Source organism: Lycium barbarum, chromosome 12 (genome assembly GCF_019175385.1).
Source record: "Lycium barbarum isolate Lr01 chromosome 12, ASM1917538v2, whole genome shotgun sequence".
Lineage (NCBI taxonomy): Eukaryota > Viridiplantae > Streptophyta > Magnoliopsida > Solanales > Solanaceae > Lycium > Lycium barbarum.
The window spans coordinates 80,006,762-80,150,940 of record NC_083348.1 but is presented as its reverse complement, the minus strand read 5'-3'; the positions used below and the strand labels follow the sequence as shown (position 1 = coordinate 80,150,940).

Here is a 144,179-nt window from a genome sequence, read left to right as displayed (position 1 = left end):
ATTGGTAGCAGTGGCAGAAACACCATTTAGTTATAGGGTGTGTTATTCAATCGGTTCGTAAAAAAATTTCTTCATATGTGTGAGTATTAATATTTTATTTTAAAACAACATATAAATATATGATAGATCAATATCGCTTGCACAAAATCTTGCGTCGTGTATAAACGAGCAAGGATTGGGCTCCTCTCCATCCATTTTCCCCAAGTTCTACTTTGGATTAGAGACACATGGCATGAGTTAAAATTAATGGCTAAGATTTAATTGACTTAAGCAAGGCCCTAACCATGATTTACATAATTAATAACTTATTCATAAATATATTAAAATTATTTTCTCTCTCTTCCTATTTTACTTTTCCTACGCAGTAAAATATATTTTCTCCTTTACCCGATTATTTTTCCTACTTAATTTTTTTTCCTTCGCAGAAATAGACCCTATTATTCAATTGGTAATATTTTCCATTTTTTTCAATTATGATGCTTTTAATTCACATAATATAGACCCCATTATTCAATTGGTAATTGTATATTTCTGAAAGAGTTGTCTATATTTAGGAAAATATCACCATTAAAGAGTTGCCATAATTGAAAAAAATGGAATATTAAATAAGAAGAGAGAGAAAATATTTTAATATATTTATAGATAAGTTATTAATTATATAAACCATGGTTAGAGCCTTGCTTTAATCAATTAAATCTTAGCCATTAATTCTAATCCATACCATGTATCTCTAATTTAAGGTAGAATTTGGAGAAAATGGAGAGAAGCTCAATCCGATGAGCAAAGTTATATTGCTTCCTCGCTAGCTACTAGACTATTCCCTACAATAAACTTAGATATATATGATTTGTTTACCCACACTAAGAAAATGTTGGTGTATGATATCGATCATACTACAAATACACAAATATTATTTGACTAGTGACCACAATTCGTGGACAAGATTGTGTATAAAATACATAGTATATGATCGATAAGAACATTGAAGCCAACTAATGAAACAACGTAGACTATCAAAGAAGGTATCAATTAGTTCGTTGACGTGATTTTAAAGTAATTAACACTGAATAAGCAGTTGATCAGCTATACCTCCCACCACGAAATTATTTAATTGGAAATTTAATTTACTTAATTAGAAATAAATAAATATACTCCATGCATGCTTGGGCGGTGATCAGTCCAATAATTAAGGAGTGAAAATATAGTTCTTTGCCATTTAGTATAATTTTTCATTTGTGACCTCTTTAAAAATGCTTTAATAGGCACTGTATGCCTTTTCTTTTCTTCTTTAAATTATTTCTTTACTTCATTTAGTTGATACATTAATTCTCTTCCTCTTTCTTACAATTAAAGTTTTAGATATATTCTTTGAGTTTCTACAACTGTTCTAGAATTATCTTTTCTTTGATGGCAATGTAATTATATTGAAATTTCGTAATAATATGGATATTTAATTTGTGAAACATCAAATCGTAAGATTTGTTCATGGTGGCTACATATGATGAACAATGTCAGATGCAGAATTTTAGAACATGCAATATGGATGTGATATGTCTTTAGATAAGCTTAGTATGTATAACAATATGTTCTACTCAGTTGCGAAACCAAAACATTATATAAAAAATTCAAAATATAGACATTTACCATCATGACACAGTTAGAATTTGAAGTTATGATCTAAGCAATTTTTGACCCCTTTTATCATTAAGTTTACATTTTCCTTATTTCAAGGGATCCAATTATTTAATGTATTGATTTAAAAGTATATACACTGACGTTGTCAGAAAATAAATATAATAAATTTATCTTAATTTTTCCATATAGGGGATTGATTAGTGAGTAAATATCTCAAAAGGTCACTCAATTATGAGAAATTATGTAGCAAAGTTATTGAACTTTGTTTTGTTTCAATAAAGTCACTCAACTTAAGCTTTTTCTCTTATAAAATCAGTCAAACAAATTTGTCATTAAAAAAGCTCACTTTACCCCCTTAACATTTTAGGTTTGAGAAATAATACCCCCATCACATTTTGAATGGGATAATAAACTCTCTTGATCTTAAATCAATGACTAGAATTGAATTGGGTTATTGCATATATTTTTAAAATGTCAAAAACAATTTTAGGTTAATATGAGTTATAACATGTACTCTTTTAAATAATTAAAAAAATTAAGCAATAGTATTTGTATACAAATTAATTTCCATACCCTTTCTTTTCCTTTAATCTTTTTCCATTGATATTTAAAGTCTCATTTTTTCTGCATGATTTCTTTTGCAGAGCTTCAAATTATCTTGTTTTATTTGTTTTTTATGATATATTTTTTATTTAATTAATTTTGACAATCACAAAAGGTTTATGTGATTCTCTTTCACCATTTCGTGCTGACCTATCAGCCTGGCAGTGCATTGACTATGTTCTTATACTTCATCAATAGCACACTCTCTAGCTCCTCATCTCCACCAAACAGAATATATACTGTGAAAAAAGGGAATGCTGGTTTCATATGGAATAAATTTTGTGAGTGGTTACTCTATGACTCTTTTTATGGTTTGTACTCGAGCATGAGAGTACAAACCATAAACACCGAAAATGCAATTGGCAATGGACAATGGTGCTAGTAGCTGTGGACAAATAAATAATGAAATTTGTACTTAATTTAGTGCTCCTACGGTTCTAAAAGACTACAAAGGTGGATAATTTTTTTTTTTTACTGGAACTTCGTAAGTTTTCCTATCCAATTCCCGATTCATATGCATCTCCTAACATTATGTTTCTTTTTCCACTTATGACTCGTAAGTATTACATATAGAGTTTTATAAGTGGATTCAACCTGCACGCATGATTTGTAACGAATTTTTACAACATCATTTTTATTTTACTAATCAATACTCCATTTACTACAAACAATAATTATTGTTGCTTTATCAGTCACATGACTCTGTCTAGCTGTACGACTGTACGTGTTGCAAAAAGAATGATCACGATAATATGGAGAAGTTTTGCTTCAAGAATCACATAAATCCATTTCTGTAATTGTCCAAATTGTCAAAATTAATTAAATACAAAATATATAATAAAAGATAAATTAGTTAAATCATAATTTTTTATATTAATAGCAATCAAGACATTTTTAAAATATATGCAATAATTTAATTCATTTTTAGCCATTGGTTTAACATCACTGGAGTTTATTATCTCATTCAAAATGTGAAGGGGGTATTATTTCCCAACCTAAAATGTTAAGGGGGGTGGAGTTTTTTAATAACAAATTTGATTGAGTGATTTTATAAGAAAAAAGTTCTAAATTGAGCAACTTTGTTGATATAAAACAAAATTTAATAATTTTGCTACATCATTCTACATAGTTGGATGACCTTTTGAGATATTTACTCATTAACCAATTAAAGTTGAAACTCCTTCCCTCTTATTAGCTCTGCCAGCGTGCTACATCATAGTACTAAACATACCCGTACTCTTTTTTCTTTTTTATTTGGTTGTTGTTAATTTTCTTCTTTTGATGTTCATTTTGTTGTAATTATTTGTATAATATGATATAAGATCCTTTCACACTAGCAGCAGGGCCGACCAGAATCTCCTGAAAAGGAAAAATGATAAAAGGTGCAGAAAAAGATGCATCAAAAAGGTAGGTGAGAAAAGTAGCGACCATAACAAGCCCAAAACCCGATTATACCAAAGAGTAGTATATGTTTGGAATCAAAATAATAGGACGTCATGTGAAAACCTATAATTGTATGTCTTGAACTTGGTAAATCGGACAATAAATAAAATATACTAAAAAAGATATAATATTTTAATAGTGTTTGGTCAATTGACCTATATATAAAAAACCTAATTTAAAGAAAATCATAAAACTATGAGAGAAAAATCTCTCCCTAAACAAGACTCTTTAGGGCATGTTTGGAAGCCACCTGGTAATTGGAATTGGTGTAATTACTAGGGTAGTAATTACACAGCTTAATAATTACACAGTATTGTAATTACAACGACCTGTTTGTTTGTCATAATATAATTACAGTGTAATTACAAGCGTGTTGTTTGTTTGCACAAGTGTAATTACTAAAACACCTTATAAAAAACAACTCTGCAGAGTGCATATTTGAACTCACAACAAGTGTACACCAAGGTAAAGGAGGTAACGTCCACACAATTTGTGAGATTCCAAGAACATGCACATGCGGCAAGTGACAATCATATCACATGCCATGTTCTCATGCCTTCAAGTGTTTCATCACAATGGGAAAGAACGCCTCCTCGTACATGGCTGAGGACTATACAGTTGAAAATTATGCAAGAACGTATGCTGGAAGGTTCTACCCACTTGGCAGTGACAGTTATTGGCCACCGGATCCATTTTCAATGGTTGCAAATAAAATATTTATCCGTAAATTCAGAAAGAGTGCATACTCGCATATTCATAATGAAATGGATGTTCCACCGGGGAGATACACTAAAAAATGCTCATTTTGCAATTATGTTGGTCATGATAAGCGCAAGTGTCCCTTACGACATGGTGCTCAAACTACATCTCGCGGTGGAAGTACCTCTAGTGGTGGTGGCACATCTAGCAGTGGTGGGGGAAGATCAACTCAAGGGCATTAATTGATGAATGTTTTTTAAGATTTTTTCTTACTTTGATGATTGTATTTTATGCTGTTATTTTGAAGAATATTAGTATGTTAAGTATTTTCATCTACTCAAGGTTATGAATGAATGGTGCAATTTAATTAAGTTTATTTTTTTTGTATGAATGCTGTCATTTTGAGAAACTTTTGAATTGATGAACAAGTTTAAGTATTCGCAAAGAGCTTCAAGATAATGTCACCGAACCTTCAAACGAAAATGGCGTTCGAGCACTTTTCAGCCACTAAAACGGCCATCCGAACTTCTGCGTATCCTTGATGTATTGATCCTACCTTATTAATCGCACAAAAAAAAGTAGGGTTCTATATAAAATATTGATGTTTCGGGGTCGCGAAGCATGATTAATCTGTGGACAAAATACGTTAAAAAGTGTAATGGAAGAAGGGTTAACTAAAAGGGCTGGAAAAAAAAAGGCCCTATAGCGCATCAATTTACTGCGCTATATCATGTCCCTGTAGACACTATAGCGCAGCAAATTACTACGCTATAGTAGTTAACGGCTCCGTCCCCGTTACCGCTATAGCGCAGTAAATTACTGCGCTATAGGTACTTTTGTAACCTTTTTTATTGTTAGGGTATTTTGGTTCAAAATATTTTTTCTAGGGGTATTATGGTTCCGGACTCATTATACCAAAGAGTAGTATATGTTTGGGATCAAAATAATAGGACGTCATGTGAAAGCCCATAATTGTAGGTCTTGAACTCGATAAATCGGACAATAAATAAAATATACTAAAAAAGATATAATATTTTAATAGTGTTTGGTCAATTGACCCATATATAAAAAACCTAATTTAAAGAAAATCATAAAACTATGAGAGAAAAATCTCTCCCTAAACAAGACTCTTTAGGGCCTGTTTGGAAGCCACTTGGTAATTGGAATTGGTGTAATTACTAGGGTAGTAATTACACAGCTTAATAATTACACAGTATTGTAATTACAACGACCTGTTTGTTTGTCATAATATAATTACAGTGTAATTACAAGCGTGTTGTTTTCTTGCACAAGTGTAATTACACAGTTAGTTTAATTTTAAAATAAAATAAAATTATAAAAAAAAATTAAAATTAATATTTAAAAAATACTTGCCTTTATAAATGATATTAAATTAGTTATGTAATAACACATTGTTTCTTGAAAATATATTAATTAATAATCATATATTTGTAACTAATATTGTCAAAAATAATTGATATTTTTTTTCAAATTAATACAGTAATATTTAATTTTAATTAATTATAAAATTTAAAAGAAGACTTTTGTTGTGAGAACGTCATGGATTAGATGTTTGACAAAAAAATAATATTTATAAATATAATGCCATAACAGTATTGAAATGTTTGACACAAAAAGTCCATCAAATGTAAGTGAAAAATAAACAACATGCAATGTGAAAGCAAATAACTTAAAATTGAAAATATAACCTAAATTCAAATTCCAACATTACATAAGTAAGTTCCAACGTAACTTACATAAATAATTCAAAAGAAAGAAAAAATATAGATCTATAACCTCATTCACAACGAATTCTACTTTAATAACATCACTCGTTATATGCCAAGTTTGTTAATGACTCATTCTTTCCAATATTAAGAGGTGTAGTTTCAAAAATTAGAACAATAATACGGTTATGCTAAATGAATAAAATAAAAAAATAAAAAAAATACGAGCAATTACATGGAACCACAAGAAGTAAAGGTTGGGAATGAGAAGAAAGGAAATGAAAAATAAACAATATAAAAAAAACATTTTAAAAAATAAAAATAATTAAAAAGTAAAATAAAAATAAAAATAAAATAATAGAAATAAAAAATAAATTAAAAATCAAAAGAAATTAAAATAAACTAAAAAGAAACAAACTAAAAAGTAACTTTGTAATTACACCCAATTCTCAACTCCCCACCCCCACCCCCACCCCTCCACCCCGAGAATTAGAGAGTGTAATTACACCTAATTCCCACCTAACTGTGTAATTACTTGGCCAAAAAAGGTCAAACTGTGTAATTTCACCCAATTTCAATTACATGGGTGGCTTTCCAAACAGGCCCTTAATGACTACATTGTGGATGCTATTGTGTGTGTGTTTTCGTGTTTCTGTATGAGAAGAAAGATCTTCTATTTATCGATGTTTGAAACGTCTCCTCCAAAAAAGGATGTCATTTTCTACTATGAAAATCTTTTCCACCAAGTTAACTGTTACATCCGGCATTTTTGCATGTTCGGAAAAAAAAATTGAGATAACTTGACTTGTAATGAATAAGGCCATATTTGGACCTTACTTGGTATGGATGTGTCGGCTATGAATATATTGGTGTGGAATAACGAAAGGAGGCCAAGGGCAAAATTGGAATTTTGAAAATTTGCTTCATGAATTACAACATGTAACCAATTGGACTCAAAAAAATATAAGAGAAATGAGGCCCAAAATGGGAGAGCCCAACCGGCCATAGGTTGGCCCAAGTCCATGGAATTAATTTCCATGTGATAATTAAGGATAAGGGACCATATTATGTGCAAGTCATCTTTATCAATTAGAAGCTTCAAGTAAAATCAAGAACAAAAAATGAGAGAGGCTCACGGCTAGAAAGAAAGAAAAGGAAAGAAAGAAAAAAAAAAATCTTGGAGCCTAATCTTGGGTTCAAAAATTCATTTCTTGTGGGATTATTACCAAGCTCAAGATTCTCTACAACTTGGTATAATTATTTTGGCAAGAGGACAACTCTAGTGGCAAGTGAAGAATTTGAAGAAAAGGTAAGAATTTCATGCCTTTGTTATGTTATGGAAGGTGTATGCATGTTGTAGAGTGTGGAATTGAGTAAGGAGTATGAAACTTGTGTGTTATATGTATGAATATGTGTTGGCCGTGTGGGAGGTTTTGACCGTGTGTGTGTGTGTGTGTGTGTTCTATACTTATGATGAGTCGAATTTATGTTATAATCTAGTTGTGGTGATGATGAAATTTGTATTAGAAATGAAAGTTGAATGAATTAGTGAAAGTTGGAAATTTTAGTGCATGGCCGTGTGAATGTATAAATATGTGTGTGTGGCCGTGTAGTGCTATATGTTGGAGAGAACATGGATTTGTTATAATTAGTATGTTAATTGTGTGGTAATCTTGTGATGAAAATGAGAAAAAGTGTTGTTAATTGGTTGTCGGAAAGTAGATGATTTTAGTATAGTTTATGTGATTAAGGGAATGAAATTGTAAGAATGTGCTATGGATGTTTATGCTAAAGATTGGAAGTTGCGGGTGAAATATGCCCTTAGTAGGAAACTTGTATATTGCGTATATCTTATGTATATTTGGTGAAAACGATATGATATGCCTCCGATTCATGTTGTAATGATCTTGATGAGTGATGAATATGAAAATGGTAAGATTGGTTTGAAAGTGTAAGGTTGGAATGGAAGATGTTATGTTATGTCGGAAAGATGGCTAGTTATGCCATATTAGGTGTCTTGTAATGCTTGTTGTTGTTATTGATGTTGTTTCTGGGTTGCTGTGTTGATAAATTAAGCCGAGCTAAGTCTCGGGGATGATATATATATAGGGAAAATGCTGCCGAAATTTCGGTAGGCAAGTATGTAATAAGTTTGGATTATTGAAAAGCTTGAATTTGACATTTGGCAAACTTGACCATTTGTAGATTCTGGACAAAATTGGAATCGAAACCAAGCGAGCGTAAGACGCAATCGAGGTATGTAAAGCCTACCCCTTCATTCTTAGGCATGTTCTGAACATAATAGGCTCGGCCGCGAGCCTTAAATACGACTCCGTTCCTCGGAATTCGAGATGGAAATCCGCTCCACTTCCTTCAGTAAGATTGAATCATTTTTCTTATAACTTGCCCCTAAAGTGAACTTTTGTATAAAACTTTCCTAAACGGAGTTGGAATACTTCCATATGATTATGGATGACCTCATAAGGTCTATTATCAGTAATTTACGTATGTCGCCTCGAGTTGGTCCGAGGTGGGCCCACGGAGCCCCGATACCTATTGTATGATCTAAATTGTCTCATTTCTGTCCGATTTTCACAAGTAACATCTGGACTATTATTCTGATCTCGATTTGACAACTTTTATATATAAATCTTACAAAATGGTTTTGACATCTGGAAATCTGATTCTGGTAATAATCCGTCGTGCCTTCCCAAGTAGGATATAGGCGCGTATTATGAATACCATCCGAATACTCTGATTTGACTCGCCGCTTGGCATACTTCAGTTTGATTTAGTCTGTATGTGTGTGGTTTCTTATTAATCTGCTCGTGGATGTCTCAATGCTTCCTTCACTGCGTCCCGGGCCAGGTTCTGTTATCGTGCATATTCCTCTGCATTGTTCACCGCGTCTCTCGGTGTGTGGGCCGGGATCTGTTTATATCTGTATGATATTATGATCTGTGTATGGGGATGGCGGCCAGGATGGCATATGATCTGATCTGATTCTGTCTGTCCACCGCGTCCCGTACTAAGAGGGCCGGGTTCTGTTTACCGCGCCCCCATGACAGGGTCGGGATCTGTATGTATGTATGTATGTGCTATCAGTATTTATATAAGCACATGACTCTGTATGATTCTGTATGACTCTGCATGCATAATTCTGTCCGGCATACTTTTGTCTGTCCGTCTGGATTACGATTATGTCTGTATGTCCGTATGGATTATGATTCGGTATGTCTGTATGGATTATGATTCTGTCTGTCCGTATGGATTATGATTCTGTCCGTCCGTTTCACTTATGGTTCTGTCCGCTATAACTCTGTGCTTCTAGTTCAGACTATGATTATGCTTGTTATATTTCTGCTTTACATACTCGATACATTTTTCATACTGACCCCCGGTTCTTCGAGGGCTGCGTTACATGCCCGCAGGTACAGACGCACCTGGAGATACATCGCCAGTCTAGGGCTCAGATTCTGCTATTTTGAAGAGCTCCCTTGATCCGGAGCGAATACTTTTGGTATATATCTTCTGACATCTGTATATTCTGTATGTATGATAATTTTGGGTATGGCGGGGCCCTGTCCCGTCATATGACTCTGTATGTCTGTTAGAGGCCTGTAGATATGTATGTGGGTTACGGGTTACATCTGTTCAGGTAGGTGCGTACGAGTTTGTGACTCTGTCTGTTATGTTAGCCTCATCGGCTTATGCAAAAGTTTCAGTATGCATTTATATATATATTTTCGCGCGCACCGTATCTGTATTGGCTTGAATCTGTAAACACCTATTTGAAATATTCTGTTAGGTACGCCGATTCTGTCAGGTAGGTACGTATGGGTATCCAGTTAGGATGCCAGTCGCGGCCCACGGGGTTGGGTCGTGACATTAACCTTTTTGGAGTAAAACACAATCATGGAATAGAACCCAAATAAAGTAGGAAATTCAGGGCAATCACTAACAAATCCCCTTTGCCTGAATTTTCTGGCAAAAAAATCTTCATCTTCCTTCTTCACATAATCTTCATCATTGTTGCTTGTCATGGTTAAAAGTAGGTATGGTTGAAAATTTGAGCCTTGTGCTTTAAAGTGAGCACAAGTTGAAAGTGGATTCCATGCGCTAAAAGTGAACAAGGGTTGAAATTGGCCCAAGCGTTTAAAGTAAGCAAAGGGTGAAAAATTTGAGCTCATACGTTAAAAATAAATATGAGTTAAAAATAATTTTTGTTTTAAAAATATGCAGCAACAGAATTGTTGAAAATTGTCCTCCACATATAGCCGTACAAAATCTTCATTATCGTGAACTTGGTCTGTAGCTTGATTTGTATCTACCTTGAACCCTTCTTCCACCTAGTTAAACCATTGGCTCGAATACCACTTATTGAAATCGAAATAATCGAGCGTCATGCAGAAGTTCATAATTGCAAACCTTGAACTCAATAAATCGGACAACAAATAAAATATACTAAAAAAGACATAATATTCTATTAGTGTTTGATCAATTGATCGACCTATATATGAAAAACCTAATTTCAAGACAATCATAAAACTATGAGAGAAAAATCTCCCCCTAAACAAGACTCTTTAATGATTACATTGTGGATACTATTGTGTGTGTGTGTTTTTTTTCCGTGTTTCTGTATGAGAAGAAACCATGTTTCTACGAAAAGAAAGATCTTCTATTTACAGATGTTTGAAACGTCTCCTCCAAGAAAAAGGGTAGACATGGAGGAGTCCTTTTCTACTATGAAAATATTTTCCACCAAGTTAACCTTTTTGGGGTAAAACACAATTATGGTGTAGAATCCAAATAAGATAGAAAATTCAGGGCAATTCCTAACCGTAATATTCAGTACTAACGACGTTCAAACATATGCAGATAAATTCTAAGAATATTCAGCATTAATATTTATTCTGCATTAATAAACTACTGAATGAAAGTACTTAAAACTGAGTATTAACTAATTTGTTTTATGGTATTCATAGTATGCCAAGTGATCTTGGAATATAGACGACATGGTTTTGATTTGCTATGTTGTCGAAATATGGATCTTTTGTTTGTACACTTATGTGGCTTCATCACGGCAAATGTATGAGTCAAGTTGGACAACCGATAGAGGGAGAAGCAAAGAACGGGAGACAAATTTATGACAAGTAGAATATTTCAAGGCCAATTTTGAAAATTTTCCTTTAATTTAGTAAAAAATAAAATAAAAAATCCCAAGTGTTTTATTCAAATGAAATGAAAGTACTCGAAGTGAAAAATGCCAGTTTGATAAGAATTGGTTATCGCTATAACTAATTACCTATAGTTAAGTTTGTTTCTATCCTTTCTAGTGATTTTCATCTTTCCAGAGTTATGGAAAACGACGAAAAATAAGTTACCATTTGCCATATGGATAATAGGCAAGTTGGTTAATGGTTGTGAAAATTAAAAGTTTCTCTATTGCATTCATAACTTTTCTGTATTACCGGTGGGTTGTTGGATCAGCCTTCAATGCCCATCTTAACAGATTTAATAAATACGTCATAGTTTCAATAATTTCCTGCCTTTCCTAATAATAATAAATGTTCATGCCTCTTGTTAAAAAATTAAATCAAATTATATGCCCGAATTTTTAAAATAAATTTTGAACCTAACTCAACTAAAAAATATTTAATTTAAAAACACAAATTGGGCAAGCAATATAAAGACACCATCCATCTCTTTGATCCCCGATGTGGGACTCTTCTCAATGCAATTTTATCTGCTGTGACATGTCGCTTTTCATGTTTCGCAGGTGATCCTTTCATATTTACTATTACTTCTTTTATTCTACTTTATGTGATATATAATTGAGCATGAAATTTTTTAAAATAATATTTTTAAAACATATGATCTTAAAGACTAAAACAAGTTATAAATATTTGTATCATAACTGGTAAAGTATCTAATTATGCGTAAAATACAAGAACTACAATTAAATTAAATTATGTTTAAACATAAAAATATAATTCATATATTCCAATATGTGATACTTTTCACTTTCTGATGTTCAAACTGTATAATATTTTGACCAACATTTTAAGATATATTTTTTCACCAAATTGATTTGAAAAAAGTTACAGCTTATAGTATTTTTCATTTAATTTTCAAATATATAAATTTTAATCTTAAAATATTGAGTTAATCTAATTCAACTTAACTTCAAAGTTTAGTCAACTTAGCTCTCAAAAAATGAAAAAGTATCACGTAAATTGAAACGGAAGAGTAATGTTTTTTTTTTTTTAAATAGATTAAAAAAGATTGACCAGATAAACTAGGACTGAGGATATAAAAGAGGGAGAGAGGGGAAATAACAAAGATGAGCTGGATCTCTTAAATCAAATTATGAGCCCGTTTGGATTGGCTTTTAAGTTGCTTATAAGTTGTTTTTAGCTTTTTTGAGTGTTTGACTGATCAGCTTAAAGTCATTTTGTGCTTAAAATAAGCTCAAAAAAACAATTGGGCCCATTTGACTTAGCTTACCTAAAGCAGCTTATAAGCTGTTTCAGCTTATAAGCCAAAAAAAAATAGTTAGACTACCCTAACTTATTTTTTTTAATTTGCAGCTTATAGGCATAAATCCATCCAAACATGCTCTATGTCAATAGCATTGATCTCTCCGAAAAGAAACTAATTAAAATAAAAAACATAAGAAGCTCCATTCCCCTCTCTCTCTCACTCTCTCTCTTCCCATCCTTTTGGTCTCTTTTCTTTCTCTCTCCTTAACCGGATTTGTATTTATAAATTGGAGAAGTTGTGAGATTTTTGTTTGTTCACTTCTTCCTATATTGGTATAAAACTATAAGTCCATATATATCACCCCCTCTTTTCTTCAACTAAGTTCAAATTATGGGTGATCAACAGATAGCTGCAGGGGCTAATGGAAACCACATATCAGTGAGTTTGAATATTGGAGATGATGATTTCAACAACAAGACTTCTGCTAATTCAGCATCACATCATCAAGATTCTTCATCAAGCTCAACCTGCAACTTTATCACTGTTCCCTTCATCCAAAAGGTGATTTTTTATGTTTATCTTAATTTCTTGTAAACTAAAATAAAACAATAGTACTTTTGACAACTTCTTTTGGATAAAAGGTTGCTGAGAACTAGTGAATGATAAAGGGTCGACAACAATTTCCTTAATCCATAGAATTCTTCCAGTTTTTTCAAAGAAAAAGACTTTCAAGGCCTATAAAAACCTCAAAAATGTTTGAAAAATAAAAAAAAAACAATGTGTTATTTTGTCTGATTGATTGTGTATGAGCTAGTGCTCTACGGAACTGAACTCATGGTAGAACTAAATTCCGCTGAATTTCGTCTTACTTTGTAATTGAGGACACATGCATTATTAATGTTAGCAGGAACATAAATTTCTTCAAATAACCGCGTCTGAATACACTATCAAATTAAATTACCAGGCCAGTTTATTATTGCTGTTTTTTTTCCCCATTAAACAGATAATAGCGGAGACATTAGGGACGTATTTCTTGATATTTGCGGGGTGTGGGTCAGTGGCAGTGAATGCAGACAAAGGAATGGTGACTTTTCCCGGTATATCTATAGTGTGGGGGCTGGTGGTGATGGTTATGGTTTACTCTGTTGGCCACATTTCTGGTGCTCATTTTAACCCTGCTGTTACCATTGCCTTTGCATCTAACAAAAGGTTTCCTTGGAAACAGGTACCCCTTTATTACATTCTCCATCACTTCTGTTTTTCCTATAAATTGAATCTTCAACATTTGAGTTCATTGGGTTTGACAACATATATAGTACTCTCTCTGGTCCAATTTATTTGAAAGTTTGGGAGAGTCAACAGTTCTTTAATTCTTTCACTGCGATTTTCTCCAACTCTTTTCATATATTGTGAATTATTAATTATGCAGATTTATAATATCTTTTATGTAATTTTCAAATATGAAAATTTCATCATAAAATACTGGAAGAAAAAATTAGTTGACTCCCCAAACTGATCAACCTTCAAACAAATTGGGACGGAGGGAGTAATCATTTTGTTAGTTTGAGGTAGTAATATAATGTTCTCAAACTTCTACTTATATGGGTGACAATGCCTATACCATGTTTATATCTACATCACAATTCACAAAGTACAAATACCTAAATGATTCGTCACAATCAGGGGTTGAGCTGGAACCTTTGTCAGAAAATACTATGTGTGTATAATGTCAATTCTTTTTACGTATACAATAGATAATGAATCTCTTATGAAAAATCATGCCTCCGCTGCGAGTCACAATTTTGCAATGTAAATAGAAAATTAGTTTTCATATGAGAAAATGTTGGTTTGTACTTTATTAAGGTACTTACAGTTGAAGTATATTCTCGTTGTAAAATTTAGTTCAAGTATCTCATGTGCAATAATAAACCATTGGTTATGGTACTGTCTGTAGACTTAGATAACGACTATTCTTCATGTATTTTTATTACGACTTTACGAGCCTATATATATAGCTCAATACTATTTGAATTTATTTCTTCTCATTACGCGTACACATTGACTCACGGATTTAAAATGATCAATATGACTATTTCCAAGTTTTTTTCTTGTAAAACTTTCCAAGTTTTATTACTTCCAAACTGCAGGTCTTGTTAGTTTTGATTAGTTGAGAACATTAAAGGGTTTCACTGTCTTTTTCTAACCTATAACTGATAAGCATTTATTTCATATAATATGACAGGTACCAGCTTACGTGGCAGCTCAAGTTATTGGATCAACCTTGGCAAGTGGGACCCTACGATTAATATTTAATGGGAAACATGATCACTTTGTTGGAACCTCACCCTCTGGATCAGACATTCAATCTCTTGTTCTTGAATTTATAATCACATTTTATCTTATGTTTGTCATTTCTGGTGTCGCTACTGATAATAGAGCTGTAAGTCCTCTTTTTAAATCTCATTTTTTAATTACTCTAAACGTCTAATATTTAAACTTAATAAAAACAGTTAAGGACAAGATCTTGAATAGCCAATTAATCCAGCTAGTTTCCTACGTACGTACTTTTCTTGTGAATGCATTAATTTAATTTTTCTTCTCGCAATTATTAATGTACAATAAGTTATTCACTAATGGCATTGTACGCAAAGTGTAGTCAATAATCATGATTAAACTAGTAAGGAGATTGTGACTTAGTTCAATAATCTGATTTATTTAGTTGTACGTGGACTCTTCTACATCATTATTATCCCATGATTGCTTAATTTCTTTTTGTTGCGGTTAATTATTGCAGATTGGGGAACTTGCTGGTCTTGCTGTGGGGGCAACCGTGTTGCTTAATGTGATGTTTGCCGGGTAATTACGTAATTTGCGTATTGCTTTCTCTTTTTATTTTTATTTTTTATTATTTGTATAACCAAAGACCTTATTGTGTGGAAAAGACCCAAAAATATTTGGATAGAGGGTGTCCAAATCTTTGACCATTTGCCTATTAGACTGTGACAACATGTACATGAGTACATCCTCGTGTACAAAAAATACACGGTTTTTGTTTTAGAAAAGCAAATTCCTTTTTTCTTTTTCTATATACTTTTGACCAAAAACAGAACTCTTTTTTTCTTTTTGGTATTTAAAGAGTTTGACAACTCCCTTATTTTATGATAAATGAGATCTAGAGTCGCTTTTGGTAGAATGGATTTCATTCGACTTCTCGAATTAATCCAATCCCAAAGTGAGTATCAGACACCGAGTGATAAAAAAAAAAAAACAGTGCAGCTCGTATAGAAGTAGAGTAGGGTTCTCTATCTCACCGTTAATTTAAAGTCATACCAATTAAAAATCAATTTGTTAAGAGAATTACTTGTCATGTTATTGTTCTTCTTTCTAATAATAAAGTATGGATAATGTGGTGGATTGAACAGGCCAATATCAGGTGCTTCAATGAACCCAGCAAGGAGTTTGGGCCCAGCAATAGTGTCAAGTCATTACAGAGGTTTATGGGTTTACATTTTAGGCCCAACAGCTGGTGCCATAGCAGGTGCTTGGGTCTATAATATCATCAGATTCACTGATAAGCCTTTACGTGAGATTACCAAAAGTGGATCTTTTCTCAAGTCCAAAAGTCTAGCACGTAATGGATCCAATTAGAAAATGAAAAAGTTGTTTTTTTCTTCTTTTGATAAATATATAAAGAAAGAAAAATCTGTTCCAATTAGTCTACTTTGACTTTTGTATACGAAAAGAAACTCGCTGTAATTTGTAAAATAATCTAATGAAGTTTTAAATTTGTCAACGTTGGAATTTACAGTGGCTTGTTTAACAGTTTAAGGATTTGTTTCATCTTTAAACGTCACTTTGTTGCAACTTTGACACCAACTTGTTATCACATTGTAACATGTTGAGTGAAGAAAAATTATCTAGAAATGAGAAACTTGAGTTTTCGTAAATTATAACAACGTCCATAGATAATTACTGTAATATTGGGAACTTTCATAAAAATTATAGAATTAAGATTAAAGTAACATTGCATCATTTGAGTTCAAAATGTTGAATCTTGACAAACAATAGTAAGCTGAGTACTAGAATCATGACAAATGGCCTAACTTGCATAGTTCAGCAAGATTCATTTGGCGAATTTAACCACATATTAGTTAAACGGCAAGAGGAAAAGGGGTGATAAATTAAGGGTGAATTATTGCTATTTAGACTATCTAAAGTTAAGAAGTCTGTTTCAACTGTTCAATCATCATAATCATAAGATGATTCCCTGCAGTTATAACTAGATTTCTTGACAATCTATATCAAGTTTAACTTTAATTAAAATATTAAGAAAATGTCTGACAAAGAATTAATCAAAGAAAACAAAAAATAAAACATAATTTGCGATAGAGGATAAACATGATATTCTCTGATTTGACTGCTTGCTTGGTGTTGTCTTTTTAGCAAAAATATATAAATGTCTTGTTCTCTCTTTTCCATTCTTGGAGTGGTGATTCACCCCATTATTATCTTTGTAGAAGTGAAAAACTTTTGTCTCGTTTATTACCATTAGCAAGTTTTCTTTCAATTAATACGACTGGTCAGAGTCACTGAGACCTTTGAAAAGTTCTTTAGAAAGGACAACTTTTTGGCAACTAAGGTAACTTTATTATACACTCGATAAGTTATATGGCTAATGACAACTGCATTGTTAGGCATTAATCAGGTGACAGACGACCACTTTGGTCCTGCAAGGTAAGCCCGTTAACCGGGTCAACCCGGACCGGACCGGTAACCGGTTACGGAACCGGCCGGTTTCCAGTTAAAATATCGGAACCGGCCACCGGTTCCAGTTTACCGGTTACAAAACCAAAACCGGAACCGGTCCGGTTCAAACAGTCCAAAACCCTTTTTTTTTTTTTTTTTGTCGTATAGTATATATATATTATAGTATTTATTAGTATATTGTAGGTATATTTACATATGTTATATAAGTTTATAAGTAAAGTTTAAATATTTACTGACTAACAGGCTAACAGCAAATCAACAATACAGCATATACGTGTATATACTTGAAAAATAACTAAAATATATTAAGAATATACTTATAATATATAGTATATGTTTAAGTATACATATACTATACTTAAACATATAGTATACATATAGTATACATATATATATATATATATATATATAGTATATATATATGTTTAAGTTATACTTATATGCTATACTATAATATATATTCTTAATATATTTTAGTTATTTTTCAAGTATATAGCTTTGTAGTTTTTAATTTAAGTAGATGTATATTATAAGTATATTCTTAGTATATTTTAGGTATATTCCTAACTTAATAAAAGTAAAAATATGAACACAAGTAAATAGAAGAAAGCTCAATGAGCCATATATTTTATTCATTCTTGGATAACATTTATTTGCAAGTTGTAGTTTTTTTTAACTTGCAAATAATACATGAGTTGTAAAGAAATAGTAGAATAATAAAATCACCAATTCTGAATCATTTAATTAATTTCCCCCATATCGTATTCGGCCATGGAAATATCTTCAAAGTCTTCCATTTGGTCCGGTCCACTTGCTATCAAATCTTCAATTTCTTCCTCTTCGCCTTCCTCCGCTTCTGAGTTTTGGTTGCGTCGCTCCGATCTAATCCAATCGCGAATGCACACTAGTACTTGCAAGCTAAAGCCGAATAATGAATGTCTATGGTCTTCAATTTGCTGTCTTCCTTAGCTAAATGCGCTCTCCGAAGCCACGGTTGATACTTGAACCGTAAGGATATCTCGAGTCATTCTTGAGAGTATCGGATAACTTGTCTTGTACTTCTTCCATCATGCTAAGACGTCCAATTCATCCAGTTCCTTGATATCCACATTTGGCTGCATCAAATAAAAGTTATATTCATCAAAGTTTGCATTACAAGAAGAAGTTGGCTGTGAATGTAAAACTTTTAAATGCGACAAACCCGACAAACCCTTTTTGCTACTTTGAGAAGTAGTAGGGCGTGGAGCAACGGGTGTAGCACGTTCTTCCAAATTAGAATAATGAGTAAAAACTTTTCTAAACTCGTCATCAATAGCTAGTTCGGCTTCAGCTAAAGATGGTTGAACTCCCGGTTCAATTTCTAAAAATGTATAAATTTGACCAACTAATGCTTTAGTATAAGACACTTTTAAACAAGGATTTAGAAGAGAACCCAAAATAAATAAAGTTGGGATGGGAAAAAAATACTTCTTAAATTTGATTATCATTTCAAAAATAGCCGCTTGATAACCGGGTTTATATTTATATTCTTGTAAAACTCTAGCTATTTCCGCTAAGTAGGCTAAAATTTCGGTTACCGTGGGATAGAATTGTCTAGAAAAAACAAGAGTTGCATTATAAAAAAATTCTAAAAGTTCAACACATTCTTTAACATCTTCCCAATGCGAAAAATTTAACCAATCATCACTATCAATATTAAATTTATTGTGAACTTGTTGTATGGGAATCTTATACTCATATGCTTGTTGTAGCATAATGTAAGTGTAGTTCCACCTAGTCTCAATTTCTACTTGAATTTTCCTAGGTCTAAGGTTATTTTCCACACAAGCATTCTTAAAATCTCTAAGTCTTGTCCTATTAGCATTACAAAAAAGAAACGCAACCGCATCTCTAACTTTTTGAATAGAATCGTCAAAACACACAAGACCATCTTTAACAATTAAATTTAAAATGTGACAACTACATCTTACATGAAAAATATTTCTTAGCGGAGGGTTTATTTCTCTTTTTAAAAGACCAATTGCCTTTGTATTATTAGAAACATTATCTAAAGCAATACAAAGTGTTTTTCTATAAATATTAAAAAATCTCATTATAGTAGCCATTGAATCCGCTAAAATTTTTCCATCGTGACGACCTTTTCCTTCATCATATAAAAAAGCTATAATTCTTTTTTGCATAACCCAATTGTCATTAACCCAATGACATGTAATAGCAAAAAAAATCAAACTTGTTAAGACTAAGACCCAAATCAGCAGTAAGAGAAACATTACAATTTAAATAATTAAATACATAGCGCAAATAAAATTTATATTTTTTATATAAATCTATAACATTCGCTCTACAAGTACTTCTAGGAATATCCTCAAATAACGGATTATAACAACGTTGAATGTAAGTAATAAACCCAAAACCCGAAGGAAAGGAAAATGGTAAACAATCATAAGCTACCATTTTAGCTATTTCTACACGCTCTTTTTTCTTGTCATACTTAAAATTTCTACCAGTTCGTGGGTCTATCGTCATTTGAATACCCCCCACATTTGAACCCGTTTGCTCTCCCCAAACATCCATATGTTTGCTTCTCATATGACCATTTAGTGTACCCGTTCCACCATCCTTACTAGTTCCTTGCTTAAAACTAAATACTTGTCCACATAGGGTACATGTAGCTGATTGGTTTTCTCTATTCTTAGTCATAAATTTCCAAATTTTTGCGGTTGGCTTACGAGTTCTAGGCGGTTTGTCTTGTGTATGTGATTGTGCAGGACATGTATCTCCTATGGGATTTTCGGGGGGTTGTGTTTCATCATCATCATCATCATTATCAATTTCATTAAAAGTGTCGGTAAAATATTGTTGCATTGCCTCATGACCTAAAAGTGGATTATTTCCACCAACATCAATACCTAAATTAGGTGTTTCTTCCACAAATGTTTCCTCATTAAGCCCACCCCTAACAATACCACTACTACTACCGGCACCACGTCTAAATCTCTTTGCCATTATTAAATAGAATTAATTTAAATCACAAGAAAATAAATTGCAACAAATTAAATTGCGAAAAATAAAGATAGAGTTGGAATGAAGGTACCAAATTGCCGAATTAATTTCCAACAAAGTGAAGGCGGCTAGAATTGCAAATCCACCAAAGCTACTTCGGATTGTTGCAAAATCACCAACTCCACCAATAATATTATAATTGTAAAATTAATAATTGAAACTATAATAAGACTATAATATTTATTTGAGAGAAATTTAAAGTGGCTAATTATTGCAAAGTAACTATAATTGAGAGATTGAGATTTGAGAGAAAGAGAAGAGTGAATTGGTGTGGATTAAAATGAAAATGAAGAAGGGTTTATATAGGGTTGGGGAATGGGTTAAAGTGTTAAAAAAAAAAGTTTGGAGGGTTTGGGGGGGGGGGGGGGGGGGGCAAAAAATGAATTTATGGCCGTTTGGCAACGGCCATTTTTGCAAATGGACTTTTGCCAACGATCCATAAGCCCAGCAGCGACGGCTATATTTTTTTTTTTTTTTTTAATTTCACCGGTTTAACCGGTCCGGTTCCGGTAAGAAATAAACGGTTAACCGGAACTGGTTAACCGGTTCTACCGGTTCCGGTTTTATCGGTCCGGTTACCGGTTTGAACCGGTTAAACCGGACCGGTTGACACGTTTACTGTAAGGTACCTGATGAATTGCGAAACTAATTTAGAAAGTCATCACAAAGGAAAACTGTTTTTTTTTTTTTCCGAATATCCACAATTTTGGGAAAATCTTGGAGAAATCCTATGGGAATATTTCCTTTTATGGTAAGAAAGGATCGACCATCTCAGCATCTTTGGCAGCTAGCTTTTGGCAATAATTCTATTTCATTGTTATATTTTGTTTGCACCAAGGTAGTATTTTGATTCTTTGACCACTTCCATTCTAATTATATACTGATTAAAATTAATAGAATAGCTAATAGGACGTACCCAAATCTATAATTCTCGTTTCTAACATAATCAGATACGTGGTCAACGTTACATCAAGAAAGGATATCGTGTAATTGGAATTCAGAGTGTGTTTGGTAAAAAGGTAAATGTTTTCTTAGAATGTTTTCCTTGGGAGAAAAATGTGATTTTCTTACTTATTTTCTGGTGTTTGGTGGGTAAGCAGAAAATATTGTGCCAAGAGCATTTATATATGATCTAGGCAAACAATGCGCGGGGTGGACTGAGGTGGGTTGGGGGCGGGAGTGGGATGTTGGGATGGGGAGAAGATAATTAACATGAAGGGAAGTCATTTTCCTGATTTTTAAGGAACTTGTTTAGGAAAGAATTTTTCTAAAATTTTGACCGATCAAACTTAAGAAAATTAAAAACATTTTCTCAGAAAATGATTTCCTCCATACCAAACACACGCTTAAAAATTTACAATTTGGCGTAGATGTAAAAATGGAGAAAAATCGTAACTTCTAGACGGTAGCAGCAAAAACTGCGGAAAATAGAAGGTTCAATGTATCAGAGAAATAAAATGTGCTTGATTAACATCTTTAGATCTTTGAGTATACATAGCAATTTAGTGAAACTTTACTTTAGTGGCACAATCACTTTACCATCAGAACTACCCAAACAATAAAATTATTGGCATTAAGAGAACAAAGTATTGGATTTTCTACTTGAGCATTTGGACTTTTGCATTATTTTCCTCAAACCCTTGGGCTTTTTTAAATTTTTGTTTATTACATATAAGTTTAAACATATTGGTCATTTTCCATTCACAAACTGTGGTTTCTTATGTAAAACTTACATTAGCAAGGGTGAAAAGTGGGTGTTTCCAAAAGGGAGCACTAAAAATTTTTGAAGGCAATTCATGTTTCCAGTTCCAAATTTCCACCATGTCATGATCTCCCACCACACCTCACCTTAATGAAAAACAAATAAATTCCTCATAGCTCTACAGTCTGAGGGGAATTAAGTGAAATCATATTTTTCTAATGCTTGAGAGTTCAAGAATGGCTGAGATATCAGATATTACTATCAGTCATGCAACAGCTTTAGATATCAAAGATGATAATGTGCATCATATTCTTTTCTTGTCCATGTTTGGTATCCAAGAAACTTGGTGATTCCTCCTCACTTTCCTCAGGCTGCTCTGAAACTATAAGCTTTACTCAACAGGTAAACTCACTCTTCCAACTCTTTGATACTTCACATAATTAATTTTCATTCTACTAAGGACTTTACATCTTGAAAATTGAAGGTATCTCAGTTATCTTTCATCAACTTGAGCTATAAATTGTGGATAATGCCATAAGTACCACACAAGTACCTTCACCTTCTAACAAGTGGTTTATTGTACCAATGTTAGGTGTACGAACAAAGTCTCACATTAAAAGTTGATAAGAAAAACGAGCTTAGCTATTTATATAAGGTAGTGATACTTTTAATGGCGTGAGGCATTTTGGAAAAAAAAATTGTACCTAAAAGCAGATAGTTTTGCACCATGTTGTGAGTCTCTTTGGACTGGCCTATCGCCACAAACACCTGAAACCATGTCACATCCATTGACAGAGTTATAAGGCAAAATAATTGTCCATGTAATAACATGCATATAGCACATATGATATGGAGTCGATTGAAAGGGCAGCCCGGTTCACTAAGCTCTCGCTATGCGCGGGGTCCGGGGAAGAGCCGGACCACAAGGGTCTATTGTACGCAGCCTTACCTTGCATTTCCGCAAGAGGCTGTTTCCACGGCTCGAACCCGTGACCTCCTGGTCACATGGCAGCAACTTTACCAGTTACGCCAAGGCTCCCCTTGATGAATAATATTTTCTTTTCAATGCAGTTAGTGGCGGAGCTTTTAGGCACCTGCTTATTGATGTTTGCTGGTTCTGCTGCAATGGTGGTGAACAAGAACATGAATATTCTAGGAATAGCAGTTTTCAGGGGTTTGGATGTGATGGTTATGATTTACACTGTTGGGCAAGTTCCTGGTGCCCATTTTAACCCTGCTGTCACCATTGCTTTTGCTACATGTAAGAGGATTGCATGGAGACATTAAATTTCTCCATTCTCAGTTACCCAAAATACAACAGGTATGAGCAAGAAAGGACTAACAACATCCAAAAATATTTAAGGATGTTTCTGGTCATTGTTTGAGCTAATCTATTTTTTCAGGTGCCAGCATATGCATCAGCACACGTCGCAGGTGCAACTCTAGCAACTGGCACTGTGAGATTAATGTTCCAGGAAGAGCAACCTCAGTTTCTGGGAACAATTCCAGCTGGCTCAGATTTGCAGTCTCTTGGATTAGAATTCTTGATCACTTTATACCTCATGTTAGCTGTTGCAGGCATTGCAGTGAATAATCGACATGTTAGTAATCACTGCTTGTTTAAATGTGAAGGTCCTAGGACTTTAGAATTTCACTTATTCTATCCTTCTCTCTGATTACTGATGCAGGTTGGAGAACTCACTGGACTTGTCATTGGAGCTTAGTCATAATTAACTCCCTTGCTGGGTATGCTAAATAGATATCTTCTGTTTTCCCACATACTTTGGACCCATTTCAGAATGCATTTCTAAAGCTATCACATTCGGAAACCAAATGCTCTCGAAAGTGTTTGATTTTGAAGCGATATCACTGAAAGAAATTGACATAATGTCTTGCAGCGTGGAAATTTAAAATTAAGAGGAAAGTTACATGAATGGGAACTTCAGAAAGGACCTACACAATACTTAACATGATTTTAGGAAGAAAAAAAAAATATAGTACAGATGCCAACCCTCATAGATGAGTCGTAGCAACAGTTTCTAGTTGTATTATTTGGAATCTTAACTCTTCTATACAAATTTGCCTAACGGGAGACATTTGCTATTGTGATGAACAGGCCTATTTCAGGGGCATCAATGAATCCTGCCCGAAGTCTGGGACCAGCAATTTTATCAAATTGTTACAAGAAACAATGGATATACATGTTGGGTCCTACAGCAGGGGCTATAGCTGGTATCTGGTTCTATAATGCCATGAGGATTGTTAAGCCCAGTTTTTTCCTTTCCTCGGAAGATTAGCCCAAAATGATGTTTAAATGATGAATACTATTGTCCCGGTCTGATTGAATTAACCACTTCTCAGACCCATGTTTAAGTCTCTCCGCAGAATATTAGCCCAAAACAAAGCTTAATGAAAAGAAGAAAAAAACACTGTTCTAGTCCTCTATGCAGTTCTATAGAACTGATAGAACCATTTGGCAGCTACCATGTGTAAGATTTTGGACATCTACTGTTAGCTAATCTTTAGATTATATTCTTCCATTGAGGTTCTGCACGAATCATTTTGAGGTTTTATCATAAGAAAAAACTAACATGAGCACACTAACGGCAGTAGTCTCATAACCATATTAAATTTCCCAGAACTCTGACCATACAGGAAATGATTACATCGGCGGTGTCTCTAAATGATGCTTACAGAGGAAACTAGGAAACAGAAGTATCTGACATCTGTAAACTTCACGACACAATGTTATACTTGTCAAACAAAACTGGAAGAAGTTCATGAGAGGATGTATATTTTCAGGGAATAAATTTCACAAGTAAAAACCATTCACTATGTATACATGTTGAAATAAGTTCCAACCGGGGAAAAGAATCAACAGACACCTACCTTTACCTGTTATGTACAAACAAAAAAGGAACGAGTCAACTGCCAGCATACTCTGAAGAGATCAAACTATAAGTTACCTTTCAATGGGTGGATTATTCTGGGAACCAGTACGACTGTTAGAATCATGCCTCAATCTTAATCTTGGGATGATAAGAGGTTTGCAGCAAAGAAGAGCGAAAAGGAATTCCATTGTAAACAACGTCATGCTAACCCACACAAACAATGTTGTCTTCCAATACCATAGCATTCTTTTCAGGAAAGGAAGTTCAGACTCCAGTGTTGAAGAGGCCGCATATATTTCGGGAATTCCACCTCCAGGGTGGAATTCAGCTCGTTGCTCAATGATCACCCTCAAGCATGCAGTTGGAACGATACCTTCAGAGAAACCCTTGAAGTCTACCTTCAACTTTTGGGATTCTGATGTATATCCGGTGACAAGAGGAGCAGCTCTAAGGAAAGTAGATAAAAGGCGTATAGGGTTGCTTTTGAATTGCAACATACAGGGTCGTCTGGAGCTAGCTAGCACTTTACCATTAGCAGTGAGGAAATCCACCCTCACCTTCAGGTGTAAGAAACAAAGATGTTACAAAACCATTCAGGCAAGACAGAACATGTGGAAATGCATAACAGACCAACAATTCATCCAATTCAAGTAGAGAGCATTATTTTGGTCGACAGTTACCAGTTTCAAAAAAAAAAAAAAAAAAAAGAGCATTAGTTTGGTCGACAATGTAAATCTCAACTTTGTTTTTATAATAGACTGTAGGCTTGAAGTTCTACCAGGAGTGAATCAATGAAATTACTCATACTAAGTTCTTCAATCCATAGACGACACGGACAAATGAAACTAGAAGTGGTGGAGCAGACATGTTAACATGGTAAATAGATACTAGACAGGAGAAATAAATTAATGTCAAATCGTCACAAGACATATACTTTTTTCTTAGAACTATCTCCCTTCCCCATACACGCCACCAACCCGGATCCCCCTTCCTTCTTCATATGCAGCTTTTTCTAAATTTATATCAATTGAAAATGCACTAGCTTCAAAACTTATGGCATGTCATACACAAACCAGATGCACAGCCAGCAAATCAGATGTCTAAAGCTAATTCAGGCTCCAACTCCTCTTTGTGTATATTAATTAAACTAATCTGGACGATAGCAGTTTATAAACATTTTGCAATAGAAAACAATGCCTAGACTATAGCCTCCATCTGAATCTACAACAGAACTCCATCCTCACAGAAAGCACAGAACATAACAAATATGGCATACATGTACACAGTCAAGCTACTTCCATAAGTGTAGGGATTAACTTTTTACGCATAAACTAAAGCAATAACTTGGCAATCAGGTCAATGAACCCATGTTATGATGAACTCTTAACAAGAAGTTCCAATTACCACTATTCTGTATCTAGCAGCAAAAAATCCATCAAGTGTCACCAACAAGTGTCCCTGGGCTCATACCTGAAAAATGCCCAAATTTCTGTTGTAATCCGATTCAGGCAACGTTAGTGAAACAGTAACCTGCAACTTATGATTAAGTGGGATAACTCGCATTCCATCAACCATTCCAACCACCACTTGATCCTTACTATCTCCACCACAGGTCACAGCTGGACTCCTTATTATCGGCACATATGCAACTGGGCTCTTTGCTGTATAATCAAAATTCAAAGGCTCGTTCATCCTGATTGGTTCTTCCACTATAATTCTCATCAAGATTCCACCCATTATAAAAGCTGATACGAGCAATCCAACCAAAACAACACAAACATACACAGACCACAAACATCCCCATCCGAATTGCAACCCCAATCTCCACACTGAACTCTTCTCCTTCAACCATACAGATACAAAATTCAACACAAACCCAAAACCCCTCATAAACTTGCCTATCGCATATCGTTTCCCACGCCTCATTATTTGAAACGGATCCATCACAAACATATACGAGCTATAAATTAACCATACAGGAAACGTAAACAACTTTATCATCAAACTCACAATAGTTATCAACATATTCACTTGAAATCCAACAGCTTTAATCACTACATTCGCTAAATCAAACAAAAGATTCAAACTTGAATCATTGTTTCCTCTCAAATCCGAATCAACTACCTCCGAATTATCAATTCCTTCATTGTTCACATCCGTAATTACAGAATCACTATTCGCATTAACAACTGAAGAAATCTCCTTATTTTCTTCATCAACACTACTTTGTTGACTTTCTGTGCTCAAATCAAGCTGCATTGATCTTGAATTTTCTGTAATTACACTATTTGCATTCATGACTGTTTGAATATCCTTATTTTCTCCATCAACACTACCATTTTGACTTTCTGTGCTCAAATCAAGCTGCATTGAGTTAGAATTTTCTGTATCATTCAAATTTCCAGTCTTATCCTTGTCCATTTCCATCAATTTCCTTGAAAACCATAACTTTTTCTCTCTCGAATGCGAATAACTCTGGAAACTTACCGAAGGTCGAAAATTAGCCGACTCGTTACCAGATTTAATGTAAGAAGAAGGTCGCCGGCGCCGGAGAGAAGCTGACGGAACGCATTCAATCTCCGGTGATTGATTGGTGCTTACGTCATTTTCCGTTCCGCCGGTTACGGCGTCGGAAAATATGTCGGGAAATTCCTCCGCCACGTCATCGAATAGGTCTCCATCGTTTGCTTGCTTATTTGGTTTTGTATCTTCCATTACCTTCTCGAACTATCTATAGACAATACATATATGCATACAAATACATAACGAATACGGATATACGATTTGTGGACTGTACGTATTTTTGGGAGTGTGAAATTAGGGCTTGAGGATGAAGAAGAAGAAGAAAAGGAAATGAGATTTTCAACGAAGAAAAGAGAAATTGATACGTTTGAGAAAAAAAAAAAAAAAAAAGAATTGCTGATGAGTGGTGCCAAGCATGATTGTGTAGCAACACAGGTTGTACATTTAGCTGCAATATTTGTATCTTAACTAACGAACAACAGCACAAAACTTGTGATGTGTGGTTGTGGGTCACTTTCTCCATGGGCTTCTTACAGCTTTTGGAGAGGATATGATTGTAATTCTTAATTTTCAGTTATGCAATTCTTTTTTCTTTCTTTTTTTTTTTGAAAATGGTAACAATGTTATGCAATTCATTTTGTGTTGCAAAAGAGATGTTAATTTAACTCAACAATTCACTTAGAAAAATTGATATTTTTGCAAGGTGAATAAATATTTCTATACCTTATAAAGATAAATCATTGTTAATGGCCTTATGGCCACTCAACTTTGAATGATACTATACTTATTCACTTATAAAAAGGTGATGCTCTCCTTAGGTTAATAAACATCTGTTTTTGTTATCAGTCATATTACATTTTTAATCGTCATCCAGAACCAAAGCTATTGAGTTAGTATATCCATATTGAATACTAGTGGTTGTTTGAAATAAGGTGTTTAACCTGTCTATTTTTATTCTTTCATCCATTAGAAAACCAATGATTTTACATTGCTAGACAATATCAAACATATACATATCCGCGACCTTAGACAATATGCGAATGACAACATGGTAGTAGAAGGGTAGAAGAATAACTTTTAGGAAGAGTAAGATGTAAATGGTAATCGCAAACTAATCAGTTGAACTGTTGTCTAACATCGCATAACCAATCGTTGGAACATTGTCTATCAAATGTTCTTGGTAGGAAGTGTTTTACCCCTTAATTGGCATTACCCCATGCAATTCAAATTAGCACTTCGCCATCTGTAGCTTAATTGCCCTTTTGTCACCACAACAATTACACGTTCAAACCAAAATATTACAATCTTGTTGCAATACAACTTTTGTTACAAGACATGGCAAAAGCCCAATTAAAATACAGCTCAGATCTACTACAGACAGATTTGATGAAAACACCTTCTCAGATATCTGGTTTAAATTTATTTCTGACAAATACAGCAGATGAACTCGCTCATCCATGGAACTCATTGCCATTACTTCTTTTTCTTCCAAGTGTGTGTTTGATTCAACACTTGGAAGGATAAAAATCAGAGTGCAGGTAATGTAGAGCTCGAACCCCCTCAACAAAACTGTAAACTACCTTAGATTTGCATGTAAGGTTGAATTGCTCAATATTTTTCTTTCACACATACAAGTAGAGGATCATTTTGAGTGTGATACTTGCCTCGCTTCTATGTCCTGCAGTCTGAGAGTTACAGCCCTCTTGTGAGCATCTAAACCCTCAACTTCGGCCATCTTCTCTACATAAGGGCCAAGATTCCTCAACCCTTCTTCTGTCAAAGACTGCACAGTGATGTACTTCAAGAAAGAGTCCAAAGAAACCCCGCTATACATCCGTGCATATCCATAGGTTGGAAGTACGTGGTTAGTTCCACTTGCGTAATCTCCTACACTCTCAGGTGTCCACTGTCCCATAAATACAGAACCTGCAAGTATTCAGACTTGAATATTTATCAGCTGGATTTACCAAATGGAGATATATTGATTAGTAGTACGTCGCTAATTGATGGTAAAATATGAACCTCCAACCCAACTTTCCTAGTATCTATACGAACACTGAGGCCATAAAAAATAACGGATGAACATGCATACTTTTGAGTTGCATGCTAAAGAGCCCAAGTCGGGACAAGCATTAGACAGCTCCTACAAGTCGGACAAACCAGACTTTGACAAAAAGGTTTTGGAAAAGAGCATGTCACCACTGATCAATGTAATAGGTTATTAGTGTGCGGACAACTTTTTCTTTATATCCGATAATAGTTGAGTGCAGTGAGTACTTTCTTTTTGCCTTATATGTAAATCCAGATATCTTTAAGCCCAGAAGTAGAAAAATCATGTCTATCAAAAGCACCATACTACAATGAAGACAGCAGTTCCAGCCACCATCAGAAGGGAAATATTAGAGCTTATCATAGGAACCCAAGCTGACTGACTACCATACCCAAAAACAAAACAAAAAAAAAAAAAAAAAGGTAAGGCAAGTCAACTACGTCATTTAATAGGAATGATAAGATATTCAACTCCCTACACATGCTAGAATATCTTTTAAGAAAAAAGTGATCTGGAATAATTTATGAAAAACACAAACACTTCACAGAGATCACTATTGAAGATAACTTGTCCAGCTCATTAATGGCCAGCTACCATGAACCTTCTGTTTTTCATCTTGCAGAGCTAAATCATACAGTTCGAAGGAAGAGCAGCCCGGTACACTAAGCTCCCGCTATGCGCGAGGTCCGGGGAAGGGCCGGACCACAAGGGTCTATTGTACGCAGCCTTACCCTCTGCATTTCTGCAAGAGGCTGTTTCCACGGCTCGAACCCGTGACCTCCTGGTCACATGGCAACAACTTTACCAGTTAAGCCAAGGATCCCCTAATAAGGAAAAAAAACTATCCACCTCATACAGTTAAGAGAAGAAAGAATAACATTACGTGTTCAATACTGATACACCCTTAAACCACTAAAATTAGGCATAGAGATTAAAGACGTCAAAAGACAAAAATAGCACAAGACTAACTTATTAACCAGCTGGATGATGAAGATGAGGAAAAATAGAAAATGAAACAGAAATCTCTGGTAAAGAAATAAGGCTGTTAAATTGTTTGGAGAAGTTGTGTTATATGGAGGATCACAAGGGCAGGACAGAAAACTCACTGAAAGGAATATAAAGATATGAAGAATAAAGATGAACATTACCCACTGTTTATCTCGCTTTAACCTTGATAAAATCAAGAGAAGCTTGTGGAACATATTTCATGAGTACATACCAAATCGGCAGCCCCAAAAGCCAAAAAGAACTAACAGAAGAGTTGATATGCCAAATGGAAAAGTAAGGGAGAACTTAGAAAATGCAAATTTAACATACCTGCATTCTCAATTAAACTTTCCCACTTCTCAGCTTCATTCACATTGATTATCAGATGCTCAGGCGCATACATGTTTGAGAAGGAAATTGCCTGAAAAGGATAAAGATTTAAGTCCACGAGAAAAGGCTAGAGCTGAGCTGACAGAGGAATTTATAAGGAAAGTTGCCCTCACAGAAATGATAATTACTTTTTCAAATTTGTTTCAGGCAGAATTATTTAATGAAAGCAAGTGGCCAAGATCAACAAGCATACCTCCAACATATCGTGTGCTAACACAGTGAAGCTGTGGCTAAGTGCCTGAAGTGCAAATTCTCCCCTTGGAAGAGCTTGGCACTGCTTCCTAATTTCCTCTTGAATAGCACTTAGATCAACACCATCCCCAGCAATAACCAGTACGACTTGGCTATCTGGCCCATGCTCTGCCTGAAATTGCATTTGAGGTGATAAAAATATATATGAGATTGCCAGATTTTCCCACAGTGATAGATGGGAATTGTTGAAAGTTTCAGTTTAATCTGATTTAACAATAAATCCCCTTCACTATGAAAAACTTAAATCCTCTCTTATTTTGACCTCAGAAGAGATATAAGCAGACAACAAGAGCACCCAATTCAGACACAGAAAATATGAACGGAAACTTAATCAAGCAGTGAAAATGGAGTTAATACCTGTGAAAGTAAATCTGCTGCCACATGGACAGGACTGGAATGCTTGTCAGCTATAACAAGGACTTCGGAAGGCCCAGCGGGCATGTCAATTGAAATCATAGCTTCGCTGTTCTGTTGACAGAGAATACTACTTAGCAAAAGATAATTCAAGGTGAGAGGTTACCTTATTCAAAAAACAAAAAAAAACAAAAAAAAGATAATTGAAGGTGAGGACATTAGTCTTTTGGCAGCGCATTTATTTCAAGTGACATTTATTTACATTGCAAATATACCTAACCTAAGATTGACTCTTAAACCAATACCTGCAGAATCATTTTTGCAGCAGTGACATACTGGTTCCCAGGCCCATATATCTTCTCAACCTGGCATAGATGGCAATGTACATAACGTTTCCCTTTTATATATATTTGAAAGAATGAAGAGAAAAGTCTAATTGTAAAATGCATGCCATGTTTTAGGAAACAAAAATCCAGAGGCCAATAAGAAAGGAAACCCACTTCATTAAGGTATTACAAGTTGACCACAGGCTTTGAGGACACCCAGGGGGTAGAAGCTTTACAAACGTATAATGAACAGATACAATTTTTTTTTTTTTTTTTTGATGAAATAAGATGTTGTATTAGGAAGGCATCAAGTAGATGCAAGTTACATACACAAAAGAATCATGGTTAACTCCTGAAAACAAAAACTTCAATTCTAAATCAGGGAGTTAACCAGAAAGCAAAAATATGGTCTCTAAGCCATATTGATACAATGCGTCTGTGCTTATACTGTTATACATGCCATAATTACTTTCCTCTGTAAGAAATATAGCCAATGTATGTTACCTCTCTCTCTCTCTCTCTCTCTCTCTCTCTCTCTCTCTCTCTCTCTCTCTCTCTCTCTCTCTATATATATATATATATATATATATATATATATCCAATGTACCAATAAGGATCAACTGCGTTCACTATAATGAGGGGCATCTTCCTTGATAAATATTCCGATAAGTGATTGCAATCATAATAAAATACTCCATCTGTCCCAATTTATGTGATACACTTTCTTTTTTAGTCTGTCCCAAAAAGAATGATACATTTCTATATTTAGAAATAATTTAACTTAAAATTTCCCCTTTTACCCTTAATGAAATGATTTACAGCCACACAAATATCTATGACTTGTTTTAGACCACAAGTTTCAAAAGTCTTCCTTTCTTTCTAAACATCGTGCCTAGTCAAACTATATCACACAAATTGGGACGGAGGAAGAATAAATTTTCAGCTAAGTACCAGAAGACTTTATTAAAAAAGGGAAAATTGTCCGAGCCTCCAAAATCTTATACATTTATGGGATAAAACTGCCCTAAACCACTGTAGAAAAAAATTAACAGACTTTCCTGAGCTAATATCAGACTGGACTGCTTGCCTCCCTATCCTCTTTTGCTTGTTCTTTTGACTAAACCAACAGTACTATCTAGCATTCTCAGTCCAACCCTTATTTTATTAAGCCTCAGCTCGATTTGCTCATCTCTTTACCACTCTCCTTCTGCCCCTTTACATGGAGATCTATTAAAAGTAGCTAGCTCTCACTGTCCAAGCAACAAAAAGAGGAATTTCTGAGCCCTTAACAATGTTCACATGAATCGCATAGAAATGCTCGTATTTAGCTGCTATTGAGATGCAGTCCCTCCTCATAGAAGATAACACCTCCCCAAGAATCCAAGTTTGTAAGCATATATCCTCTTTACTCAAATCTATATAAAATACTGAGAAGAGTTATCTATCCCTGTTGATTAGAAGGCGAATACCAATTAACAGTAATTTATTTCAAAATTCTCATTTTCTTTTTGAAACATCAAGAAAATTCTATCATGTTTTCCAAATATCTATATAACAAGGAATCCTCTCTTAGAAAATATAAGAAGTAAGAATGACTTCTTAACACTCCTACCATCATTCTCACTTTTATGGACCGATCTCCTATTTCATTAGCATGGCATAAGTCAAAACAGGTCCAGGTTCTCTTCTTTCCTTGCCAATCTTCGATGTCCTGTTCTTGTAGTACCCAAAAGCAACGGCACATTGCAAAGTGACAATGCAATAAAAAGTCATCTGTATCCTTTCCAGATTCCTTCACAAGTAGCACCAACTTACAATGACGCTGCATGTCTTCTCCCCTCTTAATAACTTGAAATAGTACAATTTTACAATGCACTAGTTCGCCCTTGAACCCATTCACTATCTTCCTCCTGAATGTTTCTCCTTTGATACCATCCGTGTTATCTTGTCTTCCTCCCCGTCTCTATACTACATATTGATATGTTTTCTATAGAAAATCTTAGACTTCTTCCTATTCTTGGTCCTTCCGGAAATCCCTGGATGAGTTATCTAACCCAATTCCAATTGGAGGTTTGAAACTAAGGGAAGTATGGACTCACCCCGACACCCTGCTTCTACCTAAATACTAGACTTCAGTCAATAGCATGGGTTGAACTTGTGATGTGCGCCTAACCCACAGTTCATGGTTGTGTCCTTATCAGTGAACCAAATGCCTGAATGATATTGGTTCCTTAAGCAATATCACTTCAGCACTTTGATTACCGTTACTGCCTAGACATCGCCCGTCCCTATTTCAAGCAACAGCATTTCCTCAATAACAGTAATTGCAAAGACGTCATGTTTTAAAGGAAATATGAACTGATGAAAGGGGATGCATAGTTTCTTTTCCATCCACCCTTGGCCAATTAATAAAGCTAATACTTTGTGCACGAATAGAACAACTATGCCTCAATCGTAAACTAATTAGGATCATCTATATGAATGTTCACTATTCGCCTGCCATTGCAAGAACACTTTAGAAATATTATACGTACGTCTATTCAAAGCCATGATTAATTGCCTGAAAGTACTCATGTTAATAACATTATTTTGTGTTGCATGTGTGAACTCATCAAAGAATAGAGGTACACTAGTGCTTGTTTGATACAATATGACAGGCTTCAAGTTTTTAAGGTGAAAGATGTACCTTTGGGCATGATTCAGTGCCCCAGGCCATTGCAGAAATTGCCTGTGGATTTAAAAAAGGTCACAATAAATGGACCCCGGAATAAGAAAATTCAGTTCGGGGAAAGTAAGAAATTAAGTGAAATGAGTCAGATGCAATGTCGCCTCATGAATGCAAGACCAAGGAAGCATATCACTTTATACCTGAGCACCTCCAGCTTTAAGGATGTGGGTCACACCTGCTTTCTTAGCACAGTAAAGTACTTCCTACAAGAAATGCATCCAAATAAATGACCGTTGATACTTAAACTTTACTAATAAAGTGAGACAGTAAACAAATACCTTGCAAATGCTGCCATCCTTAGAAGGTGGAGTTGCCAGTACAACTGTTTTACACCCAGCAATTTGTGCTGGCTGGCCAAAGGGAAAATTGATGATTTTGTACTCAGTGAATTAGCATTGAAAGAAATGACTAATAAAAGCAGAAAATCAACACAGAGAATTGAATCACCATACAACTGAAAGCATCAGAGCTGTTGAAGGCAAAACAGCAGTTCCACCAGGAACGTAAAGCCCTACAGCTGTAATGCTCCTAGCCACACGTTTACATCTGACACCCTGACAAAGTAGGAAATATGGAAGTTAAAGGAGAAGTTAGAGTGTCAAAGTTGCTATATAAGCCCACACAACCGAGATCAATCCAATACAATATCCACAAAACCTACCTGCATGTTCTCCACAACTTTCTCAACAGGCTTTTGAGCAGCATGAAAGGCATAAATGTTGTCATATGCCACATCAAATGATTCTCGAACAGATGAATCAAGCTGAGTCAAAGGAAGAAGCAATTAAATTGAAAATAAGAAAAGCTGAAGTGAATTTTCTTTCAAGGAAAAAAAAATATTTCGAAATTGTCATACTCTTTTTACTACCTATCATTGTCGTCAATAAGAAAATGTGTATTTAAATACATACCTCAGGATCTGGAAGCTCATTGACATCTTCAACTATCTTATCCAGTACAACTTTGTCAAACCGTGACGTGTAACTGCCCATTACAGATATCATACCAAAGTAACATCAATACAACAAGACAGGTTAACTATAATGGCAACTTTTACTTTCACGTGGAACTATTTACTCTTAGAGAATGATAAGTGATGGACAAGGAGTACAAAATGAAGAATTTTGTAAGCTCTATAACAAGTTAATCTAAACTTCGGGATATTCCGAAGGTTTGAATTTACTTTGTCCATCAACTTAAAAAAAATGGCAACTAAAGTTAATAAGAATCAATTACAGGAAAGAGTAAAAAACAAGCTCCAAAGACTCTTTTGTTATTAGCTTTAATTAATGAAAGAAAGTATAATTAAGAAGTTAACGCAATGTCCAGTGTTTCCAAAAATGGAGAGAGAAAGGGACGGAGGGAGACCTCTGATGATAGGCAATACAGAATCATTAACTTTTTATATGTTATGTTTAGGCTTATAGTTGCAAAGACACAAAAGTCACCAAGTTGGATCTGCTATATGGAACCTTGTCGCTTTTTTGCCCTTTTCGCTTTTAAAACACTGTACCAGAGATCAAAAGCGTGATAAACCTCATCCCTATGTCACTTACTACTTTGATTATTTTGGTCCATGCAATAGGAATGATGACACACAACATAAAATGTTAGGAGATATTCCCTTTACATCATTCATTATTATTATACAAAGTGATTATGGTTTGATAGCCAGCCCCTCCACATGGAGCATTTCTTACTTTGGCATTTTCTACGGATCAATAACACATGTTCTGCATTTTTTTTCGTTGAATCATTGAAAGTAAACACTTGTTCTGCATTCTTATGGAAAGAGAAGCTGAAATAAGGGGATTTTAACATAACAGATGCAGGGGTAAGGTTTCTCGATGAAACAAAAACAGTAAGGCATAAATATGAAACAAGCACTAACTCTTTAACTGCAGCATCACCTCTATTACGAACATCATCAACAATGGGTTGAACCTGATACAATTCATTCAACATTCAAAACAAGTCTACTAGATAGAACTGTCAAATAAGTAAGTTTAAGGGACTGGTAAACTCACTGTGCTGAAAATGGAGGAAAAATCAATGCGAGGACGAGCTTTGAGGCTGTCAACCTCAGAAGTTGTAAGCTCTGATAACCGATACGACTTCATTGAGCACCTAATTGACTTACGAAGTAACCCTGTTAATAGCCATCAAAAACAACATGACACATTAACCCAACAATAAAATCTGTAGGAAGACTCATTTAAGAACTTTTTTCCCAAGGTTTTCACCAATAAGAACAATTGATGGAAAGTTTTTGCAACAACTGCCAAGCATAAAATGCAAAAACAATTTCTTGATTCTATTAATTTTTGTGAAAAATAAGAAACTTCTGAAGGTAATACCTGCAGGCAGATAAGAATATTTCCGATAAAATAGAGTATTGCGTGCCGGAAGATTACTAGCCAAGCTACAGGACTTATTCAATGATAGAATTCTGCAGTCCATCTATGTTCTGATAACAAACCAAAATTAGAATCTACTCTCTAATAAATCAATAATCTTGGTAAATTTAAAAATAATTCTCCTTTACTAGGGCCAATGTACTAAAATACACAAAGTTAATTGTCTTCTGTTACAAACAACACTCACTCAAGTGCTCATTTGGTAGAACAACAAGCTATAAGAAACGACGTGATAAAATTCAACTTCGTTCTAGAACTTGTTGTTTTTTAGTGAAGAGAAATGAATTAGAAAAGTTACAAGGAAAAGAAAATGAAAATGAAATTAAACTATCCAAATTAATTACAGTACATTTCGCAGAATAGGGATTAGAGAGAGGATTAAAACGTACAAGTAGATGGTGGCCGGTGGGGGCAGAGTGTGAGTGAGTAGTGGACTTTGTGGTGGTGCTTCAATCCCACTATTCGTGGGCTTGTTAGTCATTTTTTTGTGCGGATTGTCCTTCAAAGGCACCGGTCTTTAATTTTTGTCCCTCAAATTACTGGTTTTTAAATTTTATCCTTCGCCTAATATCTCAAGATTCTAGTTTCGAACCCCAGCTCAATAGAAAATAAAAAAATAATTTCGCAAAATAGAGGTTTGAATTTGCAAGGCCGATTTTTGCATGCAAAACTCTACAACTCTTCCTGGAAAAACTCTATTCAAGGTAGAATTTTGCATTCAAAACTCTGCCTACTCTACCTTGTGAATCCAAACTCTACCTTGCGATTTATTTTTCTTAATTTTTGACTGAGCGGAAAGTCAAAAGGACAGAAATTAAAGATTACCAATTTGAGGGACAAAAATTAAAGACCAGTGCCTTTGAAGGTCAATCATGCAAATGACCCCTTGTTATTTGGACACCACAAGACCCAATCTTAGAATATTGAGAAAATTTAGGAACCATTAACTATTGACTTAACTAATCAGTATGCATTTTTTCATTCAAAAAATCCTTCTCAATTTTGATTATTAATTATAACAACAATTATGAGTATATGTAAATTCCCCAAGAGAACTTGTTAGACGGATATATGTTATTTATATATGTTCCAGATAAAGAATTATTATATATCAGAAAAAGTATCATGCTTCAATTTGAATTTTGTATTGAATAGAAAATTGAAATTCTGTTTTCATAGAGCACTATATGTGTTGCCCTGTACTTTTCTATTGGGTGAAAATCTTTACCCCCGTAATTTTACTTTGAAAATCAAATTACCCTCAACTTTGAGTTAATAGATCGTCTTCATTTCCTCTCTCGACTTATAAATGTCAATTTTCTCATCTAGATTTTACCTTTTCAGTATCATAATATTTTTTATCTGCTATAGACGTACCTAGAGGACATACTAATCTTATTTTTTAAGTTAAAAAGGAATAAAAATATCTCTCAAGAATATAAACTAATAACTTTAACTTTAAAAATGTTGTTATAAGTTACATAAAAATGTTGCGTTATGTTGTTTAAAAAAACAAACTTTTAAAAGCTTGGGTAACGGAAAATGTTAACACATTTTTACATAACGCACAAAAAAGGTGCGTTAAAGGTATTTTGGTAACATTTTTTTTTCTTGAGGTATTTTTGTTCAATTCGTTTTTTATTGGGTCATTTAGGTTCGATACTCCTTATTTTCTTCCGAGAAGTTATCTGTTGCTGCTGCTGAAATGCTTTCCAAACTAAAAAATGGAACATCAATGCCTTTCTCATCCTCTTCATTTATTAAGTCATTTGTTGATCCCTTTTCAGTGTTCAACTAGTGCGGCTGAGGATTTCCTTTGATAGAAAAAAAAAAGAATGATATAATACTAAAGTACAATTATGAAGCTAATAAAAAATGTGAGATTTGTAATCTTGAAAATAAGACTGATTACCTACTATAATCAGTAAAGGTGACATAATGGTGTATTTGCACGGTGTATATAACTTATACTCTTAATTTAATATTTACTTACCTTTTTTTCTTGCTTTCCTTGTTCCGTAAAATGAGTAGATAAAGCTACATAGGATAAAGAGTAGTGGCAATTGTAGTAGGTAGAACAACTTTTAGCCTTCTCAATTTATGGAGCCCGGAATTTTTTTAACCCAAAATATAACTTTTGGAACCAAACTAACCCTATAAAAAAAAAAAAAAAACTAGGCTTCACGCACAGATTTTGTGCGTGAAAGGCGTAACAAAAACCCACCAGAAACTCCCATTTCCAGCATACTCTTCTCTTTCATTTCCTTCATTTTCACCCTTTCAACACACTTTTTCACTCCCAAAAACATGTCTCAAAGTTTTGAAACTTCAAAGTTTGCTATACAACCCGATATTTGTGAATGTCGTTATTACTGTAAACTAAAAACATCAAAGACGCAAGATAATCCGGGTCGCCGTTTTTGGCGTTGTAAAGTGCCCGAAGTAAGTGTTTTTACATTTTTTAGTGTTTTTTTTCACGTTATCCACATATTTTACTTTAAAAAACTGATTTTCTTATCATGTTTATAGGATGTGGGCGGTTGCAAACACTTTTGCTGGGAAGATAACATTCACGTGGATAAAACGGTGGCGGCGAAGTTTAAAAATCCACTTTTTGATAGAGATACCGCGAATTCACGTATCTCTAGAGATACCACTAAGTTGGACTCGTAATTTAAGCTTGTGGAAGCTGAAGAAAATATTGAACTTTTGGAGGTCTTGCTCACCGGTTCCAAAAAAAAATGAATTTTCCTCAAGGCTAAACTTAGAGACGCTCAACACGAGAAAATAGCTTTGAAAGAAAAACTTAAATTGTGAAAGATTATTTGTGCTATCTTGTTGTTGTTTATTATTTATATGTATTTTGTTTATTAAGTTTAATATTTCTATGGATTATGTTTTTTACTAATTGTACTTTTTCCCCTATAATGTAATTTGCACCCTTTATGTACTAATTTATTTGTGTTTCTTTGTTAAATTGTCAATTACTAATAGACTGTAACAATAAAATCAAATTAAAAACATGCCAAACTAATTCAAATTGATGACTTCATCATAAAATAAAAATACAAATTAACAACCTTAGTCCGAGACTTAAATGACCCATAATCTAAGACAGTGAGCCTAAATAGACCTTAATCGTCATCAGAATAGAAATCCTCAATATCGTCCTCAGAACGATATTGGCGGTCTCTTAACACACATTTTTTTTCCAAGAGATGTTAGTTCTTTACCGATTGATGATGCTTGTTCTTTGGCCAACTCTAGCATGTAAAATCTACAACATCTTGTCAGCATTCTGTTGTTTTCTTTTCTAATCCTTTGTACGGCAAGCTCACAAGTTTCTGGACCTACTCGAGGCATGGTTATTGAGTACCTTGTTGGGATTGGAGCGTTGAGATTTTTCAAGTCACGAACAAGACGTTCTGATTCGGTAAGTCGATATGACCATTCTCAACGTAAACCGCAATAATATTCTTGCGGATTTGAATATTTCACACTGCAGAAATCATCATTACGCTATATAAGAAGGTGGGGATTTAGCTCGTCTAGTTTGAAATCACTGGTATCACTCGAAAAACTGCTATGATTTGAACTTTCATCATCACTGCTACTTGGTTCTTTTGGAAGGAGTAACCTTACTTACTTACCTTATTATAAGAAAAATATTAATCTTCATTGGACATTTCACAGTCCGAATCTCACTTGCATCTAAATCTTGTGTTAGATTGTACACCATATTCTACCTTATGGTAACGTATTTGCATCTGATTGTTCTCTTCGTGAAAACGATTAAGAGCAAAATTAAACTCTTGTGGAGTTCCACGAGGCATTGACATAGCACGTTTTTTTGGGCGTTTAAGCCCTACTGAAGCTAACTTTTGCTCCAATGCTTCAGCCTTTCTAACACGCCAATTCCATTCCTCTCTCATTATTTTATTGTATTCTCGATTGAATCTTTTGTTAGGGTTACTTGAGTAATGAAAATCATCATCATCTAGTTCTCATGTCCTACCCATTGCTTCAAATATGTTTGCTGGGGTAAAATATGTAATAGAATCAAGAATACCAAATTGGGTATAGAATGTCATGATCATAGCTATATGTAACAATTTGGAATTGGTGACATAACTGTATATGAAAATCACATATTCTTTTAGCCATGTTGCAAATAGTTACTATAATACATATGATCTTTATTGAAATTGATGACATAATTACATGCAATCAATGTGAAATGTTCTTGTCTTTATTGCAATAGGTGAAATAATTATGACCAACTTGTAATGTTTATATTAATAGCGAACGACTTGTATTATTTCAATGATATTAGTATTTATATCAATAATGACGTTATCATTTTGTTAAATATTCATTTAAATGCCAACAATGATAAGTTTCAAGAATTAATTCATCAATTTTCAAGATAATTTCATCTAACCCGTAGGTTGCTTACGAAAATCATAGTTGCTTCTAATAACCGTAGTCGCTTCTTAGTGGCTAAAATGTGACCCTTTTCAGTTCTCATTTTTTATATATATATATATATATATATATATATATATATCCAATGCAGAAGCTTAGTAGAAACTATAAAATGCCAATAAAACTTATGTTGCTACATTCCATATGACAACTGTTGTATATATGCATTATATATAAGATTTGACATGGTTTTGGATGAAATTACATAGTTGTTCATCCAAAGGAAGAAGACGACAGTGCCAGAAATAGTCTAGCAGAATCTTTACTCAAGTCTATAATTTCTACTAAACATATGCATTGGCTATTATAGACCTGAGTAAAAGTTCTGTTAGACTATTTCTGTCAGCGTCGTCTTCTTTCTTTTGGATGAACAACTGCTGTAATTTGATCTGAAACCATGTCAAATCTTATATATATAATGCATATCTACAACAGTTGTTATATGGAATGTAGCAACTGCCATTGCCTCAAAAAAATCAGAACATCGAGGAGTATTCATATATGAAATTTGAAGCAATTTCGTTAAGATTTGACATGATTTTGGATCGATTTTTTAGCAACTCTCAAGGTTGAAGAAGATGATTATTCAAATTTTGAATTACCGCAATCGAGTTATATTTCACATGATCAATATCACAAAAGAACCGGAACATGGAGGGGAGCTTATATATGAAATTTGAAGCAGTTTGGTTAAGATTTGAAATAATTTCAGATCAAGTTTCAACTGTTGTTCATCCAAAAGAAAGAAGACGACACTGTCAAAAATAGTCTGAGCAGAATCTTTACTAAGGTCTATAATACCCAATGCATATGTTTAGTAGAAACTATAGACTCGAGTAAATATTCTGCTAGACTATTTCTGGCACTGTCGTCTTCTTCCTTTTGGACGAATAACTATTGTAATTTCATCCAAAACCATGTCAAATCTTATATATAATGCATATATACAACAATTGTCATATGGAATGTAGCAACATAAGTTTTATTAACATTTTATAGTTTCTACTAAGCTTCTGCATTGGATATATAAAATGAGAACTGAAAAGGGTCACATTTTAGCCACTAAGAAGCGACTACGGTTATTAGAAGCAACTATGATTTTCGTAAGCAACCTACGGTTTAGATGAAATTATCTTGAAAATTGATGAATTAATTCTTGAAACTTATCATTGTTGGCATTTAAATGAATATTTAACAAAATGATAACGTCATTATTGATATAAATACTAATATCATTGAAATAATACAAGTCGTTCGCTATTGCTATAAACATTATAAGTTGGTCATAATTATTTCACCTATTGCTATAAAGACAAGAACATTTCACATTGATCGCATGTAATTATGTCATCAATTTCAATATAGATCAATGTATTATAGTAACTATTTGCAACATGGCTAAAAGAATATGTGATTTTCATATACAGTTATGTCACCAATTCCAAATTGTTACATATAGCTATGATCATCATAACTTTTTCTTCAACACATTATTAACATTACTCATTAATTATCATTATTTTAAACTATTACAGGGTTGTTTCACTAATTTCATGGTGATAGCATATTATTTAGTTACAAATATAAGTTTTATAATCTAAAATTAGTTCACTTCTTATTTAAGAAAAAAAAATCTTTTTTGGTTACAAAAGATGAAATTATACAAATCGTTCGCTATTAATCTAAAAATTACTAGTTGGTCGCATAATTATTTCACTTATTGCAATAAAGACAAGAACATTTCACATTGATCAAATGTAATTATGTCATCAATTTTAATATGGGTCATATTTAGTATAGTAACCATTTTTGCAACATGGCTAAAAAAATATGTGATGTTCAAATATAGTTATGTCACCAATTCCAAGTTGTTACATATAGTTATGCTCATCATAACTTTTTCCTCGACACATTATTAACATTACTCATTAATTATTATTATTTTAGATTATTATAGTGTTTTTCACTAATTTCATGGTGATAACTGATAACATATTATTTACTTATAAATATAAGTTTTATAATCTAAAATTAGTTAACTTCTTATTAAAAAAAAATCTTTTTTGGTTGCAAAGCAAGTGTTAGGTTGTAGATTCTAATAACATGTAGCTGGCATATTAGCAGAGTATGCAAGTGTGGTGACATAGATCTTTTGAGTAACCCATTCTGCTATAATAGTTCAGTGGTCTATGCATAGTCGTTTTCTCGTCTATAATTTAATTATAAATCTGAAGTGTTCATCTTCAACCTCATGTTCAAATCTGAAATGTTCATCTTTTATCTCAAGCTCAATTTTTGAAATTTTATGCAAAACCACCTTTAGTTTTCTCCAAATTCCCTTAAATTTGGGATTTAGACTCCTCAAAAGATCCTCAACAAAATTCAATAACACCCACCTGAAATACATCACTCCTTCATAAAATCATTTTTCCAAGTTTGAAGCTCAAGCTTCAATAATGGTTATCCTCAAGCTCAATCTGAAATTCAATCCAAAATCACCTTCAATCTTTTCGAAAATCTCTAAAATTTGATATTTAAACTCATCAAAAGATCCCTAATAAAATCCAACAACACCTACTTGAAATGAAGCACTCTTTCGAAAACTCATTTTTTCAAGTTTGAAGCTCACAGCTCCAACAATGGCTGTCAATGGAGTATATTTCAAATGTAGGAGGAAAAAAACATGGGAATGAATGGAGAGAGGGAATATAATTTTATATTTCTTTTTTTTTATAAGGTAAAAGATATATATTTAGATTTTTATTTTGGTTTATTTTATTATATCTTACTGTGGATCAAAAGGGTATTTTTTAAAACTTGGGGGCTGGTTTGAAAGCTTGGAATGATTTTTATTTTATTATTTTTATGTTTTAAATCCTTGGACGATAAGGTATTTTTTTTTAAACTAGGGGGCTTATTTGACGCCCCAATAACTTGTCTCCACTTAATTAGTCTTCATGCTAAATGAGGTCCTATCACCTAATAATTAAAACTCGGGGTCCAAATTCCTAAAAAAAACTTGTTTGGGGTCCTGTCACCACACTTCCCTATTTTAGTTCTTCTATTATAGCCAATTCTAGACCCAGCAAAAACATGTGGGTAGGATGATCAAAACTTTGTCACATTAATGAATTATTATTGGACAACTCAATATCGTTCAAGATCAAACTACTATCGTCACGAAGAATTTTCGTCGAGTTGACTATATTTGTGGACCAAATTGAGTGTCCAGGGCCATTCAGAAGCACCAAATTACCCTTTATAATTTTGACCTGTGCAGAGTCCATTTCAGAATAAGAAAGTGGAGTCTCTCTATTTGCTACCCAAACTATGGTTTGTGGTGTGATTTCCTTGTATCGTATGCCCGTGTAGTAATAGTTGGAAAGCTTACCCAGTGTAATGAAGCCCATTTCAAAGATTCCACCTGAAGAGATCATTGTCTTGCCAATAGGCTTTGGCGGAGTCAAGATTTTCATGTATGGGGTTAAAAAATTTGAAGATGTAAATACCTGAAGAAGCCAAGAGGGTTCAACATCTACTATATATACATAAAAAAATAATTTTAATCTTATATATATACTGTAATTTTTCGTCAAGGTGGTTCGGATGAACCCCCGGAGCCTACCTAGCTCCGCCCCAGCCAATAGGTATGTATTTTGCAGCATAAAGCGTATCTCCAAGGGAAAAGTTCTGATTCCTGCTAGTGTTTGCTCCCAAATAAAGTAGTATACGTTGCAGGAAAAGGAGAAAAAAAATTGCCTTTTGATTTCCATGGAAATACTTTTACTTAAAAAAACATACACGTATTATGGGATTTGAAAGAGAATGATAATACTTTATAGTATATGTCAAGTCAACAAAGAATAATTATTAGCCTCCAACTTATATACTGTTGTTATGAGTATGTTTGTCCATTAAGTTACTTAGCCACCTAAATGGCTTAGCCATTAAGTTACTTAGTCATTAAGCTACTTAGCCATTAAGCATATATTTTCCTCTATAAATAGTGGCCTTATGTAGAATTGAAATAAGAGGAAATATAATCTGATATCTCTCTACATATTCTCTCTACATATTTCTTCTGAGTATTTACTTCATAGTTGTTATTTTATAACACGTTATCAGCACGAGACTCGGTCATCTCGAGCAAATACTTTAAAAGCCTCGAAGGTATTGATTTCTTTATTTTCCTTTACTAATGGCAAATCTTTCTAGACGTGAATTTGTAGCCTTAGATATATCCGGCAATAGCTATAATGTCTTGGATTCTTGATACCGAAATTCACCTTAATGCGATGGGTCTGGAAGACACCATCAAAGATAAAAATGAGGCATCAAGCCAAAACCGTGGTAAGGCAATGATATTCCTCCGCCATCATCTTGATGAGAATTTGAAAATGGAAAATCTCACGGTTAAAGATCCTCTTACGCTATGGAATGATCTGAAAGATAGATATGATCACCTGAAGATGGTCATACTTCCACAAGCACGTTTTGATTGGCTCCATTTAAGGTTCCAAGATTTTAAATCTATTAAGGCATATAATTCTACAATGTTTAAAATTATTTCTCAATTGAAATTATGTGGTGAAAATATTACTGATCGTGATATGCTGGAGAAAACATTCTCCACTTTTCCTGCCTCGAGTATGCTCCTGCAGCAGCAATACCGAGAGATGAAATTCAAGAAATATTCTGATCTAATCTCACATCTTCTAGTGGCTGAACAACATAATGAATTATTAATGAAAAATCATGAAAGCCGACCCACTGGTACTGCCCCATTCCCTGAAGTGAATGAGGCAAATTTTCGCCATTCTTGGCGTGGATGAGGTCGTGGCCCCAGTCGTGGTCATGGTCGTGGTCGAGGAAGGAACTTTAATCATGATTCTCGTCTACCACCAAATAATACCCTTCACCACCAGCAGTGGAAAAGGAACGATGAAAAGCATGAAGCTGTGCAAAAGAAAAATTCAGAAAATAAATGCTTCCGATGTGGAGGAAAAGGGCACTGGTCACGTACCTGTCGTACGCCAAAGCACCTAGTTGAGCTATATCAAGCCTCCCTCAAAAAGGCAGAAAAGGATGCCGAAGCAAATTTTATTTCTGAAGATAATATTAAGCCCGCATCTAGATGTGGCAGATTTCTTTGAACTCCCTAAAGGAAAAATAGATCATCTGATCGGTGATGGATCTGTATTAACTTAGATATTTCATACATGTCGTTTGTATTTGCTAATGTGGTTATGTTTCCATAGTTATGTAAATAAAGTGTGTGTAATACTTTGTCTAATCATAATATCTACTTCGATGTTTACTTTGCCTATTCTTTCGTTTTGAAGAATATATGGAAAATCCTCAAATATTATTTGGATCAATGACCAATCATGAAGATATTTGTGTAATTGATAGTGGAACAACGCATGCTATATTCAAAGATGAAAAATACATTTCCCTGGTTGTTGTAACGCATGCAATAGAAATACTTTTCTCACTTGCGTAGAAAAAAGGGAAATATTAATACAATTTCTGGCAATTCCAAATTAATTGAAGGCTCCGGAAGAGCTACTATATTTCTACCTAAGGGGACGAAACTTGTTATAGAAGATGCATTATTCTCTTCTAGATCCCCAAGAAACTTGTTGAGTTTCAAAGATATCCGCCGTAATGGGTATCATGTCGAGACATTAAATGAAACAAATGATGAATATCTTATTATTACAAAGAATGTCTCTGGCCAGAAACATGTTTTGGAGAAATTACCAACTTTGTCTTCTGGCCTGTACTATGCAGAAATTAGTACAATGGAAGCACACTCAATCGTAAACCAAAAGTTTAACGATTCAGGAACTTTTGTGCTTTGGCATGACCGAATGGGTCATCCTGGATCAATAATGATGAGACGAATTATTGAAAATTCAAATGGGCATTCACTTAAGAACCTGAAGATTCTTGAAAGTAGTGAATTTTCATGTGTCGCTTGTCATCAGGGCAAATTGATAACCAGGCCATCACCAATGAAAGTTGACATTGAATCCCCTGCTTTTCTAGATCGTATACATGGGGATATATGTGGACCTATTCACCTATCTTGTGGGTCATTCAGATATTTTATGGTTATAATAGATGCGTCTTCGAGATGGTCTCATGTGTGCCTCATATCGTCTCGCAACCTGGCGTTTGCGAAATTATTAGCACAAATAATACGCTTAAGGGCACAGTTCCCAGATTATCCCATAAAGGCTATACGTCTTGATAATGCTGGAGAATTTACATCCCAAGCTTTTAATGATTATTGTTTATCAGTTGGGATAAAGGTTGAACATCCTGTAGCACATGTTCATACCCAAAATGGCCTTGCTGAGTCATTTATTAAGCGTGTGCAATTGATAGCAAGACCATTACTTATGAAAACACGGTTGCCTACAACCACCTGGGGTCATGATATCTTACATGCAGCCTCCCTTATTCGTCTCAGACCGACTCATTATAATAAATACTCCCCGTCACAATTAGTATTTGGTCATGAACCAAATATTGCTCATTTCCGAATCTTTGGTTGTGCTGTATATGTGCCTGTAGCACCACCACAGCGCACTAAGATAGGCCCCCAAAGAAGGTTAGGAATATATGTTGGGTTTGAATCACCCTCCATTATTCGCTATCTTGAGCCATTGACGGGAGATTTATTCACTGCCCGATTTGCAGATTGTCGATTTGATGAAACAAATTTTCCACAATTAGGGGGAGAAAGAAAAGAAATCAAAAGAGAAATTGCGTGGAGAGTTCCATCACTATCTCATTTTGATTCACGTACCCCTATATGTGAGCAGGAGATCCAGAAGATCATCCACTTACAGAAATTAGCAAATCAAATGCCAGACGGATTTACTAATTTGAAAAGAATAACTAAGTCGCATATCCCTGCAGAGAATGTGCCTATTCGAATTGATGTTCCAAAGGGACAATCTACTAGTGTCATAGCCTCTGAATCTCATCCACGCCTGAAGCGTGGTAGGCCATTGGGCTCCAATGATAAAAATCCTAGAAAAAGAAATACAAATAATGATCAGAATGACACTATGAAAGGATCTCATGAAGAGATTCAAGATCTGATTAATTCTGATATTCCTGAAGAAATCAGCAAACCCGAGACTCGAGTGAGTAAAGAACTATCATTAAGTTTTACTGGTGATGAGGGCAACTTGAATCGTTCGAAAATTATGGTGAATAAGGTTTTTGCATATAATGTTGCACTAAATATTATGAAAGGCAGTGAGGATCAGGAACCTCAATCTGTCGAAGAATGTCGACGAAGATATGATTGGCCAAAATGGCAAGAAGAAATTCAATCAGAATTGAATTCACTTGCTAAACGTGAGGTTTTCGACCTGTAGTCCAAACGCCTAATGGTGTAAAACCAGTTGGTCACAAATGGGTCTTTGTATGGAAAAGAAATGAGAGAAATGAAATTGTGCGATACAAAGCACGCCTTGTTGCACAAGGATTCTCTTAAAGACCCGGCGTCGACTATGAAGAAACATATTCACCAGTTATGGATGCTATAACATTTCGATACCTCATGGGTTTAGCTGTCTATGAAACCCTTGAAATACATCTGATGGATGTGGTTACAGCTTATCTTTATGGTTCACTTGATAATGAAATTTATATGAAAATTCCTGAAGGATATAAAATGCCTGAAGCATTTGGTTTAAAGTCTTGGGAAATGTATTCAATCAGATTACAAAGATCATTATATGGTTTAAAACAATCAGGGCGTATGTGGTATAATCGCCTAAGTGAGTACTTGATAAATGAAGGATATATAAATGATGCCATTTGTCCATGTGTTTTTATTAAGAAAAAAAATCAGGGTTCATTATACTTGTTGTTTATGTTGATGACATAAATCTCATTGGAACTCCAGAAGAGCTCCAAAAAGCGATTGAACATTTGAAGGAAGAATTTGAGATGAAAGATCTCTGAAAGACAAAACTCTGTCTTGGTCTGCAAATTGAACATTTCGCTAAAGGGATCTTTATCCATCAATCTGCCTATACTGAGAAAGTTTTAAAACGATTTTACATGGACAATGCGCATCCTTTAAGTGTTATACCCCATTTTAACCGGGTTAAATCGAAGTACAACATATTGGAGATTCCTATATTGCTTTGTTTTAAGGAGTCGCCACCTAATTGATTTTAAGGTGAATTAGGGCACCTAATTATTAACTAAGGTAAAGCTAACTAAACCTCCGTTAATAGTCTACTTAATCAGTGCGATTCTAGGTAAGGGTTCTATATTATCCTAAAGGGAAGGGGTTAGGCATCCTTTAGAATCCGTTAACTACGGTTATCCGGCCAAACTTAGGTTAATTAATTGAGGTTTAAAATTTAAGAAATAGCTTTTGAGGGAAAAAAAAAAAGAAGATAACTTATAGCCAACAAAGTTTAAAATATTATTATATGAATGATGCACTCTATATGGTGAAAATAAGTACTTAATGTTCAGAGCGGTAATCCTAAATGATAGAATCTACCCCTTTCTAATCCTACATGAATCATAGGTTCTCCACCTAATTTTAAGCCACGCACAATCCAAAACGCTGACAAATTAGCAATCATAAAAATGGATGAAAGAAAATGAATGATAAGGAAAAAAAAAGAATAAAATGTTACAGGCGGCCTCTAACGAGTTTCGCCTGCTCGATGTGATCTAAGAATTGCGGAACGAGATGACTCTATGGATAGGTGTGCCGAGTCTCATCTTGAGACTTTGTTTTGATAAAGTCCCAAATTAAGACTCTGTTTGCTCCGATGTGTACATGTAAAAGAAAGGGGAAAAGAGATAAAGATTAGCATCCGATTGTGACAAAAGCTATTAATGTTCTAAGAAAAAGTAACAAATTAATTAGATACAAATGAACAGACTCTTTGGTACACAATATACCATCAACTCCTATCTAAAGGGAAATAACAAGCAGCACAGCAACTATGACATAATCAACTTTAAGAAGTCATGGTATTATGCCAGACATCCTGAACATTTAATACAACATATTGAAATCCTTACTAGCTCGCTTGATCAAACAACATCTAAATCTGCCTACTTAATCAATTCTAACAAAATAACCTGTAAATTATGATTAACTAGAACACAACCAATATATAATGCATACCTAGCATAAACAGCCTAGACCAAATGGCTTCTAAAGCATGTTTATATGAGCAGACTAAACATAGTATACTTTCTAATGAATGCAACAGCAAACTAATCACCACTATTAAATTAGTTCACATAATCACTAATTAAATTACTAGTTAAATTGATTCATATAATCTTTATTCCTTTTCAATCTAAAACCAAGATTGAACACGAATATGATTCAACGCGGACCAACTATTCTAACACATATACATATGTTTAGACTACGTACACAAATCACACAGAAACAGTAAAATGAACTAACACAGAAAAAAAAAACATTATTTAGCTAATTAACTCATCACATGAACATTCTTAATCACAAAAAAAATGACAAATTTAAGCTAACACATAGCAACTAAAGAAACGAGAAAATGCAGAAATAAATGCAAAAGGGGAATTACCTGCTTCGGGTGCAGCGAAGTGGGTACGGGGTTTCCAATCTACACTCGAAAATTATTAAATCTGAGCTTGCGATGCTCGGATTCACAGCAACAACAAGGAGAATGAAAACAGAAAAATTGATTTGGGTATTCTTGACCCGATATGCAGAAGTAAAGCTGACGTGCTAATATTGCTTAAGGGGGATTTGGCCACTGGAAAACCTCCTTTTTTTCGTTTCAACTAGCCACTATTTATAGGTTTTTCGTTTGTGAAGAAGAGAGAGAGGAGCGGGGGGACAGAGGGAAGTGGAAGAGACATGCGTGGGGGACAAACGGCGGTGGTGGGGATGAGATGACGATGAAAGAGGGAGAGAAGAGAGCTGGGAGCAAGGGGGGTGTGCGGCTGAAGAAGAAATGGAACCCCAGTGGTTCCTTTTCTTAAACAGTGGGTCGGGTCGGGTCGGGTTGGTTTGGGTTAGTGGACTGGGTATTGGGTTAAAAGAATGGGCTAATTGTAAATGTTGGGCTGGGGTGAATTAAAATGTGGGTTGGTTGAAAGAAATAGTTTGACTTCTAAATTTAAATAAAAGACCCATTTTAATTAATTATACACTAAGTGTGCTAAAATATCCTCTAATATAAACGTATGTATTTATTAGTATTCAGATGAAAATAAAATGACGCTGTAATAGCCGTGCGATAATATATTTGAAATTCAACAGTAAGTAAATGCTATTATTAAATTATGCGAAGATAAATGCGATGCGTGTGCATAAGCTGGTAAAAATGCTGAAATGATAACAATGCGAATTATAATAATATCGGTAACCAAAATAATAATAATAATAACAACTAGTAACTATAATAGAATAATGAAACGCCGGTATTGATAAGAAGCTAATTATTATTATTATTATTATTATTATTATTATTATTTTTTTTTTTTTTAAGTTGCCAAAAATACTAGAGGCGTAAATAGATATTTCGGAGGAAAGGTGGGACAAATTTGGGTGTCAACATTAAGTACTCCTATGGTTGTTTTCTCACTTGAAGTGAGCAAAGATCCGTTCCGATGTCTTCGTGAAAATGAAGAGCTACTTGGTCCTGAAGTACCATATCTTAGTGTAATAGGTGCACTTTTGTATCTTGCTAATGCTACAAGACCTGACATAGCATTTTCTGTTAATTTTCTAGCAAGATATAGCTCTTCTCCTACACGGAGGCATTGGAACGGGATTAAGCATATATTGCGATATCTGAAGGGAACTAGCGATATGGGTCTGTTTTATACTAACAAAGGTAGTACAGATCTTGTTGGTTATGCAGATGCAGGTTATTTATTTGATCCACATAAAGCTCGATCTCAAACGGGCTATCTGTTTACATGCGGAGGTACTGCTATATCATGGCGATCGACCAAGCAGTCCATTGTTGCTACTTCTTCAAATCATGCTGAGATAATCGCTATTCATGAAGTAAGTAGAGAATGTGTGTGGTTGAGATCAGTGATACATTTCATCAGAGAAAGATGTGGCTTGAAGTGTGATACAAAAATACCCACAGTATTATATGAAGATAATTCTGCATGCATAGCTCAATTAAAAGGAGGTTTCATAAAAGGAGATAGAACGAAGCACATTTCACCCAAGTTATTTTTCACACATGATCTCCAGAAGAATGGTGATATTGATGTGCAACAAATCCGTTCAAGTGACAATCCTGCAGATTTGTTCACCAAATCTTTGCCAACTTCAACTCTTGAGAAGATGATATTCAAGATTGGAATGCGAAGACTCCGACATCTGAATCTTGGTCTTTGTCAGGGGGAGTGAAATACGCGTTGCACTCTTTTTTCCTTAATCAAGTGTTGTCCCATTGAGTTTTCTTGGTAAGGTTTTTAATGAGGCAGCTCTCAAAGCGTATTACTAGATATGTGCACTCTTTTTCCTTCATTAGTACTTTTTCCCACAAGGTTTTTCCTAATAAGGTTTTAACGAGGCACATCATCTAATTAATGGACATTCAAGGGGGAGTGTTATGAGTATGTTTGTCCATTAAGTTACTTAGCCATTAAGCTACTTAGCCATTAAGCATATATTTTTCTCTATAAATAGTGGTCTTATGTAGAATTGAAATAAGAAGAAATATAATCTGATATCTCTCTACATATTCTCTCTACATATTTCTTCTGAGTATTTATTTCACAGTTGTTATTTTATAACAACTGTAATGATTAGTCAACTTTGAATTATTATTACTCCAACTTGTAGTAATTAATTAGAATCTTTTACTTTTTGAAAATAAAAGTTACTGCATGGCAGACATGCATGAATCAACTTGGCTGGAAAATTTACTTAGTCTCCAATTGATTTACCCTATTTATTTTTTGTCAAGACCCCATCATTATGCATCTCCTGAGAAAAATTACAAAAGTCCATCTCTTTTCCACATTCATTACCCCTTATTTTTCTTATTTGGCGGGTGGTCGGGTTTGTTACTTTTTAGGAATGCCATGATATCAAAGTTGATTTTTTTTTTAAAGTTGGGTGCTCTTGAGTATCTTACGAAGATGTTTCTACAAATTAATATCTTAGGTTTTTCTATAGATGACAAATTCACGATGAGTGCTGGTCAGATATGTTTTTATACTATATAAAGTTGTTTTGGCGTAAAAATATCTAATAATTAAATATAATCACTTATGTTAGAACTTGCTATACTTTTTGAAGGATTTAGTCGAAGAATGTTGCAGGAGAACCCTTAATCTCGAAACCCTGAAGGCTAAATTCGGACTCAAAAAGTTCTCAAGTCTCAGGTTACATCTTCCGTAAAGTCATTTTTACGTTTCGCGTAACAGGGAAACATGGGTAAATGTAGCCAGACGGGTCCGTCTCCTGTGGCCCATAATCCATATTATGGACAATTTGCACGATTGGCCTTATTCGGGGGCTGTCTTTAATTTTGTCCCTCGAATTGCTGGTCTTTAATTTTTGCCTTTCGCATAAAACTCCTGTGTTCCGGATTCGAACTCCCGGTCAGTTAAAAATTTTAAAAAAAATCTGCAAAGAAGAATTTGGGATTTGCAAGGTAGAGTTTTTACCTTAAAGCTGAGTTTGCCTCAAACTCTGCCTTATTAGGCAATATTTGACTGCAAACTCTACCTTATCATGCGGAGTTTGACTGCAAACTCTACTTAAGGCAGAGTTTTGCCTTCAGGCATAAGGCAAACTCTCCTTTAAGGCAGAGTTTTGCCTTCCGGCATAAGGCAAAACTCTACCTTAAGGCAGAGATTTGCATTAAGGCAAAACTCTACCTTAAGAAAAAGATTTACATTAAGGCAATTTTTTTAACTCAATTGAAATTCTGCCTTAAGGCCTAACTTTTGCCCGAATAGGCTTAATTTTGCTACGAAACTCTGCCTTGCAATTTTTTTTTGACTGAGCCAGGGTTCGAACTCCAAACCTCGAGATATTAGGCAAAGGACAAAAAATTAAAGACTAGCAATTTGAGGGCTAAAAATTAAAGACCTGTGCCTGGGAAGATCTAAATTATATTAAAAATACTACTAAAGCGCCGTAAACACTTGGAATTCGAGTATTGACTTAGTTACGATTAGCCGATCATATCATTTTATCAAAAATCTATATGCTAAATATTGAAAGTTAGGGTCGATTAGCGAAGGCTGAACAATCTTCTCCAGCTTAGGTTGGCAAATTCATTTATTTTTGCTAAACATTTATCTTACGATCCACACATCAATGATCAATGAAGGCTCGGTTTAACTTTAAAAAAATAACAAGGTGTAAATATTGATTTTTTTTTTTAAATCTTAGATCTAGGGCTATTGACCATAAATTATTTTTCTTTCATATTTAAAAATGAAATAAATAAATCAATTAAACATGGGATGCTTCATGAAGGGATTTTTTTCGATCCTCCCCCAAGAAACAAGATCATATTGAATAGCAACTTCTTTTAGACTATAGCCAATGGATTTACAATTCAAAATCTTTGCCTGGAAATCAACCTAAAGTACTAGGGCTCCTTCTATTTCGATATTGAGTCATGACTGTGTTATGAGACAATTAACTTTTTATTAATTATATCAATAATAATCCAACTAAAGAAGAAGTATTCATAGAACAAGTACCACAATCCATGTTCATAGTATAATTGGTGAGCAATTTTCTCCTTAATTATTAGTAGTAGATAGAGGTGTTTCATAAATATCTGTGATAGAATAATTCTTTAGATGAGAGAGAGCGAACTCTCAACATTGGCACACCTCGTTCTTCAAGCTCTGCCACTTTACTCAGCTTCAATTCGTTAAATTCAAAATCAATAAAATTTCCCAAAGTGGGATTCGAGCGGAAGAAAGAAAGCAGACAAAGTCATCATTGAGTGTTCCACACATGAAATATCCGTCTGCATTCTTCTCACACTTGCTAAAATTATTTTAGCACGAAGAAGAGATGAGAATGAGTACAGCCATTATGGAATATTAGTTTAATCCAATAGTCACAAAATATTTCATTACCAATTATACTAAGACTCCCAAAAAATACTTTAGCTACTTTAGCGTTGCTTTGGCAATTACTCTAGATCCTCAATTAATATTTAAGTTTTTTCACATAATTATGATCAATTGCTGATATAGATAAATCCATTTCCATATTTCTCAAGGTATTTTTTTTACTACTTCATGCATGCCTTACTTGGCTGTAATTGGGTCATTACGATTACGGGTTGGATTTTACGTTCATTCCACTCTTGAAAAGAGAAGAGTCAGTTTAATTATAAATTCCTCTATCTTGCATCACATTCAACTCATCTGACTGCTGGTCTGAGTCAAAAGATAAACTCTGAGGTCTTTTTAAATTTAACTCTTTTCATTTGTTTATTTAGGTCGTCAGTATATAATCAAACTCTCAAGCCATGACAACTTAAAAAGAAAGAGAGCAGATGGAATAATAGCAGCCTTACCAGTTAACACTCATTGTAAACTCCAAATATCTTACATTCTTATTAGGAAACATGACTATGTGGTTAATCACACATATTCAGGACAAAGAGATATCTTTTATAATGAGCTAACTAGGAAACAAAGTCAAGAATGGGACGTGTTAGTAGTCAGTATTACTAATAATTGTTTACCCCAAATTCGGATAATCAATTAAATTTATGAGTGAGGTATAGGATATGTGATAAAACTTTAATCTATTCTTTGATTGAGAGAAAATGGGATAGAATCGACTAAGAATAATCTAAATAGTAATCGATGGTATGCACTAATCGTATATGTTAATATGTTGAATATTGTTTGATTGCACAAATCTAGAGATGAACACAATAAATCCGGACCAAAATCAGATATTGAGGGAGAGATTTATATATATTTTGCTATTACAGAATGTTCTAAAGTTCAAGAAGCCAACCCTCCAAAGTAGGATAATGACCCCTATACAACATATGGCCCCAAAGAATAAAGAAAATCCTAAAATGGATAAGGTTGGTCGTGCGGTCTGACACCTGTACGATTGGCAGTACAATGTGGCAGAACGGTATTGACGCGTGGCAACTGTGTAACGAATCACCCGGACCAACGGTCACGATCAAACGGACCAACGGCTACGATCAAACAGACCAACGACCTCGATCAAACGGACCAACGGCCACGACTAACTCGGCGATGGAAGAGCCGGACCAAATGATGCCCTTCCTTTGCTTCGGTTCAAGCACTCCTGCGGTTCAGAAAGAAAGTCTTCGTGCACGTGCTTGTCCCTTTCTTCCCTCGGTCCCCGGTCTTACCGATTTAACATAATATCCGATTTTTACCGTATACATATAGTCTCCACAATTCCCGGACCGTAGTTTTATCGGAGTAACGGGAAGTGGATGAATAAAAAACTGGTGGTTCCGAATGCTCGTTCTTATCTTTTCATTTTGGCGGGAACAGTTGCGTCACGTCTCGTCCGTCATCAGCCACGTGTCTCACCCCGGGCGGTCAACTCTGATAATCTCCATAACGCACGTCGTTTCAAGTCACCTCTCATTAATTATAGGACACATGGCTCTCTCCGGTTGGCTGGATCTGTAACCGCCTCGATCCCATGCCTATATAACGTCCTTTACCTCTTAATTTGAACATTTTCACCTCTTCTAACTCACTTCTTCTCTGTTTTCAGTTCTTCACTTCCTCCATTTCACTTCTTCACTTATCATCTTTCAACTCACATTTCACTCACATTTCTTGTTGATTCGCTGCTTACAGTACGTGAAAAGAAACGATTTTGCCAACTTCCCCACTTCATGCGGAGTTTGACTGCAAACTCTACTTAAGGCACAGTTTTGCCTTCAAGCATAGGGCAAACTCTCCCTTAAGGCAGAGTTTTTCCTTCCGGCATAAGGCAAAACTCTACCTTAAGACAGAGATTTGCATTAAGACAAAACTGTCACGACCTAACCCCGTGGGCCGTAACTAGTGCCCGAGCTGGACACCCATACACACTTACTTACCAAATCGGCATACCAACGACTTATCCATATTCAGCATACATTAATTTATACAGATACTAAGAGCAGATATCGTCTTAAGCGGTCGCATATAACAAACACATCATACAGAAGCCACCAAGGCTGTCGTAAACATATCGCCCAAAAACATATACATACATACACATACGCACAAGCCATTAAGGCTGTCATAGCAACTGGAGCCGCTTAGACGCAAGCCACACAGACATAACTGAACCATAACGACCCATGCCCCACATACATGTCTACGGGCCTCTAACAAAGACAACAGTATCATATGACGGGACAGGGCCCCGCCGTACCCCTGAATATATACATACATATATACAACGGAAGAGTCTGTACCAAAATGCAGGCTCCAGAACAAGGGAGCACTCCAAAGCTGCAGAATAGATGGCCTAAGCTGTCGGGTCACTCACGTGAATGTCTGTACCTGCGGGCATGAAACGCAGCCCCCGAAGAAAGGGGGTCAGTACAGAATATGTACTGAGTATGTAAGACATGAAATGCAACTGGAAAGATCATAACTGAAATAAAGATTCCGGGAGTCAAGTATGATAATAAAGAAACCGCTGTACCTGTGCAGTACGAAACAGAATCAAACATCCTAATGTCACATACCGTACCCGGCCCATCATGGGACTCGGTGAATGAAATCATGTCATCATGAACATATGTATACATATACAGTACCCGACCCTCTAGTGAGGGACTCGGTGAATAGAGTCATGCATGTCAACATCATATATCATATCTATACCGTACCCGACCCTCTAGTGAGGGACTCGGTGAATAGAGTCATGCATGTCAACATCATATATCATATCTATACCGTACCCGACCCTCTAGTGAGCGACTCGGTGAATAGAGTCATGTCATCATTATCAGCATGCTATCATAGCATCATGCATATACATATATATACATACCGTACCCGGCCCTCTAATGAGGGACTCGGTGAATCAAATCATCATATGCCCTCCTGGCCGCCGTAACATATCATCATCTCATCATATACATATACCGTACCCGGCTCTCTAATGAGGGACTCGGTGAACAATGCAGTGAAGTGCGCACGATAACATACCCGGCCCGGGACTCGGTGAAAGACATATTGGGCGTGCACGAGCAGAGTAGTGAGAAACTATATGCATATAAATCAAGACTCGATAGACAAGTATACTTACCGACACCTGAAGGCTCGGAAACAAGTTTCGGGTCAATCCGACTTAGTATAAGAAAGTTATGAGCGTTTGAAGTACAGAACCTTCTACGAACGTTTTAGAAGCCATTTTTGAGAAATCAAAGCAACAATCATATCAAGTACCTTTCGGATATCGTTATGGATCAAATCAAATATAACTTTTGGACCCATATGTACATATCAAAATATATCAAAGACTCAATGGAATAATCGAACGTGCTAGCATTTGAAGATCAAAACTTTAGTCATATCAATTGTCTTTCGAATGCCATTCAGAAACATATCAAACAAAACTTCGGACATCATAGATACGCATCAAAACCATATGAAACAGCTTATGGAAGTCAAGAATATTAGCCATCCTAGTGGCTCTAAGAATAGAAATTTCTTTGAAATCATAGATATACATCGTCCGTTTGTTTCATAAGGATCATGCCAAAAGAAAGAAAGGGTAAGCCTTACATACCTTGCCCGCTTCCTTAGCTAATCCAACTTAAGTCCTGGCCTTTCCAAAATCTATAACAATGTTAGTGAATAACGAACATTAGCTATAGATATCCAAGAATCTCATCCTAAACTAACACTTTGCCTATAGAAATTTCGGCAGCATTTCGCCAGTAAATACACCATCCCCGAGAATCCAACTCGGCCATATCATCAACAACAAATCCGAGAATTTAACTCGGCCAATTTATCAACAACAATATCAACAGTCATTCTAATAATATCAATAATCAATTCAAAACGCATTCCAACGTTAACAACTTCTTTCTACAAACTTCGACGGCGTTCAATTTATGTTAAATTCATAATTGCTTACATATTCAAGTACTAATCCGAAACCATTCAAACAATATTCAAGAACACTTCAAGCAATCCGCACAATATTCAAAATAATCCAACCAATATGCCATTCCACCCGAAACCTTCCAAATGGAACAAGAACAATAACAACACATTTTCTTCCTTCAAATTCATGAACTTCACCAACAATTCACACACTAACAACATTACTTTCCATAATTACAAGAAATGGTTTTAACATCACATTAGCTTCTAAACAACTCTCCAACACTTACAACTTCAACTAGAATCATCAAACTTTCATTATCAACATATAATCAACAACAACAACAACCAAAACACTTAAGAAAAATTGATTCATTCTCTCCCATACCATACAACAACCACACGGCCACAACATACATCCATATTTTCATAAATTTCATCCACTTTTACATACTACAACATACATAATCATCCATAACATATAAGAAGAGGATTAAACCTTACCTTTTTCCTTTAACTTCTCACTTGGCTAGGATTTGTAACTTGCAAGAATAAATGCTTTACTTGCTCCAATGACTACTTCACTTCGCTAGGGACCTTCCAATTAGTAGAAATGCTAGAAGAAAATATTTTTGATCAAATTTTTTTCCAAGGTTCTTGCTTGGTGTGTATGGCCGAATGACCTTTTAATTTTTTTCCTTCTCCAAGTTTCTTGAGTCTTCTAAGTGAAGATGAAAAATATGATGAATTGGTCTTCTTTTGGTCTTATTTATTAAACCTCCATGTGGGCCTAAGCCCATTCCATGTTGCACGGCCCACTTGGCCTTTTTGTGCAAGACTATTATTTTTGTATTTTGTCTTGCAATTCATGAAAAATTATTTTTCAAATTCCGAATTTGCCCTTAGCTTTCCTCAATATTACCATGAACCATCTTGTGAAATTCCCTTTTTGCCCCTAGCCTTTCTTAATATTTCCACTTCAAAAACTTTCATAAACAACTTGTGTATTAAACAAGATCAAAATATAGCCTTGTCCTTAACTTCTTGCAATTGTCTTGAATTATCCGAATACGCAAAATACGGGATATAACAAAAACTCTACCTTAAGACAGAGATTTACATTAAGGCAATTTTTTTTAACTCAGTTGAAATTCTGCCTTAAGGCCTAGCTTTTGCCCGAATAGGCTTAATTTTGCTACGAAACTCTGCCTTGCAATTTCTTTTTAACTGAGCCTGGGTTCGAACTCCAAACCTCGAGATATTAGGCAAAGGACAAAAAATTAAAGACTAGCAATTTGAGAGCCAAAAATTAAAGACCCGTGCCTTGGAAGATCTAAATTATATTAAAAATAATTTAAAAACACTACTAGAGCGCCGTAAACACTTGGAATTCGAGTATTGACTCAGTTACGACTAGCCGATCATATCATTTTATCAAAAATCTATATGCTAAATATTGAAAGTTAGGGTCGATTAGCGAAGGCTGAACAATCTTCTCCGGCTTAGGTTGGCAAATTCATTTATTTTTGCTAAAAATTTATCTTACAATCCACACATAACAATGATCAATGAAGGCTCGGTTTAAATTTAAAAAAATAACAAGATGTAAATATTGATTTTTTTTTTAAATCCTAGATCCAGGGCTATCAACCATAAATTATCTTTCTTCATATGTAAAAATGAAATAAATAAATCAATTAAATATGGGATGCTTCATGAAGTAATTCTTTTCGATCCTCCCCCAAGAAACAAGATCATATTGAATAGCAACTTCTTTTAGCCTATAGCTAATGGATTTACAATTCAAAATCTTAGCCTGGAAATCAACCTAAAGTACTAGGTCTCCCTCTATTTCGATATTGAGTCATGACTGTGTTATGAGACAATTAACTTTTTATTAATTATATCAATAATAATCCAACTAAAGAAGGAGTATTCATAGAACAGATTACCACAATCCATGTTCATAGTATAATTGGTGAGCAATTTTCTCCTTAATTATTAGTAGTAGATAGAGGTGTTTCATAAATATCTGTGATAGAATAATTCCTTAGATGAGAGAGAGCGAACTCTCAACATTGGCACACCTCGTTCTTCAAGCTCTGCCACCTTACTCAGCTTCAATTCGTTAAATTCAAAATCAATAAAATTTTCCAAAGTGGGATTCGAGCGGAAGCAAGAAAGCAGACAAAGTCATCATTGAGTGTTCCACACATGAAATATCTGTCTGCATTCTTCTCACACTTGCTAAAATTATTTTAGCACGAAGAAGAGATGAGAATGAGTACAGCCATTATGTAATATTAGTTTAATCCAATAGCAGAAAATATTTCATTACCAATTATACTAAGACCCCCCAAAATACTTTAGCTACTTTAGCGTTGCTTTGGCAATTACTCTAGATCTTCAATTAATATTTAAGTTTTTTCACATAATTATGATCAATTGCTGATATAGATAAATCCATTTCCATATTTCTCAAGATATTTTTTTTTTTACTACTTCATGCATGCTTTACTTGGCTGTAATTGGGTCATTACGATTATGAGTTGGATGTTACGTTCATTCCACTCTTGAAAAGAGAATAGTCACTTTAATTATAAATTCCTCTATCTTGCATCACATTCAACTCATCTGACTGCTGGTCTGAGTCAAAAGATAAACTCTGAGGTTTTTTTAAATTGTATTTAACTCTTTTCATTTGTTTATTTAGGTCGTCAATATATAATCAAACTCTCACAACTTAAAAAGAAAGAGAGCAGATGGAATAATAGCAGCCTTACCAGTTAACACTCATTGTAAACTCCAAATATCTTACATTCTTATTAGGAAACATGACTATGTGGTTAATCACACAGATTCAGGACAAAGAGATGTCTTGTATAAAGAGCTAACTAGGAAACAAAGTCAACAATGGGACGTGTTAGTAGTCAGTATTACTAATAATATCTTTTTGGTCAACGACAGCACTCCAACGTAATACATACATGCAATGCATATGTATCTTACTGTAAAATATACTCTATTGTTAATCCTACCTAACTTTTCTTATATTCAACCTTTATTAACGTTTTCATATTTAATTTGACAGGTCTTTTTGACTAAGCGTTTATTTATATGTATAAAAGTTCCAATGTCTTGTTTTGCTTGAATGTTCCTCTTACTGGCCATTGGTTTTGAGGTGATAAAGGCATTTGCTACGTATTAATTATAGCCAAATTTGATTAGCTTATAACTTGAGCAAATGCGTATCCTTAAAGGACAAAATATAACACCCAACGATTGGTGATGATCTGATTACCATAAGAATTAGGGGTCATCTTGAGAAAAACTTGTTGTTTCTATATATGTGTCACAGTTAATTAAAATTTAAACTTGAGGACGGTATATAATAGATTAGTAAAAAAATTAAGGTGAATTAAGTTTGCGTTGTAATTTAATAATTTCTATGAATTTTGAAGTGTTTTGTTCTAATATTTGAAGTATCTTTTTCATATTATTACGAACTAAATGCTACTCCCTCTGTCCCAAAAAGACTGTCCTCTTTTGACTTGACACAAAGTTTAAGAAATAAAGGAAGACTTTTGAAATGTGTGGTCCAAAACAAGACTTAGATATTTGTGTGGTTGTAAATCACCTCATAAAGTTAAATTATTTCTAAATATAAAAAAGTGACAATCTTTTTAGGACAGACTAAATAAAAAAGAGGACAATATTTTTGGGACGGAAGAAGAATTATATTTGCGTAGAGTGCGTATAAAGGTATGTTACGTACGTAAGTATCAAAAGATCTTCTCATAGTATCAAATTCAAAGGAGTGGTCCTAACTCCTAAGCAAATTTCAATTTTCAATCCGTGGAAATATCAAGGATATGCAACTATCAAAAATTTCATATTTTTCAATGTTGGAAATATCAAAGAGTATTGTCATGAGCTTCTTGCAGGTGACAGAGAGATGTGTCACCCATACCATATAAAAGTTTATCAGTTGATGTTAGTCGACTATGTGGTATATGCTGTTACACATTCTTAGTTTGAACATTGAAATACACATTCTTAATTTGAACATTGAAATACGACTTCTGGATTTTGGATAACACCAATAAGAGCACCGAAACAATCTCAAACTTAATATGACCGCCATATAGCATTGGGGTAAAAATTTACCAATCAAACCAATAAATACGTGACATGTATTTATATTTATATTTTTTATTATTTAACCATAATCAATGACAAATTTTCATTTTATTAAATTACTTAATCATAATAGCTTGAATTAATGCAAGTATATACATTCAGTACGGTTAAGTATTCACATATATTAGCTGCCATATATTGTGCTATTTGAAATCGTTTTATTTGTTTGTCCTTTTCAAATATAAAGATTGTTTCATCTAATTTTGTTTTAGATTAACCAATGTAATGTGAAATCGTCAATGTAATATTTTTCTGAAACAACATAAACTTTAAAAACCTTAATGCTGAAGTTAACCAACTAAAAAAATTACAGTTAGTAACTAATTGTTGAATAAAACACAAGAAAATTCATATTAAACCTATTACCAAATTAGTAATTAGCATTTTTTTTTTCTGGGAGGACGTCTGTTATGAGCGGAACAGTGAATTTCTTGAAATTTTATGATTATGCTACCTTAATTGGTTATGTCAATAAATAAAAGAGAACAAGATGGACTATTTCAGAACGTCATCGAATAATTTCGTTATCCATGACCAAAAAGAAAGAAGTCGTTTTCGAAGTGCCAACGTGGCATACTACTGTTCTTTGGTGGAAATTTGACCAGACGACACATGCATTGAATTTTGATTAGTCTTCACTCTTCACCCATTAGGTTATTACTGAAATAATATTCTTTCTATAGTATGAAAAATATTGAATATCTGCAAAGGATATACAAGACGTTAACCATATTGACTAGTACTTGGTACGACAGTTTGTCGCAGAACGTACACTTAATATGGAAAAATCAAAGCTCGAGGAGGTTCCTGGATCCACTACAATTACCATTCTATGAAATTTATGACACTCAATAAAAAGAAGCCAAAGAGTAAAATATACCCCTTTATTTTAGTTTATTGATTAATTTATCTTTTATTAGTTAAAGTAATTAAATATATTCTTCTCCTGAATGGATGAAAATTCTCAAATAAGCCAAAATTACCCATTTAACTAAAATTATCAATGCACCATAAATTAGACCAGGCCCAACCCAAAAAATAATTTCCCCCACCCTAAAAAAATAAATTTTGCAAGTGATCGTGTTTTCTTAAATTTAAGCAATACTTGGTATGTTAATTAAGAAGAAAAATATTATCATAGTGTTATGTGTTGTTTAATTTTAGTTTTACTTATTTTTCAGCACAAATTTGCAGTGTATATATTTTTTTTAACTAAAAAAAAAAGAAAACTATTTTTTTTGTCGAAGCTAATTTCATCATCACGTTGAATGTTTTTCAGTTGCAAATAATTTATCATTTTTAATCATCGTTTAATTTTTGTAGAATCAAATATATATATAGCTTTATGTAGTGCGATTGATTGAGTTTGTTTGTGATTATTACTACTAGTGTTATGTATTTTTTTAATTTCTAAGCATAAATTTGCATAGTATTATGTTAAGAAGAAACGAGAGAAGAAATTATTTGTCTTATAATAGAAGATTAATTGAGTATCTTTGCAGTTTTACAAGTTAATTTCTGTAGTTTTTTTTTTTTTTTTTTTTGGGTATATTAGGGTGTGAGAAATTATTTTTTGGGTCTGGTCGGGTCTAACTTATGGGGCATGAATAATTTTATTTAAATGAATAATTTTGACTGATTTAAAATTTCTATCCATTTAAGGTATATGTGTATACTTTGGCTAAAGTAATGAGAGTATATTTGATTATTTAAGCTAAATTAGCCAATAAATTAAAGTAACGGGGGTATATTTCACCCTTTACCCTAAAAAGAAACATATGCATGCCTTCAAAATTCGATGTCAGCCATTTTTCTTTGTAAAAAAAGAATAAACTATCACGTCTGCTTTGTCTGAACATACATAGATACAGCAGTTCCCTGCACCAATCATTTCCAGCTTTATGCGCACTTTCTTTTTGCTCTTTGCTTGTTTATTTTTGGAATACATATATATATATATTCCTCCTAGTGAACTTGCACTTTTTGGCTTATCTTTGTGACACATTTTTGAATCTTGAAAAAAAAAAAATGTATCCATATGGAAAGACCAGAACACCTTGGATTGTGAGATTACAGTGCTGCTTCTTGTTCTTGATATTTGCAGAGTGCAAAGTGCCTCAAGAAGAAGGTATGTTGCAGCTCTTTTTCTTGCTTTAATGGGTATTTTTGGACTATGGGAAGAAGGGGGTTGGTGAGGTACTTTAGCAGATTAAGAAATACTATAATTCTTGGGTGCATCTATCCTTCTATTATAATTTGAAGAGGATGAGGAGTTTTGAGTTTAAGAAGACAAGAAATGGGTGGAATTACTTCAATTTAGTGAAAAGGTGTGATCTTTACTGTTTTCAAATAGATAAATCATGGATTATTAAAGTTAGTTACCAAATTCCTGAAATTAGTGCCAAGTCTAGTGGTTGGGATGTTCCAATCTAGGAGATATTTTTATTTGCTTGTTTTGCCATGGAAGTTTGGCTTTGACTTTGGGTCAGTTCATAATTGTATTATTTCTTGAATTTTGCTAATATCTAGAAAGACTAAAAAATGAAACTTTATTATGCTTTTCCTTTCATTGCTGAAAGTTTGGTCTTATTGTCCAAATTTATTCAATTTTGTAGTTCTGTAAGAGCCCGTTTGGATTGGCTGTTTTCAGTTTTTTTGAGTATTTGGCTGGCCAGCTTAAAGTCATTTTGTGCTTAAAATAAGCTCAAAAAATTGGGCCCATTTGACTTAGCTTATCTAAAGCAGCTTATAAGCTGAAAACAGCTTATAAGCCAAAAAAAATAAGTTAGACTACCCCAACTTTTTTTTTTTAGCTTATAAGCTGCAAACAGCTTATAGGCATAAGCCCATCCAAACAGGCTCTAAGTCACTTTTTTTGGTGTAATAATGTTTTAAGCCTGCAATTTCTCTTGATGTTAATATAAGGCTGCAGTTTCTCCAGTGTCTTCATGTATTATCAAATGTAGACTGTACTAGCCCAAATGGCTTGTAGTAGCGTTATTAGGCATTTTAAGGTAGTATCATGGCCATGGCTTGGGTATAGTCTGACCGAATAATTTGATAGAAATCAGGTTCAGTGCAAACTTCTAGTGGAGATAGTGTGTAAAGCCCCCTCTAAAGCTGAGCACTTATACTCTATACCTAGAGTTGCATTATTTTATAAGTCATTTCTATCCTAGAACTATAAGTAAAAGTTGATATCCAGAGAATTAAAGTTGTTCGGCACACTGAACTGGTGGGAGTGTCAGGTACCTGGTGGAATAGCCGAGGTGTATGCAAGTTGGCTCTGACAATACCATTATATAAATGGCAAGTCTCCTCATAAGCCCTTTACTAGCATCAAGTGCATGAAGTGGATAATTCTTTCTTATATGATTACTTTTGCGTGAAGTGTACTACACGTCGATATTCTCTTGATAGACTTGGTGTATCTCAGGAGTTCTTCTGATGGAGTGCATCTAGGTCCCTTTTATAGGTGTTAATTGTCAGAGAACGCTTATTAGTTCACAATCATGGCACCTAGGTGTCACATTAAGGGATGAAACATTCTTTTGAGCAGCCTAATCTTGAATCTTTCTGCTTTCTTTACAGATAGAAAGTGTTCAGTAGTTTATATAGTTCTTTTCAATTTGATGGAAGCACTACATAGAAATCAATTTTTCTGAACTTCCTCAAATGAACTTCTTGGTTATTATCAGTTGTAGTTGTCAAATACTCCAGTACCTTGGGTAGGACTGCATAGTGCAATCTATAATAGTTGATTTGAACTTTACTGATTGTTTTTCAGTGGATGTCCTCCAACAAATCGCCAAAACAATGGGTGCTACATATTTGAGTTTCGATGCAGATACATGCAGAATTGAAGAGGTTAAGGTCACAGTTAAGCCACTTGGATGGTCTGAGAATATTGTTGAATGTGATCGTGAAAATGGAAGTGAAGTCTACCACATCACAAAAATGTGAGGCATTTACACCTTATTACTAAATCAAGATTGATAAAATTGTTTCTAACCTTCTAGTTTGTCATGCATGCTTTATTTCTAGTGCTACAATAGTGATAGATGTGACCAATATCTACGTGATTATCAGTGTTACCCCAGAGCCAGCTTGGGGACAATCCCACTTGATGTTTGTCAGAAATAAGATTGAATGAACAAACTCAAGGAATTTTGCAGTGAAGAGGTTTCAGATTTTCATGAACTTAACTTTCCCCCTGACCAATATATATGGTTACTTAAAAGGTTTATTCAAACTAATGTTTTCCTGGAGCTTGTAAAGAGAAACATTATAGGCTATGCTTTTATCGGGTTCTGGAAAATCCATATCAAAACAGAACTTTCCTTCTAGTGACTTCATATTAACTCTTCTTTCTAAAATTGACTAAATATACCACTTATTATCTGATTTCTTTTATCACAAGCAATCATTCTGTACTTCTCTTCATTTGTGTACGTCCACATCTTTTTTTATTTCATTGCAATTGGTTCCATAATTGATGTCTGTATATTATTTTCACTTATGCAGTGCATTAAAGGGTTTAAATCTTCCAGGAGAACTCCCACCTGAATTGGTAAAGCTTCCCTACATCCGAGAAATGTAAGAGCTACTCTCGACCATTTTCACAATTGAACTTTTCCTAATTGATCTCACTAGCCTTTTTTTTTTTCATGCCAATATCAACATCACTCACTCAATCTTTTTCCTTTTTCTATCTTGCCCTGTTTATAGTGATTTTGCATACAACTATCTCAGTGGTAGCATACCAGTTGAATGGGCCACGACACAGCTGACTAACATGTAATACCAGTTTCTTTCCGGTTGATCAGTTTTGTCACGTCTTCACTTGCAAATTGTAATTGCATACTTTTTGATCCAGCTCTGTTCTTGTAAATCGGTTGTCCGGGGAAATCCCAAAGGAGTTGGGAAACATCAGCAGCCTTTTGTACCTGTATGTATCGAATTTCTAGTCGAACTTACTTCTATGATATCGGTCTGGATATTGGATTCTCTTAACTAGATGAAGACCATAAAATTTTATTATATTATTGGTATATATAGCAAAAGAAGTGCAGTGGTCATGTTTCCCAAATATAATTTTGGTGATTGAACTTTTTTCAATCAGGAATCTCGAGGGGAACCAGTTTTCAGGCAATGTTCCTTCTGAACTAGGGAAACTGATCTACTTGCAAACTCTGTAAGACCTCTCTTTTCTCATCCACTTTGTTATCTTCTCCTACTGAAGAATAATTGGCATTTGGCACGTGAATGATTGATGCATAGATGAGTGGGTGATTATTCCTTTTTCTAATTTCAGGTTTTTATCCTCCAACCAATTGGTGGGAGAGGTGCCAACTTCATTTTCTGAACTCGTAAATTTAACAGATTTGTAAGACATAAATTCTAGCCCAGATTCTTTTAGCTCCTATATTTTTCGTGGAATAGAATATCTCACAGTATAATTTTTCTAAACAGTAGGATAAATGATAACAATTTCAGTGGACAGATTCCAGATTTCATACAGAACTGGAAACAACTTACCAAACTGTAAGATCTTTGGAAATACCTCCCGAATTTCAAAAAAGAAAATTGGCAGAGTTTCTAAACTTTTTCTTGACGATATATGAAGGGAGATGCATGCCACCGGACTAGAGGGTCCCATTCCATCAAACATATCTCTTCTGAATAAGTTAACAGATTTGTAAGTACAGAACTTTTCGACATTACTTAACTATTTTTCATTAGGTTCTTGTAGAGCATTTACTCTCTGCTGGTTCTCTCATGGTCAATTTTGTATACAGGAGGATCAGTGACATAGGTGGACCAGCTCAGACATTTCCTTCACTGAGTGATATCGCGGGCATTCAAACGTTGTAGGTCAAATTATACTGATATGTGGAAACCATTGTACAGTTAGAGTGTGCTATTAAGCATCCTATCTTTCGTTAAGCTAATTAAAAATGGATACAGGGTATTGCGAAACTGCGGCCTTTCGGGAGAGCTTCCTGTATATATTTGGGCGATGAAGGATCTGCAAACATTGTAAGTTATGGACTTACTGTTTGGCAAAATGAAATTTTGGTGGTATGCGACACATAATTATTTTTCTGCCACATTCAAACTTCTTCAGCTGCATTAAAAATACATGGTATCAAATTGAGAGAAAGCTTTTACATGGTTTCCTGTCTTCCCCCGCTGTCTGTAACCATTGGATGCTCTGAGGTCACACTATTTACTGTCCTTTATTGGTTCCTCTTTCAGTTAACACTACATTCTCCAGTCAAAAATATTGGGAAATCATTGGAAATATAAAGCCCCTTTTAATTTCTTTATATGGAAGGTTGAAATTTATCACAGCTAGTTTGCTCTGTGTGACTTGAAAATGTTTAGCATTTCCAGTTCTTAAAGATAATTGAGGCTGATAGGGAAACAAGGCGGCTGCTTCTTAATTAGTATATGACACCCTGATATCAAGAGGTTTTATGCTGCTCTTTGCTTTTCATTAAACGTCTCATCCTTCCACTTATTGTATCTCTCCAGTACATTCTCTAGTCTAACATATAGAGTTGACTCTTACATATTTTGCTCCTACAATATACATGTGGCAGTTGTAAGAGTTTGTGCGCACAGATTCGTATCTTTGTTTCCTCCTTCTGATAAGTACTTTATAATCATGATTTTCTGTTTAATTTTCTGCAGAGACGTTACCTTCAACAAGTTAGTTGGAGAAATCCCAAACAATATTAGTTCTAGAAGTACGCTAAAGTTTGTGTAAGTTGAATTACAAAGAGTGGATTCTCTCAAAAGTGACGTCCTTTTTATGTTTCTATAAGAAAATTAGAGTATGAAGTGTATAACACACTCTTGTACTTCCAGATTTGCTCTTGCCTAACTGCTTGATGTTCTCTGCATAGGTTTCTTACTGGCAACATGCTGAGTGGAGATATACCAGACTCAATACTGAAGAATGGAATAAATGTGTAAGTGTACATTTATTAATATTTTAATTTCATAACAATCTCTGCTGGTGTATGATGGGCTCAGTCCTTGCGGAACATGTGACAGTTTTTATTCATAAATATAGTGATCGTGCCGTGGCATGCGAAAAGAATTTTGACTCGTTCATGTTGGCATTATTTCTTCCACATTTTTGTCTTCATGTGAATCTCACAACTGCTTGGTTCATAATCGGGAAGAAGCCATCTAACAACATCCGTTGCATGCAGTGATCTTTCCTACAATAATTTTACCTGGCAAGGACCTGACCAAAATGCTTGTCAGCAAAACATGTAAGGAAAGGTCCATTTTTGTTAATTCATGCTCTTAAGTTATTTATTGGATAATCATAAGCATCTTTGGTTCTGATAATTATTCCTTCTACAGGAATCTGTATTTGAACTTGTACAAGAGCTCTGCAGCAGTAAGCCCCTTGTAAGATGATTCTCCTTATTATTCTGAAAACTTAAAATTCTGATTTCTGATGAAACTGAGCTTTAGAAGTGGTTGCTTTCCTATCTGATTCAGAGTTGAGTCTAACTGCTTCTGTGCTTTAACTTCTACAGAAAGAGAATTCTTCCATGTACGAAGGATTTCACTTGTCCTCGGTGTAAGTATGTTCTTTACTTCTCTGGAAAGTTATTCAATTTCATATGGAATATGAAATCCAACAGTAGCAAGAATCTGACAATATATCTTTAGCCACTTGGCCTTCCTCTTCTTCACTCGAATAGCAAAATTGCTCAACTATACAAGAGACTGTAGCAAAGTAGTTTCTTTTTTGATATTAAACACAGAGACATTTAAGGTTGGTTTCAGTCCTAAAGTCGTGTATCTACAGTTTTTAGGTGATTTGAGTATTCGCAACCTAATCATTGGAAATATTTTCTGTTAGATCGTTTTCCGACTTGTGACAAATGTTTTGAGCATCTAATTCTATTATTTCCTTGGCAGATGGGTGTTCGTTGCATGTTAATAGTGGTGGAAATGATTTTGCTGTAAAGGAGAGCGATAGAGAAGTTGATTATGAAGGAGATGCAGGAGTTGATGGTGGTTCTGCTAGATATTTCAGTACTTACACCAATTATTGGGGATTGAGTAGCACTGGGGACTTTATGGATGATAATAATGATCAAAATGCACGTTTTATTGAAAGTACACCATCAAAAGGCCTCTCTGAATTGTACAATAATGCACGGATGTCTCCCCTCTCACTCACTTACATCCGTTATTGCTTGGCAAATGGGAGTTACAATGTCAGCTTGCACTTTGCTGAGATAGCTTTTACAAATGATAGCACCTATACCAGTCTTGGAAGGCGTGTGTTTGATATATACATCCAGGTTGGTATTTTTTTTTTTTAGAAAAAAACCTTTCTATACTGTTAAACTACATTAGATGTGTGAAAATAGAGGAAAGAAAAAGAGAACTTGTATTGGATTTGGTTGTAGGATGACATACAAGATGCCTCCACATATAGAAGTTCAGACAATTATAAATATGGTAAGCTAACCTAAATGAAATAAGGATTATTACATATGGGAAGTTACCCCTACAGACTTAGAAAAAATGCTCTCTACCATTAACCTAGAATATATTTTAACACATCACTGCATTAATTCTCCTTCAACAAGCCTTCCAAACTCAAGGTGATAAAGCAACTCAAGTTTGCAGATCAAAAGTGAAAAGTGACAGGCTGCTACTCAGACAAAATCGAGTAGGAGTTACGATTGAATTTGAGGGCATTCATGTTGCCAGCTTAACTAGATGGTTAATGAGAAGCAAGCACCGCGCCAGCTTGATTGGATAGCTGGCAATCAACAGTATTTGACTTGGTGATGATTAATATTCACATGACTCTGACCCGATGTTGACTAGAAACACGTTTCTGTACTAGTCGCAATAGAAACACTCTCTAGGAAGCGAGATTGTGCTGTCTGCATGGTGACACATTAGCTAGCTGGACAAATAATAGGACTGTTGATATTTGGCACGTGCTGCCCAAAAGATGGCTGAAGCCTGGAAGAGAGAGGAAAGGAGTGGTGCTGCTGGACCTGCAAAGAGAAAAGCCTTGTAAAATTGTTAAAAAAAATAAAAATGAAATTAAAAAAAATGAAAAACTTTGTCTGGCCTGAAGCGTTAGATGGAAGGTATTAGATCAATAACAAGAAAGTAGAGTCTCTTTATGTAGAAGTTTATAATACTAGAATACAAAATTTTATCTTTCCTTTATACTGAGATGTTTGAATTGGAAGAATATCGTATACTATTAATCTGAATATATTATAACATCTCACTGAATTGATTCCCCTGACTTTCAACAAGATACCTACACAATATTCTTTCTACTTCAGGAGAAATTAGTTTGGAAAGACTTCAATATTGTGAATGAGGCTGATGGAGTTCAAAGGCCCGTGGTTAGGCATTTTAACACCAGTGTCACAGATAATACTTTGGAGATCCGATTTTACTGGGCTGGCAAAGGAACTACCAGAATTCCATCTAGAGGGCATTACGGTCCGCTAATATCTGCTATTTCACTCAAACCAAGTAAGGTTCCTCAACCTTCATCATTTTAAGGGGAATATCATAGTGTATCTACTATTACACTTATCACTTCGGTTTCCTTCAAGTATATTGTGTATTTATGCATGCCTCTGTAAAAAACTAACACAAAAGGACATGTATCATTTTGAAGTCCCACAGAGATATTCTAGAGATCGTACATATCATATGACCAGGTTCATACATGATAATTTAATTGCTTCTACAAGAAATACTGCAATGGAGTGCATGATTACATGCTCTGTTAGGCTATTTGTGAGGTTGACAATGTTTATAAACTTCCGTTGTAGAATATAATTGGTCTGCTATCTAAGATGATCCATGTCAATATGTGGGGAATTCTGATTCTTGCCATTCTTCACCGTGCTATTTGAACACCAGTTGGCTTCTGAAATTGCATAAGATAACTGGTGGAGTATTTCTCTGAACAGTTGATTTGCTTTGGTTTCTTCAGAGTTGCGACATTTATCTTGAGACAAGTAAAACATTATCAGCATCAAAAGCCAATCTGTGAACTTTAAATCAGCCTGCTTGAATGATTGAAAAAGTAAATTTTCAATAGCATTCCTAATTTATTATTGGAAATGTTTCTTTGAATTAAGCTATTAAAATTTGTACCTGGCTTGATCTGCTTGTGGTTCTGTACCAACTATAAGTATTAGTATGTTACTGATCTATGATGCTACAAGCTCTCGTAATTCTTGATGAGTGTAGCTTTTACTTCCCTGGAATTCTGAAATTATTTGCCTCTCTTTTATAGACACGCACTATATTTCTTATTAGCTATTCATTTGAATGAACAATCAAAAGCCAAGTTAATTGGTCCTTGCAAGTTCCGGGCTTGCAGCAGACAAGTTCGATACTAATATTAGAACTGTTTAAGTACAGCAGTTGTGTTTGCCATTATCTCTGCCTAAAAGGGATGGAGGCTGTATATTTTTAGTAGTAATGTCAAGGGGGGAAAGTTCACCATTTATATTGATGTTGTTTGTAAGCTGATGGTTTAGAAACGGAGGAAATCTATTTGGATGAGCGCACACATATTGACTTTGCTATTATTTTCCCATGAATGACATATGCATGTTGAAGTTCTTTCTAATCAACTGGTTGACTCTTAACTGATTGAATCTCATTTTGCTATTACACGTACTTCTGCATACACTAATAATCTTGTCTTCATTTCTGTGCAGCTTTTGGATCTTGTTCAGAGGAAGATAAGAAGAGTGTTACTGCTTATATTATTGTTGGAGTAGTGGCTGCATGCATTTTCCTGTTGGTAATGAGCGCACTTTGGTGGAAAGGCTATCTGCAATGCAAAAAGAAACAGAGAACAGGTGATCATTGAACGAGTGTTAGAAAGAAGTAACTTTAACCAGCAAATTTTGTGACTAGGCTGATGATCCATGCTTTACTGATATGAAAGAGCACATTGTAATGAAATGATGATCAACGAAACTCCATATCCAGAAGCTGTGAGTTGTAAATAGATGATTAACCAGTAAAGTCTATATTTCCATGACAGATTTAGAGGGCATGGAGCCGCAGACCGTTTCTTATACTTTAAAGCAAATAAAGGCTGCCACTAATAACTTTGATGCTTCTAACAAGATAGGGGAAGGTGGTTTTGGCGCAGTTTTCAAGGTATTATTCTGGTAACAATAGTAATGTAGTATCTTCTTTATCATTATTGTTTGTGAACTCTGACCAAATATTTGATGTAGGGCCGGCTATCTGATGGTACTTCGGTTGCAGTGAAGCAGCTCTCGCATTCATCAAGACAGGGAAATCGTGAATTTTTAAATGAGATTGCCATGATTTCTTGTTTTCAGCACCCGAATCTTGTTAATCTGCTTGGCTGCTGCATTGAAGGGACTGAATTACTGCTCGTATATGAATACTTGGAAAATAATAGCCTTGCTCGCGCATTATTTAGTAAGTTACACCTTCTCTTTTAAGAAAAGTTTCTAAACTACTACCAGTTCGATCTCTATGAAATGCCCATTAACATTTTAGTATGGACAACTTTAGATTCAGAGAAAAGTCAATTGATACTTGATTGGCCGACAAGGGTCAAGATTTGTGTTGGGATTGCTAAAGGTCTGGCTTACCTTCATGAGGAATCAAGCCTTAGAATTGTACACAGAGACATTAAAGCTACTAATGTACTGCTAGATAGAGATCTAAATCCCAAAATTTCGGACTTCGGGCTAGCTAGACTTACTGGAGATGATAATACCCATATTAGCACTCGAGTTGCTGGAACAATGTAAGTTCTGATGTAAAATCCAAACTAGATTTCTTTATTGCCTTTATCTTATCAGCAGTATGGTTAGGTAAAATTTGTAACATAATTGTATGTTAATAACTGCAGAGGATACATGGCACCCGAGTATGCGCTATGGGGTTATTTGACCTACAAAGCAGATGTCTACAGCTTCGGAATTGTCCTCCTGGAAATTGTTAGCGGCAAGAACAACAATAACTATGCGCCTTCTGATAATTTCATTTGTCTTTTAGATTGGGTATCTTTCTTGTACCCTTTTGCTAATGCACTTCAAGAAAGCCAGACCAGTCTACTAATTTTAACATTGAGAGTCCTTTTAACTTTTTTAACTATGAACTCTTGAAGTTGCTAGCTTATAAAACTTTATTGTAGGCCTGTCACTTGCTACAAAATGGAAAAATAGAGGAGCTCATTGACGATAAATTGGGTTCTCACTTCAGCAAAGCAGAAGCAGAAAGGACCATAAAAGTAGCACTATTATGCACTAGTGCGACGCCATCACTCAGGCCTATAATGTCTGAGGCTGTAGGCATGCTTGAAGGAAAAAGAGATGTCCCTGATGATATCCCAGAAGCAAGTATGTATACTGATGATTTAAGATTTAAAGCCTTGAAGGATTTTCAACGAGAGAGGCAAATTAATCAAAGCGCGTCAAGTAGTCAAGCTCAGTTAGCAAGCGTCCAAACTGCCTCTGATCTATGTGAATACAATCCAGAATCAAGATCTGACTGACACTTTATTGTGTATTCTTATTTAATCTCTTGCCGGTGTAGCTGTGTCTTATGGTTCGTGAGGGAATGCATTGGTTCAAAGCCCCTCATCGAGGTACGATTGTTGTAACTATTTGTTCAATTCTTTTGTGAGTAAGATTTCTATAAAATGTACATAAATTAATCTCCCAAGAAAAAGTGCGAGGAGCTATATTTCTCCAGCTCTGCATTTTTGCACCTCCTAGCTAGATTTCAAAGTTGTATAAATTTCTGCCTCGTTGCGCTACACCTGAAATACAGACTATATGTCCTTCTGTAGACAAAAAAAGATTCATTCATCGATTTGTGTCTGTTGTACGGCAACTTTTTGTATGGCAAAGAGGACAGTGCATATGCTAAAGAAATAAACATCATTTTTGGTGAAACTGGAGTAGTGTTATTTGAGTCATAACACAGTCAATTTATGTAAGTAACACACTTTTCCACTAGTGAGTTAAAATTATATTCCATCATATATGAAAAATCGAATTCTTTAATATCTAATCTGTTTCTTTGGATCCTTTTCCACACACAAGAGGGACTAATTAAGTATAGAAGATAACGGCAGTAATGACAAATTATATTGTAAGTTCTCAAGATGGTGCATCAATTGCCTTAAAGAGATAACGACGTTGCTTGTGCTCGAAAAAAAATAAAAAAATTACGTAGCTTGTGTTCAACCTAAGTTGAGTTCTTTCTGGTGATTATTTTCATTTGAATCCTTATTGGTAAACTCATAAATTATTTGGTGTAGTTTTATTTTAGTGTTAGAGAATGGATTTGCAATTTAATTTTTATTTGACTGGTGCACCAAGCATTTTCATTATTTGTTAGATTTGTTATCTTGTTCATCTTTGGAACCAGAAGATTCATTTAAAAAATTCATGAAATCGCGCCGATGTATGAACAACTTAACGATTTTATAACTAGCTCTCACATTATTGCTTATTGTTGCTTGAAGTGAGTCTATTTGACTTTTATTTGTTTTGAATATTTAACTCCAAAAGTTTCCCGTTTCATACATCACTTCATCGCTCAATTTGCTCAAAGAAATTAATTAAATTAATCGTTATTTCAAAGATGGGGCGTTCTGTACGTACCAATATAAGTACAGGTCATTGCTTATTGACTTTCTAACTCCAAGTCAATGAAAGATTATTTAACTTCTAATAAAGGGTAATTGACGAGATTAATCTAGGATCGTACGTCCTTACTAAGAAGCTTTGCCCTTGTCCTTTAATATAGTAATTTATAAAGCATGTGAAATCATTATTAATTTATTAGAGAATATGATCATGATGTCTTTTGCTTATACAGTTTTGGCCTCAAAATCCTTTACAAAAAGGGTTGAGTTACGTATAATATTACAAGAATGAAGAATGTACTTCAATGGATATGGTAAGAGATTTAGTTATGGACGCTATAATAAGAAGTATTTAATTAGATTTGTGGATTAGGCTGTTTCTGAACGCTATATCTAACTAGTGGGTTAAGAAATCTTTTTCACCAAAGACACTAATTTTATTTCATTTCTTGCTAGTGAGTTATTAGCTAGAGGAATAACGCGAAAATTAAAATTGTACTGGAATGTATCACCAATATAGTTACACCAATCGCTTTATTTTCACAATGGCAAAGATTGGATGTAACGATAGTAATAATCCGTGATAAAAAGCGTTGTACCATGTGGTCGATCACTTGAGATTGATAGCCTAGCTATTGAAATGTTCCGAACTCTTGCCGTGTATTTTTGAAAAGTTTCCAAAAAATAATTCATGCGCACGTTATAACTAGATATCCTAATGGACATTAGAAGTTTTACGCAATAAGTATTTATAAACTGATCTCTTTTTTTAATATATGTGTATACATAGACACGCACACATATAACAAAAGTCACATCCTTTAGTTTCTTCTTCTTTCTCCCATATGCCAACAATTCCAAAGGCATCTAATGTGAAGCAATCAATTTCTCCCCATTCATAATTACTCTCCCCATTCATAATTACTGACTGATTAACCTTGTCTCTTAAAAATATTTTAGTTATGGCAATAGTGCAAATTTGGTCTGTTCATCGTTTGATTTTGATGATTTCTCTGTAAACACTTCAACAACAGAAATACCGGGGTTATACACTGTTTTGTTCCCTTTCTTCACTGATCGTTTGTTTCTTCTTTTTGTAATTCACGTTATCAAATGTTAGAATACCCAAATCTCTAAATTTTTCAACTTGAAATTTAAATCTGATCAAAGATTTCTCAATCCTGAGAGGTTCTTTGGAACCAAGCAGAACCCACGCTCAACGCTCCCTCTGATTAAAATGATTTTCTGAGAATTTTCTTAACGTTTCTCACTAGAAACCAATGCCTTCATCCATGATTGATCTACTTATAACTTTGTATATCTTTATGCATTGTTTTGCATATATAGCCAGAATAGATTAATCACGCATGGTCAGACTTCTAATTATTAATATTAATATGTTCATGTAATTAACTAAATACATATAAAGTATTTTGATTTGCCTCTTATATACTTTTCTCTCTACAAAGAGGAAATGAAATAGAAAAATATGAGTCTAATGAGACTTTTTAGTATGAATTCGAAGCACATATAAACATTTAATGCAATTTACTCATTATTTGTCCATTTATTAAAAAAAAAAAGAATTGATAATTTATCAAATTCCTGTCAAAGACATTAACTAATGAGAAATACTCATAAATCTGTATCTACATAATCTTGTTGCATGATTAATAGTATTATTTAAGAACAACATTTAAATAGGAAAGCAAACAAGGAATCTTACCTATATAATTTTTTCCCTTTGAAACAAATGTTAACTTCTCAATCCGAGTTGGTTCTTCCAGAACTTGATGCATAAGGCATGCAATGCTTTATCTATTTGGAGTTGCTTTTTTCTTTTATTTTTTCCATATATATTTTCCCTCAATACTTTTTACTTTTTATTTTTCCTTATGCAAATTGTTTCTTTGTTAAATTATTTTTAGTAGTACAAAAGTTTTATCTCTTCTATACATCAACAGAATGTATTAAAAAAAAGAAAAAAAAATTAACTAGTATTCAATACCGCCCATTATAATATCTCATTTATGTAATTTTCTGGCTACCCATTTCTTAAAAGAAAAAAAAAACAGTGTTGATGTTGGGGGTTAGTTGGTTACCAATTTGGAATATTCTATCGAAAAGGTATCGATCGTGGCTTAGTGCCTAATCTAAATTTTATTGCTTCGAAGTCAATAATGGACTATTTGTTTTTTTTGACTTTTATATGAGGTCTAAATAATGATGAGACTAACTGTAATCATCCTACTTTAAATTCTTTAATTCATAAATAATTATCGCGAAATCATTATCTGAATTCTGAAGTATGAGAATATGAGTGCTGTCCTGCTTTTGTTTATTATCTGCTTTTATAAATAGGATCCAGGTCCTCCATAAGTGGTGTCCAATGATTTGGTTCACTATCTGACTACTTGAATTTATGTTAGGTAAGGCCGTGGCGGATCCAGTATTTTCATTTAGGGTGTTCGGAAAAAAAAAAAACTAAATATATACTGTAATTTTTTGCCGAGGGTGTTCAAAAGTTAATATATACACGTAAACACTGAAAATTTACCTTGTATATACACTGTTATTTTTTGCCGAGGGTGTTCGGGTGAACGCCCTCGACAACACGTAGATCCGCCCCATATGCATTAAGTCTATATTTAATGATACTCCTTCCGGATAAAAAAAAGAGTTCACTTAGTCATTTTTACACCCCTTAAGAAAATACTAACTCCTAGACAAAAATAGGTAATTTGACTAAATTACCCCTAATTAAATAGGCATTAAGATTTGATCATATGACATTTAATAGGGGTAAATATGGAAAAGTAAGGTTAATTCTTTCTTAATTTGTTAAGTGGACTCTTTTTTTTATTCAAGAAAAAAAGGCTACGTGGACTTTTTTTGATCCGAAGGGAGTATTCTCTAGTAGTAGTTGTAAACCTGTACCGTCTCATCTCAGTATCTCACCCATTACATTGATAGAAAATAAAATGTCCATATCCTATAATTACTAACTGGTTATTGCCATATTTCAATATTTATTAGTGAGAAGACCTTTACGAATGAAGTGTCCACAAAGCTGAAAATATCGTCATTATTAATGCATAGTATTATTATCAACAGGGAGTTTCCTACGCAACCAAACTATGTCACTTTCATGACATGATTTATGATATTAGTCGTATTCAGATTTCAGCGTAAGAAAATTTCCAAAGTATGCCAATTTCCAAAACCTGCAGAGGCCTTCACAATAATTTAATATAGTTAAGCCAATGTTGGTATGGATAGTTCAATTATTTGTATTTTTATCATTTCAGACAAAAAATAAAATTGTAGTTAAAAGTCAAATAAAACTATATAATAAGATTTCAGAAACAAATTGGTTGAGTTTGGCCACATACCTTCCCAACAAGTGCTTGTTAAGGCAACATTTACGTATATACATATTCTAAATCAACATAATTTTAATTCTAAAAGGCAACGTCAGTATTCAAATCACTTGTTGAGCAAAGGGGCCATGTTTTAAAAAATTTTTTCTAAAATTTAATGGAATCAAATATTCTTTCGTTTCCACATCATTTTGGAAAATTTGTTTTCACACCTAGACTGGTAGACAACTATGGGAAAATTCAATGCAATTATAAGATTATTATACAGAAAGAAAAATTTAGGATTACCGAACAAGGATTGGATGATTGGAAAACAAAGTTTGAAACTGATAATGACATACCAACAAAATTACAATTTGCCGCACGGAATTTCATATTCATGCATATTCGTACATTTATAGGAAAAGCATAACATTTTGCCTAAGATTGAAATTGGTAAGATAATGTTACTCCCAAATGCCAAAGTTTAATTAGATGGAAAATGAAATTAATATATTCATAAAAGAACTACTCATATAATTAATACTCTTGTAGACTCGCTATCTTTCTTTATTTTCTATTCTAGTTTCACAATAAAATTGCCATTTAAAAATTCTCATATAATTTTCCACAGAACATTCTATTCAAACGACCTTAGGCAATAACACTTTTCCTCGAACTCAATAATTATCTTTTTTTCATTTCTCTTCTTTGAAATTAAGGGATAGTGTAGCCTTTTTTTGTAGTATCTAAATATACAAACATATTATATCCACATTTATAAAAAAGGCAAATCACGGTCTTGTTTGGGTTAATTGATTGTAGATAGATGAAAAATTTTGATTGCTGAAAAATGGTTTTAAGTGTTATACTTATTTATAAATAACAATTACATATTTAGATACAAGTATTGAAATTGATAATAAAGAGTTAGATATGTTAAGTAATAAAAATGTTGATCTTTTTCAAAGGCAAATAAATAAATCCCTAATGCATGCTAGACTAAAAGTTACTCAAAAGAGCCACAAGACCGCTTATACTGAATCAAATGAAAGATGCTGCGACAAGATTGGGATGTGGTACTTGTTTTTGGTGTTTTATTAGTTGTCCTATTCATATGATGATGTTCATTGTCTGGATCGTCCGAAAATTACTTACTTTGTCACCAATCGACGTATATTAAGAATATCAACAATTGTCCTATTAACCAATAAAAGATGTGGTGCAGCACATGAGGTTGTTTTTTCTTTAACCAGAGCTCTCGGGTTTGAGCTTTGAGTATGAAAAAATACTTGGTAGAGAGCGCTTTACCCCCAATAGAGCTCTACGCGGTGCGAATTCGGATATAATCGGCACCGGATAAAAAATTAAATAAAAAAAAGTATTGTCCTATTCATATAACATTTAAACATATCAAGAATTTAAATTTATTTTTAACTAATAGAAGTTGGAATTCTGATGTATATTATTTCTATCACCTTTTTAATTATAAGTTTCACAATTTTCTATTATACGGAGTACTATTTATAATATACTATCGAAAACCAAATTAACATTTTATTCTGAATATCTGCATCTCATCCAATAGAGGCACATAAACTTGGATGAGAGTAAGATAAGTCATCAAGTATTAAAATACCAAGTGGCTAGCGCCAGTGGCCCACGTGTTACTGTTCTCTAAAGTTTCATTTTTCCCATTAGAAATTTCTATGAAACAGACAACTTGTGTTATGTATATTGTATAGACTATAGTTAGTTGGTAAACAGCTAGCTCAGTTTACACACATATTTTTTATTTATGGTACACTGTTTTGAATCATATAGAACCTTTAGCCTTTTAGATTATAAACCAAAAAGAAAAACCAAGCATTCAGGCTCAATCATTTCTTGGATAAAATTTTAATTGTACATTTTGTACGTCCAACAGTACTGTAGCACGTGTTTTGAGCTTGAAGGAAAAAAATGTTGCCACTAAAAACAGCTCTTCTTACATGGATTCTTGTAGTGAACTATTTCATGTTGTTAAATTTGGGTGAGTCAAGAGTTGCTCAAGAAGAAGGTAAAAATTCTAGCTTTTTTCATTTTTGGTGGTTGGATTGAGTGAGTGGTGCATGAAGGGTATATGTATTTTACTACAAAGTCAAATTTGTGCAAGAAATCAAGAATTCTGAACTGTTTTCTTTTTTCTCCTCCTGTTTAGTAAAGTTTCTTGAAATAAGATTAATTCTTGAGTCTCTAAAAGAAAAGTATAGAGTAGAAGGCTAGGATCAGTTAAAATTTTTGTATTAGTAGAAAAATGGAGCATGTTCTCTAGTTGTTGCATGAATTTTGGGGGATTAGGTTTGTTGGAGTAACCATTTTTTTTTTTGGGCTATTGTAAGTTTGAGCAGTCTCACTGTTAATTTTGCTGTATAGTTATTCTAGTCTTCAAATGACTCTGTCTTTCTGTAAGGATTATTCTGTGCTATGGGGACTCTATTTAAAGTTCTTGTTTGAGTAAGTGTACTGCAATACTTAAGAAAGCTTCCTTGTGATGGAATCTTACTTTAGGGTTGGAAAGTTTAGACTTACAAAAACAAAAGACTGGGAATTTTAGTATTATGTGAAGGAACCAATGCAATCTGGTGAAAGAAGGTATTCAAATGATGCATAATTTCACATGGGTTCTGCACGTTTGCTGGGGGAACTTGCTGCATCTTTGTAGCCTAACTCGAAAATGTTGAAACTAATAGGGATGATTACAGGATGAGAATATACTAAAAACGGTATTTGATGGTTTTCTGGCCAATTGATCATCGATTCCAAAATGTGGGCAGGGGAGTGGGGCTTGCATTTGAAATTCCCGATTTTGTTTGGTGATATTTACTATTTAGGGGTTTATGTTGGCACTGGTCTATTTATCTATGACAGAATCTTTGCTTGAATCTATATACTTATTTCCAATCTTAGATTACTACGAGGAATTCTCTCCATCCCTTGGAGAGTACATTAAGTCCTATGTTTCATTTCCATCCTAGACACTTATTGAAGCATAGCGATTCAAAGTATTGCTAAATATAATATGAATTAGTAGCTTATTCGTCACCTCTGCCGTAAGGATTCATCACCCTCCTATATATTCGCTATATCCCAGGACAGGTTAATGCATCTACCCATGCTGCTTCGAGGTTGAGTGAAATTGAGCTACCAAATTCTTCATTTCTGGATACTGATATGTAGTTTACCACACTAGAGGAACTTGCATGAACAAGGACATAGCTTTTGATCCTTTATGCTAGTCTACAAAAGGCTGACAGGAAATGTAGGATTCTACATATTGCACTAGAATTAGACTTGCACTTATCTTCACCTTGAATTGTTTTGCAACTATCTCGCAAGATTTGCATCATTGGGCTAACGATCTGTTATTTGGCATATGCTTTGGCAATTTCTCAGTGAATATTCTGGAACAAATCGCCGTTACAATGGGAGCAACACACTGGAAGTTCAATGGTGAATCGTGTCAGATTGGAGCAGTCAGGGTGACAACTGATCAACCAAGTTGGTCCGAAACTGATGTTAAATGCAACTGCAGCATAGGAAATGATACTGCCTGCCATATAGTAGCTATGTAATTTCTCATCATCTTGCTCGATTTGGCTATAGCACTTCATATGTTTGGAGAGCCAACATAGATTATTTGGAGCAAGTAGCTATTAAGTTCTAAGTTACTGAAGCCTTGCCATTTCTGCTAGATAACCCATAACTATGCTTAACTAAGTTGTATTAGCATTCCATTTCCTACATCTTTGCAGCAACCTTAAAATTAATCCTCGTACAATTAAAAGAAAAGATAAAAGATATTGGAGGAGTATTGATCTTATGTATGCAACCTTACTTTACATTTATGCAAGAGGTTGTTTTTGCAGCTTGAACCCGTGACCTCCTGGTCACACATCACAATCTTTTCCATTGCTAAAAAAAAAAAAAAAAAAAAAAAGGAGTTCCGTTTTGCCAAATATATAAGCTATGCCTTTTCCAAAGATCTCTTTTATCTTTATTGCTTGAGACTGTGTACAATGCATTTTATATTTCGTGAAATCTTAGGCTTCCTGAGATGTGAAGAGCAAGTTGATATCATTGACTGTTTTCACTTTTGTGTGCATTATATTCATCACCATCGTTGAGTGGTTCCTATCAATATTTTGTGACTATTGGTTTCATTTTCTAAATAAGAATAAGATATCTATTTCAAAATTCTTAGATAAATTAAATTACACTGTTTGACTCTTGAAATTACTTATGCAGTACTCTTAAGGGTATTAGTCTTTCTGGAGTTCTTCCACCTGAACTGGTAAAGCTTCCTTACATTCAAAAAGTGTAAGAACCTTTTGAATGCCTATTGTCACATTTCCTTTTATTTCCCATGGAATCTTATTCAATGTTCAAATTTGATAAGCATAATTAACTGAATTCACATTTTCTCAATTTTCAGTGATTTTGCATACAATTACCTCAGTGGTAGTATACCAATCGAATGGGCGTCAACCCAGTTAAATTCCATGTAAGCGCCATCTAATATATTGTTAAAATAGCTGTTATGAATGTTGTTAATCATCAATTGTAACTGCAAAATTTTTGATCCAGCTCTGTTCTTGTGAACCGGTTGTCAGGGGAAATACCGAAGGAAATAGGAAACATTACCAGCCTAACCTATATGTATGTATCAAATTTTGATTCTCTGATCTGATTTCTCATCTTCATTTATTATGTAGCTGTTTGGACAGCTTTTGGAGAAATTTTTTGAAATAAGTTTTTGTCCATTTTAAATTACTGAAGTTTTCTTTTCAAGTATAATTAGTGCAATGCTTAACAGCTTTTATGCTATAGTTTGTTTTTCTCTTTGAAGCAGTATCGGACATGCTCTTGTTCATTAATCTAAGCATCATCTCATTTCCAATTCTGGTTATTTAATTATCTTCCCAAAAAGATCAGCAGTGCACTAATCTATATAGCAATCTTTGACCAGAAACCTTGAAGGGAACCAATTCTCAGGCGTTATTCCTCATGAACTAGGAAAGTTGATAAACTTAAAGGCACTGTAAGAACCTTCTTTTTCCTTTATCTTTGAGGTCTGTCCACGAGTGTGATTCTGAGTGATAAATAGATACCTGAATATCCAATGGAGAAAGATGATCTAAATTTCAGGATATTGTCTTCCAACCAACTGGAGGGAGAGCTGCCAATATCACTCTCTGGACTTGTAAATTTAGCAGATTTGTAAGCACATAGTTCTACAATTATTCTTCTAGCTAGTCATCTGAAAACTATGTTTAACAATATTTTGTTTGCAGTAGGATAAGCGATAACAATCTCAGTGGGCCAATTCCAGATTTTATAGAGAAATGGAAACAACTTACAAAATTGTAAGAATTTCTCTTCTGATGCCAGAGAATCTTGAAAGATCTTTGATAGCACAATAATTTCATAGTCTCAAGTATTTAACACCTTTTTTGGATAATGAATGAAGAGAGCTGCATGCCACCGGTTTAGAGGGTCCCATTCCATCAAACATATCTCTTCTCAATATGTTAACCGATCTGTGAGTGCAGAACTCTGAAATATTGAGACCTAATCTAGTTCTTTCTTTTAGTTTATGGATCTCTTTACAGCATCAAGACTTCTCATGTTGAATCTCTTATTCAGGAGGATTAGCGACATAAAAGGACCAATGCAGGAATTTCCTCCTCTAATTAACATGACAGACCTAGTGATACTGTAAGTTACTTTGTAGTTTATTCCAATTATTATTGGCATGATGGCATCTAAATTTTGATGGATCTCTTCTTAATGCTGTTAATTAATTGGATTCAGGGTATTGAGAAACTGCAACCTTTCTGGAGTAATTCCAGGATACATTTGGCAATTGAAAACGATACAAACATTGTAAGTAGTTCACATGCAATTGTGCAAAAAATGAATATTCCTTTGTCTGCATGCATTACATTCATCATCATTACATGTCTGATGTTAAACATTGTGTCCATGTGCAATAGCCTTGAACAGTACTGTCTGTCAACCAATATCATCTGTGGCTCGCATAGCCCAAGGGGTTTAATACATGACATTTAAGCTTGAAAGATTTGGTTTATGATTTCACTTTTTACCCCTTGGGACTTAATTCTAAATGGCACAAAACAGAGTAGTAAGAGTTTATAAGTTGGTTAGTCTGTCTTCTTCTGGCTTATATCTGGCTTCAAAAGAGAACGGAACAAGTCAAGGCTGTTCAATAAACAGAACTCACAAGGCATCATAGAGCTATTTATTTTCTTTATATTTTCTTGTAGCAGTGATTTAAAAATCATCAGATTCTGTGTTGTTCTGGCTAATCTCTGACTTCTCATGTCCTGTGTCTGAAAATGATGGAACAATCGTCAAGGCTGTTAAATATACAAATCTCAGAAGGCATCATAGAGCTATTTTTTTCAATATTTTCTAGTGGCAGAGATTTAAAAATCATCAAATTCATTATAGGTGAATAATAATAAGAAGCAAAATGCAAATGAGAGTGCTGCACATACGAAAATTCCTAAACATAATCTGCAAGGTTGATCAGCTTAATACAATTTCCTCTCCAGCCAGTTTGTGAATACACCCGATTCTAATAGCCATAGATTCTGGAGCTGGAATAGAAGTTGGATCATGTATATAACAATCATCATAGATGTGATCTACGAGCCATAAACTGTGTGAAGCATGGTGAGTAAGTATCCGTATTGAAGGTGTTGTCAACAGCAAAAAACAAAGTGTTCCATCCTTACCAAAAAAGAAAAAAGTGTTCATCATAACCAAAACTTCAGTATCGTCTAAACTTTGTTTCTTATCCTTTTTCTTCTGTCTGTATAGTAATACACCGTCTTCTCTAATCTAAATGTTACTAAGGTACTATGACATTCATGTAACTCCAGCAAGGTTTTATGATTTGTAAATGGGCCTCCTCCTTTGCCCCTTCATAAGACTCCAGACAGAGAAAAGAGCTTCTTATGTCTTGTGTTCTATGTTTGAACTTACTGCAGGGATGTTAGTTTTAATAAGCTCGCTGGAACAATTCCGGATGACATAAGTGCAAGAAGTATGCTTAAATTTGTGTGAGTACAATGCCAAATTTTGTTTTTCTTAAGTACTCATAAGATGGCAGTATTGCTATTATCTTTATATCAAGTGAAAATATATTTTGTTCTTTTTACCAAAGCATGAAAAGTTACATTCACTATTTTCCCACATTAATAGTTACTTTACTGTGTTACTGCTTCAATAGGTTTTTATCTGGTAACATGCTCATTGGAAATATACCTGCCTCAATCTTGAAGAACGGAATAAATGTGTACGTGTAATGTCTGTCTTTATTCTCTTTTATTAAATATTTGTGTCTCATATTGGTTTGAGATGAAAGTGTAAACATTTCATGGCATCATATATGCAGAGTGTGAATTTTTCAGAAACATAGTTAAATAGCAATATCATGGAAATTATTGATTTTAATTTATTGTTTCTGTGTATAGTTCCACAGCTTCTTTGTCTTTTTCACCTCTTAAATGCTAATGGATTGCATTCTTATCATTATAATACTTCGGATTATGACATCTAAGATTTCGAATTGCATGTACAGTGATCTTTCCTACAATAACTTTACTTGGCAAGGCCCGGACCAACCAGCTTGTCGGCAAAACACGTCAGTGAATCCTTCTGTTCGTATCTCTTTAATGTTTTTAGTGACAATGTATCATATGTTTCTGATACTTATTCCTATGACAGGAATTATTACATAAACCTGTACAAGAGCTCTGCAGCAGCAGGGAATCTGTAAGATGGATCCTCTCATTCTTTTTGTTTCTCATATTAGCTTTTACAGCTTCTAAAATAGAGAAATGAATGCTTTACTTTAAGATTTGTTTCTTCCCTTCTGAGCATATATCTAAGGCCAATCTCTCTTGTGCTTTCTTCTACAGTAAGAATGTTCTTCCGTGTGCAGAGCATTTAACTTGTCCAAGATGTAAGTATATTTGTCCTCACTGACAACTTTTTTTTTTTTTTGAGATATTGAAGTGTTTGCTATAATTTATCAAAAGAAGAAAATAAATTAATTTGAAAGTGTTTCTCCTTACCTACTACACGTGCAGAAAAACATATCAACCGATTAAAAAGAATAGCTGAAAGATACTGCCTGCAAGTTAGCAAAGAATGTGCTGTCAGTTACAAATATTTCTATTTTTTGGACCAACACTCTTGAGATCATGTATCCTACTGAATTCTTGTTATTAGGTTTTCAATAAGTGACATTTATATATCTCTAAGCATCACAATTTTGGTAGTCTTTGCTTCGTGTTGTAATAAGGGTCTATGTTTTTTTTTTCATAGACTTTCCAGATATATCTCTCTAGCCATCCTAATCCATTTGCTTTCATGGCAGATGGGTGTTCCTTGCATGTGAATTGTGGAGGAAATGATGTTTCTGTTAAAGAAAACAATAGACTAATTGATTATGACGGAGATGCTCAGGTTGAAGGTGGTTCTGCAAGATATTTCCGCAGTGATAAGTACTGGGGATTTAGTAGCACCGGAGACTTCATGGATGATGCTAATGATCAAAATACACGTTTTATTGAGACTATACCATCAACTAACCTGCCTGAACTGTACAATAGAGCACGGGTTTCTCCACTTTCACTTACTTATTTCCGTTATTGCTTGGAGAATGGGAGTTACAATGTTAAGCTGCACTTTGCTGAGATAATATTTAAAAATGACAGTACATATAACAGTATCGGAAGGCGCGTCTTTGATATATATATCCAGGTGCTTATCCTGAATGATGAAGTTCTTTTTAGAGCTATTAGCTGATTCACATTCTCGACTAATCTTCTTTTGGTTTTAGGAGAAATTAGTTTGGAAGGACTTTAATATTGAAGAGGAAGCTCGTGGAGTCCAAAGGCCTGTGATCAGATACTTTAATGCCACTGTAGCAGATAGTATCTTGGAGATCCGATTTTATTGGGCTGGCAAGGGCACTGCCCGCATTCCTCTTAGGGGACATTATGGTTCACTCATATCAGCTATCTCGGTTGACCCAAGTATGTATCTACGTACTTTTTCTTATTTTTGGGTGGATTTGAACTGAAGGAGTAAATCTTTCTTGTTCTCTTGAACAAGAAACTGAATTTTGGTGTTTCCCTGGCATGTTTCTCATTTTATCTAACTGGCCTCCTTATCTTGTCAATTATTTGTTTTTCACTCAAAATTATGGTAAAATACAAATGGAAAAATATATTCTTATTCATCATTTTGATGCAATAATTAGGACCAATGAAATTTTTAAAAGGTGGAGAAAAAATGAATTGACAGCATTTGGCAAGTGGAGATGCCCTAAAGGCTTGTAAATGGAGCCATAGCTTGGAATCTATGTTCTGGTCTATGCTTGAGTTAGGATGAATCTGTAGATAGATGGACTTTGTAATGCATACAGCTTCTTCAGTCTTTTAAATGAATGCTGACCTGCATTAGTGGTTCTGCTCCCTTAGCTGCACTGATTTACCCTTTTTTCATTTTGTTTTGGTACAGATTTCAAATTATGTTCAAACAAGGACAGAAAGACCACAATAATTTATATTATTGTTGGAGTTTTGGCTGCATGTATCACATTTTTCGTATTGAGCATACTTTGGTGGAAAGGCTGCCTATGCAGAAAAAGGAAAAGAAGAGGTGAGCATGAAAAGTTTTTAAAGTTGCAATTTTAAATAGTAGTTAATCTGCTCGGTGAATGGAATTCATTGTACATCCAAAGGTGATCAAAACACAAACATGTTCATATTGAGGGTCTTTAAAATCAAAAACCTTGTTTAATGTAATAGCTTAACACGTTGATTGACCAAGGAGATTCAGTTTTTTTTTTTTTTTTTTTTTGAAAACCTGGGAGATTCATCATTATTGTATCAAATCCAGAAACACCTTAATTACTGCTAGAACCACATCTTTAAGGTGCCAAATCTTACTGGTACGTGAATATTAAGAATGGTAAAGGTATTATTGTACCTTTTTCATCTACAGTCAGTATGTATTTGATCTTTTTCATAACCTTTCAATCAACATAACTATAAGCTTTCAAAGTTATCATGTCTTGTTATTATTACTAGTCTGATGACTCTAATGTATCCCTTCATTATGTGTTTCATAAACCTTGTCAAACTGTCAATGCTGGACAAGAGTTGATTGGTAGTTGGGGGACCCTCCCACCTCCAACTGTTAGACCAAAAGTTAAGAGTCATCAAGGGGAAAAGCTGGTAAAAATCCATGGCTACTCAAACCCCCCCCCCCCCCCCCCCCCAACCACAGGGATTAGGAGGGGTGGGTTTACCATATCAGAGAAGAAAGCCATGTAGATATAATGCAATGATTGTAGGATTTCCTACCTCTTGGTATACTTCTTGTATACAGGCTAGTTAATGCCCTTATTGTTAATAATATTCTTACTTCTTCCAAAAAAATATATATAATGCAATGATAAGAATTTATTTATCACAAGAGAACACAAAAATCAATAACTCATTTCTATATATTTTTTGGACAGATCTCAATGGTGTAGAGCTGCAGATGGTTTGTTTTACTCTTAAGCAAATAAAAGCTGCCACTAAAAACTTTGATGCTTCAAACAAGATTGGAGAAGGTGGTTTTGGTCCTGTTTACAAGGTATGCTAATAATTGGAAGACTGGTGATTGTTCTTTTATTTGGACTCCATGTCATGTTGTACCTCTGCTTACGAGACTTGGTGCTGTTTCCAGAAGCATGTAAACCTTCAAAGTACATTACCCCAACCCTTCTCGGTCTATGCACGGTCATACATATGTTGCTCAAAATTTATCTGTCTTAAGCTACTGTGTGCTGTTCTGTCTTCTTAACCCATGGAATCTAACAAACAGATCTGGTGTAGGGTCAATTACCTGATCGTACATTAGTTGCAGTGAAGAAGCTCTCCTCTCAGTCAAAGCAAGGCAACCGTGAATTCTTGAATGAGATTAGCACGATTTCTTGTTTGCAACACCCCAACCTTGTTAAGCTTCATGGGTGCTGTATTGAAGCAGACCAATTACTGCTCGTATATGAATATTTAGATAATAATAGCCTTGCCAGCGTTTTGTTTGGTAAGCTTTTCATGTCCTTCTCTTTATGTAGAAATCTAGTTATCCTCTGGTCAAGATTCTCAGTGGTGAATTTTCAGGTTCAGAGGACAGCCGATTGAGATTGGACTGGCCTACAAGGTTTAGGATCTGTGTCGGAATAGCAAGAGGTCTAGCTTTTTTACACGAAGAATCAAGCCTAAAAATTGTACACCGGGACATCAAAGCTACCAATGTGCTTCTGGATGGACAGCTAAATCCCAAAATCTCTGACTTTGGACTAGCTAGACTAACTGGAGAAGAGAAGACTCATATTAGTACTCGAGTTGCTGGAACGATGTAAGGTCACTTCATTTCTAGCTAGAAATCTGAAGTGTACTTATGTTGATAAACCTTCTAATCTTAACCACCTGCAGAGGATACATGGCACCAGAATACGCACTCTGGGGTTATTTGACCGACAAGGCAGATGTTTACAGCTTTGGAGTTGTACTTTTGGAAACTGTCAGTGGAAAGAATAACAATAACTACATGCCGAGCGACAATAGCATTTGTCTCTTAGATTGGGTATGTCTAATCCCTGTTTGCTTGCTGTTTCTCTGTTAACAAGGCTCAGCTTGAAAGTTTGATGGTGAAATAAAGATATTCTACTTCTTTCTTCGTCATTTTTACTCCTTTATTGAAATTACTAGCTGTGTCTGAAAAGCTACACCATTACAGGCCTGTCACTTGCAACAAAGTGGGAGTATAGATGAGCTTATAGATCAGAGACTGGGTTCTGATATTAACAAACAAGAAGTTGAAAAAATAGTAAAAGTGGCACTCTTGTGCACTAGTGCCACTCCCTCACTCAGACCTATCATGTCCGAGGCAGTGGCTATGCTTGAAGGACGAATTGCCATTCCAGAAGAAATTCCAGAGGCAAGTATTTACTCCAACGACCTGAGGTTTAAAGCCATGAAAGATTTTCATCAAGAGAGGAAAAATCAGAAGTTAATTGGAAGCCAAACTCAAAACACCATGACAATACGAACTGACACAGGCTCTTCTTCTGCATCTACTACTAATCTCTTCGATACAGTTCAGTTTCAAAATCAAACGGACACATAATATCATTTCATTCATATCAACCCTGGCTCGTTCCAGCTTGTTGTGTTCTTGAGGTACAAGAGCACTCCACGGGTATTTAAACTTGTAATTAAGCAATTTGTTCAAATTTTTATAGCAGGCTTGCTGCAGCTGTACATGTAAATATATGTTCCAGTTTTGAGGCTAAGGATGTAACACTCTTTCTTCTTCTGCTGCAATTCTTTTTTCCCTTCTTATAGGAGTAGAAGGATTGATCAGATATCTTACCTTTGAAACATGAGAGCTTTTTGTTACACTGAATTCACTCAACTAATATGCACTCTAAAGTTAACGTGCACCACTAAATATTCAGATCTATCCTTTGGAATTCTATTTTATTTTCTCAATACTGCTGGCAGATGCTTGGTTTTAAGGAGTGAATAATATTGCTTGTGTCCTCGATATTGAAGAACAACATGGCCTCCTCGCGTTTGGTTCAATAAGAAAATGAAAAGGGTCCTTTATCTGCACTGGCAAGTTTGAAATTAACTCTTATGAGGTGGTGGCTGGTTATGTCTAAGACTGAGGTACATGTTTTTACATTGTAAACACTCTCCACCATTATTTGCTGGAAAATCTGGAAAAGAAGATGTGCACAAAGATATGGTGGAGAGAAGATTTCTATTCCAAGACTACTCTTCCAGATTCGGTCAAGAATGCTACTGCAGGTGAGCAATCATTTCAATACACTTCCAGTCACTAATGAATGGAGACAATTTTGTACAATGTTGGAAAGAACCAAACAGGTTGAATTGAAACCTCTTGATGGATAAGTCAAGCTCAACACAGATGATTGTAGTATAAACCTTTTTGATGTATACTTCTGGTTACTACAGGGTATACTCTTATGTATTTTTATCTACCACCCTCCTACATGTACTATATAGGGCATCTCATTATTGTAAATCCTTTATGTATTTACCTTTTAGTAGTTAATATAGAGGTTGAGGTCAGTGTCTAAACCTCTCACCATAATAATAATCTTTTGATGAATAAATAAAAAAGGTCTTTGATGAACATGATCTTGATGTGAAATTGAAAAGAAAAAAAAATCATAAGAAGGACAAGATAATATGCTTTTTGAATTATTGGTTGTTAGAACAAATAGGAAAATGCAAGCTTCCAAGTATCGAGAAAATTCAATTGCTAATCTTTTTCGAAAACGAAATATGAAATGGTTGTAACAATGGTCTGTCCCCCATGCAGAACTTTCTTATGGCTTAGGAAAAGTATTACCATAAATTAATTAAAAAAAATAAAAAACTTTAGATAGAGATAGTAACGCAATATTAATAATATTCACCTCATCGTTGATATTTCTCCTTTTAATGAAAAAAATCTCTGAATTTCTTTATTCCTTCCCAGGTAAAAATGAATTATTTGTTGAAGAGAGCAAAAGAACGAACTTAACAAGTAGTGACGTTTACACATAGATTCTACCATTTCAAATTCAATAATGACAGTGAATCAACATAATTTTCAGAGTAAATTACATTTATTTCCCTTTTAATTTTTACCTATGCTAAACTTACTTCCTTCAGCAAAACCCGCTTTATTCATATAGTAAGAGAGAGTAATCACTGCTAGAAATATAAGTTTTTCTCACCGATATTCAATGAAAAACTCAAACTATAAAACATGATTTTCCACCTCATTCCCACCAAACCAGCTCACTGAGGAAACACATAGTGGGTAACTGGTTCGCTTTGAAACACTGGAAAACTTCCTAATTTTTCCGTGTAAAAACAATACTATTTAGGTTTTTCTGGAATAGCCATTATACATTTTTTAATGAGAAATTTAGTGGGAAAATAGTGATTTTTTAATGCATATGCCGTCTAATGTGTTTTTAATTCTCCAAGAAGCCATGAAACAAACATGGAAGGCAGCGTTTTCAAAAAATAAAATGTTTGGTTAAAACTGAAAACATTTCTGGATTTGGATTTTTCGAAAAATCAGAATCTTATTAGCCCCCAGCGCTTCATTCAATTGACTTATTTCTACTTTTGCTGTGTAGGTAAAGTTGGAACAACATTATTGGGCCGACAAGTGACAAGCAAATCCGTGTTCCTTTATTTGTTTTCATGAAAAATCAAAGGACAGTTGAACAGTTACTTGAATGAGATATCTTTCATTAATGTATCTGGGGAAAATTAATTGCAATTACCCAATCATAAAATTTGATTACTGCCCGAGGGATCACAAGCTTCATAGTAAGTTAGTAACCTCTCCTCGTACCCTTAAATCATATGAAAGCTATGTACATTTTAAACTTATATAACTCTCATTTAACCATCAAAGAATGTGGTGCAGCGGATGAGGCTGGTCTTTCCTTAACCAGAGGTCTCGGGTTCGAGTCTTGGATATGAAAAAATCCTAAGTAGAGCTTCCCCAGAAATGGGCCTTAAGCGGCTTGAATTTGAATATAGTCGAGCTGCAATACGAATATTGGACACCGAGTGAAAAACAAAATAAACTCTTATTTAGATTAAAAAAATAAAGTACTGAGCCCCCTTCTCCAGAAAACATTATAAACGAACCAATTAAACAGTTTCTGCAAAATTATAGGAACGAGAGATTAGAAATGAAGAATGATAAATTTTTGGAGATATGTATTATCAATCATTTGAACGAAAATTTCCGGTTAACCTTCTTAACCTTTTGAGTTTTGGAAACAAAACCCCATTCGCCTTTTGAAAGGGAAACTACATCCCCTTGATATTAAATTAATAGTCAAAAATGAACAAGTCATTGCATGTATTTTTAAAACGTAAATAAATATCCTTCAATTAGTATAGATTATAATATGTACATTTTTTTTTCAATAGTTAAAAATTTAAGCAATTTATCATATATAATTTTAAATTTCATACATCTATTTTTTCTCCTTAAGATTTTCTTTTGATTTTCAAAACCTCTTTTTGTTCCCGGGATATCCTTTTTGTAAAGCTTCAAATTTAAAAATATGTCTTGATCCATCTTGTTATTTGCATTATTGTTATTTGTTGGTATTAAAAGTTTACTTCAACTAGTCAATTTTCTGTAACGTATTCATTCTATTCTCATGTCATTTTTAGAAATCTAATTGATTTTGGAGATCTTTTGGAAATGAAATATTTTGATTAGACATTTAAAAGTTGAGACTCCAAATCCAATGCTCATTAGTCGGCGTTGGGAACTCCCTAATTTTATCTCTCTTTTGACCTTCTTTATATTTTTGAAGGAGAGAACAATCGGATATATTAATTGCTAAGTCCGTATTGAATAATGAGGTTTCTCTACAGGTCAATACTTTTCCTTAATACTGATCTCTATGAATCAAGTAGCACGCATCATATTAAATTGATCATCCACTGGATTATAAAATTCTTTAAGACTAACGCGGTTCAATAGTTGGTCCTAGTTATACCAATGATCACAAACACCAATGAATATATTACAACAACAACCAAATCATCTTGGTGTACATTGGCCATTAATAGTTACGTGCTAGTATGAAACTAGAGACTTCATCAATTCTAACTGTTACATTTTCATCCAGTAGGTGAAACATCTATAACTTGAATATATTGATCACCAGGTACACTTGATAGACGTAAAAATAATCTATATATCTATATAAAAGCAGGTCAAAAGCCCGCTGACATGACATTACAGAAATTCAGGATTTGTATTTATCCCTTTTTACAAAATTTTGGGGGGAAAAAAACGAAAAAACACCTTAAAAACTAAACACCGGCAAGAACACACACCTCTTCGCTCTTTATACCCCCCCCCCCCCCCCCCCCCAACAACTGCGGCCCAGGGTAACGGATTCTCTTTCACTTACAACCGCTTATGGCGTCTATTGTCGGAAGCAAAGAGCCTCCATCTCTTTCCCTTTTTCTCCGTCTGTTTGATTCTTATTTCCCTCAAGGCCGCTTGCAATTTTGCTTATCCTTGCCCAATTTATGCAAGGAGTTACAAGTAAAATATCCTTCCCTGTTTATGTAGTTTAATTTCATATGTGGCTTTTGTGTGTGTTATTTTAATTTTCTCTTACTTAGGAGATCCAAAAGTATTTCCTTTGAGTCACATGTTCTCCATGTTTGAAATTCTTTAGACCAGATCATGATAATTGTGCAAACTAGGAGACGGATACAGGCTTAGTATTATTTTTCTTTGCTCTTTCATCTAATAGTTTATATTTCTTGTCCTCTTTCATCTGATAGGTATCCCTGTGAAATATCTTTTTCTAGGCGTCAAGCAGTTCAGATCTTTTAAAGCACATGATTGACATATGGAATTTCATTTATATGTGATGAAGAATGTAGTGGTTCTTCTAATATCAACCATCCGAGTAAGAGCCTTACACAAGCCCTTATGAACAACTTGAAAATATTGTTAAATGCCTGAGAAATAACATGCTAAAATAGTTAGTCTATGATGTTAATTGATAAACCTGAATTTTATATCTGGTTAGCACCTTTATTATTTATGTTAATTGCCAAAGTTGTTGCATCAGGGAAAAGATAATATTAGCCACTTTCGTTTGTTCTCAAGTGATGCATATGGTGCTTTAGTACTATATCAGGGCCTAAGAATGCAATTCACGTGTATCAATATAAATTGGCTATTGCACGGGAGCGGGATTTACCCTGTACGCACCAACTAAAGAGTAGCGGCTGCGGGTTCCTTTGTCATTAATATATATATATATATATATATATGTATGTATAAAAGTTTGCGATCAAACTGGCTTCCACGCACAGTTTGTGAATCGGATCTTCACTTTGCTGAGAATGTTACTCAACAACAAGATCTTTTTTTTTTTTTTTTTGATTAGCGCTGGGTGTCCGAGTCTCTTTGAGCCCCGACTAATCCCGGGGGTGCACAGGCCCTCGGCAAGGAGTTTCCCGCAAGTGCACCACGGGTAATTCAGGGTTTTCCCAGTCCGATGACCCTCAGAAATTGTTTGCACCCAGCGGGTTTCGAACTTGAAACCTTGAAAGGGAGCACCCCAAGGCTCAAGTCAATTGTCACCAGGCCAACCCCTGAGGGTTGTTACTCAACAACAAGATCATGGTACCTTTTCGCCCCTCTTCCGTATGGTTCAATAATTAATAGTACTTCAAAGTCTGATTATTTGTTTTTAAATTTGTGAGACAATATAAGGATGGGATAGGTGTTTAAATTGTGTTAATTATTTGATAATTTCTGTTCGAATGGAAGCTTATAATTAGGCATGTTTTTTTTAGTGTTTAATTGATAGATGATAGATCATGTTCCTGTACCATCCACAAAGGGAATAAGAACCATGAATGAGAATTCTTAATTGTGATGCTCTGAAATATTGTCCTGCACTCCACAATGCATTTGCATTTGGCAGTCACATTATGTGTTGCGTCAATATGATTAATTATGGGGTCAAGTCAAAACTTACAATATACAACATAAAAGAGGGGTAGTAAAAGAGACATTTGGAAGAGACAAAATCAAGTGTTTCTTGGTCATTCTGAAGAATGAAAGCAGGTGGATCTCCTCACTGTCACAACCATGTTTTAGACTTGAATTAATGATATAAATGGATCTAATAATCAGGGGTTAAACTGATTTTTGAGTATTGACGACAGTTGGTGCTTAGGGGATCCCATTCATTCGGGTCTCTCTATATATGTTCCATTTTTTCTTTTCCCTCTCTATCTATTCCTTCTTTTGGATTTCTTTACGCAATTACTATTTTAATATTTGGTTTACATAGAAAGTTTGTTTGAGAGTGATGGATTGATGTTTTTGGAGCAGAAATATTAGCGTAATGAATTTATTTTGCAATTTAACCATTTTGTAAATTATTAATTCTCAGTTTCTTGGTTTCTTATAGGAAGTGAAAAGGAAAGAAGAGGTTTCAGACTTTTAGCAAGAGGTATTTCCCACTGGTGTATTACTAATACGTTTAGAGCTCTTGAATTATATCAAAATTTTCTTCTATAAATTAGGCGTATTTGATATCTGATATTCCCTTTTCTTTTGCCAGCTGATATTGTTATAGAGGAAAGGAATTAGCCATCATTCTTCTTCATCATTCATTATGACAATTGCAAATAAAATCCATCTACAAAAGTTGCATTTAAGGAAGAAATGACGAAGATGAAAAGTATCATAACTTTCAAAGACCCATATCGTCTATATTCCAACCGATCTCTCACCATTTCAGCACCCGATATGTAAGTTCACTTTTTCCAATTTGAAATTATTTGGGAAAAAATTGATAGTTAATAACAGTTTAGTGAAAATAAGTTAAGATACAGCTTTATATGGAAATGAACACAATGTTTGTAAACAAGGTTAATCAATCTTGACAAGGATAGCAGAAGGTGCAAATTTGTTCCGTCACCTTTTAACTTTTAGCCAATAATAAATACACCAGAACTTTATTAAGAAAAAATATTGGTAACCGAAATTAATGACTTAATATTTGAAATCCCAATAAACTTTTTGTGGATAAATATTCCTAAGTCCTTACAGAATACTTCTCATGAGAAATGTTGTTTTTGTTGGATGTAAGCGTCCTCTAGATTATGTTCGTACTAATGTCTTCATAACTGCAAGTTCTATAAGAAATCACGACCCTACAATATTGTGGTGCTGCTGCCAAATATTAATGGCTTGAATTTTGTTTGAACATGCTCTTTTTACTTTTTAATTTTGTTGGGTCCGAGTTAAGTATTGTCCTGTAATTTTGCAAATTCTTAAATTTTGGTTTCTGAAACTATGTAGACTGAGATGTGATTTTTTGTGTAATTTTTTCTCCCCGTTTTAATTTTGATTTGGGCAGAAGTAGTTGCGTTTTATGCTATTTATTGGGTTGTTATTGCAATTGCATGAAGGTATATGGAGCCGTTCTGCAGTGTATGGGAAGTGTTGGAAATCTTTCCTGAACTTGAAACAGTGTGACCACGAACCACTATTGATATTCTGGCACATGCTTTGCACACAGAATTTCAGAAGGCCAATTTTTTTTTTTTTTTTTTTTTTAAAAACATTGCTAAAACATCTCTAAAGGTAGAAGTAGAAGATGGGGAAGAGTTACTTTAAAGATTGTTATCTTTTAAAGATAAGTGTCGGGGAGCCCGACACTTCATTAGTCTCAGGTGTTGTACAGAGAGGTTATAAGTATATCATAATACTTAATTTGATAAATTCTATTTAAATCTTTTTCATGTCCTTTTGTATGATAACATCTTTGTGTCGTTGGATTTAACAACAAAACTCCTATCCAGTGACTTGTGCTTGAATAACCAAATAGCTACATTTGTGTTTTTGGTTCATTGGTTCTGCATTTTTCTGCAATGACATGACATCTATAGATAGCATTTTCACTCAATTAAAATATATTAAGAGAATACTTCTATATTGCTAATCAACAAAACTCAAACTAATTTATAGCTGTATCTTGGAAGTATGTGGCTTGCTTAAAAGTATGTGGTTTGCTTAACAGTTTATATATATGAACTTTTGCTTAAGCCTGAATTATAAGGAAATAATAAACATACAGCAGCACATTCAATGTTACTGATTTTATTATAATGTAGCCAATGAATCTTAAGGAAATATAACAAATAAAATTACATATAGCAATCAATCTGGTCAGCCTGGGATCTGTTGCCATTTGAGACCATTTATATATATTGTTTTGGGTATCTTTCTTCTTTTACAGTGTCAAGCTGGAGTAGAGATATCAACACGGACGGACAGTAAGGCTAGCAACGAATACCAACTCTTTGGAGCTTGTCTTAAGTGCTGGATTGGAGATTGATGCATTTAGTAATTGTATTTTGCAGGTTAAAATGACCATAACATAATGTAAGGCGTTGGGTGCTTTGTTTCTATTAGTAGTATACATTTCCTTAGAAGGAAATTTCCACTTCGTTAAAGCTATACTCTGGAATTATATTGCTTAGTCATCTTTGAAGACCAAAACAATTCAATGACTCGCCATGATTTTAGTGAATTATCTGGAATATTTGATTTTAGTCAATCATCTTTGCTTCTGTTTCACGTTCATACGAAGCCAGCAACTTGAACTTAACAATCTACGATATATCATGCACAACTAACTGTGACAAATGTGCTGCTAAAAGAATGTTAAGTCAAAAAGTATCATCTACTCCACTTCGTTAAAGCTATACTCTGGAATTATATTGCTTAGTCATCTTTGAAGACCAAAACAATTCAATGACTCGCCATGATTTTAGTGAATTATCTGGAATATTTGATTTTAGTCAATCATCTTTGCTTCTGTTTCACGTTCAATGTAGCTTAATTACAGAAGAAAGTAGCATGTCATGTGCTCTATCACCTTCCATACAACTATGTTGAGTAGATGATACTTTTTGACTTAACATTCTTTTAGCAGCACATTTGTCACAGTTACTTAGTTGTGCATGATATATCGTAGATTGTTAAGTTCAAGTTGCTGGCTTCGTATGATATCGCGAGTAAAAGAACTTATATCTTGTAGTTTACCATTTTTGCATTCATTTGGCTGTCTCATGAAGATATACTCAGCATTCAATGTTGTTTTCCAAACGTCAATCTTTAGACACTTTCCTATTGGAGGCTTGGAGCTCTAGACAAGGAATTTTTAATGATAAGAAAAGCAAGATTGTAAAAATCATAGATCCTCACAGAAGACATGTTAGAAAATACTCTGGAGTTAAAAAAAAAATGTTACAAAATACTAACCATAAAGAACAAATACCTGAATTTGAAGACCAATATAATAGCTGCTTGGCAGGTCATTTACCCTTTGGCATAGGCTTTTTGTAAAATGTTTTATGCATTGGAGCTTATAATTCCTTAGGCCTACTGATATTTCTATGCAGATTTGTTAGTTTTAGAGTAGGAAAAGGAAACATGAGTTTGATACATGAGGACTAATTTGAGTTGATGGTAATTTAATTTATCAAGTTTATGACAAAATTATGTATTTGTTAGTTCAATGGAATTGTGGTTGACTTGCTTGGCTATCTAGCAGATATTGTTTTTTCCTGTGTGGCGAATTCGAGAATTGCACGGAGAAAAAAACCCAAAAAATAGCTTTGAAACAGAAACAGAAGCAAAGCGTGAGGAGGAGAAAATTGAAATGATTGCTTTAGAAGAGGAAGAGAATGTTGGATTGCAACTTCAAGATTGATCATTGCAGGGCAATGTCTTACCCAATTTACATAGAACCTGAATGTCATTTCTCACATAACATGCTACTTTCTTCTGTAATTAAGCTACATTGAACGAATTTAATGAATGCTCTAGCTTATTTGCAAAGTGAACGCCTTTTTGAAAAAGATTAATTTGTAAGATCATCTATTTTTTTAATCTATCACTGCCTATTATTGCATAACTTCTACCTCATTGGTGTTCTTTCCTCCCATTTGTTTTCTTGGATTGGTTCGGTGATATCCATGTATGATTATGTAATATGTGATGGAGCAAGAATTTTCACTGAGGGGTTTTAAAATATAAGAAAGAAACACACAAACAATTCAACGGGATTCAACAATTACTATATATGCATAAAAAGTAATTTTAATTTTATATCTGCAGTGTAATCTTCTCCCGAAAGGGGTTCATATGAATCCCCTTTGCTCCAGTCCTTAATATAACTGTGCATATATAGGTCACTTGGCTTGATATTTTTATGAAAGGTTAAGCTAAGCTTAATGGCTAGATGTAGTTTTTAGTATCATGTAAATTATACCTTTATCTTGTGAGTATAAGTGACAAGGTGGATGTGCGAATCCCAAAGTTCGGAATGCATCTTGAGGTTGTTTCTTTAATAATTTTGTTTATGAGCTACCTTAGGATTATGAATTTATAATTGTATTTTTATATTTTAGGCAACTTATTAAATTATCGGTCAATGCATGTAAAGCGAAAAGAAGTGTTATTCCCCGCTACATGTAGCAACACAAAGTTTTGGATCTTATTCATAACCTCGCTTCGCGCGGGCAAATATCCTAGTTACAAATAAAGTTAATATGTATCGTTGGTTGGTGCAATTTTTTTTTTTTTTGGTTTCTCATCCAGTGTCCGGTACCCGCATCGAAACCCGACTATATCCGGATTCACGCCGTGTAGGATCCCATTTGGGAGGAGTGCTCACTACCAAGGGTTTGGTGGCAAGTTGAAAAACTATTTATGTATTTTGCCTTTTCAATTGTAAATTGCAACTGCAAAATTGTCATCCAAAAAATTATTGGAAAGATATATTGTATGTTCAAGATTTTAAAGCGGAGAAAAGCAATCTATATCCAACTTGGGTTCGATTGCAGTATAAGCAAAACGACGAACGTAAATACAAATTGTTTAATCATATAATTTGGTTGATATAAAACTAAAGACAACCAACTGAAGCAAATATTTGATGATATGTTCTATATTGTACAAGGAAAAGTGAACGGTCTTGGATCAGATCGTCCGAATTTCAAAAAGTCACAATTCACAATTCAAACCAAAGTTTTATGAATTTGAGTTTAATGGCGACCTTTCCTCTTTTGTAAAGATAGTACTCATTCTTCCAGTACATTAAAAATTAAAGTAATCCTAAAAATTGTTCTCTTGAATATCATAGTCAGAGCTTCAAAACAGGCAACTTAATAAATCAAAAAAAGACAAATCAATTAACGTAAAAAAAGAAGGGAGAGATCTCGCAGCCGTCGGCACAGGATGGGGCGGGGGGGGGGGGGGGGGTCAAAAACCATGGGAGAACACAAGTTGATAATAATTAAAGTTGACTACGGTAGACAATTAATATAAGCTGCCATGTGTATCTTAGTAAAATATACCTTCAGATATATTAAGTTTTTACGTGTAAAAGACTATTCAAAGACTATTATGGCAAAAGCATAGTGTGAAAACTACAGAGTTTGGACCAATTGGAACAATTTTCAGATGCGCTTCCTGCATATTACTATACTTAGAGCCCGTTTGGATTGACTTATAAGTTGCTTATAAGCTGTTTTCAGTTTTTTTGATTATTTGACTGAACTTAGCTTATCTGAAAATAGCTTATAAGCCAAAAAAATAAATTGAGGTAAAAAATAAGTTGGGCTACCCCAACTTATTTTTTTTCAGCTTATAACTTAAAATAAGCTCATCCAAACAGGCTCTTACTCCTGTTACCCACGTGCACCGTTAAGTTTGTATTAGAATGACTTCTTTACATTTTTCAACATAGGTTAAAACTCAATAGATTTCATTCCAAGTTACTACTAGAATTATACTCGTGCGAGGAAATAGATGAACATGTTATCCCAAGTCATAACTCCTAATAGAGCTTGCTTTTTTTGTTTTTTCTTTCTAAAATATAAACTTAATATGTGCATGCAATGTCATAGAATTTAGTTGCTGCACTGCACATGAGTGGCCAGTGGCGGACCTAAAATTTTTACCAACTGGGTTCAATAGATAAGAAATATATAAATAACACTATATATACAAATATATATTTTTTTTAAAACACATTAAATATACATGTATATACAGTGTTATTTTTCAATGAAGTGGGTTCATATGAATCCACTTGAAACCACATAGGATCGCCCCTGTGAGTGGCGAAGTCAGTATTTCTACTAAGAGAGTTTCATATTAACATACAAAAAAATCAAGGAGATTGAATATTTACTATATACATAAAAAATTATCTTAATAATTTAATTTTCCGTCGAAGAGATTTCGGATGAACACACGCAGTGCTATTTGCCACGTGCAATCTTATTATTTGAGTAGGGAGTAAAATAACTTTATGTAGAAGAAAATTCTCCTATACATGAAATGGGGACCCCATACCCATGCAGTTTATGTAGACGTTTAATTTCTTGTCCAAGGTGTCTTCGTTACCACCATGACGGCTGACGCCACAAACAAACAAACTCTTAATAATAATAAAAACGCATCATCCTTGATTCTTCTCCCCATAATTCAAATCATATTCATCAACTTTTGTCCTCTCCATTTATTTTTCCAGAACACCTTCATTTCCTCAAAAAAAAAAAAAAAAAAAAGGAGAGCCCGAAAATCTCTTTGTTTTAACCATTTTCATATGATTATTCCTCTAAATTTTCAAGCTTTTGAAGTCTAAAAGACCATGCCAAGATACTCCAATTTGTTTCTCATCTTCTCTACCATAGTCATTTGTTTTACTGCAAGCAACATTAAAGCACAAACTGGTCAACTTCCTAAAGATGAAGGTAAAAGGATTTTAACTTTTCTTTTTTTTAGGTAATGTATGTTAAAAAAAAGTTGATACTTGATACCCATTACTTTGATTAATTGCAGTTGAAGCTCTTGAAGAAATTGCTGATCAGTTGGGGAAAAAAGACTGGGATTTTAAGCTAAATCCTTGTGATGGGAACTCAAATTGGAGCACACCAAAAAGGAAAGATATGCCTCTGTATAATAATACTCTTGTCTGCAATTGCAGTTTCCCTGGTAATATTTGTCATGTTGAAAGCATGTAAGTCTCCATTTCTCTATCTCAAATAAATGTGTTTTGTTAAATGATACTCCCAACGTTTCAATTTGTTTGTTTGGTTATGACTTGGCATGGAGTTTTAAGAAAGTAGGGAGAAACTTTTAATCTTGTGGTCTATGTAGAATGTATCAAAATGAACTTTAATCTTGTGTTCCTAAACATGTCATATGGAAATTTGAAATTAAAGAGTTGCCACAAAAGGAAAGAGACTAAAAAGGAAAGTAAAACAAATAAATTGAATTAGAGGGAGTAGTACATTTTTTTTTTCATGGTTAATCTGATGAAGTTATGAAATTGCTGTGATAGTAGAGTTCTGCCAACTTTAAAGCTGTTTCAGTTTGGACCTTTTACTGAATTTTCTGTTTTGAAGCAGCTCAAAAATATTCTTGTCTTATGTTTGGTCTTAAATGTCCAGATTAAACTGGCACGACCAAATATATTGGGAAAATCCTCAGGATTTTCGTTTTCAAAGATCACAAGTCAGGGAAAAGGAAATCGAGGGCCTTATTAGTTTGAATTATTTCTACTGGTTTGGTTGATATCTGATTAAATAAAATTTGGTAAATGGTATTAGGTTTAAGCTTATAAAAAGATGGGAGTATTAGGTTATTGTTAGAATGTCATTTTTTTATGTGAATATTCAAATATCACATTGATGAGCAGGGATATTTTTGTGGAATTATTTGTTTAATAGTCACTTAGCATTATGAAACTGATTGAGATCATGTAAACTGGACAGGCTTATGTCTAATATCTCTAGTAATTCTAACAACAGCTGCTCTACTCGTTTAACAGATTTCTCAAAGGACAGGATCTTGCAGGTGTCCTCCCTGCATCTCTGGCGAAGTTACCGTTTCTGAAGAATATGTACTGAGAGCATCCAGAACAATTGTTAGAAAATCAGTTTGAAATTTACGTTTTTTACAATCAGTCTGGTTTTACCTTTTCTGCAGTGATCTCAACCGCAACTACTTAAGTGGTACAATCCCCCCTGAATGGGCATCAACCAAGCTGGAATTCATGTGAGGCAATTTATTTATTAGGCATTGAAATGTATACGTTTGATTTGAACTCTCATGAATTGAATGTTTTCAGGGCTATTTCTAATAATCGGCTATCTGGACCAATCCTAAATTCCATAGGAAATATGACCTCACTTACGATTATGTAAGCACCCTTGCTTCCACTTTTCTTAGATGGACCAACTGTACATGAATACTTGAAATTTCCTGAAGTCATCATAATTTTTCAGGTCTTTGGAAACTAACTTGTTTAATGGATCGCTTCCAGCAGAAGTAGGGAATCTGGTCAATTTACAGGTTCTGTAAGTCTTCCTTACTCTTCTTTTTTCCTAACTAATTTAATAAGTCAATTTACTGTTTGTATTTTGTGGAAGATGTGATCGTGAATTAAAACTCAAATGGAGCTAAGAAATAGAAAGGAGATGGTTGTTGAGGGAGAAGACTACGACAATCCAAAATGACATGTTTTGGGAGCCAACCATTGTCGCCTGGAGACCTGAGAGCCTCTTTTTATGCTAAGGACCACCTCTGAGGTGGAAAGGGGTTCTTAGTTGTGCGAGGTTAAGATTCTAGTCTAAGCACCTTGGTAGGATGCAGTTCTTTGCAAGGTCTAAAGGCAGTGGTGTTTTTCTTGATGAAGAGAGTTATGCTTCCATACTTGGTCACCGTCCATCAAGACATGATGAAACCTTATTAGGTCATAGGCTTATGTCGTCAATGAGGGCTTGCCATGTTTGATGATAAACACATCTCTGTTGTCTAAGCAAGAAATGCAAAAAATCGACTCGCTTCTTAGAGCATTAAGTGAGAAGCGAGATACCGTGTACCTTCCGCAAAGTAAAGCGTATAATTTAGGGAAGAAACAATATATTACCTAATATATGGAGATTTAGTATTTGTAATATCAAAACTGCAATTGACAATTTGACACTACTACTTTCAATATCATATTGAGCAATAACTAACTTAATTCAAACAACTCTTACTAAACATGGTTAATGTACATGTATAAAGATGTCAGAATAGAAAATGAAATAGAGAGGACAAACAAGAAAAGGAGAAAGAAAATGCAAAAATAGAAGTGGAAAAGAAGAAGACCAACACAGAAGAAGAAGACGACAACAACAACAACATACCCAGTGTAATCCCACAAGTGGGGTCTGGGGAGGATAATGTGTACACAGAAGGACAAGAAACATTAGAAAGAAGCAAATCTTGGAAAAACAGAGTAGAAGAAGAGTCATAGTGAACCCGAGAAGAAGAAGAAGAAAGAGACAATGAAGAGATCACTAAGCATATGAAGAGAGGAGTCCAAGTACTCAAATAACAGAAGGGTCTTTTTGTCTCCCCCTTTTCATTTTTAAAGTCAAATTCAAACAAAACACTGCTGCTCACGTAAATCGCTTTGCGTGTTACTGATTGAAGCCCAACTTCTTCAAAGTTGTTTTACTTTACCCATGCTTAGCAAGGACACCTTTTCCAATAGCTTATTCCCTTTAAATGAAGGAGTGGTTGCCTTTAAATTATAGTGTGTTCCTACAAGAGCAGATCAAGTGTGAGCTGGATTTCATTCTAAATTCTATGAATTTTGATTGGTGCAGTCATCTCAGTGCTAATAATTTCACAGGAGAGTGGCCAGTGGAACTCAATAATCTGACGAAATTGATTGACCTGTAAGTGCATTTGAATGTACATCTAAGATGAGATTTCTAAGTCTTTTTTCCACATATGTTAATTTGAATTCTTGGCTTTCCCTTTTGGCATCAAGACAGTAGGATAAGCAGTAATAGCTTTGCTGGGAAACTGCCTAACTTTGAGAGCTGGAAAAACCTACAGATGCTGTGAGTATTTTCATGTGGTAATAGTTGTACAAGTTAGAAATTTTCGGTAGAAATTAATTTGTAGTATATGCTCTTTTAATAGAGAGATTGAAGGTTCTGGATTTGAAGGACCAATACCCCCAAGTGTATCTGTTTTGACCAGTTTGAATGAACTGTAAGTTTAAGTTTTTTTCTGAAACTTTACTTCGCTTTTTGCCATGTTCTTATGATTAAGCTAAGTAGAAACCAAGATAATTAACGCTCAGATGATGCATATACAGAAGAATCAGTGACCTGAAGGGAGGTGCTTCAGAATTTCTGCCACTTAGAAACATGACTGGCATGACTAAATTGTGAGTACTTAATAATTTGAGGATTGCAAGTGGAGATTCCAACACTTCCTTTATCAAAAGAAAGTTCTTTCTCTGAAACTTTGTTTTGATTGCAGGGTTTTGAGAAGTTGTAATATACAAGGGAATATTCCTGATTTGCTAGCTGAAATGAGCAAATTACGGTATCTGTAAGTCTGCTACTTTCAATGTATTTTAGAATTTATTTTAAATTTTTTCCTTAATGATCTCTTTTTTTTTTTCCTTTTCCTGTTATACAAGCTGTGTCCAATCCATTAAAACAAGACGTTTGTGCAGGTCTGACCCTCCTCAGGACTTTCTCATTTTCTTCCTTTCCTTCTGCAAGCCTCCTGTCAAGACCCAATTTAACTAAGTCGTGCGGGTATCTATCTTTCCCACCTCGGTAGGCCAACCCTTCATTCAACATTCACAATAATAGAAAATAGCGGAAGAAAGTAAAATAACGTAAGTCTCACAATATAACATAAATAAGTGCGGAAGTAAAAGAAATCCACCTCAGTATCTGGTCTGGTCATACAAGAGCATCTAAACTAAATACTATAAGTCTAAATAATAATATATAAATAGTCTCAAAATCATGTCTCGAAATAAAAAGCAAGACATAATAATAGGAAGAGTCTTCTGACAGCGAACATCCTCATGTTCACCCTGAAGAGACTCGAATCAGCAATCCTCAACTATCAGCCATGAGGGGTAGAAGTGGATCCAACCTGGTACTCTACATTCATAAAAGAATGCAACAAGTGCAGGTCAGTACAAACAATAAGTACTGGTAGGTATCATAGGCCGACTAAGACTGACTAACGTATATAAAGATAACAAAGAAAGATAAACATGTAAAACAACAAGGTACAAGTCAACACAAATCCATATCCTCGGTACAGGTCATCGCCTATGTTATAGCATCTAAACCCAACAATGCCAAGTCTCAGTATAACCAATCCGAACCAGCACATCACAACCATATCACACAATATCATAGGAAACCAAAGGTACAATGCAATGCAATAATGTATGTATGATGAATGCAATGCATATGCACCGTACACATGTACTCCAACAATGGAACATCACATCTCAGCAGCACAACCCATGGGGGACCCGCGAAGTCCATGTACCACTCGTCTCAGCAACAACCTCGACGACGAGCACTCTCTCGATCATGGACTCTTATCTCTCTTTTACGCTCTCCGACAAAGACCTCGGAGACTACACTCTCTCACTTATCATCATCAGTACCATAACTATGCAATATCAATGTATCATGGAAATGAGTATGAATATGATGCAATATAATATTAATAACCAATTCCATCCCAAATAGTACCACACAAGGCACACAAGTAATATCAATAATAAGGCTACACAATAGGCCACAATGGAATCACAATTCTCATCTCAATATCAATCAAGTAAAGTACCGCAATATCATAGTCATGATATATCACTAGTCACAAATACACAATGTCTCAACGTGACAACGAGCTAATAAGTAAATAGATTAAGATAAGTCAACAACACAACGGGTGGCTAGCCCCAAATCATACAACAAGGCCCAACCTAAGATAATATCCAACCCAACTTCATACTCGAAGATTTACATGCATTCTCCGACAATATCATCTAAACATACACTTCGCTAATCGAAGTCTTACCATAAGGTAAACCGTAACCTACTTGGAGAGCCGAACAACAAAGTCCCCAATAGTCTAACCTTAGTCTTTCCCTTCCTTTGAGCCTCGAGATAATTGAATTCTAATCATATCCGAATCATGAAATTAGAATCAAGAAGAAACATCATTCAACCTTACTACTATTCAAGACTTAAATCCCAACCTATTAGATGGAGTTTATGAACTAAAGAGATGAAGTTAGGAATCTATAAGTCTCAAAATGAAATTAATGTTCTAGGTGATCAATTCCTATCAATTATAAGCTAGAAGAACTAACAAATCACTTAAATTCGAATTCTAGGCAAAAACCGCAAATTTGGGTATAAACCCTAACTTCTAATTCCATAAAATAGCCTCTAATTAGGAAAGAATCATGCAATAATAGATTCTAATCATCAATTCCATGCTTAATGAAGATAAACCAATCAATAAATCAAGATTTAATAGCCTGGAATGAAGCATTGAACCCTCTTTTAATCCTCAAGCTCTTAATGAAACTTGCATGATTAATGGATTCCTAAGGTGATTAATGGAACAAGGAATGGAAAGGAAGGTGAAGGAACTTACCACAATGATTTTCTACGAAGAATAGCCTTGAATGCTCCCAACAAGCTCTAAAGTCGGAATGGTAATGAATGAAAGACTTAGGACTTTTAACACATATTTAATGAATCTGACTGCCGTCACCCTCTTCCGCGCCCCTCCAGCGCTTCACGACACCACTTCCACGGCCCCATGACCTCTTCAGTGGTCCTGCGAAAAATACACAAGCTGCTAAAGCGGTACCGCTGCCGCGGTCCTGGTGCCGCCATAGCAGGCACCAGACACTAGAAACTCCCAAGTTTTCACTAATTCAACCCGAAATCTCGACTATCACCCGCGGCTATCTTCTCACAAACCATATATGCAGACATACATTAAAACACGCTACGATTGCACTCGTGGCCTTAGAATTCCTAACGGAGGTCTCGTTGACCGAGTCAAAACTCGATACCTCAAAACTAATTTCCCAACCCATATTCCAAAATGCACCCGAGTGCATTGCGAACCGAACCGAATATACATACAAGTTCTAAATGACCATCCGGACTTCTCGGAATTGATGGATTCTCTAAAAAGGTCCGTTTACCCAAAAGTCAACTTTGAGTCAAATTTTTTTTCGCTTTAAGCCCAAATTTCCCACAAAGTCACTCAAATCATATTCAAATACCTCGGGAAGCATGTCCATGGTCCCCTTGGGTCAAATGTAAAGCTCTGGAAATGGTCAAAAGCATCGAAAAAGCAATAACGACCAAACAGGTCGTTACACCTCCTCTTTTTGAATAGGAGAGGCAGAGGGTTGTTGAATCTTGAATAAATGCAAACAACATACCTCACTTTCTCTATATGGAGCAATGTTCTTACTTTCTTGAAATAAAATGATCTTCTTGTACAAACCTGTCATCGGAGCTATCGTTCTCTCTATCCTTTATCTAAACTTAATTAAGCTTTTAACAATTGTGCTATATTTGGCTCAGCCATATGGGATTGAGCATTGGTTTGGTTTTGACTCTGTTTATTATTCTTTGGCAGAGATCTGAGTTTCAACAAGCTTGAAGGAGGAATAGCAAATCTCGAAGGCCTGACTAACTTGGAGGCTATGTAAGTCAGAACAACATGAAGATTCCTATAATTATATGTGTTAATGTTTCTTTTGCATCTTTGTTTCATCATACTAGTCTTACTATATGAGTGTTGATGGGCCATCCATCAATTTTCAGTATCCTTTCCAAATGCCCAAGCCCTTTTCTTTGTTTGAAGGAAAGCAGAAAATAGCCTTAATGACCAAAACATTATTAGATGGCAAATGCCTTTACATGATATTTCTTATTTTTTGCCCACAAAGTTTTGAGATTTTGATGTTAGATGGTTTGTCTATAGCTCAGTAGTACTCTCTCCATGAGCTGCATACAAAATGAGTGTTCATTTGGCTGGAGATCTCTTTCCATTTTTTTGTCTAGCTGATAGATGGGGTCATATTCTTGAACATGTAATACAGATATTGCATTTCAAATTTGAGATCTCCTAGTTAAAAATCAAATATTTGCTGCGTGCTAGGTATCTGACTGGCAATGCTTTTGTTGGGCGAATTCCAAAGTGGCTTATTACTCGAGATATGAGATAGTAAGTATAATTCTTTGTCTTGCTTTTGCATATACACTAGTTATTCCTTTGAACTCAATTTAGAAAAGGACATGTATAGCTTCAGCGTAGGATTATATAACAGGGTGACAGATAGAGAAGGAAGCATTAAATGTCACAACCAAATGTGGTTGCTCGCATAGAGAATCAGATTAAAAAGTCATTCATATTTCTCTAGTCTAGAACTTGAGTTCTTGAGTCTTGGCATTCGTAAGTTTTTTGTGAAAATGAGTTGGATCATGGATAGGCAATAAATAAAGATATTGAGATTTAACTAGCTGAATTGTTATTAATTTAAATTACATTTAAATCTGTCTTCTCTAAGTGAAGGTCCCTCTCACTAGATTGAAAATACTTGATGAACTCTTAACCATGTCGGATACCTTTGATGTAGCGTGATAGACCTTTCCTACAATAAGTTCGATGAGAGCTCAGAACCATCTACCTGTCGGGACAACCTGTATGATCCTTGTGTTTCGTACGCTTTTCTCCTATCTTCTTTTATGTATATTCGGTTCATACATGTCTGGTTTTCTTTTCTTATCAGAAACTTATTCAGAAGCTTCAAGGCCGAGAATTTTGTGTAAGTGCTTAACGTCAAATAAACTGGTGACTATTACTCTCTTGAAAAGGAGTTATCCTTTCTGACACCTCTTTCAACTACTTCAGAGAGAACGGGAAGTGCTTGTCAATGAATCCATGTTCAGAGGGTGAGTACTCACTGTTTGCAGAGCTTTGAATTCTACCCTCTCTATTTCTGTCTTGTGTTTGATATTGTTCCATTATGCAGTAGTTTGTCAGCTTCTTGTTGACAATAAATAGGAAGAACTAGCAGCGCATAATTTGGTTCCTTTGGTAAACTGGTTAGATCATGGAAAACATTGACGCACTAGACAGTTTTTACGACAATCAACAAGAACTGAACAGTTTTATCATTGTCTTATATTTCTGAAATATATTCATTATCTCCAGTAACCTTTCTCTGGTTTGAATATCGCAGACAAGTACTCGTTGCACATAAATTGTGGTGGAGGAAGAGTAACTATTGGAGACACTACTTATGAAGCAGATGAAGACTCAGCAGGTGCTGCAAAATTTGTTTACTGGGAAGGGAACTGGGGAGCCAGCAGTACAGGACACTTCTGGGGTAGTAACATATCCTTGAATGACTACAAAGCAGATAATGTATCTGCTATCAAGGGAGACGAATCTCAGCTCTACATGACAACTCACCTCTCCCCTTTATCTTTGACTTACTTTGCACGTTGCTTAGCAAATGGAAGCTACAGTTTGACACTACATTTCGCAGAAATTGTTTACAGAGACAACCGATCTTTCCAAAGTCTTGGAAAACGGATATTTGATGTATACATACAGGTGAACCAACATATCAGAGAACTAGAATGTGGTAAAATATCCAATTAACTTCAGCTGATTTAGTTTAACTGGGTGCAGGACGAATTGAAGCTTAAAGATTTTGATACTGAAAGAATAGCCGGCGGAGTTGATAAAGCTTTGAAACAAAAGTTTAATGTAACGGTAAAAGATAAAACTGTACAGGTGCGCTTTCAGTATGCTGGGAAAGGAACTACAGCAATCCCAAGCAGAGGAAGCTATGGTCCTTTAGTATCTGCCATCTCTCTGGAAGCTAGTAATACTCTCTGACTTCACTTTCATTTCTTATGTGTAGCATCTATTCTCTTCTTCTTGTCACATAGCGAGACTCAGTCTTTTTCACAAAAGTTACTCACCCTTGCATCTTATGTAAAAATTAAGACCTTTCGGAGTTGGAATCCGTACAAGACTAGGATTATATAATTGAAGCTCTAGAAGATATTGATTAAATGTTGTCTCGTTGAATAAGCTATGCATAATATCTATGATTTCTGGCATACAAGTAAATTCCAGGGCGTCTAACATTCTTGAACTTTTTGTTCTGTAACTAGACTTCAAGCCCCCTCCTCTGCCAGAGACCTCTTCTAATCAGAAAAGAGGATTCGAATTGTAGCTGCAGCGCTGATGTCATCATTAGATCTCATTCTGATGATTCTCTTTGTTGCTTGGAGCAAAAGAAGAAACAGGAAATTGATGGAACCAGGTGATTCTAAACCTCAATTTTTGTCTATGCCTGACAAATCGAATGTAATTAGAACTTTTGTCTGTCGCATTCTACGTGGTTCTTCGAGTTGTATCAAAATGGAGTGACAAAGAGTGGTTTTTTGCAAATTGAAGTGGATGTGAATCATTGTACAAATGCAATACTAGGTGTAGTTATTATTTTGGAAAACTTCCTGCCACATTAAATGTATATGCTTATATGCTATTCAAATTCATGATTTTACTAGTTAGAGGTTAGGGAAGACAAGGATGATAGATATGGGTTTGAAGGTGCAAACTTTCCATTAACTTTTTTTATGCTTTTCAAGCCAAAATGTTCTTTCATTTATCTTGTGGGAAACTAACATCCTAAACTTGTTCTTTTACTGTTTTGTAGAATTAAGAGGACTAGATCTGCAAACTGGTATATTTACTTTCAGACAAATTAAAGCTGCCACAAGTAACTTTGATGCTGCAAACAAGCTTGGTGAAGGTGGATTTGGTGCTGTCTACAAGGTGAATATGTATCGAAATTCTAATAACTTTTCCTTCTTACCCCCCCTCCTGTGGAATTCCTAATGGATGCTATCGCAAAACATTTATGAACTTCATGCATTTTTTTAACGCTCAGGGTACACTAGCAGATGGTACTATAATTGCTGTCAAGCAGCTTTCATCCAAGTCAAGGCAAGGGAACCGTGAATTTGTAAATGAAATAAGCATGATGTCAGGTTTACATCACCCAAATCTCATCCGACTCTACGGATGTTGTGTTGAACGGAACCAACTTTTACTAGTTTATGAGTACATGGAGAACAATAGCCTATCCCATGCTTTGTTTGGTAAGTGCTATTTTCATGGATTACTTAGGTACAAGTGAAAAAGGACACTGGGCAAAAAAAAAAAGTTTGGTGATCCCATTCTCCACCAATAATGTTCTCAAGTTTATATCTTCATCTATGTGCATATATATGTGTGTGTGAATTCGTGTGAGTATGGGCCTAGTTTCAATTTCACAGTAAATTGCAGGTCCTGATGACTGTCGACCAAAATTTGACTGGCCAACTAGCCAAAAGATCTGTGTTGGCATAGCTAAAGGCTTGGCTTACCTACATGAAGAATCACCTCTGAAGATGATTCATAGAGACATCAAAGGAACCAATGTACTTCTTGACAAAGACCTAAATCCAAAGATCTCGGACTTTGGTCTGGCCAAACTTCACGATGAGGAGAAAACACACGTCACCACCAAGGTTGTTGGGACTATGTGAGTTTCTAAACTACTCTAATTGATTAATCAAATTTTAATTGTTCTAAATACTCCCTTTTGAATGTCATCCTTCCATTTTAGGGCGTATCAGTTACTTCACTTTTTCCTGAATGTAATCTTTACTCCTCGTTATATAATTCCAAAAGGTTATGGCTAGCACCTTACTGATCCCAAGAGTTCAACAGATTAAAAAGGTTATTTATCGTTTTACATTTTTCTTTAAAGCCACTCGTCTTTTGAAAATCCATGTTCAAACTTCTTATTATTATTAAAATGATCTGAACTGTTTCAAAGACCCATCATATTACAACTATGATAAGCTAATAGATGTCAATCATTATTCTCTTCAAAATCATCTAAGTCGAACTACGACAATCAATTTTACAATGGAAGGAGTAACAATTACTTCTGCTGTCCATTTTTACCTAGTGTTGAGGTAAATAGTATTAGTTTAAGCCTTTTAGGAAACTCCTGTTCAGTCAAGCTTGCATGAGTATAACTTGTTACTTTGTTTTGCAGAGGCTATATGGCCCCTGAATATGCACTCTGGGGTTATTTAACACATAAAGCAGACTTGTACAGTTTTGGGGTGGTTGTATTAGAACTAGTTGCTGGGAAGAACACCATGAAATATAATCGTGATGAGAATTGTATCTGTCTTCTTGATTGGGTAAGAAATCAGCATCTCATAATATCAGTTCCCTGAATAGTGAACATTTAAAGCACGTCTTTGTTTGCTTGATGAGAACTTCATTTTATTATAAACGAATGCGTTGTGTTGATCAAGTAGACTTGGTAGTATTTCAAAAAAAAAAAAACATAGACCAAAAAGTATCTTTCGTAAGTTTTCCATTTCAATCATTGTGCTTCTTTCAGGCCCTGGTTTTACAAAGAAAAGGAAAGTTTTTGGAGCTGGTGGACCCAAGGTTAGGTTCCAATTACAACAAGAAGGAGGCACTGAGGATGATTAAAGTGGCCTTACTATGTACTAATCCATCTCCAGCACTAAGGCCAAACATGTCTGCAGTAGTGAACATGCTTGAAGGTCGTTTTGATGTTAATGAGTCTAACTTAGATTCAACCGTCCACGGTGATGAATTTAATATTCAAGGACTAAGAGACAAATATGATGAGATGCAAGGTAATTCTAGTGAAAACCGATCACTCTGTCGTTCAACTGACACAAAAGATACTGATCGATCTTCTTCTACCTTCCCTTCTACATCTACCTCTAAATAAGTCTTTCTTTTTGCTCGATGTTGTATTCTAAAAGAGGAAAAACGATGAAGAAGGAAATGTTGATCCTACCACAATGTATATTTTAATTATTGCTTTCTACACTAAGTTAATATTTGGTCATAGCCTGTTCTATGCTTCTGTCATTTTTTCGTTTAATTGACACCCTAATTTTGATGCTTTAGAATAATCAGAAAGAAGAAATAGTAATGCTTTGGAAGGAGTTTACGTTACAATTTCTGCCACAGCTAACTCTAAAGTGAGCTTTGCAGAAGTGTTGTCATGTATGAAACATATTCTCCCTTTAATCTCCTCTCTTCAAAGACAGAATTTGTACTAGTTTTTTTTTCTTTAAATGAAAAAATCCTGTAACCGTAAGTGAATCCACTGATAACGAGCCCTGGGTAATATCGTTACCTTAATGTGGTCATACCTTTCTTTCAAACCAGTCCACAATTCAAGTAGATCTTTCACTGTCAGGTATTCAACCTTCAATCCTTCATCCAGATTATGACAAAGGAAAATCATTGCCTTCGCGTTGTCCTAACTCGATGTTGTATTATCCTGAGTAATAGTGGCATCAAGACCTTTGGCGTCTAGGTGAATTTCAGCATTGAGTACCCATGATAGGTAATTCTTTCCGGAGACATCAGGTGTCATAAACTCAAGCTTCGACATGATGATCAAAACTATCATAAAAATATTTGAGTTAGAAATAATAAAATAACATAATCTCAAAATAATATCTTTATTTCTACAAACCAATAACTTTTTTTCTTTTTCACAAACAGTATGCAGAACAAAAGTAAAATTACTCGTACAGTTAATATATCATGTATCATAGTAAACTAACTGACATCACGGACGGCACTACCATCCAACCCTTTTGTGTTTAGTGTTACTGTTATATGTTTAAAAATTCGTAGTACAAACAGTAGCTTTACACTTTTAAGTTAGTGGCATTAAGTAGCAAATTTGCATCAAATTGAAACTAGCAGGTACTTCTAAATTAACATTCTGTTTTGAATTTATATTAGCAAGTTAAAAAAAAAAAAATCTATGATGCTATGTAGTCTGTGAGTATTCACAGAAAGGTCACAAACCAAATGTAAGTATGTTTAAAACAAATAAATCTGCCACTGAATATTTATCGAATCTTAACAAACAAATAAGACTTCACTTGAAAGAAAATCAAACTCGAACTAACGATGCAAATAGAATTAGAGAGCTTCGTGCCGATAATATGTTGCAAAACCAAGCTCAAAATAACAATATAAAATATTAGAACAAGAGAAACAATATAGAATAAAACAATGTAAAGATGATTTTTTTCTTTTCTTTCAAGTGTGTAGTACATCACATATCATACCCCTATTTATACTACCACATAGAGAGGGGGTTACAACATTATCTTGAATATGGCATTAACCCCTTGAGAAGGTGGGGAAGAATATGGAGTTGTGGGAGATGAATGAGGGAGTAGTGGAGATGTGTTATAACTACGGTGAAATAACTCCTAGAAGTTATGGACATCCATATTATTATCCTATTTACAAAATCTGCAAAATTATAGGAACGAGAAATTAGAAATGAAGAATGATAAATAATTGGAGAAATGTATTATCAATCATTTGAACGAAAATTTCCGGTTAACCTTCCCAACCTTTTGAGTTTTGGAAACAAAACCCCCAACGCCTTTTGAAAGGGAAACTATATCCCCTTGATATTAAATTAACAGTAAAAAACGAACGAGTCATTGCATATATTTTTAAAATGTAAAAATATCCTTCAATTAGTATAGATTATAATATGTACATTTTTTTCAATAATTAAAAATTTAAGCAATTTATTGTATATAATTTTAAATTTCATAGATCAATTTTTTCTCCTTAAGAGTTTCAAAACCTCTTTTTGTTCCCAGGATATTCTTTTTGTAAAGCTTCAAATTTAGTGTTAGAATATGTCCCAAAAGGGTTTATTGAATATCCCATTCCAACTGGGATTCGGCTGGCTTGTCCCATTCCAACTGGGATTTTGAACGTCTTTAACCCCTATTTAAAGGAGATTTTCGGCCAGAACAACAAGAAAAAGAGAACAACTATCAAGACTACACACAAGACTATATTCCACACTTAGGTTAGAGAGAGGTTTCATTGAGAGATTGTAATCTTTCGTTTCCTTTGATCTTGTTGTGCTTCAACACCCTGTTGAGATCGTTTTGTACTCTTCACCTTATATTTAATTTCTCTGCGCTTCGCGCCCCGTGATTTTTCTCGTCTTGAGTTTCCACGTAAATCTTGTGTTCATTACGTTTATTGCTTTCTTGCATTATTGTTCTTGTGTTGGTGCATCCTAATCAGTTCCGCTGCATCGCTCGCTTATTTCTTAACAAGTGGCATCAGAGCGTTCAAGATCCAAGATGTCTACCGTAACCAAGTTTGATATCGAGAAGTCTGATAGAAAGATAGGCTTCGGTATCTGGAAAGTTCAGATGCAAACCGTTCTCACCCAGAACAGATTAAAGAAGGCTCTTCTTGGGAAATCCAGGAAACCAGAGTCTATAACAGATGATCAATTGGAGGAATTGGATGAAAAGACACTTTCAAATATCCAACTATGTCTATCTAAGACGATTCTTCGCGAGGTTATTCATAATTCTACTGTTGCAGGGCTTTAGTTGAAGTTAGAGTCACTCTACATGACGAAAAGTCTCGCAAATAAAATTCGTCTGAAGAAACGGTTATACACATTCTCTATGGTTGAAGGTACCCCCATTCAAAATCATCTTGATGAGTTCAACTATGTTATTCTTGACCTAGAAAATTTAGATGTTAAGGTCGAAGATGAGGATGAAGCAATATTGTTGGTGGTCTCCCTACCCTCTACGTATAAGCACTTTAAAGAAATCATGCTATATGGTGGTAATGAAACACTGAGTTATGAGAATGTCAAATCAAATTTGTTATCCAAAGAAAATTTTGATTTTGAAGTGCGTTCTGAAGGCAAAGGACAAGGTTTGTCTATTAGAGGAAGATCTCATGATAGAAGGAGTAATAGAAAGAATTTTAGGTCCAAGTCTAGAGGACGTAAATTCAACGAATGATAAATTCTGCAAATACTGCAAGAAGACTAACCACGTAGTTGGTGATTGTCATAAATTGAAGAATAAACTAGAGAGAGAAGAAAATAACAAAATACTGCAGAAAACCACTGAAGCAGGAGTTATTGAAAGTGATTCTGAAGGTGATGTTTTGATAGCTGTCTCTGTTGATAAGAAAAATTCTTCTGAATGGGTTTTTGATTCTGGATGTACATATCACGTGTGTCCTCATAAGGACTGGTTTTCAACATATGCGAAAGCTTGTGGTGTCGTCCTAATGGGGAATGATGCCCCATGCAACGTTGTTGGGATTGGTACTGTAAAAATTAGGACCCATGATGGTGTTATCAGGACCTTGACCAACATTCGTCATGTTCCTGACTTGAAACGAAACCTTATTTCTCTAGGTACTCTTGAATCTCTTGGATGTAAATATTCAGCTGAAGGTGGAGTTCTCAAGATTTCAAAAGGTGCTCTGGCCTTGATGAAAGGAACAAGATAAGGGACTTTCTATTACCTGCAGGGTTCAATTGTGACGCGCTTTGTACCAGTTTCTACTTCATTATCCGACGATGATCTCACCCATTTATGGCATATGCATCTAGGCCATATGAGTGAGAAAGGTATGACCATTCTGAGCAAAAGAGGTCTTTTTGGTAAAACTGGTACGGGTAAACTTGACTTTTGTGATCATTGCATTTTTGGGAAACAGAAGAGAGTTAGTTTCTCCATAGCAAAACATTGTACACAGGGCATTCTTGATTATATTCATTCGGATTTATAGGGTCCCTCCAAAGTTCCTTCCCTTGGAGGAAACGCTACATGTTGACTTTCATTGATGATTTTTCTTGTAAGATAGGGGTTTATTTCCTAAGACAGAAAAGTGAAGCGTTCCTATTTCAAGAAATTTAAAGCCCATGTTGAGAACCAGACTGGCCAAAAAATTAAGAAGCTCAGGACTGATAATAGTTTGGAGTTCTGTAGTAATGAGTTTAATGAGTTCTGCGCTATTTATGATATTGCTAGACATAAGGCTCTCATTCATAAGCCCAGCAGAATGGAGTTGCAGAACGTATAAACAGAACATTACTTGAGAGAGCCCGTTGTATGCTCTCAAATGTTAGTTTATGGCACTGTCGTGATTTCTGGGCCTAAGCCGTTTCTACGGCTTGTTACCTACTCAATTTGTCTCCACATTCATCTATTGACTTTAAAATTCCTGAAGAAATTTGGTCTGGTAATCCCGTTGACTACTCTATTCTTAGAGTTTTTGGATGCACTGTTTTTGCTTATGTTAATGATGGGAAGCTAGCCCTCAGGGTTGTTAAGTGCATGTTTCTTGGTTATGCTTCTGAGTCTAAAGGATATCGTTTGTGGTGTCCTAGCTCCAAGAAAATTATTTAGAGTCGGGATGTAACTTTTAATGAGGTCGTTATGTTATCTTCTGGGAAAGAGTCTGTTGTTTTCTCTACTGGAATGATGATATGAAAGATGCCAGTGAGAAGGTGGAGGTACAAGTGAGCTATAAAGCTCACGAAGTTGGCCATATTTCTTCTACAGTTCCTCGGACCAGCGAGGAGGCTCCTGTTGATGAGCCAAGTACTAGTACCACACGTCCCGTCGAGCCACAGATGAAGGATTATCATGTTATTGCTCGTGATAGACCGAGACGAGTTATAAAGAAGCTCGCTCGATATGCTGAAACTGATGATGATAGGCTTATTGCTTATGCTATTGCAGTTGCATAAGAAATTCCTGAAGGAGTTGATCCTTCTACTTACTCTAAGGCAATTTCTTGTCCTAATTCCTCAAATTGGTTAGTGGCTACGCAAGAAGATATGGAAAGCTTGTACAAAAATAATACATGGGAGTTATGTGAGCTGCCCAAAGGCCGTCGTGCATTGACTACAAAATGGATCTACAAACTAAAAGATGGTATTCCCGGGGTTAAAGAAACAAGATGGATGTCACGACCCAACCCCGTAAGCCGTGACTAGTGCCCTACTTGGGCACCCAGACAGACAAACATATCAAATCGTAACACACTTATCCAAATCGAATCACATACAGATAGCATATACGGCCATAAACACTATATGCCGTCTCAAACTATGTCGAACTGTATCAGACACATTTCGACGCAAACATATACATATACTTATATCAAAAAGCCGGCAAGGTTATCAAATGTATCAAAAGCCGACAAGGCTATCAAAAGTATCAAAAGCCGACAAGGCTAACAGATGGCGCAACGGCCCAAAACATATACAAAGTGCACGCCGACAAGGCTGCCATAACGAATAGAGTCATGCAAACACATCCGTACAGAAGTAGGCACACACACCCACAAATACGTCTACAGACCTCTAAACAGACCAAACGGATCATATGGCGGAACAGGGCCCCGCCGTACCCCTGAACAAATATATACATATGCATCAAACAAGTATATATACCAAAATGTAGGCTCCGGAATAAGAGGAGCACTCCAAACAGAAGAAGAGGGTGTCCTAAACTGATGGATCACCAAACTGTGCGTCTGTACCTGCGGGCATGAAACGCAGCCCCCCGAAGAAAGGGGGTCAGTACGAAATATGTACTGAGTATGCAAAGCAGAAAATACAGAAACAAATCTGAGGCATAAACGAAATAGTAGTACAGAACATAAGTATAAATTCAACATATCAAAATGTTTATTTTAAAACATAAGTCATGCGTAGGGTACAGAAGAATATGGTCGCCCGCCCGTCGATGGCGCCATAACACAGCATAACACCAGAAAGTTTCAAATCTCCGTATCCCCGTCACATATCACATCACAACATAACGCCATACACAGCATAACACCAAATATATGTGGAACCCGACCCTCTTTTGCGAGTAGCTCGGTGAACCATAAACACAGCATAACTTCGGAGTATATCAAAGTGCGCACGATAACAGAACCGGCCCGGGACTCGGCGAAAGGAATAACAGAATGCACGAATAGAGTCGTGAGTAGTCATATGCATAAAATCATTATCATAAATTCAAACATAAGCAAAATGATCATATTTGAAAATCGAAATAATAGTCATACTAAATTCTTTCAAAGATTCTCCGGATTTCATAAAGGAAAGTCGCGGGACCCACGGGTGGGTATTTACCCGAGTCGGGCCCGCCTATGGAAAACATACATATCATATGTCATATAGACTTCTACAAAAATATTAGAGTAATCCGAGCATGTTTGTGAAAGATATGGCATTCCAAAAATTATGAACTTCTTTAAAGTGAACCCTTTTTATGCAAAATTCGGAAAACGATTATTTCAAAGACATAAGGGTTCATATTTCATCAAATCATACATAAGAGTGCCAAAGAACATATACGGATCATAACATGCTCGGATTTCGGATTTGGAATTTCTTTAAGGCTCTAATTTAGCCTATGTAAAACTAAGACATGCCAAAAAGAAAGGAAGTTGCCTTACATACCGTTTGTCGTCTGTACCAATTCAATAATTTAAACTCGTCTCGATTGGCACTTCAACCTATAACAATGGTAGCATGTCCGTCAAATTGGTGGTTGCTAGTAAACGATAAGTCGTTCTTGTATAAAAACAAGTGGGCAGCACTTCCACTACTTTCACACATCCACAACTCACATACGAGGTCAACAACATCAATAACAAGACACAACTCAAGGACATAACAAAATCAGCCCCATATGCACTACATACACCATTGCTATCATTCTTTCTCTTTACATCCATGGAGTACAACAACCACAACAACAAAGTGATTAATACACTAATTCCTTATGTTTATCCATCCCCTTTAACAATGTTAGACCAGCCATCAAGAACAGCCCATACTCCAGCAACTATACTACATATATTGTACATAATCATAACTATAATCCCTGCATTTCGACTCAACAAGAGCAGCCACGAAAATTACAACAAACAGCCCCCAAAATGTCACCACAAAACAGCCACGAAATTTATAACAAGCAGCCCCAAAACAGCCCCAAAATTCATCACAAAACAGCCATGAAATTCATCACAAAACAGCCACGAAATTCATTACAAAACAGCCCCAAAACAGCCCTTAGTTACCACATAACAATGACCGATAATCTCATGAACATCTAAGAATATACCAAGCAGATCGCACACACTTCGCATACGATATTTTATACGCTTCTTTTCTCCAAGTTTGATGATTCACATCAGCAACAACATCAACCTCTATATGCAAGAAAACTATCGTAACATTACAACAAGTTCTAAAACAGCCCCATCCATTATAACGTCACAATACAATCTTAACTATCCTTAGTTCTCCAATTCCTCAAGAACAGCCCCTAACTACAATTTAACCATAACAATGACAACCTCAAATAGCCATATAATCACATGAGATTTTCCACCAAAAACCTTATCAAAACAGCCCACAACAACAACAACATCAACTATTATATGCAAGGAAACTGCTCTAATTTCACAACAAGTTCTAACATGATTTAAACTTTCCTTTCACCTTTTACACATAATCCATAACATTAATAACAACAACCATCCATGTACAAGAATTACTTCAATTTTGTTTCAATAGGAAACCCAAAACAGTCCATCAACACTACAACATCGAAATACAATTTTCGACCTTTATTCCACAAAATCACAAACACATGGAATCAAGTATAATTTTTACCATTGACAACAGCCCCTATACATGTCAATAACCATATTTTCAGCCCTTCAACATAAACAATTATCTACAAATATCATACCATAATAGTGACAACACTAATCAAACTCAACCCAATTAAAACAACTCCAAATCTGCCCACTTTTAATGCCAACTTTAATCAAACAATTTTCTTACTTCCAACTTCACATAATACAACTTAATAGATCCATTACAACATCATTAACTCCAATCTTATAACGAAAAAAAAAAAGAAATCTTACCTTAACAAGTTGGCTTCTTAATTTGGCTAGAAGTTGTGAAATGAACTAATACTTGTTCTTGTTGCTCCAAATGACTAATCCACGTTATTATAGCCTTCCTAACTGGTTGGAATACTTTGAAAATCTGATCTTTTTGATCAAGGAATTCGAGCTCCAATTTTGCTAGCCATGGCCAAATGCCATGGCTTATGCTCTCTCTCTCTCTAGCTAGGTTTTCTTGTAATGTTGAAGGTGGAAAATGAGCTCTTGCTCATCAGATTTTTTTCCTTATATAGGCAGCCCTTAAGAGTGACAAGTGTCCCACTCAAGGCTTGAACCAATTAAATTTGGCCACATGTCTTGGTGGGGCCCACTTAGTGCACTAATGACTTGTTTAGTGAAAAATTAAATTTTTAACCCCCACTTAATAATCTAATCATGGTAAATTAATCCCAACTTTCCATTAATATTTTTACACTAAGTAAAATTCATAAGAAATTCATTTTCTAATAGAGACCGGAAATTAAAGATTTATGTTTCGTGCCCGAAAATGATCTCGTCTTTAACTTGAGTCGATTCTCTTGCGAATAACTCGACGTATAAATTACGGGATATAACAATGGAAAGCTTGCTTAGTGGTTCGTGGTTGCCACCAAAAGGAAGGTATTGACTTTAATGAAGTTTTCTCTCTTGTTGTTTGTCATACCTCCATTAGACTGTTACTTGCTATTGTTGCTCTTTTTAACTTGGAGTTGGAGCAACTTGGTGTTAAAACTGCGTTTCTTCATGGAGAGTTAGAAGAAGAAATTTATATGAAACAACCTGAGGGTTTTGTTGTTCCTGGCAAGGAGCAATTTGTTTGTCGGTTGAAAAGATCTCTTTATGGCCTTAAACAAGCTCCAAGACAGTGGTACAAAAGGTTTGATTCCTTTATGATTGGGCAATACTACACACGTAGTAAGTATGATAATTGTGTGTATTTTCGACAGTTTTCTGGTGGTTCCTTCATTTACTTGTTGTTATATGTTGATGATATGGTGATTGCTTCTAAAGATAAGTCTTTGATCAACAAGTTAAAATCTCAACTTAATTATAAGTTTTAGATGAAGGACCTTGGTGCCACTAAGAAGATTCTAAGTATGGAGATTCATAGGGATCGAAAAGCTGGAAAGCTTTCTCAGAGGAAGTATTTTGAGAAAGTCCTCGATAGGTTTAATATGTTTGATTGTAAACTTGTTTCTACTCCGTTTGCTGCTCATTTCAAACTGTTTGCTGACTCTTGTCCTAAGTCCGAGGAAGACATTGAGAGGATGTCTACTATCCTGTATGCTAGTGTTGTTGGTAGCCTTATGTATGCTATGGTTTGCACTAGACCTGATTTAGCTTTTGAGGTAAGCATGGTGAGCCGATACATGCATAATCCTGGAAAGGATCATTGGAATGTTGTGAAATGGATTCTTCGTTATGGAAAGGGTCTGTTGATATTGGTTTGGTATTTGATAGAGCCTAGGCATCATCTTATGATGTTGTTGGGTTCGTTGATTCTAATTATAGTGGTGATCTCGATCGTAGGAGGCACATTTCTGGTTATATTTTTTCACTGTGCTCTGGTGCTATCTCTTGGAAAGCACAATTACAGTCTATTGCAGCCCTTTCTACTACCGAAGTTGAGTATATCGCTGCAACTGAAAGTCTTAAAGAAGCTACATGGTTGCGAGGTCTTCTTATTGATTTTGGTGTTCAACAGCATACTACCGTTGTATTTTCGGATAGCCAAAGTGCTATTCATCTTACCAAGGCCGATTCTCATCGCTCGAAGACCAAGCATATTAGTGTTAAATACCACTTTATCAGAGATACTATTGCTGCAGGTGAGATTGTGGTAAAGAAAGTTCACGTGTCAGATAATCCCGCAGATATGTTAACCAAGCCGCTTGCTATTACTAAGTTTAAGCATTGCTTAGACTTAGTTGGTGTTCTTCATGCTTAAATTGCCCTTCGGGGCTTTATGGGGTGACGAGTGTTGAAGTTGATGTATTTTGGTCCAAGGTAGAGATTGTTAGAATATGTCCCAAAGGGGTTTATCGAAATTGTCCCATTTCAATTGGGATTCGATAATTGTCCCATTCCAACTGGGATTCGACTGGCTTGTCCCATTCCAACTGGGATTTTGAACGTCTTCAACCCCTATTTAGAGGAGATTTTCGGCCAGAACATCAAGAAAAAGAGAATAACTATCAAGACTACACACAAGACTATATTCCACACTTAGGTTAGAGAGAGGTTTAATTGAGAGATTGTAATCTTTCGTTTCCTTTGATCTCGTTGTGCTTCGACACCCTGTTGAGATCGTTTTATACTCCTCACCTTATAGTTGATTTCTGTGATTTTTCCCGTCTTGAGTTTCCACGTAAATCTTGTGTTCGTTACGTTTATTGCTTTCTCGCATTATTATTCTTGTATTGGGGCATCCTAATCGATTTCGCTGCATCGCTCGCTTATTTCTTAACATTTAAAAATATGTCTTGATCCATATTATTACTTGTATTATTGTTATTTGTTAGTATTAAAAGTTTACTTCAACTAGGAGAAATCAGCCAATTTTCTATAACATATTTATTCTACTAGCAGAGCATGCCAGTGCGATGCACGGGCCCAACATAATTTATTTTATTTATTTATCTAAAGTATTTCAGTAAATGATTGTAAACAACTTTTATTAACATTAATTGTTATTGCATTGTAAATAGCAACATATATGAAAGGTTTTTTATGTACCATCATTGGAGTGATAATTAAACAAAGAGTTAAAGACAATATATTTTCAACATTCTAACTTAATGCAAGTAAATCTATCCATAAGCTTTCCATTGTACACTGTACCAAACCCCTCGTCACCAATCTTGTGTACTGCAGAGAAATTTTCATTTGCTTGGCAAATTTCATCAACCGAGAACTCCCGTGTACCTAAATTCTCCCTGGAAGCAATTGAAGTTGCATTGGAATTAGAGTATTGGGGTTTCAACATCTGACTTGAACTCCCTGATATCCTCGGCTACGAAGTTTTGATGGAGACAAATTGGATATACATCATAATTGATAATATTGAATGGCACCATGTAAGTATAAACACTAAAACTAAAATAGTCCCTTCTATCAGTCAGCTAGTTATCCTTATATTATAAGAACGGTAGAACCTGTTAAGCTGTTGCAGAAGTTCACCATACCTACAGGTTCATGCACCAAAAGGCTCTTTCCTCTATTCCCACACTTCTTCCCAATGTTATCTTCCAAGTCTCCTTTGGTTTTACAAGGTTAAGCTTTATCTGGCAGTGTTTATCATACAACTTGTATACTGAAACTAAAGATGAAGGTTTAACGCCGGTGGACCAGGAAGCTTCTGACAAGTCATCTAGACTTCATCTGATATATGCTTTTGGTGAAGTGTTGTTATCTTGTAAACAGGACCAAAGCCCCTGTCTCCAATCTTTCTGGTAACTGAAAAGTTATTGGCAGCTTTGGTTATGGTTAGATAGATCGTTGGCATTTCAAATTCTTCAACTACCACTGTTGTAATCCATCTTCAAATTGTCGTTGTATCCCCATTTTCCTGCCAAAATGAAATTGAGTGGATTGTGTTTAAGCTGCGAAAACCATACCAATAAGACAGTTCTTCACTTCTATTTAAATCTCAAATGGGTCGGCACAAAGTAGTGACTTATATCCAGCCTTACCTCTCTTCTTGAGCTTCAAAGCATTCTTCCTTCTTCTGTGGCAAATCACCAAGCTTGGATTACCAAAATCACACCAATTGATAATTGTCGGATCAATAAGACATGTTTCCCGTCTTTCCATCTGATTTCCCCGGACTATCTGCAAGTGTCCGGTTCAATAAAGATAAGAAATTTTACTACCTTTCTACCTTTCGATCTTTTGAAGGAGATACCATGTTGACATATAGAGGTTCTTCAAACCTTTGAAGTACTGTATTTTTATTTGTGATATTGAGTATTAATGGTTGTGCAAGCATTTGAGGTATTGTAAGTCACTTTTAAGTCCTCAATGAAATCATTGCAACTAAAAATCTCTAACATTTTGTCTAGAGGAGATTAAGTGCCTATGAATTAGTTTAAAAAATGTCTGATTTGTAACTAATCATTGTGCTTATTGATTCAGCTTATAGATTTAAAGCAACTTCATCCTAAAGTAGTAGTAGTAGCTTTTTATTCTACTTAAATTATTAGTTCCTAGCTATATATATACAGCAGGCAAAAATTTGCAGTTAATAGTATAGCTTTTTGCAAGCATAGGCAGAGTTGAGTTTAAGGTTAGGCCTGCCTTGTCCAAAGTGCCAGCAAAAATAAATATAGGTTATTACTTTCAAGCAATCACAAATAATTTTTAACTATGTATTAGCAACAAACTTACCTAATTCAGAGGCAGCTATTCTTATATAGATATCTTGCGACACGGGGAATTGAGTTTGGATTCTGCAAAGGACAGCTCACACGTCATAGCCAATTTATGAGATGGAAATGGTACCTAATTTGTTCCATCATCATCTATGTCAGATTATAGATCTTTCCAAGAGTTCCAAGTCCTCATCGTTGTCAGCTTATTCATCATCCTACCGAATGAAATGACAGCATATCAATTCCAGTATAATTTTGTCAAGTGAAGTATAGTAGGTTTCAGAAAAGATCATCAGATTCTTTCGAAACTTGCCTTTACATACATTCAAATAGTCGCACATCATAGTCTTCAATTTCCCACATTTACAAAAATCTTTAACCTTCATAATATAGTAATGCTTGATGACAGATTCAATTCATTCGAAGATACCATCGTTATCATTTATCAACAGATGTAATAGTTCCTCCGTTGAGAAGATATTAGTTGAATTTCAGACATAGAGACAAACAGAGAACTATGGACCCGACTTCAGTACAATGACACATATACACTCCATAACGAAAGAACTGCGCACTCTTGTCACTTTTGAGAACCTTTCAAGGGTAAGGTACCTATCATAACTGATACATTCATATGCACCTCATATTTTGCCTATGAGAAATTATCAATCAGTCAAACTCATCAACAATTAAAGAAAAGGTTTAATGATTTTACAGGAATCCTGCGAAAAGAATATTTATAAAATGCATCTGGTGATGTGTATAATAATTTGATGAAAGTTGTCAATAACCATAAAAAGATCCCATAACTAAGAACTGCAAGTTAAGTACACAATCTACTACTAAGAACACAAATCAACACTGACCAAAAACCCTCTTCCACTCACCAGCAGCTTCCCATTATGGAGTGGAATTTTGTTAAGTCATGAAACAAATAATTCACATTTTGCAACCTTGAAGATAAACACAGATGAAGTAATGTGTCAACTCAATTTCATATAGCTATCAAATATGTGAATGTAATATAGCATCTAGAAGTACTGTGACTTCCTACTCTAGAATGCCAACAGTTGCATTCTATCATCAACGTTATAAGCTTTACACACAAATGAAGAGGAGAAGAAATGGGATTTTCTTCCAAAAATCACTCAAAACTCCCATCTAGAATGAAAGAGGAGCATCAAATCAAGCCTCTTACATATACTATTTGAACCACGTAATAAAACTTGGTTAGAGAGTACTCCTATCCAATAAGACATGCTAATTATCTAAGCACCTATAAAAATTCAAATGAAACCATCTTTGATCGAGAAAATGGATATGTTTTATCAATCATATTATTTCCCTATTCAAGGTTCATTTTATTGTTCTCCTAAAAATACAAAAGCATAGTTAGCATTCACAATTTTTCCGATGACAAACCAAACCTCTGACCAAGAACTTGAAGCAAAATTAAGCAAACCTCAGTTGTTGACAATATGAACTCATCAACTTCTTTAATATTGAGCTGCTATTCTCCTTCAGCTTTTTCGAATTCTCTTCCCTTTCTTCATCAACATATTTTGACTTCCTTACAAATCTAAAATCATCTGGATATAAATCTACATGTGAATCTGAATTAGCATTTGAACCACTATCTGCAACAAAAATGACAAACAAAGAAGAATGGCTAATAAGTCATAAATTTTGATTAGATAACTAAAATTAAAATACCAAAACATTAAGACACCATTTGGCAGACAGGCCATTGAAACAGTCCACATGAGAGTGGAAACTGAAAATCAATATCACAAATGTGAAAAAAGGAATAGAAAATAGAAAAGGAAATAGAAGTGGGAAGCAGTTGTCCCACTTAAATAGAAGTACTAAACACGTGTCAACCAAAAAGTACACTTGTCAGAATGATAAAGAGAAGAGCTGATCTTTTGGACTTGGGGTTTAAAGGTCCAACCATGGATGAGCAGAGTACAACTTGTTTTTGCTGTGTTCGGCCTCCTAAGTCTCGTACAATTTACATTTCCTTTCGTACAATGATTTCGTACACCACAAGTGCCATTTCTATAAAGTACTAGAAGGGGCTGCCCGTGCGCTGCACGGGCCCAACAATTTTAGTTTACATGATAGTGTTGCTTGGATGTATAACTTTTAATTACAGTATACAGGGACCAAGTGAAGGTAGAATAATAATATCACCTAAAAAAAGTTGTACATGAAGCGACTCTGATATATATGAAAGAGTAAAGAATACAAAAATGCATATGCTTAGAGTACTCACAACACAAACTGCAAAATAGTTCAATACATGGAAGACAAATCTTTACAAAATAAGTTGAGCCCGTAAAGAAATCTCTCTAAGAATTGAAAAAGACAAACCAACCCCCCCCCCCCCCCCCCCCCCCAAAAAAAAAAAGAATCAAGATTTGAGCACAAAGACACAGTAGCAGCGCAATTGGGAGCAACAAAAGAAAAATTGTGCCTTCATTAGGCAAAGGAGGAAAATTATAGCTTCAAGCGACTTTAAGGTGAGAGGTTACCCACTTCTAAAGTGCTTTGAATTTTGGCACAGTCAAATGGCGAATACGTATTGAACTCTACCAATGTAAGGCTCAGACAAAGGGTATCCTGGCTTTTGTAGCTAGTGGAGGTAGGCTTCAGTTTTCATGGCCCTTCCACTACTCAGCTTCAGTTATTGCACTACCAGGTAGAGTCCCATGCTCAGACAATCGAAGGCAAAGCTACCAATTTCTGTTAATTAAGGACTCTTCCAAATCAGCGGCAACCTAGAACCACTGTAAAATTCATTACATGTATGTTAACATATTAGTAGCCTCTCATCTAGCAATTGTGAGCAGTAATGCAGCTTTGACTTTTCCACGTTCCTATTTTTGTAGTGCTCTTGGATGCTTCTTCTCTTCACATTAGTACAGGAACGAAAAAACATTTAGACAGAAGAGATTATAGCAAAGGAGAAAATGTTTGCTTCAAACTCTGTAAGCAAGACGCAATTCTATTCACACAAGTATATCAAAGAAGGAAAATGCTCAAACTGTATGACCACTAAATTCAACTTAAGTTTTATAGGTACTTAATACCCGTTTGGCAGAATTTTTCACTTTTTTCCGAAAATTTTCTTCACTTTATTTGGAAATCAAGGTTTGGCCATGAAAATTCCATATACAACTTGAAGTTGTATTTGGAAAACACATAAAACTCAGTTTTCACTTTTTTCACTTTCAATATATTCAAACAACCAAATATTCTTTGCAAAAACTACAGCCAAACAGAACTCCAACTTCAAAATTCCAAAAAAAAAAAGTGTAAAATATTTGATTTTCATAAGCATTCCAACTTAGAGAAGCAGTAGTAACATTCTATGGATCATGTTTCCTGCTAAATTCACTAAATGAATAACAGCCCTCTGACTGCGCCGTGGTAGGATTATCTTGAGAAAATTAAGTAAAACAACCTTTACCCCTCAGTTTTACTTGTGACAATGAAACATCAAGAAGCAGGCAAGCTGAAAATGAAGAATATTCCAAAAAAGAAGCTAAAGTTTCAAGATCTCTATGCTAATGTAGGTGTTAGAGGGTTCTCCAGCTATATATGATTCTCCTTGTTTTTCTTTTGCCGCTATCCATCTCATAGTAGAAATAAGATACATTTTTTAGAAATAAGCTACATATTTTCATTTCCATCACCAACAAAAAGTACTACTATAAGATAAATGAGCTTCACAACTAAAATTTGACAAAGAGAAGGATCTCTACATCCTCATTTGTGTATTTTCCTTTTCAAGCACTATACTTCAAGTAAAAAATGGTGCTTTAATTAGTTTTCCAAGGGTAATCAGGATATTGAATCAAAAAAGGGGGACATAGTTTTAAAAAAAGTGATTGTGCTAGGTGAAACATGATGAAATGTAGACAACTATCGGTCATTTTCCTTTCATTCATTTAACATAGATTTGAAGATACAAATAAGAATATAGAGATGGAAAAACAAATAAGAACATAGAGATGGAAAAACAAACAGAGTCGGTATGACCTGAGACAGGAGTAATCTTGACTTAGCAATTTTAAATAACTTTTTTGGCCTTGTTAAAGAGCTTCAAATTTTCAATCCAGAAATCAAGCAGTTGGCATAAATGGCCTTTATCGCTTGTTGTCCTAAAAAAAAAGACCATATCTTTCGTTGGCTTTTCTTAGTATATTTTTAATCAATCACCTCAAGAAAAATGTAGCGAAATTAACTGTTACAGCTTAAAATTGTAAATGTCAGTCAACAACAATTAAAAACATGATCCTGTGCTATATCAAGCTCGTAACTGAAGCAGCAAGGATTGATTCTACTCTATAGCAAATCGCAAATACAAATAAATATTAAATGAAGTATCTCTCGTTTTTCTTAATTAGTTCTGCAAGCTCTTTTGTTAGAAATATGTACACCGAGGTTATAATGGGGCTCACTAAGAACTCCAAGCTTAGTAACTATATTACAAATGTAGAACCAAAAGGATAGCAGCTTCACCGGCAGTAGCGGACGAAGAAGCGAAGTTTGAATCATGAAATTGTCAACTTATTGATCCAAAATTCTTCTCGTCCAAAGAAGATGCATATTTTTTTTATCATATACCCAACGAAGTACCTGCTATAGAAATAAAATAAAACAAACCAAGAAACATAAATACAGACACACCCAAATGATTAACCGAAGAGACAAACTAAACTAAACTAACCTTTTGGAAAGAGGGTGGTGGAACGGGCAAACAGAGAAAACTCAATAAGAAGGATCACGACAATATGATCTACTGCAGTAAATAAATAAGTTTCAAAAACCTCAGATCAAGGAGGTACTGAATAGAGAGCTCAGCCTCACCATAGCATCTTGAAAGCAAACAATAGAGCAAGTCTCAGAATCATGCAATGAAAATGGAAATAAAAGCTAAGTGGAAGCCAACTGGCCCACTCAAATAAATGTCGTCCAAAAGAGGAAATTTGAAGGGCTTCAATGCAGTACAATACACGAGTTGAGCAATGAGATGGTCCAAGTGTGATGAATAAAAAAAGAGACGTCCAACAATACCGTACAATCTATAATACTTCTGGTACAATATATTTGTGCATTCTTCGTCCACCCAACTCTCATTTATATATATAAACTAGACGGCCTATGCCCGTGCTGTGCACGGGCCTAACACTTCGGATTATAGTGCATCTATGTATATGTAGTTATTTTTGAATAGTGATTATATATATATATATATATAGAGAGAGAGAGAGAGTATATATTATGTTCAAAACACGATTAATATAACATTGTAGTTTGTGCTCCGTATTTAAAATTTTATTATATTAATGTTTGCTACGAATATAAAATTGACAAATTTATTAATATTTTTTTAAAGAGAAGACTTGTTTAAAAGGAAACTATTTTCCTTTTTATCAAATTTTGATTTGGATAATTCTAATTCAAATTATTAAATTAATTTTACATATTTAAAACGAAACAAAGTAGAAATTGATTTTCTATTTAAACGAAGAAATACTATTTTTTTATATTGCTTGATTTTGTTAATATGGGGTCCACTTTTTTTTTACAGTGAGTTTGGAGATGGTGGGTTCTAATTTTTTTTATTATTATATTGCTTGATGTTGTTTAGTATGTGGTCCACCCTTTATGGGGTGCACCCTTTTTTTTGTAGGATATTATTAGTTTGTACTATTTTTATGCATATAATATATATACATATATTATATTCAAAATACGATTAATATAACATTATAGTTTGTGCTCCGTATCTAAAACTTTATTATATTAGTATTTGCTACGAATACAAAGCCAACACTTTTTTTTTAACATTATATTTTTTTAATATGCGGTTCACTTTTTTTTTGGATATTGCTTGATTTTGATAATATAGGGTGCACTTTTTTTTTCCCATGAGTTCGGAGATGGTGAGTTCTACTTTTTTTTCTTCCTTTTTTTTATTGCTCGGTGTTATTTAGTATGGGTCTAAACCCATGCTTTATATAGTTTTTTTTTTTATTTTTTTTATTTTTTTATATTGCTTGGTGTTGTTTAGTATGGGGCCCACCCTTTTGGACATTATTAGTTTGCACTATTTTTATGCATATAATATATATATATATATATATATTTACTATGTGCAAAACACGATTGATATAACATTGTAATTTATGCTCCGTATCTAAAACTTTATTATATTAGCGTTTGCTATGAATATAAAGTCTGCACTTTTTTTTTTGACATTGTTTATTTTTTTAATATGGGATTCGCTTTTTTTAATATGGGACTCACGTAGCAAACGCACGTGGCAATGAATCCATCATTATTGACTTAATGAGATACTTTGGAAATTACATGAATATTGTTTGATTTTTTAATACGGGGTGTACTTTTTTTTGGACATTATTAATTTGCACTATTTTTATGCATATATATATATATATATATATATATATATATATATAGTTTGTGCTCCGTATTTAAAACTGTAGTATATTAGTGTTTGCTACGAATACGCACGTGGCAATGAATCCATCATTATTGACTTAATGAGATACTTTGAAAATTACATGAATATTGTTTGATTTTTTTAATATGGGGTGCACTTTTTTTTTGACATTATTAATTTGCACTATTTTTTTAATATTAGTTGTTGTTTAATATATATGGGGCCCATAATTTTTATTTTTATTTTACATTTGTTGTTTAATATATATGGGGCCCAAATTTTTTTTTTTAACATTGTTTGTTTTTTTAATATGAGATTCACTTTTTTTTTTTAATATTACTTGATTTTGTTAATATGGGGTTCACTTTTTTTTTCCCGTGAGTTTGGATGTGGTGGGTTCCACTTTTTTTTTTAATACTGAATGGTGTTTAATATGGGGCCCACATTTTTTTTAATATCAGTTGTTGTTTAATATATATGGGGCCCACAATTTTGTTTTTTACAATTTTGTTTTTTTATGGGCCTATTTAATATGGGGCCCAAATTTTTTTTATATATATACTATGTTCAAAACACGATTGATATAACATTGTAATTTGTGCTCCGTATCTAAAAATTTATTATATTAGTGTTTGCTAAGAATACAAAGTCTGCACTTTTTTTTTATATATATTGCTTGATTTTGTCAATATGGGATATCATGTTCAAAACACGATTAATATAACATTGTAGTTTGTGCTCCGTATTTAAAACTTTATTATATTAGTGTTTGCTACGAATACGCATGGTGTTTAATATGGGGCCCACAATTTTTTTTTTAATATTAGTTGTTGTTTAATATATATGGGGCCCACAATTATTTTTTTTACAATTTTTTTTTATGGGCCTGTTTAATTTGGGGCCCAAATTTTATTTTATTTTTTTATGAGGAGGGTCCACAACGGACGATGAAAGTGCCTCAAACTCCCTCTTCTTAATAGTAGAAACTAGATGGCTTATGCCCGTGCTGCGCACGGATCCAACACTTCAGATTATAGTGTATCTATGTATATGTAATTGTGTTTATATAGTGATAATATATATATATATGTGTGTGTGTGTGTGTGTGTGTGTGTGTGTGTGTACTATGTTCAAAATACGATTAATATAACATTGTAGTTTATACTCCGTATCTAAAACTTTATTTTATTCGTGTTTGCTACGAAAATTTATTAATATTTTTTAAAAGAGAAGACTTGTTTAAAAGAAAACTATTTTATTCTCTTTGAGATAAAATAATAACAATATTAATTCGATTTTAATTGATACTTTCAATTTTAATTCGATTAATTTAAAAGTGTAAAATACTTATTATTTTTTATCAAATTTTGATTTGGATAATTGTAATTCAAATTATTAAATTAATTTTACATGTTTGAAACGAAACAAAGTAGAAATTAATTTTCTATTTAAACGAACAAATGCTATTTTTTAATTTTTGGTAAATATTCTTGGTTTAACTCATTTTACTTGTCATGTTGTCTTTTGCATGGTTTTTTAAGGAAACGTGAATTAGAATTATAATTTGACTAATTTACCTTATTCATTATTTGATCTTCATTTGATATTAATCTCTTTTCACATTTATTAGAGTAAGAATAAAAATAAAAAAGTAATTAAATTGTATCTTATTTTTTAAATATATATATTTTAAGTATATTTATTTTAGTAAACATAACAAATAAATGACATGGCGGAATAGCAAATACAGCAATTAAATATTTTGAAGAAAAGTAATAATATGAGGTCCATGTTTTTTGCTGTGCAATAATTTCATTTGCTCTCACTAGTGGGTTAATATGCATGTGGCAATGAATCCACTATTATTGACTTGATGCGGATACTTTGGGAATTACATGAATATTGTTTGATTTTTTAGTATATGGGATGCACGTTTTTTTTTTTTTTGACGTTGCCTTTTTCTTTTTTCTTTTTTTAATATTGGGTCCCTTTTTTTTCATGAGTTTGAGGAGGGTGGGGTCCAGGTTTTTTTTTTTTTTTTTAAGAGTGACTGTCGACGAAGCATGGGTAAACCGATGCTTCTATATAGTAGAAAAATAGAAATATAATAAAGTATTTCTATCTACTTTTTAGAAGAGTTGGTAATATAAAGTATAAAACGACATTTTTTTGCCCTTAAATAAAAAAGTGGGTGGGACCACAAAGGATTTTTTTACTCTTAAATAAAAAAGTAGGACCGAACACGGACGACGATCTTGCCTCTATAAACCGGCTCTTCTATATAGTAGTAATAGTGAAGTAATACATATAATTTTTTTATCAAATTTTGATTTGGATAATTCTAATTCAAATTATTATATTAATTTTACATGTTTAAGATGAAACAAAGTCGAAATTTAATTTTTTATCTAAATGAAGAATTTCTATTTTTTAATTTTTAGTAAATATTTTTTGTTTAACTCATTTTACTTGTCATGTTATTTTTTACACGATTTTTTAAGCAAAACGTCAATTAGAATTAGAATTTCACTAATTTACCTTTTTAATTATTTGATCTCCATTTAATATTATTTTTTCTTTTATGACATTAATCTCTGATCACATTTATTAGAGTAAGGAAAAAATGAAAAAGTAATTAAATTCTATCTTATTTTAACATATAAGTATTTTAAGTATGTTGCTGTAAAATAATTTCATTTGCTCCCACTAATGGGTTGATACGCATGTGACAATAAATCCATCATTATTGATTTAATTGTTTGATTTTCTAAGCATTTTTTTTTAACATTGTTTGCTTTTTTAATATGGGATTCCTTTTTTTTTTTTTTAATATTTCTTGTTTTTGTTAATATGGGGTCCACTTTTTTTTTCCCGTGAGTTTGGATGTGGTGGGTTCTACTTTTTTTTCTTCTCTTTTTTTTTTTTTTAATACTGGTTGGTGTTTAATATGGGGCCATGAAGAACTTCTATTTTTTAATTTTTAGTAAATATTTTTTGCTTAACTCATTTTACTTGTCATGTTATTTTTTACACGGTTTTTTAAGGAAACGTTAATTAGAATTAAAATTTCACTAATTTAGCTTATTAATTATTTGATCTCCATTTAATATTATTTTTTCTTTTATGACATTAATCTCTTTTCACATTTATTAGAGTAACGAAAAAATGAAAAAGTAATTAAATTTTATCTTATTTTAATATATAAGTATTTTAAGTATGTTGCTGTACAATAATTTCATTTGCTCTCACTAATGGGTTGATACACATGTGACAATGAGTCCATCATTATTGATTTAATTGTTTGATTTTCTAAGCATTTATTTTTTAACATTGTTTGTTTTATTAATATGGGATTCACTTTTTTTTTAATATTGCTTTATTCTGTTAATATGGGGTCCACTTTTTTTTCCACTGAGTTAGGATGTGGTGGGTTCCACTTTTTTTTATTATTTTTTTAAAATACTGATTGGTGTTTAATATGGGGCCCACAATTTTTTTTAACATTGTTTGTTTTTTTTAATATGGAATTCACTTTTTTTTTTAATATTGCTTGATTTTGTTAATATGAGGTCCACTTTTTTTTTCCCGTGAGTTTGGATGTGGTGGGTTTCACTTTTTTTTTTCTTTTTTTTAATACTGGTTGGTGTTTAATATGGGGCCCACAATTTTTTTTAAATATTAGTTGTTGTTATATATATAAGGGGCCCACAATTTTTTTGTTTGATTCTGTTAATATGGGGTTCACTTTTTTTTCCCGTGAGTTTGGATGTGGTGGGTTCCACTTTTTTTTCTTTTCCTTTTTTTTTAATACTGGTTCAATTTTTTTTTTAATATGGGATTCACTTTTTTTTAATATTGCTTGATTTTGTTAATATGGGGTCCACTTTTTTTTCCCGTGAGTTTGGATGTGTTGGGTTCCACCGTTTTTTTTTAATACTGATTGGTGTTTAATATGGGGCCCACAATTTGTTTTTTACAATTGTTTTTTGTTTTTTGTTATGGGCCTGTTTAATATGGGGCTCAATATTTTTTTTATTTTTTTTGGACGACGAAAAGGCACCCAACTGGTGCTTCTAAATAGTAGTAAAATATGCACGGGCCGAATATGTTTATTCACTTTAATTAGCTTGTCTTTACGGTTTGTATTTGGTAAATAATTTTTAAAAAATTGTCATAATCATGACAATGAAAGTTGTTCATCAATGTGGAAAAAATAATTAGTAATAAGGTGAGGAAAAATTAATATTTTGATTTTAGATTTTCTTTTAAATTGTTTAATATCTTATATATATACCGACAAGTTGATATCCATCTCAATCAATTAACTGTTCAGATCCAAACATAAAAACCATTATTGTATATATTGGTTTTTTTAAAAGCAAAACTAATAAAATATTTTTATTAAATTAATTAAAAAATATGAGAAAATAAATGTGTCGAATAATTAAAATTGAAGTGCATACGTCTATGGAATAAATATTAAGTATTATGACATATTAGAAATGCGATATGTTATATCGTAAATCACCAAATTTTAATTCCGAAATGAAAATATAAAGCAATATATTTTATAAATTTAAAGAAACAATAATCAGAGAATGCAAAGGAGGGTAAAATAAGTAAAGTTCCTTCTTTCTTAATACTTTAAACTTGAAAAGAGGACGAACAATAGCAATGCAAATTTGTATTAAAAGTTATATAAATTGCACACTTTAACCAACGACTTTTATATCCACTTAGACATTTGTTAGTCTCTCTCCCATAGACTATTTTCAAGAATATTTATTAGAAAGGATTAATTTTATTTTGATTTTATAAATGAACAAGTAATTTGGACACACACTATTTTTCAAGAACACGAAAAGTCAAGAGTGAACAAGTAAAAATGCACTGAGAAAATAAATGTGTCGGAGAATTAAAATTGAAGTGCATACATCTATGGAATAAATATTAAGTACTATGACATATTAGAAATGTCCACGTGGGATTAAAAAATAGTTGTGTAAAGTGTACAAGCTATATAGCTTATGGTACAAGCATTCATTGCGTGTACAATTTGTTAAGCTTTTGGTACAAGTTTGGGCACCTATGTTCGTACCCCCAGTGTTATCAAAGGCGCGCTTTAAGCGCGCTTAAGCCCTAAAATGAGGCACAAAACACGTTGAGCACTTCGCCTCGCTTTATGTGCGCTTCAATGTCATCATCAAGGCTCTAAGACATATTTTTCCTTGCCAATGAGCCTCTCTTGGAGAGGTGACACTAGATGATTGATATTTCACTTTATCGCAATATTTTTACAATTTCTTTGTCCATATATTTATTATTCATGCTTATTATCATCAATCTTGGACTAAACATATATATATATTTGTATTTTTGCACCATTGCGCTTTTTTTCTTTAAAGCCCACGCTTTATTTGCGCTTTGCGCTAGGCCTGGGCACAAATCGGTTCAACCCGAATTTCCGAACCGATTCGAAACAATTCGGATAATTCAATTTGGATAATACAATTCGATTTCAATTTACAAATGCAATTTAAAAATATTACAGTTTAACGGTTCGGATACGGTTGACTTCAATTATCAACCAAACCGAACCGAACAAACCGAATTTATATGCCACTAATGAGTAATACTCTATAGTCTAAATATATATAGCTTAATACTTAATAGTGAAGTAATATTTATTTAACTTTAGAAGTGGTGCAAATGAATGTTTGCATGCACACCTGAAAATTCATGGCCTTCTTGTTGGCCTCAAGCTGACTTCCCTTTTGATCTTTCATCTTTTCAGCGTTCTTCTCACGAGCCATCTTTGCCTCCACCCATGACTCTGTTAGTTCTTTGATCTTAGCTTGTACGAATTAGAGTTTTTTTTTTTTTAGTTTTTTGAGGATGCAAACTGAGTTATTATGCTTGTCTGCTTGCAGTTGCAAGATGCTGGATTATTAATTTGGTATATGTAATGTGGTGTTGGCGGATTTGTATGCTTGCACAAGTTATCAAGCTCTTGTTTTGCATTTTATAAGCTATTATGCTTGCAAGTTTATGATTTTTTCTTGGTTATAAGGCTACAAATTTAGAATCTCATTATTTTTTGTTATGTTTACTCTAAAGCTGAAATAGCTTGTTTAAATTTCAAACAAACCGAACAAATCGATTTGTGTAACCGAACCGAAATAATAAAAAACGAATCGAATTGAACCTAGAATGGATCGAGTTTGGTTGAGAATTTTAGAAAGTCGAAATTCGAAATTTCAACTCGATGATGGCTAAAATCGAACCGAACCGATTCGTGCACAGGCCTACTTTGCGCTTAAAGCCCCAGCTAACCTTAAAGCTTTTTTGCGCTTTTCGCTTTTGATAACTGTTACATCCCGTATTTTTGAACGTCGAACTATTTGTAAGCTGAGGTGGGGCCCACACGTCAAGATTTTTTTTTGGAACATGTGACAAGTTATATGAGTCACATATGTAAAGTTAAACACAATTCATGAAGGACCCTTGGGCCAAATCAAAGTGGAAGCCCTCCAAACGAATATTTTTAAGAAAACGTTTTCGGGTGACCTGACTTTGGGGGGCAAAAACGGTATTATAAGTTTGGAATTTGGAAAAATACCAAGAAATAGAAGTTGTAGATAATTGAATTAGCTTTCCAACCATAGGTCGTGGGTTCCCAGGTGACGTCGGTACAAGGAGATATTGACGTTTTAGGGTCGAAAGGTCAGTGGACTAGGCCCAACTCGGGACCAACCGGGTTAGGCCCAAAAAAAAAAGGAGAAGAAGAGGCCCAATAGGGGGTCATCCGGCCATGGTCCATAAAAAGGACCTAAGCCCAAGTGAATTATTCATGTGATAATTAAATAAAAGGGGCCATTTAGTTGTCTTGAAACATATAGAAGTTTCAAGAAAATTAGAAGAGGAGAAAAACAAAAAAATGAAGAGCAAAGGAGACATGGCATTCGGCCATGCCCTCCAATTTTTGTCCCTTTGAAATCTTCTTCTAAAAATTATTTTCTTGTGGTATTCCTACTAATTCAAGGGTCCTTTACAACTTGGTGTAGTTATTTTGGAAGAAAGGACACTTGTTTCATCAATTTGACAACTTGGTCAAGTGAAGAAGATTGGAGAAAAAGGTAAGAATTAATTCCTTTTTATTATGTTATGAAGGTTTGTTTATGTTGTAGAATGTAGAAATGAGAAGAATTTATGGAAATATGAAAGTTTGCAAAGTGGGTGTGTATATATGTAGGTGGCCATATGTATATTGTTGTATAGATAATATGAGTTGAATTTTATGTTGTATTCTAGTTGTGGTTGTGGTGGAATTCATATTGGAAATGGAAGTTGAATGACTTTGATTGAGGTTGGAAATATGGAATATAGCCATGTGGTGTATGGAAGTAGAATGGAAATGGATTAATTTTGTTTAATATGTTAGTTATGTTGTTGTGATTCTTATAATGTAAATGAAGGTTAAATGGTTTAAGTTGGTATTGAATTGGAATGTAGAAGATTATGTCACTTTAGAATGATTTTGTAATATTATGAAAATGAAGTTGTTAAGATGTAAATTATGATTATGGTTGATGAAATTGGAAGGTGGAAATATGTTATGAATATGTATGTTGAAGATTAGAAGTTTTGGATGGATTATGGTTTGGTGGAAAATTTGTATATTTTGTATATTTTGTGAATATTTTGTAAAATGATATGAAATGTTCCGAATTGTATTGGAGTGATCTTGATTAGTAAATGAATATGAGAATGCTGGTATTGAATTGAAAATGTGAAGTTGGAATGAAAGCTATTGCACTATGTTGGAAAGAAGACTAGTTATGCTATATTGTGTTTTGTAATGATTGTTGGTGTTGTTGGTGTTGTTGTTGAATTATGTTGGCCGAGTTAAATTCTCGGGGA

At 34.4% G+C, this 144,179-nt stretch overlaps 6 protein-coding genes, 2 long non-coding RNA genes and 1 pseudogene across 36 annotated transcripts; 5 read left to right on the top strand and 4 right to left on the bottom strand.

Annotated features, from left to right (window-relative positions):
- The first annotated feature begins 12,778 nt into the window (after window positions 1-12,778).
- Window positions 12,779-16,393, top strand: LOC132623580 (aquaporin NIP1-1-like). Its single transcript, XM_060338358.1, has 5 exons — window positions 12,779-13,151; window positions 13,594-13,815; window positions 14,833-15,030; window positions 15,385-15,446; window positions 16,013-16,393. The coding sequence occupies exons 1-5, from the start codon at window positions 12,981-12,983 to the stop codon at window positions 16,236-16,238; spliced, it is 879 nt and encodes a 292-aa protein (XP_060194341.1). The 5' UTR covers window positions 12,779-12,980; the 3' UTR covers window positions 16,239-16,393.
- A 5,965-nt stretch (window positions 16,394-22,358) lies between these two features.
- Window positions 22,359-23,846, top strand: LOC132624498 (aquaporin NIP1-1-like). Its single transcript, XM_060339267.1, has 4 exons — window positions 22,359-22,421; window positions 23,194-23,383; window positions 23,533-23,723; window positions 23,811-23,846. The coding sequence occupies exons 1-4, from the start codon at window positions 22,359-22,361 to the stop codon at window positions 23,844-23,846; spliced, it is 480 nt and encodes a 159-aa protein (XP_060195250.1).
- An 889-nt stretch (window positions 23,847-24,735) lies between these two features.
- Window positions 24,736-28,126, bottom strand: LOC132623322 (seipin-2). The gene is made up of 2 exons (XM_060338059.1): window positions 26,484-28,126; window positions 24,736-25,570 (listed from the first exon to the last, which is right to left on the bottom strand). Exons 1-2 carry the CDS (start codon window positions 27,726-27,728, stop codon window positions 25,085-25,087), a joined length of 1,731 nt encoding a protein of 576 aa, XP_060194042.1. The 5' UTR covers window positions 27,729-28,126; the 3' UTR covers window positions 24,736-25,084.
- Window positions 28,127-28,755: 629 nt separating this feature from the next.
- On the bottom strand, window positions 28,756-37,545 carry LOC132623324 (histidinol dehydrogenase, chloroplastic). 4 transcript variants are annotated; one of them, XM_060338060.1, is made up of 15 exons: window positions 37,430-37,545; window positions 36,981-37,090; window positions 36,651-36,772; window positions 36,515-36,567; window positions 35,535-35,607; window positions 35,285-35,386; window positions 35,076-35,177; window positions 34,902-34,973; window positions 34,764-34,826; window positions 34,582-34,623; window positions 31,875-31,934; window positions 31,573-31,683; window positions 31,157-31,327; window positions 30,904-30,994; window positions 28,756-29,462 (listed from the first exon to the last, which is right to left on the bottom strand). In XM_060338060.1, the coding sequence occupies exons 2-15, from the start codon at window positions 37,081-37,083 to the stop codon at window positions 29,179-29,181; spliced, it is 1,449 nt and encodes a 482-aa protein (XP_060194043.1). In that variant the 5' UTR covers window positions 37,084-37,090; window positions 37,430-37,545; the 3' UTR covers window positions 28,756-29,178. The 4 variants fall into 4 exon arrangements, with proteins under 4 accessions (XP_060194043.1, XP_060194045.1, XP_060194044.1 ...); XM_060338062.1 differs by lacking the exon at window positions 37,430-37,545 and adding an exon at window positions 37,390-37,408; XM_060338061.1 differs by lacking the exon at window positions 37,430-37,545 and adding an exon at window positions 37,228-37,383.
- A 28,094-nt stretch (window positions 37,546-65,639) lies between these two features.
- Window positions 65,640-93,486, top strand: LOC132624497 (uncharacterized). Its single transcript, XM_060339266.1, has 48 exons — window positions 65,640-65,970; window positions 67,630-67,801; window positions 68,367-68,438; window positions 68,571-68,639; window positions 68,719-68,790; window positions 68,965-69,036; window positions 69,157-69,228; window positions 69,315-69,386; window positions 69,469-69,540; window positions 69,641-69,712; window positions 69,810-69,881; window positions 70,539-70,610; window positions 70,754-70,819; window positions 71,066-71,128; window positions 71,223-71,270; window positions 71,402-71,445; window positions 71,790-72,178; window positions 73,190-73,385; window positions 74,591-74,734; window positions 74,923-75,041; window positions 75,122-75,332; window positions 75,429-75,666; window positions 75,772-75,922; window positions 76,057-76,415; window positions 82,832-82,935; window positions 84,312-84,486; window positions 85,164-85,235; window positions 85,351-85,419; window positions 85,503-85,574; window positions 85,885-85,956; window positions 86,064-86,135; window positions 86,210-86,281; window positions 86,386-86,457; window positions 86,562-86,633; window positions 86,730-86,801; window positions 87,932-88,003; window positions 88,174-88,239; window positions 88,525-88,587; window positions 88,671-88,718; window positions 88,865-88,908; window positions 89,326-89,711; window positions 89,791-89,986; window positions 90,474-90,614; window positions 91,480-91,598; window positions 91,841-92,051; window positions 92,129-92,366; window positions 92,444-92,594; window positions 92,748-93,486. The coding sequence occupies exons 1-48, from the start codon at window positions 65,871-65,873 to the stop codon at window positions 93,135-93,137; spliced, it is 6,066 nt and encodes a 2,021-aa protein (XP_060195249.1). The 5' UTR covers window positions 65,640-65,870; the 3' UTR covers window positions 93,138-93,486.
- Window positions 93,487-96,638: 3,152 nt separating this feature from the next.
- Window positions 96,639-102,478, top strand: LOC132623763 (uncharacterized). Of its 7 annotated transcripts, none has more exons than XR_009576408.1 (6): window positions 96,639-97,494; window positions 97,981-98,219; window positions 99,016-99,057; window positions 99,169-99,358; window positions 100,852-102,086; window positions 102,172-102,478. It is a non-coding gene; the product is annotated as an uncharacterized LOC132623763 (long non-coding RNA). The 7 variants fall into 7 exon arrangements; XR_009576407.1 differs by having other exon boundaries at window positions 96,908-97,121; window positions 97,394-97,494; window positions 100,852-102,478; XR_009576405.1 differs by having other exon boundaries at window positions 96,908-97,121; window positions 97,367-97,494; window positions 100,852-102,478.
- Window positions 102,479-105,072: 2,594 nt separating this feature from the next.
- Window positions 105,073-117,469, top strand: LOC132623755 (probable LRR receptor-like serine/threonine-protein kinase At1g07650; annotated as a pseudogene).
- Window positions 117,470-122,649: 5,180 nt separating this feature from the next.
- Window positions 122,650-125,895, bottom strand: LOC132623766 (uncharacterized). Its single transcript, XR_009576414.1, has 3 exons — window positions 125,394-125,895; window positions 123,913-123,968; window positions 122,650-122,981 (listed from the first exon to the last, which is right to left on the bottom strand). It is a non-coding gene; the product is annotated as an uncharacterized LOC132623766 (long non-coding RNA).
- Window positions 125,896-128,072: 2,177 nt separating this feature from the next.
- Window positions 128,073-134,898, bottom strand: LOC132623760 (uncharacterized). Of its 20 annotated transcripts, none has more exons than XR_009576386.1 (6): window positions 134,520-134,881; window positions 132,319-134,431; window positions 131,247-131,421; window positions 129,801-129,999; window positions 129,107-129,245; window positions 128,073-128,982 (listed from the first exon to the last, which is right to left on the bottom strand). XR_009576386.1 is itself a non-coding variant. In XM_060338575.1 (6 exons), exons 2-5 carry the CDS (start codon window positions 131,545-131,547, stop codon window positions 129,199-129,201), a joined length of 318 nt encoding a protein of 105 aa, XP_060194558.1. In that variant the 5' UTR covers window positions 131,548-132,695; window positions 134,520-134,878; the 3' UTR covers window positions 128,073-128,982; window positions 129,107-129,198. The 20 variants fall into 20 exon arrangements, 1 of the variants encoding a protein (XP_060194558.1); XR_009576381.1 differs by having other exon boundaries at window positions 132,323-134,431; window positions 134,520-134,879; XR_009576389.1 differs by having other exon boundaries at window positions 131,247-132,695; window positions 134,312-134,431; window positions 134,660-134,873.
- Window positions 134,899-144,179: the final 9,281 nt, after the last annotated feature.

What these genes read in the sequence shown, in the direction of transcription:
- LOC132624498 (XM_060339267.1), top strand. Translation starts at nt 22,359, where the DNA reads ATGGCTGAGATATCAGATATTACTATCAGTCATGCAACAGCTTTAGAT. An exon ending in CACCATTGCTTTTGCTACAT is followed by an intron (nt 23,384 to 23,532) that starts GTAAGAGGATTG and finishes TTCAGGTGCCAG; the next exon opens with CATATGCATCAGCACACGTC. An exon ending in TTGCAGTGAATAATCGACAT is followed by an intron (nt 23,724 to 23,810) that starts GTTAGTAATCAC and finishes TTACTGATGCAG; the next exon opens with GTTGGAGAACTCACTGGACT.
- LOC132624497 (XM_060339266.1), top strand. Translation starts at nt 65,871, where the DNA reads ATGTATCCATATGGAAAGACCAGAACACCTTGGATTGTGAGATTACAG. An exon ending in GTCTACCACATCACAAAAAT is followed by an intron (nt 67,802 to 68,366) that starts GTGAGGCATTTA and finishes TCACTTATGCAG; the next exon opens with TGCATTAAAGGGTTTAAATC. An exon ending in ATGAAGGATCTGCAAACATT is followed by an intron (nt 69,882 to 70,538) that starts GTAAGTTATGGA and finishes AATTTTCTGCAG; the next exon opens with AGACGTTACCTTCAACAAGT.
- LOC132623324 (XM_060338060.1), bottom strand. Translation starts at nt 37,083, where the DNA reads ATGGACTGCAGAATTCTATCATTGAATAAGTCCTGTAGCTTGGCTAGT. An exon ending in TTTCCTCCATTTTCAGCACA is followed by an intron (nt 36,568 to 36,650) that starts GTGAGTTTACCA and finishes GAATTGTATCAG; the next exon opens with GTTCAACCCATTGTTGATGA. An exon ending in TTAAAGCTGGAGGTGCTCAG is followed by an intron (nt 34,624 to 34,763) that starts GTATAAAGTGAT and finishes TTAAATCCACAG; the next exon opens with GCAATTTCTGCAATGGCCTG.
- LOC132623322 (XM_060338059.1), bottom strand. Translation starts at nt 27,728, where the DNA reads ATGGAAGATACAAAACCAAATAAGCAAGCAAACGATGGAGACCTATTC. An exon ending in GAAATTTGGGCATTTTTCAG is followed by an intron (nt 25,571 to 26,483) that starts GTATGAGCCCAG and finishes TTACACCTGAAG; the next exon opens with GTGAGGGTGGATTTCCTCAC.
- LOC132623760 (XM_060338575.1), bottom strand. Translation starts at nt 131,547, where the DNA reads ATGTGGACTGTTTCAATGGCCTGTCTGCCAAATG. An exon ending in AATGGCCTGTCTGCCAAATG is followed by an intron (nt 131,422 to 131,513) that starts GTGTCTTAATGT and finishes TTTTTGTTGCAG; the next exon opens with ATAGTGGTTCAAATGCTAAT. An exon ending in AATAGCTGCCTCTGAATTAG is followed by an intron (nt 129,246 to 129,800) that starts GTAAGTTTGTTG and finishes GGACACTTGCAG; the next exon opens with ATAGTCCGGGGAAATCAGAT.
- LOC132623580 (XM_060338358.1), top strand. Translation starts at nt 12,981, where the DNA reads ATGGGTGATCAACAGATAGCTGCAGGGGCTAATGGAAACCACATATCA. An exon ending in TCGCTACTGATAATAGAGCT is followed by an intron (nt 15,031 to 15,384) that starts GTAAGTCCTCTT and finishes TAATTATTGCAG; the next exon opens with ATTGGGGAACTTGCTGGTCT. An exon ending in CTTAATGTGATGTTTGCCGG is followed by an intron (nt 15,447 to 16,012) that starts GTAATTACGTAA and finishes TGGATTGAACAG; the next exon opens with GCCAATATCAGGTGCTTCAA.